Source organism: Temnothorax americanus, unplaced genomic scaffold (assembly GCF_048541705.1).
Source record: "Temnothorax americanus isolate GAGA-0224 unplaced genomic scaffold, ASM4854170v1 Scaffold62, whole genome shotgun sequence".
NCBI classification, from domain to species: Eukaryota; Metazoa; Arthropoda; class Insecta; order Hymenoptera; family Formicidae; genus Temnothorax; species Temnothorax americanus.
The window spans coordinates 141,948-271,822 of NW_027509769.1; the positions used below are offsets into that span (position 1 = coordinate 141,948).

The 129,875-nt window shown below is 34.1% G+C and overlaps 10 protein-coding genes and 2 long non-coding RNA genes across 15 annotated transcripts; 2 read left to right on the forward strand and 10 right to left on the reverse strand.

Annotated features, from left to right (window-relative positions):
• Positions 1–18,199: 18,199 nt before the first annotated feature.
• LOC143905471 (sterile alpha motif domain-containing protein 5-like) lies at positions 18,200–20,854 on the reverse strand. Its single transcript, XM_077420908.1, has 2 exons — positions 18,442–20,854; positions 18,200–18,235 (listed from the first exon to the last, which is right to left on the reverse strand). The coding sequence occupies exons 1-2, from the start codon at positions 18,940–18,942 to the stop codon at positions 18,200–18,202; spliced, it is 537 nt and encodes a 178-aa protein (XP_077277034.1). The 5' UTR covers positions 18,943–20,854.
• A 6,832-nt stretch (positions 20,855–27,686) lies between these two features.
• On the reverse strand, positions 27,687–31,202 carry LOC143905485 (uncharacterized). Its single transcript, XM_077420927.1, has 3 exons — positions 31,126–31,202; positions 29,940–30,111; positions 27,687–29,435 (listed from the first exon to the last, which is right to left on the reverse strand). Exons 2-3 carry the CDS (start codon positions 29,952–29,954, stop codon positions 28,314–28,316), a joined length of 1,137 nt encoding a protein of 378 aa, XP_077277053.1. The 5' UTR covers positions 29,955–30,111; positions 31,126–31,202; the 3' UTR covers positions 27,687–28,313.
• A 9,508-nt stretch (positions 31,203–40,710) lies between these two features.
• LOC143905501 (uncharacterized) lies at positions 40,711–110,277 on the forward strand. The gene is made up of 4 exons (XR_013259216.1): positions 40,711–41,201; positions 41,416–41,553; positions 41,863–41,910; positions 109,774–110,277. It is a non-coding gene; the product is annotated as an uncharacterized LOC143905501 (long non-coding RNA).
• On the reverse strand, positions 53,606–58,231 carry LOC143905478 (uncharacterized). Of its 3 annotated transcripts, none has more exons than XM_077420921.1 (6): positions 58,088–58,231; positions 57,237–57,389; positions 56,514–56,600; positions 56,004–56,270; positions 54,346–54,501; positions 53,606–53,850 (listed from the first exon to the last, which is right to left on the reverse strand). In XM_077420921.1, the coding sequence occupies exons 2-6, from the start codon at positions 57,352–57,354 to the stop codon at positions 53,702–53,704; spliced, it is 777 nt and encodes a 258-aa protein (XP_077277047.1). In that variant the 5' UTR covers positions 57,355–57,389; positions 58,088–58,231; the 3' UTR covers positions 53,606–53,701. The 3 variants fall into 3 exon arrangements, with proteins under 3 accessions (XP_077277047.1, XP_077277048.1, XP_077277049.1); XM_077420922.1 differs by having other exon boundaries at positions 58,091–58,216; XM_077420923.1 differs by having other exon boundaries at positions 57,237–57,386; positions 58,088–58,210.
• On the reverse strand, positions 58,462–62,266 carry LOC143905477 (uncharacterized). Its single transcript, XM_077420920.1, has 5 exons — positions 62,140–62,266; positions 60,752–60,838; positions 60,261–60,527; positions 59,944–60,102; positions 58,462–59,471 (listed from the first exon to the last, which is right to left on the reverse strand). Exons 1-5 carry the CDS (start codon positions 62,210–62,212, stop codon positions 59,323–59,325), a joined length of 735 nt encoding a protein of 244 aa, XP_077277046.1. The 5' UTR covers positions 62,213–62,266; the 3' UTR covers positions 58,462–59,322.
• On the reverse strand, positions 63,313–66,287 carry LOC143905486 (uncharacterized). Its single transcript, XM_077420928.1, has 5 exons — positions 66,097–66,287; positions 64,919–65,005; positions 64,389–64,655; positions 63,836–63,994; positions 63,313–63,625 (listed from the first exon to the last, which is right to left on the reverse strand). The coding sequence occupies exons 1-5, from the start codon at positions 66,167–66,169 to the stop codon at positions 63,474–63,476; spliced, it is 738 nt and encodes a 245-aa protein (XP_077277054.1). The 5' UTR covers positions 66,170–66,287; the 3' UTR covers positions 63,313–63,473.
• LOC143905475 (uncharacterized) lies at positions 68,839–72,008 on the reverse strand. Of its 2 annotated transcripts, XM_077420917.1 has the most exons (5): positions 71,436–71,921; positions 70,454–70,540; positions 69,924–70,190; positions 69,357–69,518; positions 68,839–69,147 (listed from the first exon to the last, which is right to left on the reverse strand). In XM_077420917.1, the coding sequence occupies exons 1-5, from the start codon at positions 71,506–71,508 to the stop codon at positions 68,996–68,998; spliced, it is 741 nt and encodes a 246-aa protein (XP_077277043.1). In that variant the 5' UTR covers positions 71,509–71,921; the 3' UTR covers positions 68,839–68,995. The 2 variants fall into 2 exon arrangements, with proteins under 2 accessions (XP_077277043.1, XP_077277044.1); XM_077420918.1 differs by lacking the exon at positions 69,357–69,518 and having other exon boundaries at positions 71,436–72,008.
• LOC143905476 (uncharacterized) lies at positions 72,058–75,054 on the reverse strand. The gene is made up of 5 exons (XM_077420919.1): positions 74,895–75,054; positions 73,951–74,037; positions 73,467–73,733; positions 72,916–73,074; positions 72,058–72,400 (listed from the first exon to the last, which is right to left on the reverse strand). Exons 1-5 carry the CDS (start codon positions 74,962–74,964, stop codon positions 72,252–72,254), a joined length of 732 nt encoding a protein of 243 aa, XP_077277045.1. The 5' UTR covers positions 74,965–75,054; the 3' UTR covers positions 72,058–72,251.
• A 5,150-nt stretch (positions 110,278–115,427) lies between the features above and the next one.
• On the reverse strand, positions 115,428–116,973 carry LOC143905479 (uncharacterized). Its single transcript, XM_077420924.1, has 3 exons — positions 116,874–116,973; positions 115,673–115,766; positions 115,428–115,606 (listed from the first exon to the last, which is right to left on the reverse strand). The coding sequence occupies exons 1-3, from the start codon at positions 116,941–116,943 to the stop codon at positions 115,507–115,509; spliced, it is 264 nt and encodes an 87-aa protein (XP_077277050.1). The 5' UTR covers positions 116,944–116,973; the 3' UTR covers positions 115,428–115,506.
• An 802-nt stretch (positions 116,974–117,775) lies between these two features.
• On the reverse strand, positions 117,776–118,677 carry LOC143905481 (uncharacterized). Its single transcript, XR_013259206.1, has 3 exons — positions 118,518–118,677; positions 118,178–118,268; positions 117,776–118,051 (listed from the first exon to the last, which is right to left on the reverse strand). It is a non-coding gene; the product is annotated as an uncharacterized LOC143905481 (long non-coding RNA).
• A 370-nt stretch (positions 118,678–119,047) lies between these two features.
• LOC143905483 (glycerate kinase) lies at positions 119,048–123,766 on the reverse strand. The gene is given in 5 exon segments (XM_077420926.1): positions 119,048–120,520; positions 120,523–120,744; positions 120,994–121,862; positions 122,523–123,084; positions 123,452–123,766. Coding segments are annotated over 5 exon segments (2,004 nt in total). The 5' UTR covers positions 123,680–123,766; the 3' UTR covers positions 119,048–120,397.
• Positions 123,767–125,269: 1,503 nt separating this feature from the next.
• Positions 125,270–127,723, forward strand: LOC143905496 (uncharacterized). Its single transcript, XM_077420942.1, has 4 exons — positions 125,270–126,705; positions 127,112–127,144; positions 127,234–127,403; positions 127,495–127,723. Exons 1-4 carry the CDS (start codon positions 125,544–125,546, stop codon positions 127,642–127,644), a joined length of 1,515 nt encoding a protein of 504 aa, XP_077277068.1. The 5' UTR covers positions 125,270–125,543; the 3' UTR covers positions 127,645–127,723.
• The last annotated feature ends 2,152 nt before the right edge of the window (positions 127,724–129,875 follow it).

Here is a 129,875-nt window from a genome sequence, read left to right on the forward strand (position 1 = left end):
ATCGGTTAACTCCGTAATTACTTGGGGTTATAGGTTAAAGGGCCATTACCGCCTTCTCGCGGGCACAATACCTGCGCGAAACCGGCCTCTGGGTTTCTCCCTTCTGTTGCCGTAAGCGTAAGCGCAATCAACACCTGCCGTGGAACGGATGCGTTCTACCTGCATACGTGTAGAGAGAAACCCCCGAGCACCATGCGCACTTTCTCTCGAGTACAGATAGCAAATCGGACTAAGAAGAATACCGTTTGTTTGAATTATGAGGCATTAATAGATGCTGGATTACCGATTCAAGAATAAAAAACAAAGGCCAATTAAGATATGATAAAACATTATTCTCTTTTTTATTCAACTTTATCTTCGAATGAGATAATTTACAGCTTAATTATTCGATTGTTTAATAAACGAAAATAATAAAGAAACGTCGAGCTTGAGATTTGCCGTTATGTCATTTAATTTTAGATAGTAGATATTAAAAAGAGCAAGTTCGTAAATTAATAATTTTTTTTCGTTTATTATAAGTTTCATAAAATAATAAAATGTATAATAAATTATCAATTTGCTAGTAATTTGTAATTAATATATGCTTAAGATGTATATCATTTTTGTGGAAAAACGGCAAAAGTATTCCGTTTGACATAGCAAGCGTTTGGTTATCATTCTTTCCGCGTTTTCATAGAATAATCTATCGACTCTCGTCATTAATTGGTTATCCTTGTTATGTCATATTGCTTGTGCTAAGGGTGCCAAATTCGTTCCAGAAAATGTGAAAACGTTCCATAAGAAATAATTGTGCCTTTGGGTATACTAGCGCGCATTCGTACGGCAAAGAATAGGGCGCGCGCAAAATAACCGTCCGCCCCCGACAGCTTTGTGGCCTGGGAAACTTTCTGGCGTAAATCCAGGTTAAGATTTTTCGGAATCACTATAGAGGGAGGGGGATCGACAGATGCTGTTGGGAAAACCTGCGAGAATAATACTCTGCGAGAAAGATACAATCGAAAACTCGTTCTGACGATTTACCGATACTTTGTGTCGTATATCTGAATTTCTTGCATTGCACATTGCATTGTTATCTAAAAAAAAATAATCACGGACTTTTACTGATTTTGTTATGACTGTAAGTACATTATAGAAACTTGTAAATTAAAATTAATTAGGACTTAAAAAAAAAAGAATTAACTTACAATAACTGCATAATTTTTAAAATATTTTTGCATATTACATTAAAAATAATGTCCATGATTTAAAATGCCAATATATCATTATGCAAAAAAAAGTATCGGAAGACATATATGTCCGATCGGAAGATATACTTTCCAAATAATTTTTAATTCTTTAGATGTGCGAACTTTGTAGTTTCGAAATCATGCATCTCCATTACATGCACAATAAACATCAACCGAGTCTTGTAATATAACGACATGTCACGAGCACCAGTCGTTCTGCTCAGCATGCTGCATTACATGAATCCGCAGTACTGATGTTGCTTCAAAGAAATATATGATCTCGACTGGACGCTAAAGAAATTTAATGCTCCACTTCGCCATTATACCATTCACTACATCATTTAAATTTCATATTGTACCAGGAAAACTCTTTTGAGACCAAGAATGAATCACTTATAACAATGATCTCATAGATTTTATATTACGTAATTTATATAATGTTTATGCTATTATAACATGCGTGCAGTACGTTTGCAAGTCTTGCATGCTCGATTCTAAATGTTACGTAATTAATAAATTAAATATATATTCGTAAAAAAAACTCATAAAAATAACACACGACAGTCCATAAATCAAAATAAATGCGTCATTGTAAACAAATAAAATTTAAAATTTGTAACACTGTTTTATAATTAAAAGGTAGTTATTTTTAATAATTATTTCATTATTTAACAACAGCATAAAAAGCTCGTCTACAGCGTACTGTGAAGTATCTTTTTATGTGTATATTGTTGCTAAATAATTAAACTATTATAAAGGATGACAAGCTTTTAAGCATAAAACATGTGTTATAAATTCTCTCGGATTGCCTGAAAACTTTTAGAGATATACCGCAATTGTTATTACGGGAATACAATTATTAAATTTCTTTGTCGATAAATAATTAATACAACGTGACACGATTTATTTCATAAAAGCCTCTTTTTATGTCACAATAGGTATGCGATGTTTACGGTACGTTATTCCTCTCGCGAAATACATAGTGTTCGCCAGCGTGGCACGCCTGCAAAACGAATCGACCATTTTTTGTCGATCGTTCACAAGAATAAAAAGAGAGCGTGGAGAGTAGCGCGCGATAGCGAGCGCTGAATATAATCGAGCCACCGGTTGCCTTTGCGGAGAAGGGAAGCCGCGGCATTCCGTACATTACAGAATCGATCGAAACGAGATCTTATGGGCACTGCCGGTATTATTACGAAGTACGCGGTACGCCACTCGCTACTACCATCACGAAGTAATACCGTTTCCTAATGCTCTCGTCGACATATTCGCCTCGTTTCAATAATCAGAAAAAAAGAAAAGGAAAAGAAAGACACGACGAGAGATAAATGTCGCGCGAAAGAGAACTGGCGCGACAACGGAGATTTAACGGAGAACGAGGGACTCTCGGAAGTAATCAGACACCTTGAGGCTCTTGCGCGCCGGAAGTCGAGTAATAGCCTCGCTTCGTCTCTCAGAATTCGTTGTCGCGGGCGATAAAAGTAGCGGCGGCGGCGACACGGTTACTGGCAACGATCTCCGCGGCAAAGCCGCGCCATTTTTCCAGCCGGCGGCCGAAAGTAAATCTGCCTCGTTCGCAAATCGGATGGGATCTAGGTCCTGCGTCCGCGGGTATATCCAGACGCAGGCAGGTTGTGACGGTGCCCGTTCCCGAGGATTGGTTGGGATTGGTGCCGCCGGTGTGAGAGAACGGGCGACTTTTTCGGCGACTCTTTCCCCCGCGTCGTGACAAAGCGGAGTTAAAGACGGTTGATATATCGCACGCCTCGCGCCCGGTTACCCGGAAACGGTAATAAGTCATGCCGGTCGTGCGGCTAACGGGACAGCATTAAAGATTCCTGACTTACGGTGGCCCTTATACGCTGCCACCTGCCAACCCGAGCTGCGTATAATACGTTACGCCTTTCGCGATGCGATATAGCGTGCCATTGGAAATGACTATTTATACCGGTACTCGAGAGAGAGAGAGTCACAATATGTCTCGTGTCTACCTAACTGTAGACTGTTTGTTTTGTCCAAATGGCGTAAAACATAGATCAAATTACGTTACTGTGCTGATATTAACGATTCTATTATTAACTTGAACATACGGAAAATAGATTATCTATCGATTCCGTGCTAAATACGTTCTTGATAGCTTCATTGCTTCTTATTATAATGTAATACGATCGAGTATATAAGATTTTAATAAAATAATTAATAATTTATTCAATAAGTTCGCGTAATTTTTTAAGGTCCACTCTTCATATACATAAATACTTTTTATTATACTTTTTACTATAAAATAGGCTTCGTAATTATATGAACTTTCGCATTAAATTCTCCTGTTATAGAACGAAACAGATTAGTAAATCAAAATACTGTGACTCAATAACAAACAAATAGATTCTCGAGTAACCAGAATAGTCCAAAATTTTACTTGCTATTATTAGTTATAATTTGCACAATACGATTCCAAATCAGTTCAAACGTTAGCACGCCCAGTTAAACTACGTCATTACAGGTTATATTACGTTTCAGATCCACGCTTGACATGTACATTGTCTAATTTTGTCAGATCCATACAGAGATGGAATAAGCGAATTCTCGATGTGAACACATCGTTAGTCCGAATATATACGCACCAACTGCTGGATTATCGCTAGGGTTGAATATGCGATATTCAGATTTTCGGTCGACACTACTCGATTAATTGGCCACTCTGATATTTGAAAAATCATTTGAGGACCTATTTCAAGAGGGCGGGCCTTTGAGTGTATGTGCGATTAAAGAGGGTAGCAAACTGTTGGCGAGGCTCTCCTCACTGCTCTTCAACCGATGGCTAAATATATATATGTTACCAAAAATCGTATTGGTCGCACACGAGCTACTCCCCGTTTCCCAACGTACAATTATAAACGACGAAATTATAAAAAATACATCGTACTTTTAACAATAGAAAAATAATTTTACTTTCATGCACAACTACTTCACAGACCGAACACTTATGCGGGCCAAAAAGTCCTCGACGGGGTCCTAACCCTAACTCATGATGTTTCACTACCCCGAAAAATTCAGACCGGCCGGTATTAGCCCTCGAAGCTTTTTGCCTTCGTCGGCGTTGCTTAATCCCCGGTAACAAGAGACTGCGCCTTTGTTTCATACCGTACTCTGACACTGGTATGGCAGTGACCCACACGCTACCCTCGAACAATCGATCGGTTAGGGCTGATAAGACACCTGCCGACGATTTTATCGTTTTGGGGTGTACAACGCCACCGATATACCGGACGTGGTAGCGTTATAACGCGGAATCACTTGAAATCGCATATTTCTTTTAACTTTCGAAAGAAAGACGAGTTTTTTGTAGCGTGGCTTGAGACCCGTTATCGCCGCCAATCAAAATTCGTCGCATAATGCGTCGATGGCGCGAGTAGATGCCGTGATATTCGTAACGTGACAGAAATTATCGCGTCCACTTTGTGCCATATATCAATGTCATGTGACAGCGAGTTAATCGAATTTTCCGTTTTTGCTCGAATTATCCACAAAGATCAATATCGCATAAGAAAAGAAAACATGTATGTAAATATCTTTCTGATAAAAATGGAAATAAATTCCAGAAACTTTCCTTTACTAACACATTAAAGTAAAAAATAATTTAATTTAATATAAACTATGAAGTAGATCCATCAAGTTTATTACAAAGAAGGCTGTAATATATTTAACTAATAACGAAGTCAAAGCACGAATGTTTTCGAAAACTTAACTGTCGCTTGTTACAATATTTGGCATAGGGATAACTATCGATTTCATCGCGGAGAAGCTACAAGCACGATATCCAAAGTGCCATGCGCTAATCGATCGATGAGTCGCAATTGTGTTCGCGATAGACAAGCGCGTAATTAATTTGGTGAAACTGAGAGAAAGACAAGAGGGAAGACGCACGATCTATCGCGGATACGCAAAATACCGTGGATCGCCTGCCAGCCAGTCAATCGGCCAGCTGGTCCATAATACCGTATCAGCAGGCGCCTCCGGTGAGTAATAAACGTCGATAACAGAAGCCGGGCGGAATGCAGAACGGCCGTGGCTCTTAGGCGCGTAAATCGATCGGTTTGCATTTTCCATCCTGGCCAATCATCAATGTAATCGATTATCGGGCTCCTTTCGGGCAAGCATCGCATCAATTCGTTTCACGTCTCACGTCACGATAACGGCGGTATTGCGCAGTGCGAAGGCACAAAAGCGCTGCGAATGGTTTCGGAACTCGATTGACGTTGCCGCGCAGAAAGGGTTGTTTCCGCGAAGCGCAGCACCCCCACCCTGACATTAGCGTTGCAATTAAACATGTTTATTACCCGGCAAACGGGTAATGCAGCTCGCGAGTCCTTAATGTCGGCTAGATAGCGCGCGGCGTGCATTGCGTGCCAACCCGACTGAAGACCTAGAACGAGGGGATACCACGAGCGCGGTCTAATGCGTCTACTTATGCGTTTACTTAACTGTACTCTACCTGCGCGTGCATAAATACTCATGCGAGTGCGTATATATGTTTGTATGTGTACGCTGATCGCATATATAGAATCCTAAGTACCACGAGTGTTTCAATTTATTTAAAAAACGAAGTAGCACGAAGTTTACACAGTTTGATTATTTCGAGACCTTTCTCTACTTCGATATGGAAACGTAACATAATGCATCTCAAGTACATTACCGGCGAAATACCAGAGCAGTACCAGACCGGTAAATAAATTTCATCGATGGCAACTTCCTTCCTCTCTCCCTCTCTCTCTCTCTTTTTCTCGCATTCCTGTTTCATTGTTCTCGCAAAAAACAAAGCAGAGTTCATGGATTCAATGTCACGTGCAACTTTGAACATTAATTGCAAACTTGAGCAAAATTTAATTATCTTATAACGCTCCTTTTGAAGCACGATAATGATTAAAATCGTGAAAATAATATTATGGAATACGAAAAAAATGTAAACCGAATAAAAAAAATGACGGAAATTCGCCAGACAATTAAGTTAAAAACGCCTCGATAATGTAGAGGTGCTTGTTCGATCGCTTTATAGGGCTCATGGCACTCTTCCTATCTCCCGTTGCAAGGTCGAGGTGGAAACGTTAAGCGGCACGCCACATAATCGTCGGATATTTAATACCGTCTCGCGTTCTCGCGAACACATTATCTCATCATAGAATATCTATCTGGCGCGATTTGATCATATAGTATTTCCGACGCTCTCTTTCGTCCTATACGCGCGAAAATTTTCGGCGCTTTATTTTTATCTAACTTGTTTGCCTTGAATGTGTATCACCTCTCTCCGCTTTGCACCAATTAATTCCAGAGAAAAAAATTGAACAACTCGTTATTGAATGCCTGGGTCAAAGGGTCTCGCGCAGTCGTCTGTATCGAGTGGCAAGCAATGAAAAATATATCTACGCGGATATCTTTAAGCGCTATGCTTCATATCGATTAGAAATGTGCGTACCTACTTGTCCTACTTGATTACTGAGACAGAATATGATACGAACTTCGTGAAATATATTTCGACTAAAACAGCATATTTAGTACTGAATTAATTCACGATATATTAAACGGAAAAAGATTCATATATAATATATAGATAAATATATTATAACATATAGACAATTAAAAATGTACATAGATAATATACTATACATATGGAGGGGTAAAAAGTCAAATTTTTAAAAATATTTTCTCGTGTGCATAGAGATGTAATTTATATATTGTACAGATTGCATCTGTGCACACAAAAAAATATTTTTAGAAATTTGACTTACACCACTGTGGTTTTTACCCCTCCATATAAAGAAATAAACCGATGTGGCAAATTGTTTTCTTTCCTTTTAAAAATATTAAGTAACAAAATAAAAAGTTTCGATTTAAAGATATCAGAGAGAGATTCATTAATATAAACTCACTACATGGATCTTTCATTTTCTTGCCTTTTTCTATAAACTTCTGCATATCTCACACGTTATACACAAAGAAAAATAATTAATCATTCTACAGTTAAGAAAAGCACTTACTTATTTTATTTTATTTCTTTTAAGTAAATTTTCTTACAACAAAGAATATTTTCTTACTTAGTTTTCAAATATCTGTTTTCCTTGGCTGTAGAATGATTTATTTTTGTCTGTAGCGACGCCTCAATATACATTGATTAATTAGAAATTCGCCTAGACTTGATATGAGAAACACGGAGATACAGAGATACGAATATAAAGCAGAACTATTGGATAAAAATTATCGTTGAAGAAATCAATAATTCTATTAGCTCCAAAATCCCGCAATCGACTTCATTATCTTTCAACCACAAATTTAACTAATTTTAAGTTAAAATTGTTTCTTTTACTATTAGTAATTGTTAGTAAATGTAATATTGCCATCGTTTCAATATAAATTCGTTCTTTTTTCACCAAACTGTTCTCTTTTGTAAAGCGTTCGGGGACGTCCGGGAGATTTTTTGAATATGTCCGGGGTAATTATAATGAATGTCCAGGATTGAGAGGTTTAAGGAAATTCCTAAATATTTTGCATTTTTGATTTAATTAACTACATCATATACCTATCACTTTAATACCAACGTTATCAATCCATTTTTTTTAATTTTTATGCGTAAAACGTGACGTGTGTGTGTGTGCTGTAAAGCGAGCGAGTGAAGAGTATAATATCAATTTTTATGGTTAGATAGTTCAATAATGATTCTACAATATGCCATCATTCATTTGTCACGGATTTAAATCCGATAATCAATCAATGCAGTTGACCAACTTTTAAACTCTTTTAAATTAAAAACATGTTTAACTTATTCATTTTACTCTAAGTATTATTAATAAAAACGAGATGTAAAATAATTATTCATTTATAATTATAACCAATTTGCTAACCTATTCGCATTTTTGTATGCGTCCGGAGTTACAAGCAAAATGCTCGGGGTTTTTGACCTTATACAAGTTCTAATTTTGAAAATATAAACCTAGATTTGTCTAATACAATATATATTTAGCTGGATAAGATGAATAATTTAAGGACGAATGATCGAAGTCTATACGCGTATAGTTTAACGCGCGAAGAGCATAATTTTCTCTTTCGCTGCGAGTACGGACGAAGGGCACGAGAGAACTTTATCCGAGAGAAGGCTATAGTTTGCTTGGATGCACCGTAGCGTAATCGATGTCACAGCTACTTGGTACTTTCAGGTTAAACGCGTATAAATTCTTCGCTCTCATAATTGGCGCGTTAAAAGCGGTAGCTTACTTAAAAGCGACGGTAACGGCTCCTCGTTTTATCACAACGACTCGCGACGATGTCTCTTCATTAATGCCACTCCAAACTCACTTCTCTGCAGGTATGATATTCTAGTTCGCGGCGTATCGTTTTCGTTGAGTTCCGAAGCGAAACGGTCAGAAGAAGCTAGGAAACGTACGAACACGCTAATGTTGAGAGACGGAATCTTGGCGTCTTGTCAAGGCGCGGAAAGAGAAAGAGAAAGAGAAAGAGAGAAATAAAGAGAGAAAGATGGAAGGATCGCGTAAGACGGATTCTTCGGAAGAAAAGGAAGCTGAAGACAAGAGAGACAAAGGTGGGATTATTAACGATGGTTGCCGCGAGAACCATAAATTCCGTGTTCATGCACTCGATGCGTCCCCATGACGTTTCCAGACTCTAGCTCCTTCCTTGATTACATCCTCAAACCTGACGTGCCGTTTACGAGAAACGATGAGGATAGAACCGACGCGGCGTGAAGAGGACAGGAACGAGAAAAATGCGCGATGATAAGCCGCCGAAGTGGCGCGTATCTGGTCTCGCGATGCGCGCGAGAGGTGGCGCGAGACAACAATTAACAAATAGAGGCGCGCTTAATAAATATTCACCAGGGGCAATCTCGGTGGGCAATCGGCACTGCCCGCTGGAAGCCCGACGGGCGCTCGCTATCGTGAAAATTTGAATAATAATCACACGCCACATGCGCATACAGAGACAGCGTTAGCTACACGCGCCACACACGACCCGTAACTGTCTTGCATCAATCATACGGCCGCGTCGTCGCGAGCGACGCGTAATAACTGCCATTTCGATCCGTGCTCTCTTGCTCCCTCCGGGCCCTAACACCGACTCTACCTGGCCGCGCTCTTTCTCCACGGTCGCCATTCCCCCTTACGGAATAAGAGAATCTCATTTCATGTGTTCGATATTTCATGAAAACGTGCTCGGAAGGCCGACTGCTAGGTGGAAAGAAATGGGTTAGAACAGACTGGAGAACAGGGAATGGAAGACTCAGGAAAGAGCCACGACCGCGCTTGGCCAAGGGATAGGTATATCGATTGAACATTCGTTCAAATATTTAAAAGCTATTACCATCGATGCACTATAGTTATATTATAGGATACGTCGGTCGGTCGTCCTACAGTGTGTCCGTCTCAAAATATCAAACACCATCAGAGATTAGATCCAACCTATATTCACGCGTTATGCATGCCTAATAAAACAAGTAAAAAAATAGTGCAAATTAGAAATTTGCACTTGGCTTCCTCATAGAGGAAGTGATGTCTTAAGATCACGCTCTTACATACAGATCTCTCAACTCTGATGTGGTGTATGTGCCAAATTTACCGAAATTTCTATAACTCCAAAACTAATTAACCAAATCTTAACGAATTGTATATGAAATAGAGGTAGAATTTTCCGGGGAGTACTATAGAGTGTATAGTTTTTTGTTACCGATTTTCTGGAAACCGTTTTTTTTTATTTGTCTAATTATTGAGTACAAAAATTTGACGAAGCAAAAAGAACCCCTTGATTATTAGCAATTTTTATTAATTCTATATATTCTTCAGTTTTTTTTCTACCCCTATTTCATATATAATTCGTTAAGATTTGGTTGATTAGTTCTGGAGTTATAAAAATTTCGGTAAATTTGGCACATACATACACACATGCACACATACACACATACACACATACATACACACATACCTACATTTTTTAAAATAGCGATTTTTCAACGTTTTAGACCATTCTGAACACATTGGCAAAAGCAACTAAAAAAAAATTTTTTTTACGAAAACAAAGCTTCCTCTATGAGGAAGCAAAAAACTCGAACATCAGATAAAGTCAGGGGCCCATAAAGCGTTATAAGATAATTAAATTTTGCTCAAGTTCGCAATTAATGTTCAAAGTTGCATGTAGTTTATTTACTATCCTTTGCAACTTTTTTTTCTTTTTTTAGCTAAATGTATCATGATTCTCTCGCATTGGGAATGGCATTCTCGCAGCAAGCGTAAAAGGTCAATGCAGCGTCATGGGGCATTTCCTCTATTCTCGAAATCCCAGGCAGGAAGGGTGGGGTTTACTTACTGCTCAGAGAGACGCCGAGCCTAACAACTATACCTACAGTCACCCTTAATCGAGACTCGAACCCTCGTCTGCGAAAAGTTCGGAAGCAGTAGCTCCGATGCGGCTTGTACGAAGTCGAGGGAGTACACAAAGAAGGAGGGAAGCGTGGGAGGGAAACGAGGTGAACAAGACAGCGAGAGGGAGAAGAAGGGAAAAGAGGAGCCTGTGAAATCCTTGAGAAAGGAAAATCCTATCCCGCGTGTATCCGCTCGTAACGAAGCGGGCTCTCGCGACTTTAGGACAAACTCCGCAGCCAACTATCCCCTCTACCCCCTTTGGCGCAGTGGCTTAGTCCTCTAAGACAGCGACTAATGGCCTTCTCGAATGAACCGCGCCGTTATTAATGTCAGCGGGATACGTGCGCCAAGATACGAAGTGCGTAGCGTTCGATTGCTGCAAATTACGCCGCGTGAGAGTGCAGTAAACTAATTAATAGCGACTGTTATCGATGGAACCATTCGTCTGGAAAATTAAGAGAACCGCCAATGCGTGCACGTAATGACAGTCTACGAAAAAGTGATTTTCGAAGCGCATTTTTTGGCGTGATCGAAAGTATGATTTATTCGCTTGCGGCATAGTAGAACGTGCGTCGGCCAATCTTAAAGGTTCGATCTCCGTACGTGCCGATGTTATTATTAAAACTTTGAAATGAGTTATATCTGAAATTTTTTGTTGATAATAAATTATCATACGAATGATTAATTATAAGAAAATCACGCTTCACAAAATTCTAAAACATATATAACTCTGTGAAGATATTATTTAAATTTTCGTCAAGTGTACATAACCGATATTAAAAATGTTAATGCAAATATAAAAGTTATTTCTCAGGAATGTTGTTAAATAATGTAACAATATTGCTACACGTAAGACAAAGACAATAACAGTACTCTATTTATTTAATTGATCTCGGTTGTAGAATCATAAACGTAAGCACAAATTTTGAACTATTCCGTAGTGTCGAATATTGAATCAGTTTGGTTGCTTAATCCGATTGGCGTACTCGCAATAGCATGTGAGTAGTCGAGGAGACGTAAGTATACAAATTGAATCAAAACAAGACAAACACCGAAGTCAATCGACAGACCGACCGACAAGCACGATGTACGACGAAGCGAAATCGAAATCGAGAAACGGAAGTGACAGTGCACGAAATCGTATTCGATAAATGAATCTAGTGGTTAGATATTTCGTTGTTATATCGCGATTGCGCATCCGATAAATATGTATATGCACAATTAGGCCTGTTCGTTTTCGCTGCACTTCTAAACTAATATGTAATAAGTTAGAATAAAAAAATATATATTTGTTTTATTCTAATTTATTGCACCAGTTCAGAAGTGCAGCGAAAACGAACAGGCCTATTGTCTCACTACATTTATCAGCAGTTAAATGTTTCTCTTAACCACAAGGTATTTGTCGCACTTATCTGATTAATTTAATAGGATCGTAGCAAGGTCGCTTTTCATAAGGGGTTCCTTTACGTAGATTACATCTTCAAAAACTTGGAGCTATCGCAAGCAGCCAGCTGTTCCAACCAACAATTACGAGAAGGTGTGGCGAGTAATGAGCGGTAAACTAAACAAAACAAAAAAAAAGAAAGAGGAAAACAGTTACGATAAATTCCCGATCGTGAGAATGTATCGTAAAATTTTCGAGCAATGTGTTTTCCGCAACTCGGTGAACGTGCGCGGCTCACGGTGCAATTTTCACGAGGTGTTAGTTGCACCGTCCGCGTCGTGGGCTACGCTCCAACGATCTTACGGATAAATAGGCGCGTATTGGTGGCGATTGTATCGCGAGTACCGTAATTGTACATAGGTCCCTACAGTTGGAATGTTGATTAGCGAAGTATGCGCTAGTCGAATCGTATCTTCTAATACGTGTGCACGATTGTGCGCACGATGAGAGCGCATACGCATGGTTTAAAATTCCAGATGGAAAGTATCACTTTGACAACAGTCAGGTCAGTATAGTCGCGCGTGCACGCATGGGAAAACGAGAAAAAAAAATGATATTTCGTAGCGCCGAGAGGCGAAAGACGCGGGTGACGACCAGACCACCGTGCTCTGAGAGAAACAGGATTTTTTTATTCCCTTCGCGTTCGCGGTCATTTGCTCGCGTGTATGCGTGCTCCCTGCGAAAAAAGAGATAACATATGGGCGTATAAAATACCGAATGAGTCCACCGTGAAGACGGCCAGCCGTATAGTCGTGTTATTCATAATGCTGTTCACCAACGACAGTGATGACACATGATTGTCTCAATCACGAATCACAGACCACGCGTCGATATCGGTTACTCTGTTATCGTTACCCGCTTAACACAAAAGCGCAACACGAACGTGGTTTTAATTTGCAACAATTTTTGTAAAATTTTTATTCTCTGCTAGTTATAAATCGCTTTTGAACATTTGCGAGTCACACGTGGTCAAAAATTAGGGAATTTACGAAACGTCAGATGGAATATATAAAAACTTTGTCACGATTCAGTTCAGCTGTCGCTGTTTTCTGTCGAAAGAAGTTATGATGACACGCTGATAATTTGCATGACGCAATTCAGGGGATATTTTACGTCGAGAATATTTAAATTTAAAAATCAAAAATGTTGAAATTATTGCGGCTTTCATTATCTCTTGCATTGAGATAGAAAGATATTACATGGATAATGAAGTGCCCGATTTTCAACAATTTCGTATATTCTTAAATTATTGAATTTAAATTATCAATATATCTTATACCAAAAAGAAGAAATTATATTTATCAAGAGGAAAAATCTCAAATCCTTAAAAAAAGGTAAAAAATCAGCTAAACCTGTTTGATTCTTGTAAAATGTAAAAGAATCGTATTAGAGATGCGAGTTATATATTAAAAAGCGAAGTTAGAGATAGAAAATTTGTCATTTGGTCTGTACCGCTGAACCAGCCGCATTAAAATTTCATAAACAGTGCACACGGAAAGTGCACTCGCGCTTATTGGTACATGGAAACGTAAATGAAAACGAGTATCATTCGGTCCACTCAAAAGTTCATAAATGAATCGGCGCGCATGAGTAATCGCACTCCGATGACCCTCCATGCAACTCGCAGAAACTTTTCTGCACTTTAATTTGCAATTTTTATAGCTGTTCGATCTTTAATTAATTAATTTCAAAAATGCGCTTGAAATTTACACAGAAAAACATACAAGGATTATCTAAACTACTGACAGCTTAATTACCACAATTTTGCGCTTGTTATTACGTATCGGGAACAATCGTAGCACTTTTGGTTTCGACACTTCAAAAATAAAAGATACGTAACGTTGCAGGAAAATGTATTGAAAAATATTCCTGTGCAGAAAAATTTAATTTTATAGAAATTTAATATTGAAGTTTAATCATAGAAAAAATATTGAATGTTGTACATTATCGGAAAACAATTGTAATAAACATTGGATCAGATAAAAAAATTATCCGCTAAGAATTATATTTGCTCGGATATTATCATATAATTTGTAGCAGAAAATGCGATAATTTTGATCTTTATATTTTTCAACGCAAAGATTATGTATGATGATTTATATACGAATAAATTTTTTTATCAAAAGGATAGTGGATATATAAAGAAAAACTACTTTAATACAGACATTATTGTCTCGACAGAAGTTGCAATATAGTTTCTCTACTTAATTATTAAATTTTATATTAATTAAAGGCATTGTATCTTCAAAAAAATTAAGATCAGAAAATAAAAATATTGAAAACAATGAAGAAATGACATCTACGTCGAAATATCATCATTCATTATAATATATTATTAATTATTATAGATATTAATTATTATGTATTTCATACAATCCATATAAATTAAATTAAAAAATAAAAACATCTATGTACAAAAAATTAAGATTTATAACTTATAAGTACATATCCACAAAACGTAGTCGCAGTATGCATATAAGTAATTTTAATTCAATGAAAATTTCAAGTAGATGATATTAATATGAACCGGAACCGAAAAAATACTGTAATTTACAAAATACCGGTATTTTTGTTAGCTAGAAAACCGAAATCGAAATCGAAACCTTTATTAAGTATTTTAATGGGCCGAAACCAAAACCGAACCGATATTTTCGTCCGGTCCGGGTCCCTGATTTATAACTTATATAAGTACATATCCACAAACGTTAGTATGCATATAAATATTTTAATTCAATAAAAATTTCAATAAAAAATTTTTAATAAACCGGAACCAAAAAAAACTAGTCTACAAAATACCGGTACTTATTTTGTTAGCTAGAAAACCGAAACCAAAACCTTTATTAAGTAATGGACTTTTTAATGGACCGAAACCGAAACCAAACCGATATTTGACAAAATATTTACAAAATTTAAATATTTTACAAAATAATTTTGTTTACTGAAATTTTTCATATAGTGACTGCAAATCGCTGCGTAACTAAAGCCTCCGCAATTGGAATGCATTTTCGAATTTTGCGAGTATGCGCGGCGGTTTTTATTTTTACACATCGTCGATGTTTATTTAAATTAGTTTGCAAACTTTAATTTATTCCTCTTGCGGAACGCATAATTTCGCAGAAAAACTGTTCTGTAAACGAACCATTGAACACAACGGAGATTATGGTAGGACAAGCGATTCGCTTAACAATGACACTTATATATGAGATTACAATTATCAAAATTTCTATTGATTTACATTTTGCCATCCGTTTTCTTTTCCTCGGACACTGTCCTCTTTTGCAGAGGGTCCGGGGAAATTTTTCAAACATATCCATAAACAGGTAATTATTAATGTCCGGAATTGATCCGAAGTTTAAGGAAATTCCCAAGGCCCTAAGTATCTTAATTTAAGATTTATAACTTATATAAGTATATATTCACAAAAACGTAGTATGCATATAAATAATTTAATTCAATGAAAATTTCAATAAAAAATTTTTAATAAACCGGAACAGAAAAAAACTGTAGTTTACAAAATACCGGTACTTATTTTGTTAGCTAGAAAACCGAAACCGAAACCTTTATTAAGTAATGAACTTTTTAATGAACCGAAACCGAAACCGAACCGATATTTTCGTCCGGTCCGGGTCCCTGACTTCATTATTTGACACAGCATAAAATACGGGGACGATTAATTGGCCATCGGGAATAAAAGTAAACGCGTCGAGTGACAATTTCGAGAATGATTAGTCATACGCTCGTTATCAGAGTTACAAAGCCGCGGAGCTTTATCGTGCTGGAAACAAGTTTAAAGCTCCGCTTTGTTGCTAATGAGTCAGAGAACACGCACGGTAATGCCCCCTCACGTATATCCACGTTTGTTAATTAAGGACGTTCTCTCCTTATACTAGAGAAAATTGATTTTTTTAGGATTTTCTTGAAACTGTGAATATACGTTAATTTAAGTGTGCTTTATGCGTGGTATAAATTTCAGTACCTCTTCCGGTATAAAAAATCAAGATACCGAGCCTCAAAGTTTCAACTTTTACTAATGAAAAGGTTTTCCAGGCCAAACGGTAAGAGATACGAGGTTGGCCTAGAGGATCAAAGTTGCTCCTCTCGTCGAGTTCTATAAAGAAAAAATGCCAAAACTAAAAAAAAAATTAAATTTAAATTTAAATTATTATTATTATTATTATTATTATTATTTTACTTTGAGGCTCAGTATCTTTATTTTTTATCCCGGAAGAGGTACTAAAATTTATACCACGCATAAAGCACACCTAAATTAACATATATTCACAGTTTCAAGAAAATCCTAAGAAAATCGATTTTCTCTAGTATAAGGACGAGAGAACGTCCTTAACCGCACTGCAAGACGATGAAAAGACAATCGCTTGATATTCGGAAGGGCGTGTGGCTTTTATCGCGCAAATAATTAAAACAAAAGCAATAAACCTAGGAAATAAGATCGGTTTGAGAGAGACGAGAGATGTTATTAACGTCAGTCTGTAACGTCACGAATAATGCTAAACTTGTTTAGGCATATTGGTAAACCGGAACTCAATGAAAAGTATAATAGAATAACATAAAAGAGAATGTATTTATTGAAAAAATACATAGATGATACCTAAGAAATTTATGTGAACAAAAATTATCATTAGCATATCAATAATTAGTAACATAATAGAACTGACTCGAGGATAATCTAATAAATGCAATAATTTCAATAAAAAAATTTAAACCAAAACCAAAATCTGTATTAAGTATTAAAAGTATTTTAATGGACCGAAACCGCCAACCGATATCTTCGTCCGGTCCGGGTCCCTGCTTATAAGTATATATACATATCCACAAAAAAAAAAAGTTAGTATGCATATAAATAATTTAATTCAATAAAAATTTCAATAAAAAATTTTTAATAAACCGGAACCAAAAAAACTGTAGTTTACAAAATACCGGTACTTATTTTGTTAGCTAGAAAACCGAAACCGAAGCCTTTATTAAATAATGGACTTTTTAATGGACCGAAACCGAAACCAAACCGATATTTGCGTCCGGTCCGGGTCCCTGTTATAAATCATAAATTAAGATACTTAGGGCCTTGAGAATTTCTTTAACCTCGGATCAATCCCGGACATTAATAATTATGCCGGATATTTTTGAAAAATTTACCCGGACCCTCTGCAAAAGAGGACAGTGTCCGTGGAAAAGAAAACGGATGGCAAAATGTAAATCAATAGAAATTTTGATATTTGTAATCTCATATATAAGTCATTGTCAAGCGTCAAATATGGCACGAGAATCATTTGTGGCGCTTGAGTATAAAAAAATCATGTTTCAAAAATTTCAGGAAGGAATTTAAAACTTATAAGTACACACATATCCACAAACGCAGTATGCATGTAAATAATTTAATTCAATAAAAATTTTAATAAGGAAATTTTAATAAACCGGAACCGGAAAAAACTATAATTTGCAAAATAGTGGTACTTTTGTTAGCTAGAAAACAGAAACCGAAACCTTTGTTAAGATTTTAATGGACCGAAACCGGAACCGAACCAATATTTTTGTCCGGTCCGGATCCCTGATAGTGTTAATTTTAAAAAACCAAAATATTTACTTATATCCTTTTATGAATATAAAATTCACTCTTTTTCGTTCAGGGGTTATCAAAAATAACGAGACAAAGCTATAATGAGCAAAACAATTTCCAGATATTGCCCCCCCCCCCTTATGACTGGCACACCTGAGTGCCCGTCCGATAATTCACTCGATAATTGGCGGAGTATCATTGTCGTGGCTGCAGATCACGATGCGTATCGTAATGTATTAAAGACGACGCGTGCTCGTCGACATGGGTAACATGAGGAAAATAGAAGGGAATTATGCTCGCGACACATTGCCGACATATCAAGAAGAGCAGGTAGTATCTGTTATCATTCACGAAGTCGGAATTAATTAGCAATTCAATCTACCGCGTAACGTTATCTATTTGTGCCGTTGTTAAGAGGTAGAAAAAAAATTATGTATATTTTCTTTCTAAAAATATGTTATCATTCAAGCGGTATTCATTTCATATATAGTACATACATACATTTCATACAGTTTTAGTTTTAGATACGTACTTAGCGCGAGACACTGCCGTGTCTCTTGGTACATATCTACAAAGTATGCAATATGCATATAAAAAATAATTTAATTCAATAAAAATTTCAATAAGAAAATTTTAATAAACCAAAATCGAAAAAAACTGTAATTTGCAAAAATACCGGTACTTATTTTGTTAGCTAGAAAACCGAAACCGAAACCGAACTGATATTTCCGTCTGGCTCCACAAGGTAAATTGACAAAGTAAATTTTGACTTACCGGTGTGGTGTACGGTTGGCAGGCCAGCCTGATGCCGTCGTGTCTCAGCTTCTCCTGCAGCAACATCCTCAGCTGCATCCTGGGAATTCTCACCAGCTCGGCCTTGCCCTCCTCGTACTCGTCCGCGAACTTGGTCAGCTCCTGACCGCCGCTGGAGGAGCTGGCCGTGGGCGACGCACGCTGCGCCTCCTTGTCGCTGGGTGGCCTGTCGGACGAGGTCCTCGACGACTTGGAGCTGATATTGTCGCAGCTGTTGTCGTTGGTCGTCTCCTCCAGCGTGAAGTAAACGCTCGCTGCGCCTTCCTCGCGCAGGGTCTTGACCGATTGCAACAGGCGGGCGCGGTGCTTCTGATTGAACACGCCGATCGCATCGAGATCCGGATCGCCGATTTGCTTGCAGATCTCAAGGTCGTCGTAGCCGTTGTCGATAAACGACTCCGAGTACTGGCCGAGATGAAGCGATCGCAGCCACTCGACCACGATGTTACTTGCCACGGTCATCTCGACGCTCTCACGTTGTTCGCGCGTGGGTTCCGACTACGCCCCCGCTCGCTCTCGTTCGCCTCTCTTCAAAACCGTCCTATTCTCCCGTGCCCGCTCCTCGTCGCGACGAGCCCGCTTTATTATCCGCTGCACTCGTCGTCGTCGGCGGCTAATACCATCCCGCGAGGCCGCCTCCCAGACGACGATGTAACGTCCATCGAGGCGCGCGCGAGGATCGTCCAATGTAATCGCTCGGTCGATTTAGCGAGTAAATCGGAGCTCCCGTCTGCCGTCTTCTTCTAGCGCGACATTCTCCTCCCACGATCGGCCGCGGTATTAACGAGGGTCGTCTCGCCGGCGACCCTGAAACACGCGGGGCGTCGACGGGGGGGCTCGTCGCGAGATACACGTGTGACAGACTCGAGATCGCCGTCGCTCTCCCTTCTCTCTTCGTCGTCTCGCCGATGTGTCCGAGAGCTTTCGCGCGTCTCCCGTCCGCGTTTCCGACAAGACGCAAAAGCCGGAGGGCGAAAGGCCGACGGTAGGATCTCGTTTTCGACGCGAGAAACACAGGCGCGGAAAGATTTAGGGAAATTTTCGAGAGATCACACGCGCACACACATATACACACACACGAGAGTGTCAGTCCTTCCCGGCGCACATACGACAGCAGCCCCGAGCTTATCTCTCGACAAATTCCGTCGCGTCCCGCACCTTTCGCTCTTCTTTGCGCACCGTGCCTCTTGCTTTCGCCCGTCGTCGACGGAATCTAATCCGGCACGCCGCTGCTCGGTGACGGCGCGACTTTTTTCGTTATTTACGCGCCGCGCGAGCGAGCGCGCGCTAAGGACGTGCCTCTAATTCAAATAAAAGTCGTTGGAATTACATCGCGCACTCGCGAGAGATTGAGATTATCACCTGCTGATTCGCCAAAGTCGCGCGATCGTCGATCGATGCGGGAACGGTACGCGCTTATCTTCACGCCACACTTGTCGCGACGAAGCGAGAGAAACCGGCGGAGTCTCTCGTTCCTACGGCGATGAATCTGGGCGATCCGCGAAAAGTCCGCGAGCGAGTCCTCTTCGGCTGGAAGACGACCGTGGGATCACGGCGAGATCGACGTCGAGATCACCGAAGACGAACGACGTGGACGGATCCTTCCGTTGAGAGCACTGGCTGGCCACCGGGTGAAGTCGGCGCGGAGAGAGCGACCCGTCGCTCGCTTCAGACCGACGCGACGCAACGCGACTTCGAAACTCGAAACTCGCGCCACAGTCACTTGGAATCTCGTTCACGCGACAGGTAGAGACGAGTCCGCGTCGGTTACTCGCCACCGATACGAATGTCACGCACACGCACCAAACGCACGACGAAGACAAAAATTCGAACGCGTCCGCCGGCCGACGTTACGACGCGCGCGATCGCTCGCCCCGACACGTTCTTCGAAAACCACGGCTTCTCCCTCGCCTCGCAGAAACCTCGCGCAGTCACTCGCGACGGTCACGGCCGGCTATTCCACGCGTTGAAGTTTCCCCCTTCGCGCACGGACACATACGAGCGGGGCTGCGACGCGCACTAGAAAACGGTCGTCCGGTCGAGGACGCGATCGAGAGATTTCGAAGGGGGCCGAAAAAAACGCAACGGCGACGGCAACGAACGGCGAGGGTCCGTTGGTATCCCTGACGCGCGGCTTGCCCGACCGGCCCGCGTGCGAATCGAGACGATCGACGGCGACGACGGGACAAACGTGGCCGCGGTGATCTTCGCGATGAACGCGCGTCGCACACAGTCAGAACGAGGAAGACGTCATCGTCGTGATTCGACGGAACGCGCGAGACGACGCACCACAGTACGACACTACCGCGACGCGGCACACGGCTCGACTGATACGATACGAGACACTCACCAGAGGGAGTCCCCACCACTACTCTTCACGAACTGCCTCTCCCCTCTCCGCGCCCGTGCCGACTCGCCGACTGCCGGCAGTGCCGCTGCGTGCCTTGTGCCTTGTCCTCTCCCCACCAGCGGGACTTCTCGATCACCCCCCCCTTCCCCCTTCGTCTCGCGCATCGCGTACGCGTATATACGCACTACGGAACGGAACGTGCAATTTCAACCGGCGACTCCGGCGAGAGCGAGAATGAGTCGTCGACTACGGTCAGGATGCAAGATGCGACACAGCCGTCGGGGTGGATCGGTCCTCTCGGTCTTGTGCGGATGCGAAACCCTGACGAGGTAAACTCGGCCGTTCGCCCCGAACCTCTTCTACCCGTCGAAAATTTGAGAATTTGAGAATTTCGCTGAAAACTTCAGCGACTTTCTCCCCTTAAACCCCGAAATGTGCGCGCTCCGGACTTCTAAAGATTCTATCTCACTTTTCTGGGATTCTGTTCTAAGCCCACTTTAGACGATCCATAAATCTGCGTGTCGGATTTCAAGATAGAATTCCATTTATTATTTTATATTCAATTTATTTGAATATATGTATTTAAAATATGTGGGGTGGGAGAGAATATTCATGTATTTCGAAGAGTTTCAAATAATTTTCCTGTTACACGACACATAAAATTATATACGCATAGAGATAGAATTTTATTCTGAATTCTGCCACAAATTAAAAATTGTTTAAAATGGACTTTGTTAATATTTTACACATAGACATTTTAACGAAAGAAAATGTTTTTTAATACCGATCACCTAATATGAGAACATTTTTATAATATTCTGCTTCTATAACAATAAAGTCTTTATGGTATTCTTTATGGTATGTAAGTTATAGAATTTCTATTGCACATTGTTACACAATATTGACATTTTCTACTTTGAAGTACTTTAATAATTAAACGAGAACATTGCTCCAGAATTTGATTAAAATTCCGAGTATCGCATTTTATTATGTAGATTTCAACTTCGACTTTCGCGCAGAGAGGATCGAATTAAAAAATATATTTTTTAATATAGTTAGCGACGAAATCCGCTTATCGCTATCGGTTTTTGTATTAAAATGACAACGGTTTCTTGAATTCACACGAAAAGCGTGGAAGAAAGTAGCGGAAAAAACTATAGGTACACTCTCGTTTCTCTTTCCATAACGTCCGCGTTGCGTGATCGTTCAGAAAACACTGTGGTCACTGGACGAGAGTTAGTATCGATGATTATCTACGACAATCGTAATCAATTTCTTTGTCGGAACGGCGACATTTATAAATGAACGCCTAACGGCAATGGTGTACAAGGCCTGTGACCCACGAGGCCAATAATCTGCACTGCTGCCAGTCAAACGGCCGGCACGTTCAGCTCTCTATGTGGTATTATATCACGCTCGTATGAAACTAGACTGCATCGAGCGGTGAATGCGATAGGAACGACAATAGTTCGAGGGTCACGTCGATGGCCACTTTCTCCTTTTTTCCAGCAGAAATTGAGTATCCCTTAAGGAACAGCTCCTCTCGAAAATAATGAAAAAACTACGTAAGAGATAATCATATAAGTACAATTATATATTGGATAATAAAAATGCGTAAAATGATTGTTCATCAATGAGATTATTAATTGAAAAATTACTTAATCGCTTAGAATTAAAAAGATAAGTTTCGAGGAAAGTTTCACTATATCATTTTATCGCGATAAGCGACAAAATTTTATTAGATATCCACACGAAATTTTTGGATGGGAAGTAAAAAGTAAAAATATATTTATTTATAATTTAATGTTTTGATTATTATTATTCACACATTGAAATAATTATTGCAGTTCAAATCAATACTGTTTTGCAAAACAATTTTAATATTATTTTATTATTATGTACAAAATGTAATGCATAAAATACATTCTTAGCTCCTTGTTGCAATGTGATATTTAGACAACAAGATTCTTAATCATCTGTATTCGTTTTAGCAAAGATGTGCAGCATTATTTATTTTAATTATTCGCCGTAAAACACGTGCCGCATTTGCTTTTCGAGAAATACGAGCGCGAAACCGATGGCAAGCACTACTCTTGGGAAATCTCTATTAAATGACAATGCTAGTCGTGCGTAGCTTGCGACCGATGATCGCCGATATATGCGTGAGGTCCGAATTAATTGAATGATCGGCATGGACGTACCCGTCCTGCTATGACGGCAAAGCAGGGAGTGACAAGTAGCTCTCAATAACGTGATATGACATTGCGTGTCGTGGACAGGAAGGACCCTTTCAATGCAACCCTCGCTATTTCCTCGCTTTGGTCGAGTAATTTGCTTTCGAAGCAGAGGGATGAGATTGGAAGACGGGTCACCTGTCAATATATTAACTCGTTTCCGCAATGCTGCGAATTATTATGAAACGGCGATATAAAGCTCCCATCGTTCACGGACTGTTTCAGATGTGCCAAATATTGATAATAAACGTACAACAAATTCCAATGTGGTATTGGGATATTCCTGATTATACGGAATAAATGATAACATCAAGGTCTCTTTGAGTTCGTAATTAATGTCAAACGTTACGATGGACTGCATTAAAACCTTCCATATACGTCAGCGAAAATTTGCGCGGCTGCGATGTGTGTGCGTGTGTGTGTGAACTCCGATACATTATCATAATACATAGATATTTTAATAACTTTTCAGATGGTGTAATCAAGAATATTTTTAAAGAAAATTAAAACATTGTGACAGCCAGTAACGACGTGTCAGAGAAAAAAAGAGAGAGAGAGAGAAAGAGAGAGAGAGAGAGAGAGAGCTTGAGAATAACGTTATTTTATACATGTTTGCTAAATGCTACTTTTTTAATTTGCTAAATCAAAATTGAATCAAAATTAAATTCATATCCAAATGACATATAAATCAAATCATTACATTAGTCTTATTAACAGGTCATTAATTTTACGAATAAGGGGATACGGAAGATTAGCATTCCGACGATTGTCTGCTGAATATGATAAAGCATGCCCTCCCAGGATGGTTACCGCATACAGAGCAGGATAAATGTAGGGTCCTGTCGGATTCTGGTTAGGTACTCGGTTTATCTTTAATCGGTGCGTCGACAAGACATGACGCTAGCAAGAATTTGCAATTTGCTGATGTATGCATATATTATATAACGATAAAGGATCGCAAATATTAAATAAATTCTCGAGTAAAGGCTCAGTCACAATGAGAAAAATAAGGAATAAAGGAATGTCGCATCTCACTTCAGTACACGTACATTAAAGTGAGATACAACATGCCTTATTCCTTATTCCTTTATCTTATTCTATATTTTTCTCATTGTGACTGAGCCCTTAGGGAACTAGCAATAGTTGCTAGTTATATATATATAATCGAGGTTAAAATAGAGAAAAATCGGCGAAGCGTTCTAATCCGTTCTCAGGATTCTTGTTCATTGTTTTTACAAAACGAGAAGCAGTGTATCATCTTGTCAGCGACACACGATATTCTATGGCCGTATAACGATCCTTATAAATTCTAATCGATAATCCGGCTGGCGTTTAATCCTGTAACTTTCATACGTATGCCGTTTCATTGTTTACGAGTCCAGCGACGGCGTGTTTACGGTGTGTTTTACCGTTTCAAAACAACCAATAAAACGGCACTTCCCGTTCGCTTCTCGTCGCTATGTGCCATATATATCGACGGCCGAGAGCAGCCTATGACGCTGCAACCAGTACTGCGGCTTCGCGCCATCGTTGCAGTCGCGCGCGGCTATCGTCTCGGTGTCCGAGGTCGACGACGTCGCGATAAAAAGTCAGCTGGAGCCAAGATGCTCAAAAATATCGACATTAACTGCCGATTTGTTTGACTGTGAGTTCGGTGGAGAAAAACGCTGCGCCCGATGCTTGCGAAATGGCGATCGTAAATAGCGGGTTCGCGCCCCGACATAAAACTCCGAACGAGCCCGGGCGAGCTTAAGGCAGACAACCGTTTTTAGAAAAAAAAAAAAAAAAAGCAGCATATTGCATGGCTTTATAAGCGTTATGTGCATATAGCAGCCGCGTTAACTACCGATATAAAATTCAAGGAAAAAGATTTTGAGCGAGCTTCTCTCCCTTTCTCGCGCGACGCTCTGTTGGACGCTCTGCTACGCGACGCGTCCGGGTAAATTGCGATATCGTAATTAAATAGACGAAGCCCCTCGTATTTCAGGATGATTCATCGCCGCTAGACGAGTCGTTTTCATCCCGTGTCATTAACACATTACGGTGCACGACTTGCCGGCTCGGATTGCCCCGGTCGCGGCATCGCGGCAACAATTTTTCGGCTCCGTTCTGCTACATTACGCGACTCGCGCTGCGAAACCTGAATGGTGCGCTATTTTGCTATTTATCGTTCCACCGATATTTCATAAAAAAAAAAAAAAACGCAGTGTGGCGCCCGCGAGTCCGGCGGATCCCGACGGTCTCTCTCATCGCCTTTCCACGAGACCACGAATAATTTCGTGACGTTTATCGTTCAAAGCTGCGCGCTCGTAAACAAGGCGAACGCGGAGCTCTGTTTCGTGTGTATCTAAAAGCGCGTATATGTATCAAACAATAAGAGCGTACTATAAAGCGCGGGCCCATGAAAAGAATTTCCGCGCTCTAGGATACATTTAATGATGGATCGTAAAAAACATGCCGTAAATGATAATGATATACCGGGACCATTTCTGCGAGAACGTTATTTGCTGCAAACATCTCGGCGGTAATACGAGACTAATTTCTGTTTTTCTTCGGTACGCGCCTTACGTAGCGCGAGGGGATGCTGCGAGAGATGCCTTGGAATCTGCGTAATTAAGCGAGGGGTCTCGCGAATAAATTTACATCGTCTGTAAATCCTTCACATTAGATAAATGCTCACAATTAGCTCCGCTCCTGCTGTGCCCTCCGCGCATTTTCGGATTCGCGAAGGCTGTGCCGTTTTTGGTAATTAAATAATATTGCAGCTGTTATAATTGCACGCGAGAGTAGGTGTCCGTTTATTGTCTGTGATTTACTTGGATGCATTAATTATTACCTAAATGATCACAAACATGCACGCGCGTGCTATTAATAAATCTGTGGTAATTAACAAGCTCTACATTAATTAGGTTATTTGATAATCTTCTAATACTAATCTAATACAATAGTCTCGGTCTTTTGTACATTGTTCGAACAAAAATAACTTTTATCACGGGACGCGAAGAAACGATAAAATTAACAGAAACGTTCGTTTCGTCATTATTAAAACTTTCTCTCTATGTATTCTCGCCTGTATTCTAATTCTTTAAATATAAGAAGAGTGACTATTTACATATTAAGCTTTAACATTAATATGCAGACTCTTGCATGTAAGTTTGTAGTATCGTAATATAAGATTTCTCTGTACTGCATTACTTTACTGGGGACAGTAAGAGAGAGATTTCAGAGTGATATCAGTGACGGCGGTTTAACGACACCGTAACCCTCACCGCAGATAGAAGGAATGCACTTCATTTCTGGACGGAGGGTGCATAAAGGACCATCCGTGTACCCGGAAAGCTCGGGTTAATTCAGAGGCCTGGCGAAAGTCGTAAAATAGTGCGTGACTGCCGGTTTTCCAGCAGGGAAAGGAGGAGGAAGCACATATACGTATACGTAACTACAAGTGGATGTGTTTGCGAAGCAGGTGGAGCTTTGTAAGGGAACCTGCGTGTATATCTGTACTTGCCCTTCTGTACAGGATGTCTCAAAGAGAAAATCACGTATCTCGATCATATTATCTTTCTTTGGCTTATTTGAAGACTTTAAATAAAATGTAGCAGATCATGATTTGCGTCTAAATCTAATTTTAAATTATTAAATATCTTAATAAATAAAATTTTATGCGTCAGAATTTTACTGAAATATATTTCAAAAAGAGCAAAACTTTGTTTAAAATTTTAGAATCTTAATTCGCCAAAATATCTCTTTTAATCTTCACTGGACTAAAAAATTATTTATCTTTCTACATTGAAGTTATCGTCAAATTTTTAAGCCTTATTAAAACATGGTTATTTTGAGACGCCTTATGTACATAAGGACTAGTAGCTTACCTTGAATTCGGAGGGTAGGATTCTGCTGTGAGCGAGGCACGTACGTCTTCTACGACTACGGATACCATTACGAAGATGACGGTAGGCAACTGAAAAAGTATATACAGCACATCCAAGTTTTTCAATGCGAGACGAAGGAAAGGTTTGCTAAACACGAAGATCCTACCGATAGAATGTTAATATATCTCTTATCACATATACAGGCGAGTTTACGGTAATTCAAATTAAAAGTTTTAATTTATATAATAATCGACGTCGATAATGAGAAAGAATAAGATAGTTAGAGTAAGAACAAATTTGCTCTAATTTATTAACGTTGCTAAAACATCATCAGTACTCTATGCAAACTACTTTCTTGCTTTATATTTTTCTTGTGATACTCGTACACGCGTAAGTTAAACATGGCGAATTGGGCACCCGAATACCTACGGAGCTGAGATCGTGAGATCACAGCCGGAGGCTGTACGAAACGGTTATGTGGTTGTCGAGTCTGCTAAAGCACAAGGTCAAAGTTTCGGCAATTTGAGATGCGATGCGGGTAAGGAGGTAGCAACTTTAATCACTTTCGAATCGGGGTAAATCTACTCGCGTATCTCGAACCCGCAGGATCCATATCGCGTGTAGTTGCTGCTTTACGAGAGGATTCTGGTATAAGGGTATCGTATCGAGAAGGAAACAATCAGTGCTAGTTAAATTAACAAGTCGAGTAATTCAAAGTATATTCTTTTCACAGACATATAAAACAGTTTGTATATCTATAATTATTTGAATTTATTTATAATTGCCTGAATGTATTCCATGATATACAATGGAGATATACTTTTTGTATATCCTCATAGATATAAGATAGACGAATAAATAGTTACAAATGTTTGGTTGCGTCATGCTTAGAATACGATCTAACTGTAAACGTGCGAACGATACATCTTGAAAGAATTGTTAGCAATCTTCTCCTGCCTACGTAGGATTACCATAACAGGAAATATCAAACAGATCGTCGTATTTCTTATCTATCGCGCGCTCGCATGATTATTCATCTCTTCGGATTTCGCATCGTGTTACTTTCACGTCTTCAAAATGCAACACTTTCTCCTTCCCTAAGTCGAAAACACGAAAGTAAACGCCAATATATTTATGCACTTCGAACCTTTTCGTTTTACGGTTTTAGGCGGAATTTTAATCGAGGTCACGACCTCGCGCGCGGACCTTCCGCAGTGTGCGAATCCATAAATATCAAGTGAAACGCGAAATTAATGGGTGTGGCGTGACTCGGGCCAGCCGCGTGCCGTACATCCGAGGTCTCGAAAACGGCAGATGTATCGCGTCGGCGTGCAAATCGGAGATGTCGCCTGTAACAGATTCTTTTGAATGTTTCGCTTAAAAGAATTTCTTCTCCGGTACCGGATAAGAATATCCCTCGTTGTCGGAGTCCACGCTCAATTGGAGTCCCGAGCCTATGGAGCCCAAGTCATTACCACCGTTTACGATGCCACCGGAAATGCTAAATCCAGGACTCTGTCCACCTTCCAATAATGCGCCGGCTCCTCCATTGGCTGCTTCAATCCCGAGAGGACCGATTGATTGTATGGATTGAGAACTGATCGATTGTATGGGTTGAGGACCGATTGATTGGATGGGACCGATTGGTTGAGCGGACACCCCCGAAATGTGATATGGATCAGATATGGATTGAGAGATTGAAAATGAGCCTGGTGCGTGAATTGCTACTGGGACCGGACCAATTGGAACTGGGACCGGGTGCGCTACGTGCACGGGATGAGGTACTGGCACTGGAACCGGGCGAGGTACGTTAACGGGATAGGCCTTGGTGACAATAACTGGAACTGGTTGGGGCACTGGAACGGGGACGGGACGCTTTACTTCGAAGGGTACAGGATGCGGGACCGGCACAGGGACCTTGCGAGTGACGGGAACGGCCTGAGGTACAGGAACGGGAACTGGAACCAGGCGATTCACGATCGTTTTGTGAATGTGTACGGGTCCGTATCCGTAACCTGGTCCGTATCCGTAACCTGGTCCGTGTCCGTAACCGGGTCCCGCACCGATGCCGAAACTTGGTACATATATTCCGTGACCGTTCGGCACTCCTCCTATGAATTCGATTCCATGACCAATTCCTCCGGGCCTATATCCGTAACCGGGCCCATATCCGTAACCGGGTCCGTGTCCGTAACCGGGTCCATGTCCGTAATTGGGTCCATAATTGGATCCGTAATTAGGTCCGTAATTGGGTCCGTGTCCGGATCCGTGTCCATATCCATTCCCATATCCATTTCCATATCTGTTTCCATATCCGTTTCCATATCCATATCCATATCCATTTCCATTTCCATATCTGTTTCCATTCAACACAGCATCACCGTGGGGGTTGTAACCGCCATGTCCATATATCGGTGATCCTCCGTGTAGAAGACCACGTTTGTCATGTTTCTTCTCCGACGCATCACCGGCGAGGGCGGAGGCGAACAGCAACGAAATCTGTAAGCAATGATTTGTCATTGATTTGTGTCTGTTATTAAGAAAAAAGATTGTATTTTTTGGTAACAAGGTGCTTATTTTATTATAGAAATCTGTGACATTAATTTTTTCGGTTCTATTAATATAATAAATGGCGACGCATTATATTGTAATTTGTGGAAAGTAGGGATTATATTCACAGATATGTATTTGCACGATTAAGATATAGATTTGAGAATGGCAAGTAATTAACTAAAAATTTAATATCTAGACAAGACATAATATTAAACAAAATTATACTTTGTTCTTAATGTTCTAATAAATAGAGTCAGACACAATCATGTTACAACACAAGAAAAAGAATTTATATCCGCTAATGATAAAAAAAATTGTGGAAGTTGAAAAATTATATCTCTTTACTTAATATACTTCTGACAAACAGTAAAACTTTATTTTCTTATGGTGCACTCGCGGCTATTAAGATATCCGGAGAAAAGAAGTTTGACGAAAAATTTTACTACTTACTAAGAATGCCCTCATGGTGAACGTGCTGTGAGGAGATGAGTCTGAATGTGCTTCATATCATCGAGATTCATCGGTTTTTATACGGCGACGCCAGACGACACAACTACTTTCACTAGATATTCGCTGCAACACGCCCTCTGATCTGGACCCATCACATTCTAAAACTCCCAAACTTCCTCAATGATGCAATTGATCATGCAAGAAAGATTCGAGAGGCAATTCGCTAAGTAGATCAGCGAGAAGAATATTCATAAGTTATCTCCTGACAGCCTAAGTTATTCTCTCATGGTATATATAAGATTTATTTAATAAACAAACATTTTTGGAATTTTTAATATATTTATAAAAATAATTGCTATATGCAAAATATGATTTACAAAATTTTCTATAATCCATCCAGAAATCAAGAATAAACGAATCTCGAAAAATAAAATCAAAATTTTGTGTAGCTAAAGTTAAAATAACGCTCTTGTCTGTACGTTTGTTAACATGATGCAAGTGAAAAGATTTATTGTTTCCATTGTTGGCCGTCATAAAAAGTTTTTTTTTTTTAATTGAACTGCACGTGTAGAGTCGTTATCACCAACGATATTTTTTCTAGTATCTGGAAATGTCATTTCCATATCACACAATTGTTTTCAACGTCCGAGATATAACAGTCCATGCATATATCTGTAGAAGGCAAATATGCTTCACAATCATGCTCCAGGTTATACAATCTTATCGGCTAATGTACTTTTAATAGAGAAGAGAATATAATGCAAATTGTTACAATTTTTTTATTTAGATTAGCGAAAATTAGCGAAATATACATATATATCCAGGTAAATAATAGAATATTAATAGAAACAAATTTATATTTAAGCTATATATTGTTTTTAAATTATTACATGCAAGACGCGATATAATTAAAAAATCATATACCGTTATACGATATAAAATTCTTTATACATCTATAAAAGATCAAAAAGTAACGTTTTTCATTGCGTCTTACTTCTTTATTATTTCATGAAAAGAAAGTAACAAGGAAGTTGCCACAAATTTCTTTAGCGACGACGCATGCATATAAATCTGCCGGTGACTGGCACAGGAGACGCATTACCTAACACTATAACAGACACCTGCGTTAATATCTTTCTAGTTGCTTTATTTGTCGCGGTCAACCGTTAATTGCCCTTTTACTTACAGTTTAGACGTCGGAGCAGTACGCTAGTCTGGAGCAATAAATCGGTAACCATACGGCGACAATTAGCAACGTCTCGTTGAGCGCGTTGTGAGAACTGCGCGCCGTTTCACAATCCTAATTTCCTTACTCGAGAATTAATTGGACTCATCGTACAACGTATCTTGCGAAGTATGCGTGATTTCTTGCTTAAATAGCATAATTGTAGAGTTGATGACGCATTGCTCGTAGTCTATTTTTGTGTATCGTTCGTAATAAAAATAGTGACAGTAAAATTTAATAGCAATGCAAATAAGTTTACTAAAGCTGTTAAGATATTCGATTCTTTAAAACATTTGCAGTTGTAATAAAAAATCTTAATAAATTAAGTTTAAAATTCCAAACAGATAATGCTATGTTGCATTAATATCTTTCAATAAAATTTATTAAATATGACAGAAAGTAAGTACATACTTTAAATATATGATGAGTAATAAAGAATGATTTAAATACATGCATAATTAATTAACGCGAAGAAATAAGAAAATTAAATTTGAATTATTTGCATTCTTAAAAACAAGATTGCCGAATATTACACGCTTCAAGAATAACAATATCAATACTACAAGTGTTAATTATACTCAGAGAAACAGCATGGACACAGACAGAGAAACGAGCTTTCTCTTAAAGCTACGCGATTCAAACGGGCTATCGCTTTTGAAAGCGGGGTAAAGCGCGTATTTAGCTGCTGGCCAGGCGCTCTCTCATAATTAGCAGTTTCCAAAGGATTTCCACTGAGAGTCCGCTAGCAGGCGCCGCCAAGATTTATCCGCGTCATCCTTTTTATTCGGGTATTCACGAGCGAGGTGCCGAGAAAAAGAACGGAAAGTAAATGGAGACATATTCCTGTAGGAGCGCGCGAAGCACGGTCGATGCAGAGCGGGAGCTAATGTCAGAGATTAGAGGTAATCCGTTCTCGGCTGGCAATCGTCGAGGAGGATCCTCCTCGTTCGCAACCGGAGCACAGCTTCGATCTAGATACTGCAGTCGCACTGTCGCAGCGCCGCGGAGGTCTCCTTCCTCCTCCGGTCCTGGGGCCGGATCCTAGACGCCCTTTTTCGCCGGCCGATACATTACAAGGAATTAGGTACGGAGAGAGAACGCGTTTCGAGTGACGTGAGCATTAAGACCGCGCAAGACACGGCTCCGTAATTACACTAATTACGGAGTCGTTAGGATTCTTTATAAATACTGCGTCTTTGTTGCCTTTTTCTTCTTCTCACGACCGCTCCCGCGAGCGCGAGCTTCGGAAGCGACCGCGGAAGGAATGCGTGCCGACAGCTTTATGAAAAATTTTGCGGTTTTGCGGTCCTTATTTTCCTCGTGATCAAGTTTCCTTTTGCATTTACCGTTACTATCCAGAAGCTAGTATATGTGCTATGCACTAGTAACAATATAACGCGGAAAAAATCTTGTCCTTTTCTCTGCTCACTGTATGATCTCGTTTTAATATTCAAACAATTCTTTCTATGCTAAAATTGTCTATAGAGCATAATTGTAGTTATTAAATATTTGAAATTAAAAGATTCTCTCACGCAAATTGAAGGCATATAAACACAAAATAAAACCGTGTTTATTTCATTTGCAATTTAATTTATGTGACCTTTTATTAATATATTTAGTATTAATTAAACATTCGAGAAATATACCTAATTAGATTTTTTAGCTGTCTTTAAATGCAATACAAGGTATCGTTGTAGCGCGTCTGTGAATCTGTTATTTTAAATTAAAACAAACGGAAATTCTGGTCATTGAACGATATTTTGGATCTAATCTATTCAGATCGAAAAATCCGGCAGACATATCGTAAACTTTCGTATTTCTCTACTTTCACTAAACCAGTCTCCGAGGAAATCAAAAATATGCACCTGCAAACTTGTTCTTTTCTCCCAATAAGGTCGACTTCGCCATAATATATGAATAATTAATAGATCTTGCTAATTAAAACAGTGAACAAACTGCGTTGTCATTCGTGAAATTCGCATGCAGCCGTAATTTAAGTGCGATTTCGCTTGTAAAACTATCCGATGTTTTCATATTTAGATATATGTACAAATCGTAAAATCTGCGCATACATGTGTAGAATTAGGAAGAGTTATATAACCTCTCTCACACACACACACGAATTTTGGTGGTATTCAAAATTTAGTAGAAAGTAAATTAAACTTAGAATTTTTGGAAACAATATTTTATGTTTCTCAAGCTGTAATAATTAAAAAATATAGTCCATTTTGAATTGCTATATACTAGCGTCCAAAATTATGAATAACAGATTAAGTATCGAGATAATAACAAATGTTGACTTGTAGAAATTTTACTTTTAATTACAACGTGTGAATAAATTGATTCGCCGGTAAATTAAAATGCTTGTAAACTCTCAAAGATGCGTCTTATAAATCAGTGAGATTACACGACAAAATAATGTTGCACAATACGTCTGCGTGTGCCTTGACACGTTTCCATTCGTCATGAACAACGCACTTTCGGGCACGCTCAGAAGTTCGTAAACCTCTTTCGCGGATTCATACGTCGATATTGTTTTACGGCATCTCAGAATGGCAAAGACGACGAGATGCAGAACGACGGTGCTGATGGCGCGAGAGCATGGCACGAGGAGAGAAAGTCGACGGGAAGAACTCGATTTCGCAAATGCCGAAATAAAAACTTTTCTCTCGCCTGGCTTTTCGCGCCGCGCACAAATCTCAAGCGTATTTTCGCGCGGCAGTTCTCGCGATCTTGACAGTTCCGCGCAAATTGCAACCGTCGACAATCAAACTTACCGTCGCGCGAAACACCGTAAACGGCGAGGGATCCCGTATAAATCTTGTACCGTTTCGACGTTCCCGTTTTCATGATGAGGGGTCCTCGGCGAAACGATTTTTGCGACGAATTTCTAAGGACGATGGTGAAAAAACTCGCGTTCGGATCGACAAAATCTAAAAGTAGTTTGTACCGCGATTACTTGTTCCCGAAATGCTAGCGTATAAATTTGATTCCCGAATCGAACGTGATCTTTCGCGGTTGTAAAAATCGCAGGCGATAGTAAAACCGGACTGTTGAAGCGTATAATAAAATGATGTTTCGCGGAAGTGTAAACAAAAGTTATTGGTGTCTAGATTGCGAATATACGAGACGATTTATATTTATATGTTGTCTGTATCTCCTCTAAATTGACTATTACATATGTGCGTCTGCTATTATTGTATAATATTCCATTTTTCTTTTTAATTGTTATAAATTTATTTGAAAGCAGTATCTACAATTTATAAAGAAGATATTTCTTTTTATGTTTCAACGTTAAACATTAAATACAATGCTGATTTTCTTTCGATAGACAGACTGATTCGAGAGAATATCGATAGATGTATAATTATCTCAAGGCAATTAAAAATCTCGGAATTATCCTTACGTGCGGGAATATACATATGTACATCAGTATCTGTATAAATATGGCGAGCAATTTGTAGGAAGTGCACGTAAATACTTCCATTCCGCTTTTTATCAGGTCTACATCGTAGATCGGTCGGCTCCCTGGGAAGTTTTCGTAAATTACCAACGACTTGTGGAATTGCCCCATAACCAAAATGAATTCTAGAGCGTCGTCGCCATTGGGGAGGATGCTGCAGGCTTTGCAACAACGATGTAGAGCGCGACGCGAATTCGCATCGGCTGGTAATCGTATTAAAAGGGGTGAAGCACCCAAGATCGAAACTTTCGTGAGCGAGGTAACGCGTAAAGAGGTCGGGGAGTGAGAGAGAAATAGGCGGTAAAAGAGGGATGGCGGGGAAGACAGAGGGGAGAAAATAATGGAGGAGAGAGCCTCGACGAAGAGCGACAAAGTCGCTCGCTTTGAGTTCGCCCTGAGGATTTCTTTCAGAAATTCCGTCGTGGCGGAAGCGCTTGTCGTTTTATCCGTCGTGACTAACGGAGCGTTAATCCTCGAAACGAATCGCTAAAAAACAGTTTATTTTACGCACAGAGCCCTCAATATTCTTTTACAAACGAGACTCCGCCGATACTCGATAAAAAGAAGTACATAAAAGACGGATATTGATTCCTTAATCGTCTAAACCGGGGCCAAAGAGAACCATTTCTTGTGAAATAATATTTCTGTAATATCTTTCTTAGCAATACGTACGTTTAATAAGATAAAGGGACCGATCTCCGATACATTCAATTTGCTCGATTAAATTTAATATCATAAAAGGGGCACATTTAAAGATATGGAGGGAAGGAGGGAGAGAGTTAGGGAGGGAGAGAGAGGATATGTTACTTGTGCTCACAAATTATACATTACAAAATCTTTACGATATTGTTGGTCTTCCATAATTGGTTGTGTGTACTACATTCCGCATTAATATATGTTAACTTCTTCCCCGTTGCGACGAGCAAGAAGAAGCTCGTGGGAAAGTTTGAGAAACTTTTGGCGAGCCCGCATTCGCTCTCTCCGACGTTATATCGTTACAACTTGTTACGGTATCCAGCATCATGAGAGCTTCATTGTCAAGCTCTGCACCCTAGACATCGTGGACTGCCTCAGCTTAATTGGAGTGTTACATACTCCGTTTTCTCTCAGCCGTTCCTCGGTTCTCTCTCTCTCTCTCTCTCTCTCTCTCTCTCTCTCTCTCTCTCTCTCTCTCTCTCTTTCTCTCTTTCTCGTTGTTGCAAGCACGAGCCAACGCCCGTCTCCAAACTTGTCACAAATTCGACGAGGTGTTGCTACCTACTGAATTTGGGAGAGATGAACGGGGGAAATTAATTGTATAAACGTTTAACTTCTACCTTGCGACGCTCGACTCATTATCTAGAGCACGGACGTACCAAGAGATCTTAAAACATGATGAAGTAATGTTTGCAATACATTATATCTCGTTTTGATATTTCTGATGCTAGAAGATTGGTGTTAGCAATATATAAATAATTCCACTTAATTATATTGTAATTTTTACATAAATTTTAATAATTATTGAGATGTATAAACAGTTACTTGTTCTTTCAGTTTACATGTTGCATGTAACACAACACAATTCGTTACAAATTCCGCGCTTATTTTAATACAACTGTAATTATTATGAATTCAAACGTAGTTATTACTAAATAATGAATTAAACGTTTATAATAGCATTTCCAAATGATTAATGCTATTTCTATTACTTTCAGAACAAAGTGAACTCTTGATATACAGTACAATAAATAAAGTTTATTGTTTAAGGTAATTCTTGAAATTATGAAATATTCTATCATTTAAAAGCATTTTTAAAATATTCATAATATTGCTTGTTATATGATAATTTATTGTTGCATAAAATTCGAAATATATTGGTATCTTTAATCACACACATTGTCAAAAGAACTTATATAAGTAGTATATAATTATTTTATGTATAAGAAGAGAAAGTTAAAATCGCTTATTTCAAAATAATTTTTAACATTATATGACCGGTATTCATATTTAGTTCTTATTTCAAGACTGTCTTAAGTAATGTCTTAAGATGCTATAATACGGCTGTGATTGGTTCATGACGTCTTAAGATTGTACTTAAGACGGTCTTAAATATAAGAACGACTATGAATACCGGTCTATAGATATGCAATTTTTTCATATTAAGCAGATATCAATTTTAACAATATTCTCATCTTTCCTTATATATATAAAAAATTACACATATATTATATATATCCCTATTCATTCCAAGCAGCCCTTTCGTATCCCAACGGGTTTCTAATCCTCGCATCATAACTCACGAACGAATTGACGAAATTTAATGTTCCAAAGCGCAAATTAAAGCTAAAAGTGGTAGCTTTAATTTGCGCTTTGGAACATTAAATTTCGTCAATTTGTTCGTGAGTTATGATGCGAGGATTAAAAAAGGCAGAAAACACGTTGGAGCGAATAGGGATAAATATGTTATGTATATTAAACGCATTATACAAATTTAAAGTTTAATATAATTTTAAATAAATCCGAGAATATCTATCTTGTAAAATTATATTATATATATTATATATACAGGTGTGCTAATTGTTAAATATAAATGAGTACGGAGATGAAATATAATTCGACAAGATTTTTAACATGATTGCTTTCAAACAAAGCATAAAATAAATTTGCTTTTATACGGTTATATAATAAAGAGTAAACGTAACAAGCTTATATATCTCTTGTTTTTTTTTTTTAGATTAAAGAATTACCTTTGTTGATACAAAAATAACGATTGCGTTTTTCATATACGCATATAGTACCAACATAAATTCGAATTATGATGTAAGCATTTGTGCTTTTTATATTCCAGTGCAATCCTTAGCGTATATTCTTAACCATTTAAATAAGAGCAAGAAAAATAATTCGCGGAAGCATAATTAAAAAGCTAAAAGTATCCCTTATCAAAAAGAGACGAAAAAGAAATGCAACAAAAAGAATAAAAAATACATAAATTTAGGCTGTAAACTCTACGGATTTGTAGGATCTAAAGAAAGGGAAGTGCGTCACGCGACGACGACTCGTTTTAATTAAATGCCTGTAATTACGTTTCCCGCTAATTGCTGCGCGATGCCCTCAGGAACGTTATACCGCTCGGTCAAAAGAAAATTGGGATCTTGCCAAACTTTTTGCCGATGTTCTTTTTTTTTCCTCCACCGTTTAGTGGTGTCAAATAACTCGTAAGTATTCTCGCGCGAACGTAGCAGCGCGTGTTCTTGCAATTAGTCAACGAAAATGCACAAGTCGCTCGGTCCCAATTTTCTATGTGCTCCTAACTCGACGTCTCGAATGAAATCATTGGACGAAGTTACTGGCGCGTTATGCAAAATTTATATTTTCTAAAAGAAAGTAGGCATCTTCTTAAATAATTAAATTCACAGTTATATAGGTTTAATCGAAAATCGTAATCGCGTCACTCTGATGGGTACGTTTGTAGCGCGACTTGCGGAAATCACAATTAAACGATTCAACTATTTTGTTTCTAACAGGAGCGTCGAGATCTCTCTTTCTCTTTCCCTCTCTTTCTCTTTGAACGCAGCTTCAAGAGACGAAATACATAAGATTACATGGAGTGTTATATACCATGCTTCACCGTAGTCTCGCACAGACAACACTAACTTGAATTCCATTTAACACTCCAGATGATTCCATTCTGCCTCGCTTCCTTTTCTCATCGATCTATTACGCGTTCTATGGCGTACAATTAAGTACCGGGCAGGAACAGACTGGTTTGCCTTACTACGTACATGAATTTACTCTTGCATTAACTGTCGGGAATAATGCCGTTCGCACTATAACAACTAAATCACGAGAATTGCTTCCACCATTTGTCGATCGTTAAGGTGCTCAGAGCTAACTCTCAATCATTAATACGCCGGAAGAGCGTTTCAACATTTATCAAGCACCTGTTTACAATACGAAATACGAATTCCGAGCTTATTTAAATACGATGGCAACGCAAAATTAATTATATAGATTATATTTATTAAAAAGTTTCAATTAAATGTGTGTGTAAAACGCGACATGATATTTATATTTATCGGGAAGATTGAGATTGTCAAAATCACGAACGAGCTTCGAGCTCGTTTTATATTAGGGGTCTCGTAGCTAATTTATTAATTTTCTTCTGCGAGCTCTAGAAATCGTGCACGAAAGATATGGGGCTAATAAATATTCACAGGAATACTAAATGATCCATAGTAATGGGTCTTGATAAATCGAGACAACTTTTACTTCGTGTCGCGGTGAAGATACGGGCAACATTGCGTGAGTGCATAGAATAGATACAATTTTGTAGACAAGAAACTACAATTTAAAAAAGAATACGACTTGTGTTAGTTATCAATCTTTTATTTTGTGTTTATAAAACGTCGATTAGTCATCTTTGACTTACACTTGAAAAGATATAAGCGGTATTTCTTTTTAAAAATTATTGTCAAACTAGATATTCTTAATGATTGGAAAGTATTCAACAATTTTTTTTATCATAGAATTCTAGTGCGACAATGTTGAAAGAACAGGAAGGAAAAGGATAAGGCGCATAAAACTCGTTTCGAAAGAGCGAATATGATCGAAAGTGCAAGCAGATATCTATGTGTGATCGATCTCCGAAATGCGGAACTTTACGAATTCCACATAATTTGTGAAAGTAATCTCCATAATTTGCAGAACCTACCGACAGTCACATAGTTTCGTAGTCCACAGAAGGATCGACCGCGCGTATTACACTGCATATTTGGTCACATAATAATAGCTTCTATAGAAACCAACCTCGAACATATAATTAATAGGATTAGGTAAATCATCTTTATTCTATATAATTACCGATATATGCTTTATCATGTACGTTAATATATATAATAATAAAATTCAAGCGTGATATTGATATTGAACGATCTGGACATGACGGGATAATTGGCATATCTAATTAACTTTTCGTGCGTCATCAATTAAATAAAAATTATAAACGCAAGTAAATTCTGTACGACCTCGTACATACAATATTTTATATATATAAATAGCGCCTAATCTAAATATATTAAAGAGAGATAAAATATTAATGTGTCTAAAGAAATTACATAGTTTTTAATACTTCTTCGATTAAATTGCGACGAATTTTATTCTTCAATTAAATGCCAAATTTAATATGGGAGAATATTTATTCGCCGAGATTTAATTTGAATTGCAAGAAGCGCGGAATATTCAGTATCGATTTTGCAATATAATAAAATATGTCGTAGGTGACGAATTGATGAGTGAGCGCACGCGCGGTGGAACTCGGCGCTCGGATTTTTATTGTGAAGCGTACTTAGAGTATATTTAGCACGTCCAAAAATACTCGATGTCAATGTATCTTATAAAATTATATCTCGGCGCGACACACACACACAACTCGGCTGCGGCCTTGGTACAGCCGCGAGACAGCAGCATACCGCGCTAGCCATGTAAATAAAAACAAGGTCGCGCGGCGCGGGACGCGCGAGCGGCGGGCGTCGTCGTCGTCATTCGGTCATTCGCAATATTCGCATTCGTGTCCGAGCCGTTGAACGGATAGGTAAACGGTACGAGTCGCTCTCCGTGTATTACCATATTACTTTTCGAGATGCGATCGCGACAAGTACCGCGGGATACCAAACGCATGTCTTTACGAACAACTGAAAGCTATCAGTCCGTAAGAGTAATTAATTCCCTCATTTAACGACTCGTAAGGATATCGAGATGCCGGCTCGTGAGGTCCGTGAAGCAGATATTTCGCGCGATTGGTCATTCGAATTAGGAATTGAAGCGTACGCGAGACGGGAATTATAAGTTATTACTTTTAATTATTTCTCTAACAATATCCTCGAATTTGACCATCTCCATATCGCGTTTCGAATCTTTCATCGATTTTCGGTATTATGGTTGGTTTATTTTTACATCTAGGGTAATACGTAAAACGTATATGTATTTAATTTTCAAGGAGCAGAATATTCTGCGTATCTTTATTTAACGGTATGTCAAACAGTTCACGCGCGGCTGTAACGAATCGTTCGGCGAGTGTTTTAGCGTTGTTGCAAGTGTTTATTCGCGCGGCAATCTGCGTGGCGACTTCGCGAATGCCTCCGTATATATTGTCGCATCTTTTATACATTATTAGACCGCGCTAACAGGCGTCTCGGCCGTGATCTGTGATGCACGATGCACGGGTAAATCCTGTCGTCATATTGCGGTAGGGCCGGTAGGGCAAGATATACATATACAGATTCTGAAAGAAGAGTTTATTCATACTGGTACAGCGAGCATTCACGAGAAATAGGAAAATTTCGATAGCGACACCCGATAGTGACCCACTTCAATATGGCCGCGCCTCCCGTCACACGTATTTCGGCTGTGCGTCCACAGATGTCGGCGGTCTGGTATTGCATGTAGACGCCTGTCTGTGTGTCGCATTAATCTTCGAGATGCAATCGTTGTGACAAGTAGGGGAGACGCCGAACACGATTCTTTGTAGATAATTCGCTACGTGATCAAATTTCTCCTACGATTCAAGTCTGTTGGCGAGAGCTTTGTATCGAAGTAGGTATGTCGTAACGCGGCGGCGATGAATGTAGCTGTAATTAAATCTGTATTTCATACTTGTCAACCGCATAAATTCGGCGTTTGTACTGTTCGTTCGAAATTCGTTATTCAAACTTTGTTAATTTAGGAAATGTCGCAGTATTGAACGGACTTGTAACTCCGGTCTCCGATCCTTTTTTTTTCCACAATTTAATAAAATGCGCATTGTGTTTCAGGAATACCGTGCAAAGTGTCAGGCAATTATCGTATTCTAATGATTGGAGTGTCGCGAGTGTTGTGCAAGTGCCTGAAGACAATCTGAGAGGAGGAGGAGGTCTGGGAAGGACATCGGGCGCCGGCGGAGCAACCTTGCGGTGAGTATTACTTCTTATTTAAAAATTAATCGTTTTTTCTCTCGTTCCTTCCGATTGATCTATCAGCTATCTTGGTGGTTTAAAAATAATAACAGAAAAAAATTTTTTTAATTAAAAAAATTATTTTTATGAAGTTTCTTTTTCTGAAAAACTATGTAATTATTTTAATAAATATTTATTTGAAAGAAGAATAAAAAATTGGATACTCGTAATAATTATTTATTAAAATCTTAATTATTTTGCGCTATTATAATTTGAATATTACATTGCACTATTTTATAATTTGAATATTACATTGATATGTTACAGATCAACGCAGTCAACGTAGCAGATAACTCCGCTGCTGCGCAGCAGTAGGTGAGTGATTAGAAACTTTTTTATTTAGGTAATGGGTTTATGACAATTATTTTGTCTCTATCTATATATGTATAAATATACATTATATATATCTGAACACATAAAGTATCAAATTACAATAAAATTGGATAAATAAAAAATTTAATATAAAATGAGCTATTATAATATTAAGAGTGCCGTGCAAAATTTTGTACAGTTTTAATTGATAATTAATGTACAAGATTTAATTAATATATAATTAAATTTTATTTTTATGATTTATTAAAATTTGACTAAGTTTTGATTATGACAATTACACATTTGTTATTTGTCGAGGGACGTAATTATAAAAATAAGAAAAATTTTTTATTTATGGTTGAGTTTTACATTTTATTTTAATATTGTTATAATCACATATTAATTCAGATACAATTATTAATCCTTATATAATCCATATATGATTATTAATCTGAGTAATAGTAGTTTTATATGTTTTAATTAATAATTAATTCTGTGCACAATTTGTAAATATTATGGTATTTAAAGTACAAAAAATGCTTTCGAAAAATTTATTCTAAACCTGCGATTATTTACGCAGTATTCACTGAGTTTTTACTACTGTGATAAAAATACTTTTCTTGGTTTTATATGTTTTATCGTAACAGTGGCGCAGGGAGTTATTTAATTTTGTGATAACAAGCGCAAGTGTTCACGGAAAGCTTCGGCCTTAAAAAGAAAGAAAATGCCGACTCTTAAGTATTTTAATTTAATTTATAGGAGATAAAACCGCGAATGCGTTAAACAAAGTCGTTGCTGCTAATATTACTACGACTTTTATAGTAATATTAGCATATTAATTACGAAGGTTGTAGTAATATTAGCGGCGAAGACTTTCGAGGAATAAACGCAGTAACTCAGAAAAAGTATGAATGTACTTTGAGCTCAGCGAAGCTTACTACTTACTTACTTAGCTTTTTACGTACATAGCTTTTTCTAGAGACGTATGTTAGTAAGTTCCTTAACAAAAATTGGCTGGCGCTGAAGTTTCTTGTGTAATTAAAAGTTATTACGAGCAGAAAGCAAAAATATAATGAAACCCTTGTTATAAAATCATGCAGTTGCACCTGGTGAATGGAAATTACATGCGGTTTTTTCCTCGCGGGTTTTTCTAAATCACAACATTCTTTAAATTAACTTAATTCAAATTAATAAGGTATTAAATGGCAGAATAATGTGTCGTTAGATTACTAAGGGTTGCTTATTTGATAAATCTATGGACGGTATTCATAGTCGGTTCTTATTTTAAAACCGTCTTAAGTGTTGTATTAAGATGCTAATACGGCTCTGTGATTGGTTCATGACATCTTAAGATTGTACTTAAGACGGTCTTAAATATAGGAATCGACTATGAATACTGGCCTATTTCTTTATTCTCTCGAATTTTTAAGAAATGTTCAATGAAATTCACTATTTAACTATACTAACAAAAAGGAGAAGATTGGCAAGAAAGAAAAAGACATACGCATTAAATGTCTAAGTAAGATTTTAGTATGTTCTGTCACATTACGTATTTTTCAGGACGCGAGAAAGAGTTTTTTTTCTATTGCACATTCCGCAAAGTCGTTACATTTTTCACTTAACTTTTATGTTCTCGACTTGACATGTCAGAGATAAATTCAAAAATATCTTTTAATGCTGCTTCCCAGGAGATACTCACACTGTAACAAAACATAATAGTCTCGCGGATGTTCTTACTCAGCGTATGAATTGTCATAGTTATTACTTTTGTCAACGTATTTAACATACAACGGGCCAGCGGTAATTTCTGAGAAAATATGCTACTTTTAAACACGCGCAGAACAGTTTCTTTCGTACATTTACCGACGGAATATTAAATTGGTATAACAATGTTATTTCATGGTGGAATGCTATTTTCCGGGTACAAAGAAATATTTATCAAGATCGTTGAAATAAAAAATTTCTTTAAAGTGTTTATGTTTTGTTATAGTTGAAATAATCGATTTCTTAAAGAGAGAAAAATCGAATATTCTTATAAATATTTTATAGCAATAATCTAAAAAAAAATATATATATATATATATCGTATATATATATATGATGCTTGTCTCTGGTCGTTTACAGCCTTTTAGATTAGTATAAAGATTGAATAGTGTTTTTTGTTCTTTTTAAATATATTTTTAAAGTAGGTAATTGAAATTTAAAATATTTAACACTCTGAATTCTTAGCTTGATTTTTTATATGTATATAATATATTAAGCTACTGAGAATTCAGCGTTAATTTATACCTTGAAAAATATCATGCTTTATTCAATAAAGACAAAACAGCTATAATAAAGCTAAAATGTTCTGTGTAAAATCAAACGCCGGACCTTATTGTTCTATCCGAAGATATTCGATTAATTTAAAAATGTCCTTGCTTTTTCATTGTTAACTCATTCCTTGTAGTTTTTATTAATATATTCTTTACCGTTTCTTTATTTTTGCGACGTGTCTCCTTTCTTTTTACGCATTATTCGGTTTCTTCAAAGGTAATCATCGTAGTCGCGGTGGGCATGAAGACGCGCTAGCACGAGCTTCTTTTCAGGGATGTGCAATCTTAAAGATACATTCGCAATGCCCAAAGATACGCCACGGGGTTGGACCTCGTGGATTGTTCGGTAGGAAACTCGGGGATTCGGGGTTGGTTATATATATAAGATAATAGTCGCACGGGTAGGAAGAGGTGGACTCCTCAGCGACGCCCAAGGGACAAATATATTATTACTAAAGGGTAGGAAATTTAGGAGCCGTGAGCCCTCGATGAAGTGCAAGGGACCGTGCGGTGGGGAGAAAGGGCCCGGAAAGAGGGAATGGGGCGTACGTACGTAGGATAGACGGGGAGAGGCCGGGACAGTGGAGGGCTTTGCATTAGTAGAGTGCAGTAGCCACATTGCTCCTTTGAGACTAGGCGGTTCGCGGTTCGCGGTTCGCGGTTAATGCGTTTGTTCCGGCGAATCGATAGGGAACGTAAAACGGTTGTAAGACGCGCGGATATTTGGAATCTTTATTACATTTATGACGACGATGGTACCTGCGAAATGTTTCTTCATGCGCTTGTCGTCGAGATTCGTTTGTGCGTCCAAATCTGTAAGGATAAAATCATTCAGAAACAAGTAAATGAAATTAGAGGCTAATTGATTAGCGGTTGTTTATATCACGGTAATTCTAATTTATTGCTGATCCGCGATTTACTGCGACGTAACTTGCAGTTTCTTCTCTCAAAGCAAACAGTAACGTTGGGTTAATGAGATCGGGTGATTAATTGGATTTCGAATTAAAAACTCGCTCTTTTATCACATTTGCATTCGTTCAAGCTTACATTACTAACTGGCTATTAAAAAGTAGTTATTCTTACAGACTTACAGCTTCTCTGTTATGCGCGCTTTTAATCTTATTTTCACTTACCTTCTTTTTTTAATTAAAAATTGTCTTTACTCAGCTTGTAAGCTAAATTTTACTTGAAATCTCAATATGGATCTAAATTAGCTTTAATTTTTAAGTACATTTACTATGCTGCAATTTGCAATACGATTTTCTGTCTCAGAAACATTTTATTAAAATAATAAAACAACACAGTTAGGTTGTTTCGGTTATACTAAAGATACTTAAAAAATCTAATAGTAATATTAAATGTAATTATAGATTATATAATTAAATTGAACGCGATGTGATACCACGAGACTAATATAAAGATTTATAAGTGCAGTATCGATTACGAATAGCTACTATTACAATAGTAAACAGTTTGATATTAATGTAATAAGAAAAGAAAAGAAATCGATATTGTGTAATAATGTGTCTACGAATGGAAGATTTTTATGTAAAATATTAAGTAATTCCTTGCTCAAATGCATTATATTGAGGATATCGATTCGGACAGAGTAATGTCGTCTCGCTTTTCCCCAGGGTCACATTTCGAAATGCGTTTCATCAGTTTCGTTGTTTTATAATTTAGTACTCTATTTTTCCCGGAACTGCTCGTAACGGGATAAAGGAAAATGTAGAGTGCGCAAATAAAAGCTACAATAGCAAGGAGAGAATGATATGTGAATATTCAGATGTCTTTTGCGAGATGTTCTTTGCGATTCTCGTCAGTAACGCTATATGTTATACAATGGTACACACCGCTTTGTTACAACGTCAATGCGCGAGAAATTTAATCTAGGCGTCGTCCGCGTATAATAAACAGACATATCAAACATGAAAGTACCAAGAAAAAACTACGTTTCTCTACGCATCGACGGTGCTTTCTTATTTATTATACTAATTGCTACTGTTGTAGTCCTTATATTCTTCTCTACAGTTTTCATAACATAGCGCATACGTACAGCTTGTTGTTTTGAAAACAGTGTATTTAATTAATTACACAACTTTTTTTCTTATTTTGCATTTGCAAATTAATTTTTACAACTGCTCGCTAGACAACAACGATTTTAAGTTAATAAATCAGAATTAATAAATCAGTAATTGGGAGGGAGTCATCGCAAATTCTTGATGTTTAACTTATCGAACATGTTCTATTCCCGAAGGATTTACCATCTAATTTTCGAAACCGTAAGTCCTTTACAACCTTGGGATTCTGAAACACATAAACTTATCAACTCCTTCGCACTACGGCCTAGGGCAATCTTAATTTTTACGTCAGATTTTTACGATTCACGGGTTGCCCAAGATTACACACACGGATTTCGATAGTATTTCGAATTCCTAGTTTAAGGTGATCAGCATCTACAGTATCAAAAAGGTTCGTCCGCCGTTTAAACGGCACAAATAATATTTACGTGAAATCTCGGAAATAGTAAATTATAATTTTAGATTAAAATTGTTTTTTATTTAATCAAAAGCTGAAACCATTCCCATTTGCCTCAAAATTTGTTTCTTAGTTGCTGTAGACGGATAATGTCATTATATTCTTCGTATGGAAAAATGTAAATGGAAAATATAGTACGACATAGCGAATTTATTCGTGAAAATGAATTGGCTCCATATAAGTTTGTCAGAGTACCACAGTATCGAACACGTGCACAACAAGTCGGAAAAGTATCGTAAAGGTTATCCGCACAGGGAGGTCAGGGTGCGAAGAAAGAGAATAAAAAAAGTCAAAGACAAACTGCTGAACAAAGTTTTATTTTTTGGTGAAATACGTGTGTGTGGCTATTATGAAGGGTGGAGACCAGATAAAAATGGTTTGAAGTCAAGTTGATTTATATGCTATATACCAAATATTATCGTATCCTAAGATAAATTACGAATAAAATAAAAATAAATAAAATTTAATCAATTCACAGAAAAATAATTTCAATTTTCTATTGCGTTCTCTCTCTCTCTCTCTCTCTCTCTCTCTCTTTTTTAAATAAAACTAACAAAGTTTTCTACACATATATAAGATGCTTTGCGATAAAACCATGTTAACAGATAAGTACTATGTAAATTTTATAAAATAATTTAATATATAAAATTATGCTATTGTTCTATTAGAGGTAATAGGAAATTTCTGTTGTCACATTCGTATACATATATGTATGTTTAGACTTTGTTGAAATGTCCAAGGATTAAGATTATCCCGAAACAAATCATCAAAATCTTTTTTGTTATAGAAAATTGCGTTGTCATCCTTCATAGGGGCGCATATCGCCTGTTTAACCGAGCTCCCGCAGCGAAGAATTATTGTCGCTGGTTAAGTGGCACTCCTTCACCCTTGACTAATTTATAGACGGATTGTAGTAAAACACAAAGAAGTTATAAGATACCTCCTTGCTACATGTATATGCATAATATTTATTTGACATAAGAATTATCTTTATAAATCTTTATAACGGAAAGAATCTAAAGATGAAAATTTGCATTTATCATACAACATTTTTTAAATTTCGCGTGTTTTGTAAATAGTTTGGATATTATGTTTAAGACAACATTGCAAAAAAGTGGAAGGACTAAATGATATTTCTTTAACAATAGCACATAGATATGTATAAGGCAGACATTAAAGACATTAAATAGTGGTAAATTTGGTAAACGACTAACTGCGATCGAGTTACACAAAATTCTATTATAACAAAGCGAAAGGGTAATACCGATAATCGTGTTTGCCCCGTACTAAAGCGGTCACCGATTTTCCGAGAACGTATCTCGTTCCTACGGCTAGAAAACACGTTCATCCTTTACGCCCGGCGAGCTTGTGCTCGTTTTGTATCCTTCCGCCCGCTGGCAGGGTGAAGCCCTGGGCCTCCCGTATCTTCCGAGAAATAAGTACCATGGATAAGCTTAAAAATGGTGAATTTCCTGAGAATATCCCTGCCACAACATGCAGCCCATCTATTCCGTGTTCACGTAGCTGTTTGCGCTTATGTATATCATCCAAGTCTTCCAAGATACCTGCGGAACATCGAGGCTATACGATGATTTGTAATAGCGAAGGATTGATATGTGTACGCGCGATATGAAGCAGGCCATTCTTTATTAACTAACAACAACGTGCGCTCAGATGAATGATACTTAATCTCAGTAAACGAGCAACTGTTATAGAATATACACCATATAATAATTTTACATGTTAAATTTAAAATTGCACATAATATATATCTGGTTATTGAAAGAATTTATATAGCAAGATTACGCGTGATGCTATTTTCGTTTCTTTTTATAAAGAAATAATTATTTGAAGGAATAAAGAATAATGCGTTAGAGAATTAGAAGAAATTTTTATACCGTAGGTATATATTATTCATTGAAAATGTAGCAACGCCATATCGGTGTACTCTCTTTACGCGCGGGAGAGATAGCGCGTTCCCGACGCCCGCGCGTTTAACGTATAACCGTCTAATTAGCACCAATTAAGAACGTCGCTGGCTGTGCGTCGGGACGACTTCTCGCGGAAATTTGTTTGCGCGAGGCGCGGCAGTCCGTGGTAATCCTCGTGCTTCGCACCCACGGAGGTGCGACGTGCTAAAGTGAAAGAATAACGGAGTACCTAAATATTTAACCGCATTAATCGCGACATGAATAATTTATGCGGTTGCAAGATCGCACGAGCAACTCGGCAAATGGTACAAAAGCAAATGGCGTGTTCTCTGTCTTTCTTCCGTCGATGGTCCGTAAAAGGTCAAGCATGAATCCGGGAGTGAGATGGATCAACAAAAAAGCAAGAGAGAGAGAGAGAGAGAGAGAGAGAGAGAGAATACCGGTAAACTGGACGGCGGTCGAGAGCTCAACTGAACGACGACTATAAAAGCTTGATTAATTAGCCATGCCGCGATGCCGTGCCGACGAAGTTTTCGTGACGTTACCCCGCCCAATCGAATATTGCTGCAACGTCGGCATCTCTCCCTATAATTCTTTAACTACTATTTTACAAACAAAAACTCGAAGGGACAGAAGAGACTAAAGTGATTAAAGATAACACTCCGCGAAAGAAGCTGAGCGTTCGCTCCAGTTGGGTTGTCTCAGAAGAATAAATTATAGTGATGTCATTTAGCAACTTACCTACAAAAAAAGGAACGTTTATGTAACATATGCACATTATATTTCTTCCTCATTTCAAATTTTATAAAATAATAGTAATAAGTATTTCTTTAATAATTAAGTCAAATATTTAATTAGAACTCATTAGTGCTAAAATTCTGCGTCATTAGTTGAAGATTGAGCATAAATCTAGGCATATACATCTAAGCATAAACCGTGTTTCGTTTTGAGCTATAGAGTTAATCTCTCGAAAAGTGGATGGGATGGGATGCTGCGTCTCTCTCGTCGCAGGAGGGAGCGCATCGGCGTTACCGCGTGTCTTATGTAAATGTTCGCCGAATACACGTGGAGGCACGTGTCCACGGGGACCAGCCGGCAAATTGAGATTCACGCGTCTACCGACTTTGCCGGCCGACACACGATCGATGTTTCCGTCTACGTGCGCACCTCTGGATTCTGGTTTGCCTCGCCCGATGAAGGGAAGTACGCGCGGAGTCTTCTCTCCCTTTCCCTTGACCTCTCTTCATATTTTTGTCTTTTTATTTCTTTTTCCTGTCACTGTGATGAATCGCGCCAGATTTAATTTGATGCGGTTATACCTTACAAAGAAAATCACTCTAAATTAATTGCACTTATCACGGATTAATTGCACCTCGTCACGCGTAGCGGGCATTAACGCAGGTCTCCACAGGTAGTCGTGCATTTGTGATTTATTCAGTTGCGTGGCGGAACTTGATGCGGTTTCCATCACGGCGGAATATCGGTTTTGTCAATCTGAGCTCCGCTTGTCGAAAGTGATGTAATACGACCCAAGTGTTGTCGTGTCATTGAATTTGCACGATGAAAATATTTGCACAATACTTATTGTACAAACATTTAATTTGTTTACAATTTTTATTCTATTTTTCTAGAAATAAATAATTTATATGGTTATTTTGATATATAAAATTTTGTATATAAAAAGGTATTTTATTTATATATCCATTTTTATAAAGATTAGTTAAACTTATACAATCAATAGATTTGTCATCGAATTAGTTTCGCACCATAAAAGCTTAAAAATATCGCGATGCACGATGACGAAAATCGATAGTAACGATGGGATAATATCCATATCGGGATTTGTAATTTCGTGGAGCTGTACAGTTTCAGACCGACGCGACGAATCGAATTGCACGAGTTTTTGCTGACGGCAAGTCGCTTTGAGAACCTTAAAATTTGAAGTCGCTCAGACGCCTGTGAAGATTGATGGCCGTAGGTTGCCATTCGCGCTGAAATTTGTAACTTCGTGCGTGTATATACCGGTTTCTGTACATGAACCGGAGGCGTTATATGATTTCTACTAAAGCTAGCGCTCTCTTGAAGCATTTCAAGTCTATAAAGTTCGAAGTCACGAGATTGAACGTAAAAATTTATGGTAATGCGCAAACTTTCAACCAAAAATTTATAACTTTTGACGAGCATGCGTGTGCATGCGTATAAGTATATAGATTTTAAAAAGACTTGATATAACTTTCCGTTTTATATCTCTACATCAAGTTTTCTTTTAAATATGTATTGTTATACACATAATAAAACAATTATACAGAATTATTATAATATTTAGATATTTTAGCAAACTTATCACGAAAATCATACGGATCTGTGTTAGAATATCTTTTTACCTTTATTACTTCAAACAATATATATTATATATGTCTCTTGTTTGAAATCATCTTTATATTAATTTTATATTGATTTTGTATAGTAAACTCTTTATCTGATTTAAACAATGGATTATTGCTGTTAGAAGCGGGTATGCAGTAAACTTATTAAGAAGAATATAACAAATAATTTTTAAAGAAGACTTACGAAGCGTATAGAGTCTCCAGTTGTGAATAATCCAAATATGTTGCAAGACTGAATGCACGAAGTGCGTAGAATAATATGTTTATCGTTTAGTATTCCAATAAATTGTTCGATTTGATGGACATGGAGCCTTACATAATGTTAGGTTTCAAGGTTTCTTAAGCAACGCAAAAAGAGTCTATAATGACGCTACATGCATAAACATTAGACTTGAAAAAGTTAAAATCGAAGAATTATGTTGTTCGCTATTTCTCACGATAAGAAAAAATTATGTTTATATAATTTTTCAAACATGGTGTGCATGTATTATTTGTATATATGAATTATTATGTATTACACACACATACACAATATATATGTAGGTATATATGTTAAATTTACGTTTCAATTGATTTTCTTAATTATTTTAATTAGCTTAATAATGAGATTGCAACAGAATAGATTAAAAATCTTTGAAGAAATAATGTACGATGTGATATACGTATATGATTAATCTTATTATTATATATGTGAATATACCAGGGTGTTTCAGAATTGCACGGCACTATTTTAGGGAAATATTTTCTAGGTCAAAATAAACCAAAAAGTTTAGAGTTTTTCAAGCAACGTAATAAAATTAAATTTTATGAACATTAACATGCATAGACATCTAAGACATGAGACATTTAAGGTCAGAGGATTAAGCTGTTCTCTACTTCTATATGATTAAAGTATAAATTAATATAAAGTATAAAGTATAAATTATGATCTTATAGTCTTTCAAACAGAGAGTCCATGTATATTATTTGAATATACATATTATACGTATATGATGTGTATACAATACACACATCGCCGGCCAACAGTTTGAGATTATTAATTGAAAATGTCCACTATATAAAATGAAATCAAACTTGTGTATTATAATTTAATATATTTTTGTTATATTTATTCATTGTTTTATAATAAAATAAAAATTAATGTAAAGAGCAATAATAAAACATAAAAAAGTTGAAAGTTCTACAAAAATTAATTTTTTCAAGATAAAAAGAATATTAGAGAGACTTCTTTTGTTAAAGTAAACATTTTTATATTTTTTAATTACGATTTTTACTAACCTAGTAATCTAGCTTCAAGTTTATTTATTTTCTCTGTGATAGAAGACTTTTCCATTTTCCATTTTCTAGAATAGTTTATTGCTCAGTTTTGGAAAAACGCGTATATATGTGATAATCCAATAGTCCATTTTCTTGAAATTCAACAATGTTATATATTAAGAATCTATATTATAATTAACCGTACTAAATATAGCGTCTTATTTATTAAAATAGTATGTGAATATTATTGGATTTAGGCAAATGACAGACATAAAATTACTGTGTGCTATAAATAAATCGTATAATGTTAATTTATCCTTTTTTAGTCTCGTATGCATGCAACATTTGGTGAATTGGTTATCTTTTAAGTACTAACAAATTTATTACGTAATTAAATCGGTTCATCAGCTCATAAAAAAGTTGCAGAAATTTGTCCATTGAATCTTAGATTCAGTTATCGGTGCTCGAAAAAAGCGAAATTTAGCTCGGTCGTTGAGCGCTACGAGAAACTGGAAGTAAGCAGTTATACAACGAAGGTGTGGCGTGGCTATTCCTAAAAGTTTATAACTTTATTACGGATATTCCGGGAAACCCGGAAAGAATTCTCTGATGCGAAAGTTTGACAACTTCTCGCGTTCTTGACGCGTATTTTAACAACTTTCTCTTTCTGACATCCGTCGGCAACAAATTCGGTGCCTCTCTATTTCTTCTTCAGATTTGTCGTATATTCTATTCTCTTCGTACACATATACATATGCTTCATTCTTCCGAATCTTTTCTGGAGATACAGTGACATAAATATTAACGCGTTCGGAACATGGATATATCTAAAGATCTTGATTCCCTATTGCGATTTAAAATTGCATGATTCTTTGCGTCTGTATTGTATATATATCGGAGTCTAAGTGTAAATTGACCAAGCAAAGTTTTGCGTGATCTTTCCGTTTGTAACCAATTAATCGAGAAGAAATAAATAGCGTGAGACATATGATTATCATTGGATTGATCATTCTTTGCAGAAATTAACACTTGTAATTTGTTTCATATTTTTAATTTGTATTTTCCAGAAGAGTTTATTTCGTGACATTAAATGAAAGAATTGGCAAAAAATTTATGTAATTAAGACGTACAGGAAAACTAAAAGCTTATATATAAGAGAAATCAATTTTAGAAAATCAATATTCCGCATTAATTAACTTAATTTTTCTCTCCCGTGTCACCTTATAAAGTTTATAATATAGGAAACTTAAAAAAAAGTTTCTATATAATATAAATTGAGCTTGCTTTTTATTACAAAATATAATTTTTCTGTGATTTATATCGTTGATATATTTCTTAATCTTAACGTGTTATAAATGTATGAATTTCATGGAAAAATTTTTGAAAAGGGAACCTTCGAGGAGATATTATTGACGATGCTACTTAACCATGGGTTCCATACATTGGATGTTACTGGCAACATTACTCGATATAACAACGGCCAGAATTCGTTTACAAAAATTACGGCAAGATCATCTGAAAATAAAAATTGACACGTTAACAATGTAATAAGTAACAGATTAATATAAACTTACCATAGAAGTGTAATTATAAATATATTTATATTTAAATACGTAATTAATAAATAAATGTAAGATCTTTTGTTTAAAAAAAAATAACAAAGTGAATAGAAACATTAAGATAAAAGATGATAAAATATGATTTTAACTTATAAAGTATATTATTTCTATCTTACTAGGTTTTAAGTCAATTAATTATTTAATTATAGATTATATATTTTAATTTATGACATAAGAGTAACATATAACTGTTCTTAATTGCATACATATATAAATTACAGATTATATTAGTTCTTCTTAATTAGTCTACACAAACTTCTATTAAAATGACAAGACTTACATATATTTAAACGATAAATTACACGTATTTAATTACACTCGAATAATTCGATACATGTTGGATAAAACAGCAGTAAAAATAGAATTATATCTGAATTAGTTTATTACTTACTAAGCTCTTTGTTGTCTAATAAATTGTCAAAATATACTTTCAACTTTCCAATTGAAGGCGCGACACGAAAATGTTCTACAATCCATGTGTCGTTTATTACATGCCCTGTTAAATCCCATGTTCCTCTGACATCATCAACGGTTGTATTAAAATAACCTGTTACATAAATTATAGTGATGCACAAGCACATACAATACATATCGATTAATAAAAAACCTATTAGAATTATCATAATTGACTAATAATAAGATTGTAGCAAAACAGATTTTAGTAATTCTTTACCGAGAGAACTTACAGTTGGATATATACAAGGGTGAGTCAACAATTATTCACACTATTTCTAAAATTTATTAGAACAACAGCAAAGAACGTTCAATTACATCATATTTTTCAACATAGTCCCATAGTAAAATGCTGAAAACAAGGCAATTTTCTGGAATTTTTTTTAAAGAGACATTAAAATGAAACTTATATATATTGAAACTTGGGTAATGGTTTTAGCAACATTTGTAGATGTAAAAAAATATTTTTTCATTGCAAAATTCTTTATTTATAAGTAGCAACAAAGGTTATTCTCAAAGACCACGGCGCCGGACTTTACAATTGACGTGCAGCATTGCGCCTGCAATTAATCACTGAATAAAAAATACAACATTTTTTTACTTTTATTATAAGTTACCATTGTCGGTAAACCTATTTGTTCAGTAAAAAATGCAAAATTGAAAAAATAACAGGACTTAAAAAAAATCGATTTTTACGGAAAAAATTCTGGCTTTAATTATGCAATAAAAGTTATTTAATTTGATAAAATGACTAAACAAGTAGGTTTACATACAATAGTATTTAGTTATCTACATGCATGCCAAAGGGCAAGTCGATTGGTCGAATAGTTTATGAGTAATCTTGCATGCTTCAAGTTTTCGGAGCGCGCGCTTTACTTGCGTAACGCTCAGGTATAAAATCGCCTATTTCAAGTTCGAATTTTGCTCTGGAACTTTGGGAACATATTCTAGAGATATTATACTAATGATTTATGCAATAAAATTTTTTTTGATTTTTTTGATCGGTTACATGAGGCTCCCCCTTTAAGTAGGCCGAAAAATGGTAATCCGAGGGAGCTAGATCTGGGCTATATATGTAGGTTTTTTGCTACACTGGCATTGAACTGCACTAAAACTTCCCTTCTTGCTTCCGCCAAATTTCAAATATATACCTATCTCACTTTAAATACAGAGAGTGTACACTAGTTCAGCTATAAAAAACAGATATTATGTAGCGTTTGAACAGTGTATTTGTTTGGACAGTAGTATTTAGACATTAATTGTTAGGCAACAGTATTAACCAACATGTGCAAGAAGTGATACATACATAGCAGAAAGATAAACAAGAAACATTTTTTTAGGGTATATGCAAGCTCGTGGAACGCTGGAACAAGTGCATTAAATAGCAAGGGGACTATGTTTAAAAAATGATGTAAATATATATTGTGTCTACTGTTCTGATAAAATTTAGAAATAGTGCGAATAATTATTGACGACTCATTCTCGTATATACGTATTGAACATACATATAACTAATGTTTTATTATCGTAAATGATGATATATGTAATACATGGCGTATCTTTGCTGTGTAGAAATTGTAGAATTTACTGACGTACCATCACCAACAATTCTGAATAGGCCTAGAGTACCATCCATTTTCACGGCACCTTCTATGAATAGTCTTGGTATTCGTTCGTCGATTTCCAAACGGAATTCGTCATCAAGAAAATGCGTTCTCACATCATAAAAACGAGTTTTTGACAAACCGATAGCAGTAGTATTTGACAAAATAACTTCTGCATGTATCAGGCCTGAATTAAATACAGCTTTACCATACTTATAAAATAATGGATCTAAAAATGGAAAGTTAAATTCTGGCAGTCCTGTCAAATGAATAAGCCAATATTAATATATCCATATTTTAAGCAATTTTATTAAAAAATTTTAATCTTTTTTACTTGTTTTAAATAAAATTTAAACAATTTATAAATTTATGAAAATTTATTTATTATTAATGTTTAATATTGCAGTAATATAGTTGTGTGTATAGAATAATATATATTTTATTTGAAAGGTATATATATAAATTAAAATAATACAAACTTATAAATTTCTAATAAGATTACCTATAACAAATCGTGGCCATGTTTCTTCTAAAAAGCGTTTTAAACAGGCGGAATAATCGACTGAATCATGCTTGCAAGTAGTTATAGCTGAATAGAAATAAAAATGGAATAAAACGGAGTGATATATATATGTATAATAAAACTAAAAATGCAATAATTGTTTTTACTATATGATATAATTTAAAACACAATTTAAAACTATATTTTTGTCAAGTGCGTATACGTTATCAGATGTTTACATTGTGATTGCAAAAAATGTTTTTTCCACTTCTTTTTTTGTAACGTTAAAATTGCTAAAATTGCGTCTATAATTCACAGTATTCTTGACTTACGCACACATAAAAACTAATATAAATGAGAATAGTAGCTGTAATTGTTTAGAAAAAATACACGTCTAATAAGAGAAAGTAACTCTTTATAACAGAACGATTAACATGTACAGAATAATAAATATTACAATATTTAGATATGTAGATATTTCAGCAAATTGATCGCGAAAATTATACGGATCTGCGTCAGAATATTTACTTCTCTCTTTACTTCTATTACTTAAAAAATATATTATATGTCTTTTGTTTGAAATCATCTTTATGTTAACTGTATATTGATTTTGTATAATAAAATCTTCATTGATTAAAACAATGGATGGATTGCTGTTAGAAGCGGATATGTAAGTAAACTCATTAAGAAGAATATAACAAATAATTTTTGAAGAAGACTTACGAAGTGTAGATTCTCCAGTTGTGAATAATCCAAATGCTGCAAAACTGAATGCACTAACAAGTGCGTAGATCAACATGTTGATCGTGTAGTATTTCAATGAATAATTCGATTGGATCATAGACGAGACTTATATGATGTCATCTTTCAAGGCTTCTTAAGCAACATAAGAAAATATAATTACTGATCAACATTCTATATATAGACATATAAGACGACGTACCTAGAAAAGTTAAAGAGAATTAAACTGTTTGCTATTTCTAAGATTAAAGAATGAATTGTGCTCTTATAGTCTTTTAAACATGGTGTGCATGTATTATTAGTATATACACATTGTATTTATGTGTACCTATATAAATTATAGGCCAACAGTTTAAGATTATTATTTGAAAATGTTTATTATATAAAATAAAATCAAACTTATGTATGAATAAAATTAGTATGGATAGTCTCAAGAGTTTACATAAATATTTTGTGTGCTATTTATATATTGTTATATAGCATAACAAAGTGAACAATTTTTTACTGGTTATTTTGCTTATGTCTACGACACATATTGTAGTATAGAATTTTGTTAATTAATTTTTATGTGCTATGTTAATATAAAAAGGAGCGAAAAAATCCCTATATAAAAATCTTTAATAATTTTTTTAAATTTATTTTTATTTTTATGAAGGGTAAGTGCAAATCTCGAAAACCTCGAAGCAACACATAAATGATCAATTTTACTTAAATTTAAATATAATTAGTCTTGTTTAAATTTTATTAAAATCTGATTTAAAACTAAAAATAAAGATTAATAAGTATAAGAGATACGAATAAATAGCTTAAAGACTATTAACTACAGTAATTACTACGTATATTATTGAGTTTGGGTTTCCGAGATGGAGCCACGTGAAATGTCTACTTTCTATTTGATTCCGACGCGTCTGAACGTTTCGCGAACATTTCAAGTTCACTTCATCAGGTTGTTTCAAGGAGAAGCAACCTGTCACTGAGTTGCTCCTTGCCAAACGTTCCTTTATATATTTAGTGATTGAGAGGAAAGGGGGACATTGGTTGCTTAACCAGTTTTTTAAAAGTCAAGGAGGATGGTTTACCTGCAGATTATACTGATCTTCTGTCTATTGTCTCTGTTGAAATTGTTAGGGTGCTTGTGTATTTCCATTAATTCCCTAAATTTTCTAAAAATGTAAGTATTAGTCTTGGCTAGTGCCGAAGTTTTGTCAAACAAGATTTTATGTCCACTTTCTAAGTTGTGTTCTGCTGATTGTGTCGTATGTTTTAATCTAACTGCGTTTTGATGTTATCTTCTATGCGAATGCTTGTCATTCTCCTGGTTTCTTCTATGTAGACTTTGCCGCAGGAACAAAATTACAAGGAACAAGAGCATAAACATCTTGTATATCCCTGACGTGTTTAGTGTCGGTATTTTGTCATTTGGATTGTCGAGGAACTGTTCTATTTTTGTTGGTGGCTTATTATAGATAGTTTTAATGTTGAGTTCGTTCAGGATTCTGCCGATTTTGTTTGTGACTCCCTATAAGTATGGAAGGAAGATGATGAATATCTTTTTCTTTTTTGTTTGTTTTTGAAGATGTTTGGCCTGTGTATTTGAGGTTGCTCTGGTTTGGTGATTTTTCATTATTTTGTTTATCTGTGATGTTGTGTAGCGTTTTGTTGGAGTTTTCTTAGCTTTTTAAATTCGCTTTGAATACTGTCTTTGTCACAGATTGTATATATTAATGAATCGAGGACTGATTGTTCTTGAATCAGGTGATGGTGTAATGCGGGATCGAGTTATCGACTGGTATGTGTGGACTATATATAGACTCGGTGACCTAGAGAGCCGTCCGGTTTACTTTTAAAACTTCACAAGAAACAGGAGAAAAATGATTTTATGCTGAAATTTTTATATTTTAATTTAATTATTTATTTTGCTAACAAATAATATTTAAAGAACGAAAAAATTAAACTATATAGAATCAAAGATATTTCTAACATATATTTTGCAAAGCTAAATATTTTTTCAATATTATGAAAAACTTATATAGCACTCCTATGTGACGAGCAATTAAACATATGAATTTTATGGAAACACTTTTGAAAAGAAAACTTTCGAGAAGATCTTATTAGGAAATTCAACCAGCGATGTATCTAAGAAGTTAGATATAACTGGCAACAACGGTCGATATATCGCCGGCCAATATTCGTTTACAAAAATTAGGATAAGATTATCTGAAAATAAAAATTGATTTAGTAAAAAACAAATTAATGTAAATGTTGTGTATAAATATATAATTATATTTACATAAGTAACTATTTTTGTTTTGTGATTTTATGTTTATAAAGAATAGATAAAATGGTGAATGGAAAATCTTAATAGAAAATTGTTAAGATAAAAGATAAAATATAAAAAAATTTTAATTTTGTAAAATAATGGACTTTTAATTCTTTTTTTCTTTCAATTAGTAGTCCATTTTCTCAATTATATTGATATTTTACAATACAATATTATTTTTGTACATATTAATAAATTATTGTTTATCAGTATTTATTTAATTATTCTAGTTATACTTTTATCAAAATGTTAAGATTTACGTACATTTTTTTTTATCAGTAAATTAGATATGTATTCATTCTGGTAATTTAATGCATACTGAGAAAAATAACAAAAATATAATTATATCTAAATTAGTTTAATACTTACTAAGCTCTTTATTGCCTTCGAACAAATTATCGCCATAAATTTTAAGATTTTTAAGTGACGGGGCAAAACGGAAGTGTTCTATAATCCATGTATCGTTTACTACATTTCCTATAAAACCCCACGTTCCTCTAAGATCATCTACGGTTACATTGAATGGACCTGTTATATAAATTACGGCGTTAATTCTTTCAGAATTGTCAAATAATAAAATAGTAATTATTAATTTAGGTCTAGGTACTCATATAGATGTGTGCAATACACACACACACACACACACATTTTTAAATCATAATTTGAGAAATAATTTATTATCATACCTTCGCCAGCAAGTCTGAATGCATTTAGAGTACCATTTATTTTCAAGGAACCTTTTAGAAATATGCTCGGTATTTGTGCGTCAATTTCCAAACGGAAAACGTTATTAACATAATGAGTTCTTACATCAAAAAAACGAGTGTTTACTAAACCGATACCAGTGGCATTTGACACAATTATTTCTCCACGTATTTCATTGGTATTAAGTGCAATTCTACCGTATTTGAAAAATAATGGATCCAAAGATGGAAAATCAAATTCTGGAAGTCCTATCAACATGAATAAGTTAATGTTAATATCCATATTTTAAAATAATTTGATTAATTAAAGTTTAGTCCATTTTTTCATTTATTTTTAATAAAGGTTGTACAATTTATGAATCTATGGATTTATTTTTTTATTGTTGATAATTGTAGGTAGTAATACATATATTTTATTTAGAAATATGTAAATTAGAATAAAGGATATATTTATAAATTTTTGAAATAGGTACCTTTAACAAATCGTGGCCATGCTTCCTCTAAAGCGTGTTTTAAACAGGCGGAATAATCAACCAAATTCCGCTTGCAAGTGGTTACAGCTGAATGGAAGTAGAAATTGAATAACATTTTAGTAGTATTAAAATAATAGAGAAATACATATATAAATTGTTTTAAGAATATATAATTTTGATATATATATATATATATATATATATATATATATATAATTTAACATTTATAACTACTTTTTTCTTAATTTTATGCATATTATCTGATGTTTATGTTACGAACATGAAAAGCGGCTTCTTCTTTAATTTACTTTTTTAATGCATGCAATGTTGAGTGATACTAAACCGATATGAGATCTTACAATTAATTAGAAAAAATGCTATTTTCGGTCGGGTTAGAGGCCTAGTGTGAATTTTGTATTTTTTCTTAAACTCATTTTTGGTGAACTGCGCGCCTGTTATTTATTAATCTTAAAACACAGTTTCTTATTGGAATAATAAATCCACGTACTCTCTTAAATAATGAAGTAATACAGAAATATTCAATATTATATTGTGCTATCAAAAGATCCAGTCCGATCGAAAATGGCATTTTCTCTAATTACTTTTTTTGAAATGTATTTCCATAATTCACAATACTCGCAACTCGTAAAAATAAAAATTATCACTTGCAAATATGAATAACAGTATTACTTGTTTAAAGAAATATGGAATATACGTTTTCTAATAAGAGGAAATATCTCTTTATAATAGAGTGACTAACGAATACAGAAGAACAATTATACAACTTTATAAAAAATTATTTTTATTATTTTGAATTAGACAAGGCGTTTTTAAATAGATTTTTTATGCTGAAATAGATGCCGCAAGCCAAACTTCATAAATACTTATGTTATGCGAAAAACAGTAAAAGAATTTCGAGATAACGTTAACCTTTCGTATAAGAAAATTTCAAATATTGCGGAAAAATAATTTTTTATGCATTAAACCTCAATTATTTCGGAAATCTGACGTAGATACTGATGAAATTTGACTTGCGATATCATTTTTAGCATCCAAAAGTCTATAATTGTCTAATTTAAAATAATTTTTGGCTATAACCTGTGATATTGTAGAAAATTTCAGGTATTATAGCAAAAATAATTAAGTACTATTATCCTATATTGGATTATTTATTTATTGTTACGTTAAAGATATATTATGTGTTTCTTGTTAAAATTATATTATCTCTTGTTTTGAAGTTATCTTTATATGAACTTTATATTGATGTTGCACAATAAACTCTTCGCGCATATAACATAATTTATATATATATTATTAAGATTAAGCACAATAATATCTCTCTCTCTCTCTCAAAGAATATATCAAATAATTAAAATAAAAAGACTTACGAAGTTCAGATTCTGCAGCCAAGGATAGCCGAAATATCGCAATGCTGAATATACTAAGCGCGTAGATTGACATGTTTCCTGTTTGATATACTTGCGAATAGTGCGATTGATCATGAAAATTGAGTTTTATATAACTGCAATTTTCAGGGTCTTTTATTAAGACTTCAAGTAAAGCTGATAAATAGCTTAACATATTGTAGACATAATTCTTACTATTTTGATAATAACCATTCTATTATGTTGTTGTAATGCTTTCAAAAGTATGTGTATGTGCACATGTAATTTGCTTATATAAACCATATACTAGTTATATACTAATTAATGAGAACTTTTTGTAGTTACAAATCATAGGTCTTATAATTGTTTAAACTTGAAATATCATCAAGGATGATGATGCACAAGAAAAAGAAAAAAATTGTAGTTCTTTACATGTCTGTTGGTGTAACAGTCTAATTCTTTACTATTTAATACTTTATTTTAAAGAGTTTAACTCTACTTAATTTTAACTTTTTTTTGTAATAGAAGAAGGTGATATTAATTCAGTATGTATGTATGTATATGCAGTAAATAGGGAATAAATGATAATTAACTTAATTAAATTTTTATTGCACGTGGTAGTAATCTTTGATGATTCATGAGACGATTTATAAAGACGTGAATGCGTTTATTGCGATTAATTACAGCACGCTGTGTCGCTTACATGCAAAACTTTGTGTACGTTACATCGCCATCTTAACTCTACTCTTCTTCTGAAAGAACATATATTATTTTCTTATATAATGCTTTTAGAAGTGTGTGCATATATGATATAAATTACACGTATACGTCATTTTTTTTTCGTCACAGGTAAACTATTTAGAAAATAGTTTTTAATAAATATTCTACTATAGCAAGGAAAAATTTGAAACTTAGTTTGCAGATTGATATTAACATGAAGAATCTTAAAAAGTATGTATAAATATGTTTTCGATGCTATATCTATATTGCTAGTGAATACGTGTAAGAGTAATCCTTATTTGATGATTTATAAAAACTAATGATAAATTTTTTTATATATTTTTTTACTATTCTTTTTTAAATGTGTATCCTAAAGATATAATGTGTTGATTATTCTTATTGGTTACCTATGGTACTTAGGAATTAAAAAAAACGGGAAAAAATAATAAATTGAAATTAATAATTTAGGTTGTTTATTAATTTTGCTCACAAGGAGTAGTTAGAAAACAAAAATTCAGTTATAGAATTTCAGAGAAATAGCACACACATATTACGTTTAAAATAAATGTGTTTTTAATTTTATAAGGAATTTGTACTTAGTGTAATAAATATAAGTTTTATGGAAATAATTCTGAGAAGGAAACTTTGGAGAAGAATTTATTGGCAATGGTTTTAACCAACCATGGGTCCCATATATCTGCCATTACTGGTAATAAGATTCGATACATCGGCGGCCAGTACTCGTTTACGAGATTTACGGCAAGATCATCTGAAAATAAAAATAAACATAGTATTATATTACAGAAAAAAGACATCACTGTAAGATTATAATATAAACGTAATGTTACATATACTATAACCACTCTTATTTTTTGATTTATATTTGTAAAAATAGACATAAAATTAATAAAAATATTTCATGAAAGATAATAAAATACAATTTGAGCTTACAAAATAACTAAATTAATTTAATACTTACTAATTTCTTTACTTTGTTCTGCCAAAATGTCAAAATATATTTTGAAGCTTCCAACCGTCGGAAGGTAACGAAAATGTTCTACAATCCAAGTATCGTTTACTATATGTCCTATGAAAATCCACGTTCCTCTGATATCTGTCATGGTTATGTTAAAGTGACCTGTTACAAAAGTAAATTACTATAATGATAAAAGTATGCAATATTTTTCGACAAACTAATAATAATTTATAAAAATTTTGGCTTATTTTATTAAAAATGGTTACATTAAACAATAATTATTAATTTTATGCTAAGGATAGATTTATACTTATGTGCAATATACATACATTTGTATTGTATGTTTTTGTATATTTTTTAATTTACGAAACTATTATTTATGATAAATAGCTAATAATCGTAACAAGACAGATTTTGTTGATATGTCATAAAGAGAAACGCGCATGGTTTGATACACGTATATGATTAATCTTTGAACTTTATAAATGGAGATACACCCAATAAAATAAATAATGTTTCTTTGCTTATGCAGATTATGTGAAATTTAATATCGCACCATTTCCAAGAACTCTGAATACATTCACAGCACCATCCATTTTTGCAGCACCTTTTACAAACACCTTTGGTACTTGAGTATCGAGTTCTAAACGAAAGACATCATCAAGAAAATGCGTTCTTACATCAAAAAAACGAGTCTTTGTTAAACCGATAGCAGTGATATTTGATACAGTTAATTCTCCATGTAGCTCGTTTGCAGTCAATAAAAGTTTTCCATGTTCGTAAAATACTGGATCCAAAGATGGAAACTCATATTCTGGAAGTCCTATTAAGATAAACATAAGCTATCATTATCCATATTTTAAAATAATTTGATTAAAGAAATTTTTACTCTTTTTACTTGTTCCTTTAATTTAAATAAAATTTAAATATTTTATAAATCTAACAATAAGTAAGTTAGTTTATTCTTAATGTTGACTATTTTTTAATATCACAGTAATATAATTGTATATAATAATGTATATATATAATTTATTTACAAAATAAATAAATTAAAATAATAAAAATTTTAAAATTTTTAGAATGTACCTCGAATAAATCGTGGCCAGGCTTCCTCTAAAGCGCGTTTTAAACAGGCAGAATAATCAGCTGAATTCCGCTTGCAGGTAGTTACAGCTGAGAATTAAAAGTAAAATAAAATAAAATAATAATAAAAAAATATAATAAAAAGGCAGCATTTGTTTTAATAATAAAATATAATTGAAAATATGATTTAGGAGATAATTAATATTTTGTCAAGTGTCAAGTACGTGCTATCAGATGTTTAGATATTATGAGTACGAAAAGAAAATTCTTTTCTGTCTTTTTAAGTGTATTGAATAATGTTTCATGTGTAGAATTCACAATGCTCTCGACTCATGTGCACGTAAAAACCACTATTCGCAAATATGTAATTATTACACAGAAAAAAAGGAATGTTTTGATTTGAAAATATATTTAGTTTCAACGTTGGAAGAGTTGGAAATCTCGAAATGAGATTATATTGCGTTAAACGAAGAAAATTTTCTTGAATGAAGTCATTATATAGTTCAACCAAGAAAAAAAATGTTGAAATAAAAAGTTGAAATTTTTATAAAAAAATGTAAATTGTTTTGTATGTACGCAAGATTACTATAATCTTCTTATAAGAATTTCAACATTTTATTTTAACTTTTTATTTAAACATTTTTTTTCTTGGTTGAACTATGTAATGAATGAGTACATTCAAGCAAGTTTTCTTTGTTTAACGCAATATAATCTCATTTCAAGATTATATATTTTTGCGTATATATGAGTATAAACAATGTTGATTTGACACTTCTTTTTTTCTATGTAGATATTTAGAAGAATACTTAGAAAAAACATGAAATATAAGCGTCCAATAAGGGGTATAGCAAAACTCTGTACAATAGATTAAACAAATATAGAAGAGTTATTTGTTTTAGGAGTCTTTATATTTTTCAGTGAAATTGGTCACGATGATCTGTTCTGTAAAATACCCTAATACTAATTAATATTATATTATTAATATATATCTTTTTATTTGCATATTTGTTAGCTCAAAAATATATCATATATCTCTTAAAATCATTTTTATGTCAGAACTTAACATTAATTTTGTAGAGTAAATTCTTCATTTATATAATTTAAACGATCGATACTCTAACATTAGACCTGAATAATATTATTAAAAAGAAGATAACAAAGAAGTTTTAAAGAAGACTTACGAAGCGTAAATTCTGCAGTTGCCGAAAATCCAAATGCAACAACGCTGAATACACTAACTGCGTAGAATAACATGTTTTTAGTTTAATGTTCCTGCGAATAGTTCGATTGATTATGAACGCTTAGTCTTATATCATTTCTGTTCTCGAGGCTTTTTAAGCAACATAATAAAATTGAACGACGTTAATGTATATAAACATTAATAGAAAAAAAGTTAACACTTTGACTACAGTTGACACAACGCTGTACCACTTTATATACTGCTTATATACTACTCGTCACGGCACGCAAATGTATGATATCAATAGCGTGATCATATAAAACATCATGTAAAAAAATTATTTAAAAAATATGACATTACCAATAATAATGTGTTTATACCAGCTCGCAATTGATAATTTACTGTTGCAGAAAAGAAAGTTGCATTTTGTTTTTATTTCGTCACCGCAGTATTAAAAAAATGATAGTATTTGGTAACTGTAGCAAACTATATTTAACTGTACTGATCGTCCGTAATAATGCTGTTGAACATTTAATAAAATGTAGATTAAAATAATTGAAGATAATTTTTCTTACTTACGTTATTTAGAAGAATACAAGAAAACAGAAGAGAAATAATCTTGCGTTGAAATTAATACTTTGTTATTTTTTTATTTTGCTTACGAACAATAGTTAAAATATAAAGACTAAACTACAAAATTTCAGAAACATATCTGACATATCTACGTTTATAAAGCTGAATATATGTTTTCATTCTTTTGAAGAATTTGGCTCTTTACTGATATATGTATATAGATATATATAAATTTTATGGAAATATTTCTGAGAATGGGACTTTTGAGAATATCTTATTGGGAAAGTCAATCAGCCAAGCGTCATATATATCAGTCATTATTGGTAATGATATTCGATATAAAGTTCGCCAGTATTCGTTTACAAAATTCTGACAAAGTCATCTAAGAATAAAAATTGACATACATATTATAAGAATTGTTGTAGGAAGAAATAAATTAACATAAGAAAAAGCAAATATGAATGTATTTATTATAATTACATAAATAATTATTTTTTTGTTTTGTGATTTCATATTTGCAAAAAAAAGGCAAAAAATGTTAAATATATTAAGATAAAATAAAATAAAATATGATTACAACTTATATATATATATATATATATATATATATATATATATACAATATATAAAGTAATCTTATACTTTTTTAACTATCCTCTTTTTTAAAACTATGATTGACTTTATCCCGTTATTATTATTTGTAATATAATATAAGGTATCCCGAAATTCTCTTAAAAGTGTAACATTTTAAAATGGTAAATTCAACAATTAATTATACTGCAGATATTTCAATTTAATATTGTGTATCACAATAATTCTAATAAATATTTTTTACTTTGTATGAATATCTTATTGTACACGAATTATATAGAGATTAGCTACTAATTTGTAATTAATTATTCTAGGCAAACTTTATTGAAATCACTAGATTTATATCATATATGTTTAAATAATAAATTATGCATCTCTGTCAGTAAATTCGACGTGTACTAGAAAAAATAACAATAGAATAAAATTATATTTAAATTAATTTAATATTTACACTAAACTCTTTGCCACCGAATCTCAAAGAATTGTATATGAAGTAGGGATAGAATTTCTCGGGGATTGTTTATAATTTCCTGGGATAAAGTTTATAATTTTTTGTTACCGATCTTTTTGGAAACCGGTTACGAAATTTTTCCAATTTCTTAGGAAATAACAAGTAGTTCGCGGTCAGACAGACATAGACGTCAGGTACTTGTGGGATATAAGGAACTAAAAAATGTAATAGAATTAGAAAAATTGCTAATAGTAAAGAGGTTTCCAATTTCTGTTAAAAAAAAATGTAGGTACGTGATTGCTCCAATTTCAGCAAACTTTGAGATATCAGGCTGAATTTTTTTATGGATAATGTTTTTTATGGATAATTTGTATGGATAATTTTTCATTACCAATTTTTTGGAAACCGGTTTGGAAATTATTCAAATTTCGAGAAATAATGAGTATATATTAATTGATTGATTTTCTTGAAACCAGTGCCAAAATTTTTTTAATTTTTAGAGGATAAGTTTAATTTTTTATTAATGGATAATTTTTTATTAATGGATCGATTTTCTTGAAACCGGTACCAAAATTTTTCTAATTTTTTGGTTGATGATTTTGATGAAATTGGTCCCAAAAAATTACTAATTTTTATGGGGATTGTTACTATGGGGTTAAAAATTGGGAGTTTTATGGGGTTCTATTGGTGCTCTTAATTAATAGGTGAGCTTGTGGAGAAGGGAATAGATTTTGAGCCTGCGCGAAGCGCGGGCGAAAAATCTAGTATGATATATAATTTACACGTATACGTCATTTTTTTTGTCACAGGTAAACTATTTAGAAAATAGTTTTTAATAAATATTCTACTATAACAAGGAAAAACTCGAAACTTAATTTGCAGATTGATATTAACATGAAGAATCTTAAAAAGTGTGGATAGATATGTTTTCGATGCTATATCTATATTGTTGTGAATACGTATAAGTGATCCTTATTTGATGATTTATAAAAAATGATGATAAACTTTTTTATATATAATTTTTATTATTTTTTTTAAATGTATCCTAAAGATATAATGTTGATTATTCTTATTGGTTACCTATGGTACCTAGGAATTAAAAAAATGGGAAAAAATAATAAATTGAAATTAATATTTTAGGTTGTTTATTAATTTTGCTCACAAGTAGTTAGAAAACAAAAATATAGAATTTCAGAGAAATAGCTCACACATATTATATTATGTTTAAAATAAATGTGTTTTTAATTTTATAAGGAATTTGCACTTAGTATAATAAATATGAGTTTTATGGAAATAATTCTGAGAAGGAAACTTTGGAGAAGAATTTATTGGCAATGTTTTTAACCAACCATGGGTCCCAAAAATCGGCCATTATTGGTAATAAGATTCGATATAACGGCGGCCAGTACTCGTTCACGAAACTTACGATAAGATCATCTGAAAATAAAAATAAACATATAGTATTATATTACAGAAAAAAGACATTAATGTAAGATTATAATATAAACGTAATGTTACATAGATAATTACTCTTATTTTCTGATTTATATTTGTAAAAATAGGCATAAAATTAATAAAAATATTTTATTAAAGATAATAAAATACGACTTGAGCTTACAAAATAACTAAATTAATTTAAAACTTACTAATTTCTTTACTTTGTTCTGCCAAAATGTCAAAATATATTTTCAAGCTTCCATCAACCGTCGGAAAGAAAAGAAAATGTTCTACAATCCATGTATCGTTTACTACATGTCCTATGAAAGTCCACGTTCCTCTAATATCTGCTGCGGTTACGTTAAAGTGACCTGTTACAAAAGTGAATTACTATGATGACGATAAAAGTATGCAATATTTTTCGACAAATTAATAATGATTTATAAAAATTTTGGCTTATTTTATGAAAATGGCTACATTAAACAATAATTATTAATTTTATGCTAAGGATAGATTTTTACATATGTGCAATATAGATACATATACATTTGTATTGTATGTTTTTGTATATTTTTTAATTTACGAAACTATTATTTATGATAAATAGCTAATAATGAGATCGTAACAAGACAGATTTTGTTGATCTGTCATAAAGAGAAACGCGCATGGTTTGATACACGTATATGATTAATCTTTGATCTTTATAAATAGAGATACACCCAACAAAATAAATAATATTTCTTTGCATGCAGATTATGAGAAATTTAATATCGTACCATTGCCAAGAACTCTGAATACATTCACAGCACCATCCATTTTCACAGCACCTTTTGCATACACCTTTGGTACTTGCGTATCGAGTTCTAAACGAAAGACATCATCAAGAAAATGCGTTCTTACATCAAAAAAACGAGTCTGTGCTAAACCGATAACAGTGATATTTGTTCCAGTTAATTCTCCATGTAGCTCGTTTGCAGTCAATAAAAGTTTTCCATGTTCGAAAAAAATAGGATCCAAAGATGGAAAATCATATTCTGGAAGTCCTATTAAGATAAACATAAGCTATCATTATCCATATTTTAAAATAATTTGATTAAATAAATTTTTACTTTTTTTACTTGTTCTCTTAATTTAAATAAAATTTAAATATTTTATAAATCTATAACAATAAGTAAAAATTAGTTTATTCTTAATGTTGACTATTTCTTAACATTACAGTAATATAATTGTATATAATGATGCATATAATTTATTTACAAAATAAATAAATAAAAATAATAAAAATTTACAAATTTTTAGAATGTACCTTGAATAAATCGTGGCCATGCTTCCTCTAAAGCGTGTTTTAAACAGGCAAAATAATCAGCTGAATTTCGCTTGCAAGTAGTTACAGCTGAGAATTAAAAGTAAAATAAAATGAAATAGTAGTAAAAATATATAAAAAAAGGCAGCAATTGTTTTAATAATAAAATATAATTGAAAATATGATTTAGAAGATAATTAATATTTTGTCAAGTGTCAAGTACGTGCTATCAGATGTTTAGATATTATGAGTACGAAAAGAAAATTCTTCTCTGTTTTTTTAAGTGTATTGAATAATGTTTCATGTGTAGAATTCACAATGCTCTCGACTCATGTGCACGTAAAAACCACTATTCGCAAATATGTAATTATTACACAGAGAAAAAAAGGAATGTTTTGATTTGAAAATATATTTAGTTTCAACGTTGGAAGAGTTGGAAATCTCGAAATAAGATTATATTGCGTTAAACGAAGAAATTTTTCTTGAATGATGTCATTATATATAGTTCAACCAAGAAAAAAAATGTTGAAATAAAAAGTTGAAATTCTTATAAGAAGATGTAGATTGTTTCGTATATACGCAAGATTACTATAATTATCTTATAAGAATTTCAACATTTTATTTTAACTTTTTTATTTAAACATTTTTTTTTGGTTGAACTATATAATGAATGAGTTTATTCAAGCAAGTTTTCTTCGTTTAACGCAATATTATTTCATTTCAAGATTATATATTCTTGCGTATATATGAGTATAAACAATATTGATTTGACTCTTCTTTTTTTCTGTGTAGATATTTAGAAGAATTTTTAGCAAAAACATGAAATATAAGCGTCTAATAAGGGGTAGCAACTCTTTACAATAGATTAAACGAATATTGAGAAGTTATTTGTTTTAGGAGTTTATATTTTTTAGTGAAATTGGTCACGATGATCTGCTCTGTAGAATATAAAGAAGATAACAAAGAAGTTTTAAAGAAGACTTACGAAGCGTAAATTCTGCAGTTGCCGAAAATCTAAATGCTACAACGCTGAATACACTAACTGCGTAGAATAACATGTTCTTAGTTCAATGTTTCTGCGAATAGTTTGATTGATTATGAACGCTTAGTTTTATATCATTTCTGTTCTCGAGGCCTTTTAAGCAACATAATAAAATTGAACGACGTTAATGTATAATATATTAATAGAAAAAAAGTTAACACGTTGGCTACAGTTGACACAACGCTGTATCACTTTACATACTGCTTATATACTACTTATATATTACTTGTCACAGCACGCAAATGGATGATATTAAAAGCGTGATCATATAAAACATTATCTAAAAAAAATTATTTAAAAAAATATGACATTACCAATAATATAATGTGTTTATACCAGCTTGCAAATGATAAATTTACTGTTGCAGAAAAGAAAGTTGCATTTTGTTTTTATTTTGTCACCGCAGTATTAAAAAAATGATAGTATTTGGTAACTGTAGTAAACTATAGTCAACTGTAATGATCGTCCGTCATAATGCTGTTGAACATTTAATAATATGTAGATTAAAATAATTGAAGATAATTTTTTCACTTACGGTATTTAGAAGAATACAAGAAAACAGGACTTGCGTTGAAAAATTAATATTTTAAGTTATTTTTTTATTTTGCTTACAAAAACATTAGTTAAAATATAAAGACTAAACTACACAATTTCAGAAACATATCTGACATATCTACGTTTATAAAGCTGAATATATGTTTTCATTCTTTTGAAGAATTTGGCTCTTTACTGATATATGTATATAGATATATATAAATTTTATGGAAATATTTCTGAGAATGGGACTTTTGAGAATATCTTATTGGGAAAGTCAATCAGCCAAGCGTCATATATATCAGTCATTATTGGTAATGATATTCGATATAAAGTTGGCCAGTATTCGTTTACAAAAGTTACCACAAAGTCATCTGAAAATAAAAATTGACATACATATTATAAGAATTGTTGTAGGAAGAAATAAATCAACATAAGAGAAAGCAATATGAATATATTAATTATAATTACATAAATATTATAAAGTAATCTTATATACTTTTAACTCTTTTTTAAAACTATGATTGACTTTATCCCGTTATTATTATTTGTAATATAATATCAAGGTATCCCGAAATTTTCTTAAAAATGTAACATTTCAAAATGGTAAATTTAACAATTAATTATACTGAAGATATTTCAATTTAATATTGTGTATCACAATAATTCTAATAATTATTTTTAACTCTGTATGAGTATCTTATTGTACACGAATTATAGATTAGCTACTAATTTGCAATTAATTATTCTAGGCAAATTTTATTAAAATGACTAGATTTATATCATATATGTTTAAATAATAAATTGTGCATCTCTATCAGTAAATTCGACGTGTACTAGAAAAAGTAGCAATAGAATAAAATTATATTCAAATTAATTTCATACTTACTAAACTCTTTGCCTTGTTCTAACATATTGTCGAAATACATTTTAAACTTTCCAATTGACGGAGCGACACGAAAATGTTCTACAATCCATGTGTCATTCACTACATGTCCTGTTAAATCCCATGTTCCTCTGATATCATTTAAAGTTTCATTATAATAACCTGTTACATAAATTATGTTATACAGTTATATATATTTAAATTTGTTAATTATGGAATATTTTTCATCAAATTGAAATAATTTAAAAAACATAACTATTTCTTTAATAATAGCCAACTTATAAAGCAGAAATAATTAATATTATATTAAAATTAGATTTATGTGCTATATATATGTATATATTTTTTTTATATGTAGGCACTAAATTTTTGAAATTATTATAATTATTTTAATTGACTAATAATGTGATTGTAACAAAACAGATTTTAGTAGAAGGAATTTACAGTTTGATATACGAATATAATTAATCTTTGATTATAGTAAATTGCGTATATTGGATAAAATATATGACTTATCTTTGCTTTCGCAAGCTGAATAGAATTTATTATCTTACCTTTACTAGTAATTTTGAACATATTTATAGTGCCATTTACTTCCACGAATCCATCTGTGAACAACCACGGTACTTCCGTGTCAATTTCCAAACGAAAGACGTTATCAAGTAAATGCGTTCTCACGCCAAGAAAACGAATTTTTGATAAACCGATAGTAGTGAGATTTGATACAGCTAATTCTCCACGTATTTCGCCTAAATTAATTACAGCTGTAGCATGTTCGATAATTAATGGATCCAAAGTCGGAAAGTCAAATTCTGGAAGTCCTACGAATATGAACAAGCTAATATTAATATACATCTTTTAAAGTAATTTGATTAAAAAAAAGACTTTAAATATTTTTACTCTTAGTGCAATTTTAAATAATTTATAAATTTAAGGAAGTTTATTGATACTGCTACATTGATTAATTATATATATGAACATTCTTAATATCGCATTAGTTCTGTATACATAATAAAAACTTAAAAATTTTGGAAATACCTTTAACAATGCGTGGCCATGCTTTTTCTATAGCGTGTTTTAAACACGCGGAAAAATCAGTTGAATCCCGTTTGCAGGTGGTTACAGCTAAATAGGATTAAAAATAAAATTAATGGAGTTGTAGTAAAAATATAAAAATGTGACAGTTATTTAAATAATAACATACAGTGTAAAATATAATACACATACATATTAAATATTTATGTAAACACGATAAGAAGATTTTTGTATTTTTTTTTTTTACGGCGAATAAAACCAGATGTACATTTATCGTAACACTTTAATCGTGGTCGTAAGCAAAGAAGTTGTCGTAAGCCGTATATCTATGCCAATATATCTATAAACACACTTTTCTTTGCACATCGAGAAGGCTGACAGATTAGGTTATGTAATGCTAGACAAGCGTCGTAATTGTAAGAGTTCAAGTTAAATCAAAACTCATACGATGAACTTACGAGAGTTGTTACAATCGCTTACGGCGAACATTACGATAGATGTAGTTCGGGCTTAATATTAAGCACATAATTCACGATATTCAAAAATAGGAACTATTACTCGCAAGTATAAATAAAAATATTATTTGTTGAGAAAACATGTAGAAAAGCGAAATAAATTTTTAATACGACAAAGTAATTCTTTAGAATGAAATGATTTATGAATACAGAAAAGCAATTATTATAAAAGTTTTGAAGTATTTCAGCGAAACTGATCACGACGTACAACAATTCAATGTTAGAATATCCCTTCACGTATATGCATTGCCTAAAAAAATATATTACATGTTTTTTATTTGAAATTGTCTTTATGTCAGTTTCATATTGATTTTGTAAGTATATAATAAATTTTTTATGTGATTAAATAATACCTGTCAGGCGCGGATACACAATAAAAATACACAATAAATTATTTAAAAAAATATAACAAAAAATTTTTAAAGGACTTACGAAGCATAGATTCTGCAGCTGAGAATCCAAGTGTCGTGACACTGAATATACTAAGAGCGTAGAGTAACATGTTCTTTGTTTAGTTTTCTAGCGAATAGTCCGATTGACTATGAATGCGGAACCTTATATAACTTTCCTAAGGCCGCGTATAACTTGAATGCTAATATGCATAGATATATGAACGATAAAGTAGTTAAAGTCAAAGAATTAAATGTATATTACTTCTACGATTAAATAATGTTTTTATAGCTTTTCTAAAAGTGCATATATCACTTGTATACATATACATCATATATTTATTGGATACGTATGTAACTTATTTAGAAACTTATTTAGAAATTGATTCTAAACAAGTGTGCTATTATACTTCTTGAGAGAGATCGAATAACACAGTGTATAGTTTACATAATAATATTTGCGTGAAGAATCTTAAGCGATGCTTATGTAAATATGTAGATATGAGTATATCATTAGCATATAGAGAAAAATAATCTTTCAATGATTAACTTTGCCTGTTTTACACGGCAAATATTATACAATAGAATATTTGCTAATTGATTTTGCTGTTATAAAAAAATAGAATAAAGTTTTCTATATAATTCTCTCTATATAAAAATCTACAAATTATTATTATTTTATAGAAGAAAAGTCTCAAATTTCAAAAAACCGAAAAAAATCTCAAATAATTGATCAAAATACTCTCACATTCCAGAGACTGTGATGCATTTTTTCTTCTGTAATTCATTTATTTATAAATAACTTCTGTTTGATTTCATTTTCATGCAGTTTTATATCGATTTTGTACAATAAATTCTTTTTAAGAATATATTCATTGACACAAAATTTAGCACATGACATAATATTATTTAAATATATAAAAAATGTTCTTGAAGCGTTTGTTCTTCCGCTGCACATAATGCAAAAATCGCAACGCTGAATGTAATAAGTAGGTACTATATCATCTTCTAATGTAATTTTACAAAATACCTCGAGGAATTGTAAACACCGTCGTCAATAGAATAATAAGTCAGTATGACTCATATAAAACGCAAAAAAGTAAGTATCTCAGCGGTTAAGTTATTCACTATTTTAATGATGTCATGATTCACATTTTATTTCCATAATCCTTTATAAAATGACTGCGCAATACATCCATTTCTCGTTCTATATAAATATGTAATGCCAATCGAACAAAGAAAGAAATTTACTATTAATTGTTTAACATGAAAAATAAATAATCGTTATTGCAGTTTGTTTAAACGACGTCAATGAAAATGCTAGCAAAATGCATAAGAGGAATAAAAAAGAGATCAAGAGGATTGACCACTTTGTTTTTCTTATACATAACATGTAAATTAAGTATATGAAAATGAGATGTTAATATTGACCTTAGATGCTCTAAGTTTTTGCTGCAAGTCGATCTTTAGGTAACAACGAAAGAAATTGTTATATGTACATACATAAATAACGAGAAGTCTTTTCAGCGTTTTCTAGCTTTTTATTTTTAGATCTTTGTTCGATTGTTTTTTGACATAATAATTATTAATTATTTTCATTGATAATTGCATATCTAAGAATAAAGCAAGTAAGAGAAAATATTGAAATTAATAATTTAAATGATATATTTATTTATTTTGCGTATGCAGAGACATGGAAGCAAAGTTTTAAATGAAGTTTTTATCAGTTTATCCACAGGAGAGATACATATTCCGCCTACTCTATTAAACTTCTATTATCGTAATAATAAATGTATAGGTTTAATAGTTGCTGAAAATTGTGAGTGTAGATATTTAGAGTGTGTTTAAATTTGATTTTTAAATAATCTGGTTTTTAAATTTCGTAGAATAAAAAATGCATAATGCGCCATACGTAAAATTGTATGAAAGATTGCCTTTGTCAGAGCTGAAAGAAAATGTCGCAGCGAAAACTGGGGAGGGGGGAGGGACTGTCTGGTCACCTAAGAATATGATATTATTGAGAATAATAAATCCTTGAGGATGAGCCGGAATTAATTGCAGGACCGATTGCAAGCAATTTACGACACTGATTGCAGCCGAGATGAGAGAACCATCTTGGGAAAATCTTTCGGACGACGGAAGAGAAGGAAAACGGTACCGCTATCTTTTTCTTTCTCGTACCTCGTCTCTTCTCTTCTTTGAAGCGCGGATTTGAATCTACGTTTTACGGCGCAATTAATTCCCCAAGGAGAGTTGCATTTCTTGCTCCGTCGAGGCAAGGAAAGGGATTTGCGAACGGCAAGGTTTCCGGAATCCCATAGGAACTTGGCAACCTAACAGAGACGGGGCGAGGAAGAGAAAGAAATCAGGAGAGAGGGATAGAGTCACGGGATTGCAAAGAGAAAAGACCAACGAGGAGATGGCAAACCGTTTCTATAAGGGCTAAAGGATACACGATGTTTCCACGACGGTATTATCGACGACCGCTAAACTCCCACGTTTTATCCCTGTAGAGTCCTGCAAAGTTAATGATTTAAAACCGCCTCCCGTGTCGACAGGATTCATTTTTCTGGGATTGGAGAGAAGTGATAAATATGCTTAAACGATGAGTTTCTTAGCGGCTGAAAAATATTTATGACGAGAAGCGCGTTTTATCATTTATGTGAAGACAAATAATATGTGGACTTTCGTCGTGTGCATAGAATTGTTAGAAATAGTTGAAAATAAATGCTTGTATATGTATATATTATTACATTATTGAATATAATTTATATTAGTAAAAAATAATTTGTAAAGATGTCAAATTACACAAAAGTTGCTAATATAATTAGCAACTATAGTAGGGGAAAGATTACATTTTCTTTGCTGAGATGCAGAGTAAAAACATACTCAGGAATATTATTTCAGAAATAATACAAGAGCTTTAAGAGCTAATATATAGTAGATTATTTTGTACTCCACGCAATACCTACACAGCAATCAAATAAACTACCTCAAATTTTACTTAATTTTGCTTAGTATTGCTCGATATAATATTAATTTGATGATAATTATTTACAAAATGAATTTGAATTACAAAGTTAGAATCCGTGTCATAAAACTTTTCGTAAATAAACTAAATTTTTTTAGTAAAATATCAGTATAGCAACATATGTTTCTTACTATATTGTGTTACTTAATTTTTTTTGTTTAAAATATATTGATAATTTTCTTCGTAATTCCGACGACCGATAGTAAATTAAGTTACGGAATTTCACGAGAAACTAAATGCAAAGAATTCCCTTAAGATACGATTTATTTGTCAGATTTTCCTACCGGGAAACGGAAAACACACGACTGTGTAGCGAGAGTCTCATAATTTAGACTACTTTTCGTATGCGGAATTGAGCGTGTCGAAGGGATTGAATCATTCAATCGCGACACTCGCCACTCTTATGTGAAAGTATCTCGTATGAGAGTTCCGCTTTTCTCGCGGCGATTCATATGTAATTTGCAATTCAGAAGATTTCTATATTTGCGCGCGGATTCGCCGGAGACCTGTGCTAGGTAGCGAAGCCTTGGTGTCTGTCTTTTGCCAAGCTCACGTCGCAACTTCGGGGACAAACGGGATGTGTACGGGTCGCGTCGCCAAAGGAACTTCTTATTCGCGCGAGGAGAAGTGCCGTCGACGGAGCCGATTTTCTTGCCCGCTAGGGAAATCCGATACGAAGTCTATCCATGTATATTTGAGGACCTGCGGCGTTATACTCGGCGCTCGGCAGTGCATGTTGCTCGCAAAGCGGACAGAACTCTCTCGACCTATTTACAGCTATTCGACTTGCCGTCAGTCTGCCCAAGATTTTGATCGGTCTACGTTATGATGCATGAGTATATAAATTTTGTGGAACAAGATGCACAGTTTGTAGTTAGTTTATGTACTTTGAGTACGTTGATCTGGATGAAGTTTAAATTTTCATATGTCTTAAAGGACACAATTATAGTATAATAATATGACTTATTTAAATCGGATCAATATTTTGGGAACTTTATATCTTTTTGCTAGAAGTGAAACTACATATTTAGAATTCTAATATGGTATTACATTTTTATGTAATGTGTAGATATTACGTTTTAAAAATCTGAATTAGTGAATAGTACTGTGAATCAGTGACTATTTATTGATTCATATTTAGAGAGTATATATTAGTATGAATAACGCGTTTTTCTGTTACCTAATTTAAGACTTTCATAAACTGATAAGTTTGAGGATTTATTGCGAATCATCAAATTTGTATAAAAAGCATATCAAATTTTTATAAATGATTATTATTTACATGAATATATTTTGCTTTAACATTTCAAAAGATATCAATTTAATTATATAAAAATATTTTTTTTTATTGGTTTTCACAAGATCATTCTTGTCATGCCTAAAGAATTAATTTGTCTGCTGCACTCGACAAAAGACATTTTTCGGTAAAATCTTATCGTTAAATATTCTTCTACTAGCATATCCGCCGAGAAACGTTGCTTAATTAAAAATGTTATCTATTATGATCAGGTAGATAAGATGTAAGATCCGTCCAGTAAGAACCCCTTATGTCATTTGTCAAATGTTGTAGGAGTTCGCGGGAGATTACCAAATGAAACTAATTAAGAAGATAACGGGAAGATTGTATCTCGCGTTTCCCATTACACATCGTGCTGATGAATTACGTCTTTCTTCGAAACGGCTGTGTGCATTCGTTACACCCTGCCATTTTTTTAGAAGGCTGGACGGAGTAATATTTAATCCTGTCTTATCTTCTACCTATTTCAAATCTATTTTTTAGTCTACTGTTATCTCATCTCCATATTTTTACGTTGTTACATATAGTTGAGCATAAATTACTCGATTTTTTCTTTTTTTTTTTTTAATAAATTAAGGTATTAATTTCCGTCTTAATATAACATCTTGATTTAATAATTCTCTCCCAAGACAAGCTTTATTTATTATTAAATTTAATTAAATTATTAAGACTATTTTAAATAATCTGCAAAATAGATATTAATAATTTAATTTACTTCCATTTTGCATTATTGCAGAAGAGATTTAGTTCAGTTTTTTTAATAAAATGATAATTTTACATTGTAATAAAGATAGTGTCAAAATTTTAATAATATTAATTTTAGCATTTTCTTTATTAGCTTTAAGTTAACTGTGTTAACTTTATTTTAAATTAATGTACATAAAATGTTAAATATATATGTATAAATATTATTATTGGAATGTGATATACTATATACTATGGTGCAAGTAAAATAAAAATATTATTTTTTGTTTTTTCAATGCACTTTGCTTTACAGCGAACTTTAATTAGACTAATTATCTATTACAAATGGTACACAAAGATTGTTAATTACCATCAGTCACATTTGGACAATATTTATTTACGCGTCAAAACCTTAATTAAGCTCACGTTAAGGCGAGGTCTAACCGGAAACGTCGTTGAAGTCACATGCACCCTCGAAGTTCCCCGTGAGAAACCACCCCCGATAGTTCTACGCGCGTCGCGTGCAGCAACAGCAAACCCGCGCCAAACTTTCCACCGTGCGGTGTGGCTGTTTACACGAATCCGATTTAATCGAATTCGCCTAATTCGGCGACGCGTCCTCGAAATTCCAAGTCGATCCTGACGAAGCCGGCTGCAACGAAGACCTGTAGTCTCTCCGACTCTCCGTGTCGCTCGGTCCATTGCCGCAGTTTGCCGAACAACGAAGATTGGCTGGTTCGAGCAAATTTGGCAGGGGTCAAATTTGCATGTTGTGGACTTAGGTCCGAGAGATGCATAGAGAGATAGAGAGCAGGAGAAAGAGAGAAAGATAAAGAAAGAGAGAAAGGGAGAATGAGATGAAAGATTATATGACAAGGGTCGGAGAGGGGAGCAAGAAGCGAGCCGGGGGACCAGGGCGAAAGGGCATGTTTAACTAAACTATAGCGGTAACGGTGGAATAGTTCGAGCCCATAGCTTACCACCGAAGGTGTACGGTACTTTAGGCAAGAGATTGGAGAGATGAGGACGAGGCGCCAGGCGTGGAGCTGTAGAGAGGAGACCGAAGAGAGGTGGGATATCGGTGGGGAGAGGAGAGCTAGTACCAGTTAAGGGAGACTATAATGGGAAACTTCCCTGAGACCTTTGCTACAGTAGCAGCAGCCAAGTCTCGTCGTTTCGCACGCGGTAGGTGCGCTTTCCACTTTGCACCAGACTCCTCGCGCAAGCACGGAGTTGCATGTCATACTGCGGTCGTGTTTCCGGAGGTATATATGCTAGGTACACCAAGCTGTCGTTCGGAGCGTACGTGTGCGCTCGCACACAGTTAGGTGCTGGGAAAGAGACTTGACTCCGCTTCCGATAAACTTGAGACTTTATTAATTCATTAGTTTCTCGCTTCTTATTAATACTAAGTCAAAAGGAGGCGAGTGAAATTTGAAAATATAATTGATGCTTACATATAAAGCTTTGTCAACAAAATTTAATTGGCGACACTTTTCCAATTAGATAACTCGAACAAAATTGGGAAATATTACTGCGGACGTACGCTGAAAACACTTGCAAATGCTGATGTTGATTCCATAATATATACAAACACATCCATAATATATTATAAATAAATATCTTAATAATTATCTTTAATCTGAGAAATGTTAAAAACCGACTCTCTATTTCTTTTTGTTTAAAAAGAATTGTATTTCATGGCTTACAAATTAATTAGTTTATTTTATAAATTAAACTAATGTAATAATTAAAATAATTATTTACAATTATCTTTAATCTTTTAGATTAAAGAGTAGACCAAAGAGTAGAACAAGTAATACAAACAGTATATTGATAAATAATTATTAAAAGTTATTAACTTATTCAAAAGATAATGCATTATTATATTTACATCATTATGTATATGTTGAAGAAAAATAGAAAAATTTATCTTTACATACAATTTCTACGGGCATTTAAAAATAGCTGTTTGTTAATTAATTGATCGATTCTTTTTGTACATGATGTAATTGAGAACGATACATTAATAATGTCTTACATGAAATGGAAATTAATGAAATTTCTCGGAGTATTTTTTATAATGAATACAATATAATTGTTATATGTTACAAGCAAAGTGTTCCTTTGATATGCAAAATATCGGCGAGTCCTCTTCTCAATTCAATAATGTCGCATTTCAAACTTCCATTAAGCACTTATAAATAATGTTTTTATCGGTTTGCTTGATATGCAAATTAGATGCTATTTCGAGAAGGTTTTCTGAGTTTTATCCCGAGTCTATTTTACACATTAACGGAGAAAAGTACGACTTTAATATTTACCACTCCTCTGAAAAATCTTTTAATTGTTTTGACTAATTGCTAGTTGAATGTGAGCAAATACATTTGTTTAATTGTTATTAACTGGCTTTATTTATGATTTGAGAAGCGAATTAAAAACGATGATGGGAATAACATAGAAGCTTTCGGTACACGATATAAACTTTTCTCACCAGTATGACGAAATAACACATTAGTAATGAAGAAAAAACTACTTTGCTGTGTAATTAAATTAGCTACTACGAAGAAAAGTTGTCTAATATTTTGCTCAATTCAATTTATATGAAACGTAATCAGGAACGTAAAGTCAAATAGTCCAAAATCACAAACGAAGCACAAGACCATGTGAGTTAATCACTGTACGCATACATGGCAAGCAATGCATCTCTGCCAAAATACAAACACCATAGTTTGCCATGATTTGCTCGATGTCGATACTGCGATCGTAAACAAACGACAATTTCCATTAGTACCAAATGACGAACACCTCCGTCGTGATCGTAAATAATCGTCGAAATCGCGATTGTCTTAACTCGTTCATGTCTGAGGACGTGTTGTAGCTGACGTGCGACAAACATTGTGTAATCGGAGCTAAAGAGAGAACGAGGAATTATAGAGATACGATGATAAAAAATAATAAAAAATGGAATAACAAATATAGAAAACATAATAATTTTGTTGTCAAAAGAACCTCAATGCTTAACATTTTATTCTCTTACCATTGTGTGTACAAATTAATTTATATAAAGTTTCTACATATATTTCTTATACATCAAATAATCGTGTGGTTCAAAATATGTTTATTTTTTTCGTATTGAACGGAAATGTAGCGATCCTTATTCTTGAAAAGAATAAAGGTTCTTATTGTTAGAGAATAAGAAAACAGGAGCGCGTCGCGCGATTGAAGCTTCAGGAATAAACCAATGATCAATTATCTACTGTTTCGCAGTATATCCCGGCAATCACTGGGAAGACATATCGCATTATACGATGGCTGTTAAATTGGGGGATATCCGCAGTACCCGTAATTTCCGCCTTTAGGAGGTCGATGCGCCGTACAGCGCAGAGAGCTCCGTCCAATCCGTCCCGATACCGCCCATAACCATATCCCCCCGACTGGGATACCGCGATACTTCCTAGACGACCTAGACAGATCAATTTGTACGTCTCCTAGATCCCGGATCATAGATGAGCGTGTAATTGGGTGGCCCAGATCCGAAGTATACAACCGCGTACAGGAGGGGGAAGGGGGCAAGCGCAAGGGATATAGGAAGTACGGATAGGGCACGCTTCATCGATATCAATGACGTTAACTGAGCCATGCTTCCCTCCTGATAGGTCGCCGCATAATTACCCAAACCCTACGTTTAGCTTAATAATCGCATCATCGTTCGATAAACATGTTATTATTGGAAGAACGCGGATATGTGGCGTGCGCGGAGAAGCGCGAGAGACTATACGCGTTCGCATATTTGCGCAAATTGACGGCGTCAACCTCTCTGTGGATGACGTTTTGATCCCGGCATCGTAAAGCTGCTATGCTAATGTGACTGCCGTGTCAATCTGAAATCATCAACGAATCGATCGTAGACGATACCTTTTATTAATCTGCGTCGCGCGCCGGCGATAACCGTTTTTCTTTTTTATTCTACTGCAATGCGACTCAATTTTCAGCGTGCATTATACTTTGCACCTTTTGCACATCAGAACATTTTCAATCGGAGTACAGTTATCCATTATTTGTCCCCGTCTTGGAATAATCCTGGAACATTATAATATGCATACACCGTACTTTTTTATATTTAATATCTTTGAATATTCTCTCTAACGTTGCTTTAACTCAAGTTTGTTTAAACAAAAAGAAATAGCGTCACGGTAACATTTGTATTGGAAAGAATTCTCTTTCTTATAAAAATATGTATCCATTTTTACATAAGAACAATTCTTTACTATTTAATACTTCAAATAACAATAACATTTAATGAATACAAAGTTGTAATTTCTATAAATATCCAATACGGGATATTTTTATTTAAAATAATATATTTTGTTGATCGTATTCTTTTTCTTTTGTTATCATGTCTTTGATTATTTAAAATACTTAAAGGGTTATACGCTCAACTGAACATTAATGGATAATTTAAAAAAGAATTATGAAGAATGTAACAGCCTCTGTTATATCGATAGAACGAAAACATTTTCGGTATGGATAGGGTAATAAATGATGACAAGAGTGGCTTTTTTCTTGTCCGTTATAGCATAAAACAAGCACAATGTTATCTCTTGGAAAGGTTCGTCGCGGTAAACGCCGGTTTTCTTTTCGACTGATTTCGTTCGTGGAAATCGCTATAGAAACGTGACGGCGTTGCGGATAACGCGATAACGAGCGGATAATCTTCCACGGTGAGCTGACTAAACAGCGATTACACCCTTAACTTCTCGCTTTTCTCGTACTCAAGAATTCGCGCCGCGAAGTTTAATGGCGATAAGTGGCGGTGCTTAGGCGCCTGACGATCCACTTTCCGCGCCGACCATCCGTATTACCGATATTATTCATCGAATAGGATTTCCACGGTGAGCCTTAGTCATTCATACGAATAATTCATCAAATTGGAATCAAGCATCTACGCGAAAGCGTAGGATTATACTCCAAGATTTCCATAGGGAGATAATAGAATATTCATTGCTTTTCTAAGAAAATGCGGTTCTTATATGAAAATTTATACAACTTATTCTTTCTCTCTGCAAGCAGCTTATGTATATGTATATAAAACATAATAACTAAATCTTTATATTAATATTATATATTTAATTAACATCGGTTAGATATATATAAATGATAACTGTATTAAGAAAAATGACACAAAGTTTGAATATTTCAATGTCTTGAATTTTAGAAAGAGACAGAATTTTTCTGAGACTTAAAAAATATTTTAAGGAAATCAATTTTTCTATGATATTAAAAATGTTATGTCAAAACGAAGAAATATTAATGATTTATAAAAATTTTTTGAAAAAAATTTAAGCAAATACAAATTTTCTATTTCTTGGATAAAATAGAATAATTATGCTATTTTCCTTTTTTCCATCTATTCATGTTTTTCGTTTTACATAGTTCTGTGTGTTTACAAAGGTATAAGAACATTTATAATAGATCATGAACAATTTGATTATATATAATGTGATAATTAATTTAAATAGGTAAATGTTTCATTATTCAATATCGATTTGTGTGGAAATAATATATACCTAATGATTACATTTGTATAAATGCTATAATAAGTTCCGGTAAACTAGTCATTATGCTATTTACTTTGTGTACTCAACTAATGTACTGATAAACTTGTAATAGCTCGTCCGGTTAAAATTTCTATTTCAAAATATATTTATTTTAAATACAGTTTAAGTACATACAAATGTGTCGATGTGCTAAAATATGGGCAATCTTTTCTCCCCTATACCGGAGTATCGCATGTAATATTCTCAAATGCTTATTTAATGGCGGACAGGACTCCATTACCTGCGTTTATGCTCCATATTGCAAATTTATGGCATAATTAAGGCCAGCAAAAATCATTAAGGTTACTTTTCAAGATCCAACTTGAATCACTAAAATATTGAACGTTTTTTATAAATAACAAAAATGCATATCTGCAATGCTCTCTTTTTTATAAACTAATTACTATTTAGTTGTAATTACAAAATCGCAAAATCTAAAACATACTCAATTCTTTTTATATTACTTTTTACTTAACTGTATTAAGCTGGATAGCATCAGTTAGTGCTTGTATTCTTCTTCTTTATCGTTAACATTGTTGAGCTTTGAATATTTCTTGTTCTTACCGCTCGATAAACTTGTGCCGGGTATTAAGACCAAGGTAGATTCGAATTTTGCATTCTGCATTTATGTCGCAACCGCGATTGTGGTTGCATGTAAAGTCGACGTAGAGAAAAAGAACGTCGAGCTTCGTTACGTTGCGACATTGCCGGGGGGTAAGACACCGCGCTCTTTTCTCGCATGACCAGTAGGGAAATGTTCCGTTTCATATCATTATGCATATTTATTGCCAGCTTGCGAAACAGCCGCCACCGGGCCCGTGTCGTGGCTCGTGGGCCACGGTAAATAACGGTCTTCGAGCCGCACCGGCGTATACGTACATATGCGCGACCGTCCCAGTTTTAGCCGCGTTGCGGGAATAACAAATAAATACATCGGCGAAAAGTAGCTGCGGCTAAGTTACGCCGCTCGCCCAGCCATAAATAACGAAAGTTGCCGCGTTTATGGGCGCATACTTGTGCGGAATAACGCGGACCTTCATGCACCAGAGCGGGTGCACGCGCCGCGCTCGTTCGACCGCGCGGCATCGCAGCGTGGTGCATCGTTTTTATGTGAATCGCACGTGATGTTTACTTTTACTCGCCCTTTTGCCATGATTCCGCAATGTTGAAGGCACACCGGTGATTGTTGCTGCCGCTGGACTTTCACGCGTTTCTCGTATAAACGGCGAGATATACATTCAGAAGTGGCTTGAAGGAAAACTCGATAACTCGCGCGAAATATAACTAAGCGAGGTAAAGAAAGAAAGTATAGAGACACGCGGTAAAATATCCAATCAATCTATCGGTTCTATTATCTTTTTGAATAAGTAACTTTTATCTCATGGGGGCTCTATAGTTCATTTTATATTTTCATAATTTATTTCATTGTTCTAAAGATATACTCTCTTAGAATTCTATTGTATTCATTATCAGAATGTTAAAGATCTGAAAAGAAGAATTGACTGGCTGCAAAAGCGAGCTTAGTAAATGTTAAATTAAATATTTGCGAAATGTAACATTATTTCCAGCTAGCCGACCGCGGCGCAATTTAACTTGCGGAAAATGAACGAAATGGAAGTTACAGTGGTTTAACATAGAATTATGCAAGCGTAGATATTGCCTTCTTTCGCGCTCCCAAAAGGGTACGATTGAAGTATAGGTCTTTGACAAATGCCAAGGTACGCATAATGTAAGAAATATTGCTGTTGTTTTCAACGTAGCAAAAAAAAAGGTAATTGTTTAGATGGGGGGGACCACCTTGGATGACCTTGATATTTTAGTATGTTGTCAAGGTCCACCCTCCTGTAGCGCGTAAAGCGCGCCACGAACTTATATGGCACCTTGTTTTGCGTGGAAAGTGTATGCGTGAACTATTTCGATGTATTAATTAGTCATTTATGCCATCCAATACTCAAAATAGCTGCTATATTTTCGAAACATTTTTTGTTAATAACTTTTTAACGAATAACGAGCGCGGGCTAAAACCTTCTGAAGGTCACTCAGGAGGGTGACCTTGACAACATACTAAAATATCAAGGTCATCCTAGGTGGTCCCCTATCTAAACAATTACCAAAAAGAATTGTTTTATCGCTTCTACTGTTCGTGGTAGCATCCGTTATAAGCGTTTTTTGGTATATGTCCGAACATATAGCGGTACAGCAACGTGCGCGCCTGGCATGTGATGTGCATAATGGGTAACATAGGCTAAAATGCATATTCATACGCAGGTCATATTCATGTAAATGCCAATGCGCCACGCATTACGAGAAGCGTGTATTACACGGCTAAGTCAAAGAGTGCGTGGAAAAATGGATTGTCTCTCGACAAACGCGCGCAATCTATTTGAAATTTGTATCAAAAATTTCTCTCGTTTGTGGTATACGCATAATCGACAAAGATTTTCACGTTGCATTTATCATTACTTTCCTTCCTATGAATCTCACATTGTACAAGGTTACACCCTTAATGACTACAATGCTACGTTAAATTTGTTACAAAGGGATGGTTCGCGAAACATAACTTTCTGATTAATCGTATTTACAAATATCGGCAATTCTCTTTCTCCGATATAGGATAAGATACATTTGATAAATATTTAAGAGATTCAATTAAATTGCCAATCGATTGACCGAAGTAGGACAAGCGGACATGGACGATGCTAAAATGTATTATATTTGTATATTACAAGAGATATAAGTTTCTTACGGATCTAAAATGAGACGTACGTATAATGCAATCATGTAACCGCGTGTTTCAAGTCAAAGCCTTTTGCGCAGATAATATAAATTATAACTTATAATTATGAAAGTTTTGCAATTAATTTGAAACAAACTCGCTTCTAGGATAACTATGATGGCACAAAGAATTGCACAGCTCGAACTGATGCCGCGGAGTTTCAGGTAGATCCGCGTGCACCGGTAATTTCTTCGATTGCACGCAACGTGGCAAGAAACGCAAGAGACGTAAATTTTCTAAGTGTTCATTTTACCGGGAGGTAAAACATTCTCCGCTTGCGCGTAAGTAAATACAAACAAACTGCGCGGACAGGCGCGGGGGAAGCGGGCGCAGCGAAGCCCTGGAAGTTCGACCTGTACAACTCTTCTTACCGAACCAATATACTGCTGCGGCCGACTAAATGAAGGAACTTAAGTGAAAAGTTTGTCCGTAACCTACGAAAATACTGCAGTGCCTACGTATTGAAAACACGAGCGAAATACCTTAAGGAAGTTGCGGACGGGGCAACGGGATATGGAACGTTACGAACAGACATCGCTTGTCTTTCTGCCGGTCTTTCGACGCGCGAAGGCGCCGCCGCGCCGCGCCGCGAGGAAATTTACATCTTCGCCACTCGGAATACGAAACGATCCTTCACGTTGAAGATTTTGGAATTCAGTCGCGTTACACAGTTTCTGTAAAGGGCGGGACCTTTTAGCATTCCGCCAACGAATTTCGTTCGCGCGCGCGCTGATAATCACGGAATGTTTTTTTAACATTTTTTGTAAGATTTATGCACGACCGACCATACCCAATAGCAGCCTCATGATACCTATTTGCGGAAATCTTGTAAAAAAATGTTAGAAAGGTAATATATATTAACACGTAAATTGAGTTTCAATGGATTTTCCAAATATTAGAAGAATTTTAAATCGGTCAAATCTGACTCGTTCTCTTTTATTGTTCCTGATAGAAAGTGCAATTTTGTACTCCGAATAGATTCCAGCGTATACGCTGTAAATATGTATTCCAAGTTAATTTTGTGTTGCACGCATATCATACGAGAAGATTAATTTTCTTGTCTCTTGGGGAGGACCGAACCGAGGCTGCCCTTCCAATTACGTAAATTGCGCGTGCGCTTGGTGCTCATCGAAATTATGTATGATCCATGTGTGTAATATAACTGGCATGTATGTACGTTTTCACCCATGTCAGATTTCGCTGTTTTCTTCCAGTTTGGCAGACACGCTATTTGGGCATTAAGCGTGTGTAGGTGAACACGTGGTTTGCCGCCAGATGTGCACCTCGTTGCCTCACACCTGGATACAGGCTGTAAAATCCCACATTACAGAGATTTAGTAGTATTAGTGAGACGTATGACTATATATAGTGTAACATTGGTTATCCAATAATGTTGTCACACTTGCGGCTGTTTCAGCCGCTGCATCCGTCGTGTCGATATTTTTAACCGCAGCGAATAAATCATAAAGAATCAACTGTAACGCCTATACCTAAAAAACAAAACTTTGAAGCTTTAAATAAAATATTAACTAATATTACAGTAACAATTTATTGTATCAATTTGGGTGGAATGCAGCACGAATACATTATTGACTATTATGTTTATTTCTGTTTGAAGTTACAATTTTAAACAAGAATTTGTTAATTTATTTTATGTCGATAATATTTAATAAGCTTTTTTACTTGATTAAAAAATTATAGTACTGTTTAAAGTCTTAACAATTAACCAGATTTTTAATCGTGTTCTAAATAACAATTGACACATTAGTTGTATTAAGAATGTTATGTTATTTATAATAGTACACATGTGTGTGTGTAATATTGTCATTTTTTAAATGTAATTATAAAATCTTGTTTTTTATGATAATACATAAGTTTCATGAGCAATTAATTCTTTTTCACGCGTAAAATGAAATCAACCTCGCGCGCAATGAGAAGGAAACAGAAATTAAACGGAGTATCGATAAATCAAGTTCTTCCTCTATCTGTAACCGCAGAGGCAGTAACGAGGGTGCAGTCGCCGCGTAATAGTTTATAGATAGACTAGTCGTTGTGTATTTTCCTCTTGTTCCGTGAAGTGTATAGCTTACGATAAGACTTCGCAGCCGGGTCTCTGTAACGCGCAGAGCCAGATTCACGGTTTACTTTGGAATTGCAGGCCGAGAGAGACGCACCTAACGCAAGCTAATTTAACTGGCAAGAGCATTGCAGTTAGGTATTGGTTGCAATTTATTGTTTGCCATTTAAAAAGAACAAGACATTTTTTCAGAAGCTTCCTTTCTCTAGGATACGTGTATAATTGTTTAAATATTTTGATTTGTAAAGATGATCATGAATTGTAGGTAGTTGTGAACAAAAATAAGAACGTTCCGAAAATAAAATTAATTGTAATAAAAAATAAAACTTAATTTTACACATTATTTTTGCACACATGACACGCCGATAATGCACTGTTTCTTAGAAAAAGAAAATATGTTAAATTATTGGTATAAGACATTTGTGTAGACGTAATATTTATCTTCTATTGCACATTTCTAAAACGCAGAATAAAATTTAGAAAAATTTTATTTACTCTTCCATCGGCATCTGTTTATCTCATCACACGTGGCGTAGTATAGAAACCACTAAATGCGGGACAAATGTGAATTGTCGAACGCGTTTTCCCGACATGCTCGCGATCTAAACGGGATAAATGCGCGGTTCTCCCGAGGAGAGCATTGAGCGTCGTGCTCGCTGGTGGCAATGTGACTTTACGGAGAATCGCAACCTGGAAACGAGTGTAAACGTCGTGGCGGGCTAATATCGCGTAAAGCGTTGTCCGTAGAACACACGGGCATCGGGGGAGTTAGGCTGCGGGGTGTAGCTGCAATTCAGAGGCGCGGAATGCCGCGATTATTGCGCTCGCGTCCACACATATAGCTATACGCGGACACAGTTACTTCTCTCCCGCGCGTTTCTCCTTTTTTCTCTCGATATAAATCAACTCCGGCGCTACCGTAAACTTTATTTGAAAGTACCGAGAGAAGATTTAAAGCCGTAGACAAAAATAATCTCGAGAAAGAGGAAGAAGGAAAGCGGATGGTAAAGTGGCGTCACGGGTGCCAGGGTGAGGCGAACTATGGCAGGAAGACGGACGAAAGAAGGACAGAAGGTGCGGCAGAGGGAAAGAATGAGAGTTTTCCCACGTAGATGGGATACGAAGTAAAGTCGATAAGATGTATTGGACCGTGAACAACATTGGTTGCGGGGCTAACACTTCTTTACGTTCGCACGGGGCGAGGTGGAGAGGACAGGGGTGAAAATTGCCATACCTACTGTTGCCATTGTCCGCCTTATCCACTAAGGTATTTCTTCGTAAATGAAATCGAAAAATTACAATTGCGCACTTAAACGCAAACGATAGCTGATGCATTTCGCTTATATGTAATATCCGTTCAGCTGGAAGAAAATTTGAGAAAATACGCAGGCAATAATAAAAATACAAAAAGCTTAAGTTAGCTACCGTATATTAGTTCGTATTATATTTTGAAATATTTATTAAATTTATTTTTTTCTCTCTTTTTTTCATTTTATAAAATTGAAACAAAATCCGTGTTTTTTATCTTATTCAAATATTATTTCGCGTTTATTTATTTTAACAAATAGAAAACTTAGTTTCAATAAATGGATAAATTAAAAATTTTGTACAATAAAAATGAGTATTATGCTTTTGTCTGAAAATTGCTAAGAAAAATAAATTGCGAATAAACTAAATTTATTATCCACTAGATGCGTATAAGAAAATCACATAAAATGATCGATACTATTTAATATTATGGTATTTCTTTGTAAAGAAATATATCATTATGTTATATTTCGAGTTTGTCGTATTGATTAGTACATGATGCGTTGCGTACTTAAGCATACTTTGCAATCTTTAGGATAAATAACTCGAATAGCTTAAGTTCCACGTGGCGGTGAAATGCTTGCCTTCGTGATATCGTGTGCCTTTGTCCCTTCAACAAAAACAGCGGGAAGTTTCGCTGAAGCGGTATAAGTTGTCAATCTTGAGGCGACCTGCGATATTTGCATAAAGAAACTTTTATACGGGGAGAAAGGGATACGGAAGAGACTACGACCAATTTTCCGCAGCGTAACAGCACCCTTCGCTTTAGTATCCTTCGATTTCGACGAGTGTTTTCAAAATGTCTAACAAATGCGCGCATAAATTTTGTGTATATTGGAAGCTTGAAACCTGTCAATATTGTGTGCAATGAATTATGCACTTACGAAGCTTTAATACTCACGGTATGCCAAATGTATATCGATGGACAATGTTTTTTCAATTTTTTTTGGGAACGTCAGCTTTAATGCAATTTCGTAGTTCAGTATTTCGTTTTATTAAAAAGTATTACACATATATGATGAGACGCTTCAGCAAATTAACAATCAGATTCTTTTTTAAAAATATTTAATGTTATAATGTAATATAAGTTAAGAATTAACAATATGATATTCTAATAATTATATATTCCTCAAAAATTAAAAATTGTTTTGTATTGAATTATTTACAGAAACTAGTTTTGCAAATGTAAGTTAACCATTATTATTTTTAATTTTGTTTTTAGCACCTAACAGTTGGCTAAAAGATTTAGAATGATGTTCTTTCAAAATTGGAGATTTTATCTTACTTTCTTGTTTAAATAATTATACGCGGATATATATTCCATCGATATATTGTACAATTTAAGTTATCATATTTAGATTGCTTTCAATAATATATATGTAAATAGGGTAAAATATGTTAAAATTCCACGCGAGTTTATGTAGTTCAGTAGAAATTGCTGCTACGCATCGTTGCATGCTTATAGAATTTTAGGACCTTACACCCCTGCGACATGACGCATACTGTACATGCACAAGAGAGTCGTTTTATTGCGCATATGGGATGGTTTAACTAAATTACTTTCTGCGTAACCGCTGAAGCGGTATGACATAGCCGCATAGTTCACGGATCAAAGGTTACTGCCGAACATTCCCAGCCTTTCATGTGCCACGTTGTAACTTTTCGTTAGACAAGCCAATTTTCCAGCTATCAGGATAATCGTTAATTTTGGTTTTCGTTGCAGTTTATACTGTTAACATTCGATCGATTGTAATCTTCATAGATGTTTGAAGCCACTTTACGTGGTAAAGGATTTTATTACGCGACGCGGTTAAATTTAATGAATGTTCTATCATTTCCTAATTCTCCTTTTAGAATTTGCACGTTACGAGTAAAGCACTTTCGGTAAAATTTTTCTTATCAATAAAAGTTTAGATAGTGATATTACTCGTACATGCACACACACATAGTGCATCTATTTCATGTTACCGAAATTCTGGGCAATCTTACACTATAGATAGTTGCAATTTAGAAGTTTCAACGCGATGGATCTATAATCGGTTTTGCTTTGAAACTATAAAGGTCGGGCGTTATATTAAATTAACGATGACTGCACCAAGGGGTGCGGTTGTAATCCGTTGCATCAAAAAGTCACGAGACTATTGGCGGACCAATAGAAAAACTCAATATGCATACTAATAACGTCGAACTACGATGTTCCTGTAATGGTAGTTCAACTCCGCAGAGAGATATAGCCACAACTCCCTGCTCCATCTGTGAACTGAACCACGATCTCTGGGGAATCTATCACAAGGTACTAGGTACGTGAAAATTTCACGTAGATTCAAAATATGATTTATGCCGACTGAGAAATATATTGCAAAGAAAAATGTATGTCAATGTTGGAATATTTTGCTCACATTATCAGCAGAACACGTTACGTGTGTACATTCACGTACAAAAATGAGAGATATAGATACAAATTGAACGTAAATTATGCCACATGTATAATTAGTATTATAAATGTTTCGATCATCAGAATTCCAAAGTTTATTCTCGACATATTTCCAGTGATAAAATAAAATTAATGGTTGATAAAATAATATATGATAAATTGGTCAAAAGCTGATGTAATGTTAACAATACCAGTTATTTCATTCATTGTCTTATAACGGAAAATTCATAATTATTATTTATGTGATTTCATTTATACGATTTTATATAGGTATGTCTTTAAATGTGTAGATATTAAAATTTTGCAATTGATATTTAATATAGACATTTATAAGTCTCTATATTTGTATTGCATGTACACGTTGTACATTTGTGTGTGGATCAAAAATGTGTGGTTGCGTCTGAAGAAAGCGAATGAAGGTGGAACGCTCATAATGGGCAAGGGTGAGACGAATGGCGGCATAGAAAAAGCACGTACGTGCCAAGATAGGTTGGATGGGGTGGACGGGGTGAAAAGCCACTTCGATGATGTATCGCGTCGGAAAGCAAAGAAATCGGGGTAATAGGACTACCGAAGTACGTGAGTAAACTCGTATGTAGGTAAGTAAGGAGGCGTAGTGCCACGCGTAAGGGACGAAGGATACGAAGCGGTACATATAGAAGAGAGTTCGACGGTTGTGTATGCAAGGTCACGGTGACAGGAAAAAGTCCTTGCACCTTCGCAAAGTCCAGATTCCTCGATTGAGCAACGAAGTTTGCAATGGAAACATGCTTTTCTCATACACCTTTTGTTATGACATAGAAATAGCACAATGATATAATGTGACATGTTCACTTTTCTGATTTTGGTATTATCAAAAAGTAATTTTTTTTAGGACCTAGGCCAGTTCTTTAATTGATTATGATAGTAGAAAACAAATATTGAAAGTTTGATACATATCCACTTTGTTACTTTTATGGGTAATGTGTAAAAACTCTTGTCCTCTTTTGATTTTCAACTTAATTATATTCTTGTAAAAATTTTAATAACGTATTGATATAAAGAAAAAAAATTGTGTCGTTTATTAAATTGATATATTTGTGTATTATTTCTTGTTCGATGAATAATTCAATATATGAATATTTAATTTTGTTATACATGCTATTAATTTGCAAGAAGATTATTCTTACTTTGCGTTTCTCGTTGCATTGTAATAACAACATGTTAGCTGTATATATACATATAATGGCTGTTACATTTTGTATGTATGTCATGCGTATAATGACATTCTACATATTACACAATATGACACACGTCTAATAGAAACAGAAACAGAACATGGTATTATAAATAATATATGCGCAATGTTCTCGTGTATGCGTGAATATTTCACGGTTATCTCCATGGAGTTCTCTCGTGCAAGTGGTATGTTAATCGATAACAGTCGGAACAAATGTGGCATAATTTGGAACAATATTTGCTTAAATTAAAATTGCTTAGCTTATTAACATACCTTAGCTTCAAATCGACAGTGCTCTATTACTTCTCAAAGGTTGACGCTTCGTTGAAATTCAATAGGGAGAATGAGTAACACGTGGATGTGAATGTGAAAAGGGAAGAAAAGCACGGGAACATTCTTATTTTGCATGCAGTGGATCAACGCGCGATGACAAACACTACAGGATTTCATGTATATTTATGAAAGACGCGAATATATCGCGAAGTTGTAAAATTTCCTTTCACGCTTCACAAACCGGTTACATTGCTCGACTAAAAGAGCACCCTTTGCGCGGGCGCTATTAAGGGAGGCTGAATGTCTTCCCTTCGTCGACGACGCGGATTCTTTTTATTTCGACTATTCTCTAAAACAGCAGTAGAACGGCCTGAGCGTCCACAGAAACTGATGAGCTCGTTGCATTAGTCGGTCGCACAGTATTATACTTGCTGAAACGAAGGAAGTGCTAAGAAAGGTTTAACGTTGCGATTTAAAAAATAAAGAAACACACGAAGCATGACTGGTTGTATGGTTTCTATAATTTATTTTTGGACAACAAAAGAAAATTTTAAGAGGAACGTAGCTAAAATATGTAAAATTGAGAAATATTTTATAATTATGTAACAACATTGATGATAATAATTGATAATACTTTAACTAGAAATTTTTATTTATTTTATAATATATTATGTTATCTCGATTTTTCATTAGATTACAATATTATTACAATACATTAATTGGACATAACGATTCTAAAAACCAATTTTCTGTTTGATATTTAAAATTTATAATGTTGTGTGAATTTTCTCAAGACTGAGAGTACGATATTAATAAATAATTGAATTCTTATTCGTGTATTAAATTTGCGCTCTTTAATTTTTAGTATTTACATTTAATTTCAGTAAATCGTAAACGGACCCTCGAGAATTAACAAAACGGGAAGAAAAGAGGCTATAAATATAGCCTCTTTTCTTCCCGTTTTGTACATTTAATTTATTTACTTTTTGTGTAGCTAAATCAAGAGAGCAATAAAAGTAATGGCATCTATTATAAATTTTTATGTCAAATTGTTCTAAGTCATTGTCTAATTGTAAATCAAGTTTCACCATTTTATCACATGCTTGCACAATATACTTCCTGAGGCAAACTTAAATTTGCATTCACGTACGTCGTATAAACATAATTGCACAACTTTTTACGACTCGCTTTTACGTCGTCTTCGTGAAACTCTAAGTAAAAAGTTCGCGAACTAGCAAAGCATGAGTGACTCAACGTATTAGAAGTTCTTTCGCGAATTGTTCTTTTCACGCGGTATATTGAGTCTTTACAATTTTCGTTAATTTGCCAACAAAGACAATCGAGAGAAAAAAAACTGCAAATTTCGTAGACACATCAGATTTATCGATAACAGTAAGTATGAATGTCGAAATTGCAATTGTGTTTTAATATTTTATTAGTTACTGGTATAATTGGTGTTAGATATATATCTATATAAAGACACATGATGTAACTTCATGCATGTGTATGTAAAATCAATCTATTTAATATTAATTCCTTGTTTTATATATATATATATATATATATATATATATGTATATATATATACAATTTGTAATTACAAGCTTAGAAATTAGTGTACCTATGATGTCTCGTTAGATATGCTTTTTATTTTTTTTTGAATTTGTGTTCTGTAATTGTCTTGCAACCTGCTTCATTTTATCTTGTCTTACTCTGCCGCAAAGATGATTCTAACTTGTATCTCTCGTGTCGAGGTTGTGTAACTTTGGACAGGATTACCTATGCACAACAGTCGCAGTTGTCATATAAGTTTATCTGAACTTTGATTAAGCTACATAGTTAGTTTCGATTAGTATCAAGATCCCTGATAGGCAAGATTTACATTACAACTTGTCCACATTTACTTATACGTGATTTTGGACCGTTAATTGTTGAACCGCTGTTAAAAATGTCGCAAGATCACTAAACTGTACTTTAATAACGTGCGACTACGCAATGAAACGATCGTTATAATTCAATCCGCAGTATTGTCTCATTTTAAACCATATTAGGTATATCATGCATGGTAACATTAATATAGATTAATATGCCACACATATTAATACAATAATATAATAATAACATTTCTACGAACAATACGTCAATCGTCGTGTGCGTGCATGGCGAATCAATTAATTGTAAAGTCGGTTTTCGGTCTCGTGCGTATAACATAAAATTTCGCTAATATAATATTCTGGCGATTGATCGCGGCCGTGTGCTGGTATCAAGTGTTTGTGATAATGAATTTAGCGCCGTTGTCGAAAAATAGAACCATAAAATAAATCTTATCACGCGTCACTGAAGCATTTTATAGGCATTTATAACGTGCTTTCATTAAAATCTTTATAAAAATATATCACGATTTTAATAGAGAACGTTACGCAGTTTGACCGACTCTTCTCATGAAGCAATCAATAAATCCAGAAACATATGTTGCTTATACCATTTGTAAAATTACTCATCGAAGAGTGATACTTTCAGTACAAAATGTAAAACGCAATGCTTGAATGCCATAAATATATATTTAAAGTTTTAATAAATTATTCTTCTTTTTACGATATATATTATATTTTTCAGTATAATAATAATCTAATATGCAGTTTTTGATCTAACTGAAATCTCCATTGTTAAAATTATACAAGTATAATTTTATTACATATATATAAATCTAAATATTTTATGAAAGTTACTTTATGTTAATTTTAACATCGATAAAAAAAATAAATATGCGATACATTATATTAAACATTTTAAATTATACAGACAAAATAAAATTTGCTAGACCAAGGAAAGACAAAGTATCGTGGTAGTATTTTCGTAGCACGAGATATAAAAGTAGATATTTTGGTCCAATATTTGGGATATACTCGTGAAAGCTAGTTTCAAAAAAATATCGTTACTTAATCGGCTACATAGGTCACCGGGAAAACGTAAAATTGAGAGTGTCGCGATGCGAGGACACGTTTGCTTGCGAATGTCGACAGTCATTCGAGCAAGTTTTCAAGAAGAGGGTGCACCAGCCACGTACGAAAAGTACACCGCGTATCCGAGGTGCTCCAGTGCATGGGCTTGAAGGTGGTGAACGAGAACGTTGAAATGCCGGTCGGTATGCGGCGTATTACCCTCCCATTTCCGTAATGTCATTCGTTGGGGCGAAGTGGCTTCGAACATCAAAAGGCGGAATATTTTCTGATGGAAAAGTGCGCCCGCCCTCGCTCGCAAAGGGGACCGGCAAGGGGAGCCCCCGTGTGCGCGCGGCCCCCGCATAAAAGAGGGACTCTCTAATAAAAATAAACGCAGGGCATTCGTATTTTCATAAACTTTCCGCGCGCGGTCTATCCGCGCGTCCGGACGGATAGGCGCGTTAAAAGCGTCTGCGCTTATTCGCATGCCGTCCCTGTGATACGCTATCTCGAGCGCGGGCAAAGTTTTTCAGCATTTTCCAGCGACGTGGAGTGCCGGCGGAGAAGCCGGGCTGAGCCACATCAAACGAACTGTCTAACGAGCATTATATCTATATGTCGTGATTACATCACGGGGCGAGAAGTGCGTGAGAGAGGCGCGCATCGGAGATCTCCGGGTATAAATTGGAGAATGAGTGGCCTTACGCGCAAAAGCGCTTCAAAAGGGCACGTCAAACGCGCACCGACTACTCTGTGAATTAACACTTTCTACGTTTTTGAGAGGCACGTCGCCGCGTAATTCGCGATGCGGTCGTGCGTTTTTGCCACCTTTGAAAAGTGCTCACCGCGCGGAATATGAGCTAAAGTAGACGTTTTCATTCTATTACGTTAAGATGTAAAAGTATGTAAATATCAACTTTTGAAAATAATGTTTTTCATGCGAGTTTAAATTAATAAAGTTTTAAACAACAGTTTTTATTCTGCCATTAGTGTCATTACTATAGATTCATCGATAATTTACTTGATAAGTAAACAACTCATTTTGCAGTATGTATTGCTTCATATATACATCCATGGATATATTTTTCATGACGAAAGACGTCATAAGTTCACAAGATTTTCATCTAATGGGCACCTTTCGAAACGCGTCGTTAGCCGCGGAACGCGTTTCTCGTGTGTTTTTCTTTGCCAGAACAAATGGAATGGTTTTCCCGACCAAACTTTCTACTGATCGTAGCCGATCCTGATACATCTCAACCACCACCACTACTGTGACTCGAACAGCGCAAACTATCCCTTGCCACTTTTCTTTCCACCTGTTCCTATCCCTCTCCTTTTTCTCGCCCTCTACACGCCTCTCGCCTTCTGGCCGTTTAACACATACTCGCACATACACGATGCAGAACGTATCAGGGGCTCACCATGGCCGGCAAATTTACTGTAGTAATGAAACTATCAGGTGGCTTGAGTTATATCAGAGCTTTGCTACAAGCCCGCCAGCCAATAGCCTGTGGCCACTATTTGTCTGCTTGCCGACTGCGCCGATTAAGATACTCGCGCGATTAAATCCTACTCCGCACTTCGATTCCGGCAGCGCGTGTCGTTGAAAATAATTTCGATTAGATTGAATCGCGGTTGTGTGCAACCACTCTTTCGGAAAACACTGTTTTTCGCGAAACAAGTGGTTATTAAGCCATGGGTCTCGAAAAACTAAGATATTTATAATAATATATTCAACGCAGTGTGTGTACTAGAAAAAAAGAAAAAAATGAGATATACATATATACATTTTTGCGTACTATATAAGATATATATATATATATATATATATATATAATTATAAGAATATATTAATATAATAGAAATTTTTTAATTCATCTTTAATCATACGTTACTTCCTGTTATGACGCACATATGACATAATTTGTATAAATTAAATTATATTTACATTATTACTTTAATTCTTAATTATAGCACTTATCGCTTTCTTTATACTAAATTTTAATAAAACAACCTTAGCAATTTCCAAGTTGCAGAAATTCGAATTTTTAACGTATCGCGTTGCAATAAATCGTTATTCCGGAGACTGACTGGTCCACTATTTCCCGTGTTTCTTTTCACATCAGCGCTCGCCGATGTCTCACGGTACGGAGAAGCTAAGGAAGTCAGCGTCTCGTGAAAGAATCGCGCATCGTCCTGCCATTTCATGTCCTACCGGTCGCGCGTCGTTCCACCTTTTCCCCGTCCTGAATAAGGTCGCGAAATTTACGGCCTACTTCCCCCGACGTAGGAGAATATCGCGACGCCGGTGGACGCTGCCAGCGATTCGATTGCTTTCTCATCCGAGCGCCAATTCCCCTCGAGGTCGTCGTTGCGGAACCATTCGAGCCGTTAATAATACACTGCCCATTCGATGCATCGACGAGGTACATCGGTCTCCATCGTTGGTCCCTAATGGTTCAACGACGAGCGAAAACGTATTCATCGGCGTTTAACTCTTTGTGCGAAAATACAGTGGTAGGAGCGACACGCGACTCGACTCGATCGACAAGACCCGGTTCGGGGAAGGGTTTGAAATAATGTTGGCACCTCGTTAAGCAAAGATAATAACGATCGCGAGAGAGCAATAGCATGGAACATTGGAAATGGTAATACGATGAAATGGACATACGATGAAATCGGTAGCGTAGAGAGCCGACGATCGGCAGACAAATTGAACGCACGGTTGCGGTGACGTTATGACGCCGTGATGAGTCGGGAATTACGGAGATCCATTTGTATCGGTGATACGCTCGGTGATACGGTGAACGAGAGGGTAAACTATCCACTGATAAGTGTCTATGTATAACTTGCCATTGAAAAACCAGAGGTCCAATAATCACTAGTGATCAATTAGCGCTCATAAATGATATTAATGGTTAACTGTGCAAAATGTATCTTTTAATGCTCATGATGTGACGATTTAATATTCCTGAAAAAAGTAAACAAGTTATATTAAACTAAGAATACTTTATAAATAAACGTAATTATATATTATTATTATTAGCATAATAATTATATTGATATTATTAATGTTATAAATAAAAAAGATACATTTATTATCATTATATAATTGCGTATTTATAAGCAAATGTACTTAATTAATATAATATTCATTGCTTACTTAAGCAATTGATTGTGTTTAATTAAAATAACAAATATGGATGTTCCATCCATTATATAGTTCCAATCATAAATATTTTATATTAAATCGATCGTTTATACGAAGATAGAATAAAAATAAGATGTCATTGCTTATTGTATATTAAAGGATGCCCCACACACAGTTATTTTTAATCAGACCAGACACATGATACGTTTAAATAAAATTTGAAGCAGATAGCATCTGAAAGCAATGTACGAAATATGCATATATGTACATAAAAATATCTGTACTCTATCTGTGATTTACAATTTGAAGGTGGAATAAAAATAACAAACGTTATTGCAGACGTTATTACAGACGCTTACATATTAAAGGATGACCTACATTTATTTTAATTCAGACTTAAATAAAATTTGAATCAGGTACCATCTAAAACAGTTTGTATAAAATAAGCATATAGTACATACTAAATATCTATACTTTATATATAATTATACATATAGAATGTTACCAGAAACATAATCTCTCAACTAGAAATTTTTTAATTATTATAATTTTGTTTTGCACAAATATTTGATGGATTATTATATTTCCACAACTTCCAGTTATTTTTATCAATTTAACTTAAATAAGGCTTAAAAATAAAAGCAGGCCCTAGATATGTAAATATGCTGTTTTTCTTAAACGCAGATCGTAGAATGACAATAGTTGTGTTAATTAAAATTATTCTCTCTGACATATTACAACATACACAGAAGTTACAATTGTAAATTTCATAGTTAAATAAATAATGCAGCATTCGATGTATGTTACTGTCGAACTTGAAAAAGCATGTTGTTCGATTTACACTTTTATCGGATCATTGATTTATTCGACGATACCAGTACCTATATGTATATTGGGAATTAAATGGTTGGAGATTACATAACTATCTATGTATACGATATATAGACAGTAGATGCCACGTATATGCTCATACAAGGACTGTTCACATAGAAATCGCCTCGAGGTAGTCCGTGCTACGTCGTACCACATAAACCGCTGATAAGGCGACTCTGTGGCAACCCTATTGGCCTGGTTCCTGTCCTCCTTTCTGTAAAGAAGTCTGCAGCCAACGTATATACAGTGAAAACGAGGAGCGTAGATACATACTGTATATCAACTCTGCATCTAGAAACGCATTTTGCTATCTCTTGAAACTGTTATACTTCGAGTTTGCCCTTATTATCACGACTCAAATGAATATATTCATTAAATTTGCTACCATTGACGTGTCTCTCGATTATCATTTTATGATTTTAATCATTTGTTTTAAAAACACTTGTCACATCCACTTTTCACAGTAGAAGTGTGTATTTATGACTATGTCTGTATTAATGAAATTTCAGATGAAATGTTGAGCAAATTACGAACAACGAAATATTTCGCACATTTATTTCAATGCGCGGTGACAATAGCATTGCGCGCGATTGATTTAATAATAATACGCAGTGGCACGCACTTTGGTCCGATAATTAGGCAAACATGTGCAAATCGTTACTTTTAAATCAAATTACAACCGTAGGGGAAAATACTCATAACAATAAGCACATGTTATGTACGTCAACTTTATTAAAAAGATGTTAATTTATGAAATCAGAACGTTATCATCATTATTGAATTTTTATTATAATGTGCTTATAAAAAAAATTGAATTAATAATATTTATTGAATAAGAAAGATTAATTATAAATTATTGTAAAAATAACTGTTCAACGTGATCAATAAATAAGAGAGGTCAATTCATCGTATATAGTAATTATGTAAAGTTTATTAAAATTAAAGTAATATTTCTACGGAAATTTATGGACTTTACAATTTTGCCATAAAACTGAATGAACAATGTAACAAAAGTAATAATTAAAATTAAATGAATTCCATTTCTTAGAAGTTATGTGTGAGTGCTTATTAAAGTTTCTTTTCATTAAAAGAAAATTTCCATTAAATTTTATTTTAAATACCAATAATTAATAAGATTTTGGTAAGACAATCAAAATTTTTCTTAATAATTATGATGTTGACAAACTGCTGGGATACTAATCATAATAATCTGATATAGAAGTATAATTTTTATTAATTATATCACAATCAATATATCCAGAAAAAAGACTGCAAATCAAATAGATATAAAATTATGGTTATATAACATTTATCTCAAAAAATTTATTTATAATTTATCCGACTCTGAATGCTGAATATTGAATTTCACGTTGAAAATTAAGTAAATTCAATCCGATGGAGAATATAATCCATGTAAAGTATCTAATAGTAAACACATCGATGGAAATATAATTTCATCTATTGGAATCGTTTGTTTGTTGTAAATTATTTGTTGCAAACATTGAACGAGTAGATTTTAATTGCTGAAGATGTTCAATACGAGACTACAATGTGTAGGATGTATTTTTGCTTTTGCAATATCTGAAAATTTGACTTTATGTAATTAGGTATGTGTATGCTTCATATTTCGAAAAATAAGTTAACGTATATTTAGATTGTTTTATTTTATTTTGCTTTTGCAATATTTGATTGGCTTTTCGCGAGCTCGCTACTTATGTGTCAGCAAGAAATAAATATAGGATTTAGGAACTTTGATATATATACAATCAGATGTTTTAATTTTGTTACGGGCTAACGATTCTTTTTATCCTCTTTTTTGCGGGCAGTATCCAAATAGATGAATTAGATTGAGCTTATCGATTAGCAAAATGTCTGGAGCACACACACACACACACACACACAAGCGTGCCTGTAATTCCGTATTTAGACAATCTGCTTCGAATTTAATTCAACAATGTGAATATGTGTTTAACAAATATTTTCATAATAATTTCAATTTTATTTGAATATAAAGACAATTTTTTTAAATACATCACATACAAATAATATCTAGTGTCATATTTTCTATTTTATTAGTAAGATAAAGTCAGTATAGCCTTATTTCAATAACAAATTAATAAAATTGATATTTTTTGTGAAGTCTTTTAATTAATAACATGTAATTCTAAAATATCTTATTAAAAAGCAATTTTGAAATGTTATACGATCGACAAACGAGAATGTTAGAAAATAAATTTACAACGTTTACATTTCAAACACGAGGGTTTTTTTGCCAAAACAATTTTCGTAAAAACCCACGTACACGTAAACATCCGCATGCGAGGAAGCAACTTCCCTCGAATAGTCCATAAAAACTTTATGAAGCACGTCAATTCCATCTACCCACCGTCACCGTGTCTTTCCAAAAAAATAGGCGCTCGCCGAAAGTCGATCGTGGGATTTCCTACGTATTTCCTACGTATTTCCTACGTAAAAGTTTTCTATTCAGACTGCAAGCTGTTAGCGTAGTGAGTGAGGATAGCCCCGCGTCTGGATGGCCCCGTTCGTCCGCTTGAAAAACCAAGAATGTCCTATGCTATAAGCTCGGCAATGATCCGGCAAACTCGCGGCAGTATTACGAGTTTGCAGAATTTTGATCGTGACCGCACAAGCGAAAGTTTCAATCGTGTTTTTCCAGCGCAACTCCTTGAGTTCTTTCGGTCATATGTGTGTTCTAGCATGGAAAAGCATTCTTCTCGCGCCACTCCATTACGCCCCACTTTTTTCTAATCTTTTATATATAAAATGAAGATTAGAGACACAAGAGTAAAGCATTAGATAAAAATATATAATATATTAAAATATATAATATTTGCTATTTGCTATTGATAAAAAGATCCAAGCCTTCAGATTCTAACGCTTTTTTTAATGTTTTACATAATGTTTAATGTACGCTACACATTTTATCTATTTTTCTCTCAACTACTTATGTAATATATTTTACATATATGGGACAATCCACGTCACTTTTACCCCCCATCTATCCAAAATTGGTATGGACGGATTTTAATGACTAAGGGCGGAAAATGTTCGTCTTGAAAAGCAGAGCTTTCGAAAGGTGTGTGGCATATATGCGCAATTCAACATGGCGTCATAGTTATGGCTGCTTAAAGGGATAAATTCAAAATTTCAGATCCAACATGACGCCATGTTGAATTGCGCATATATGCTACACGCCTTTCGAAAGCTTTTTTCAAGACGAACATTTTCCGCCCTTAGTCATTAAAATCCGTCCATACCAATTTTGGACAGATGGGGGGTAAAAGTGACGTGGATTGTCCCATATATGTAAGTTATATATAAAGTTATAGTTAAGTTATATATATATTTAAGTTCTGACAACTTTTATGTCTGATCTATGCATCTTTATTTCATCTTTACATGCGCTGCGAGAGAGTTTATATAGTGCTTGTGAACGGAAGACGCGAAACCTTTCGTGTCTCCGTTAAATGTGCGTGTAGTTTTCGCTTTTTGCATCTACACTATATTCAGGTAAATGTGGAGACATCAAATATTCACCAACTTGACATCCGCCTGCCAGTTACCCGCGTTGCCCGGAGGACAATCAGGACCCATCCTCTCGCACGATCGTGTTGCACGACCTCCCGGGGAATTATTTCTCCACCGCCCTTACAGTCTCGGTTGTAATCCTGTGCGGTCGCGACGTGAAACGGAATAAAGTATCTGTCGCTCTGCCGTGGTATTCCCACAGAAACTTATTAGCGTACAATTGTGGTGTTGAGGCGAGAATGTGCGCACCTCGCCGAGCGTACGTACAATTCATATACAGCAGATATACGTTCTCCCACCGGCAACGAAATATACATATATCGTTGTATCGTGTCATTATGGTTGCGTCAGGCCGCCCACGCGTGTGCGATGGCACGTGTTCGGTATCGGGTAACTCTAGGATAACTGGCGAGATACTTATACAAATTGAGATGTGAGAAAGATATGTCTCTCGACGGCGGCGAGTCTATTTTTCCATCTCGCCACCCTCCTTATTCTTTCCGCTTTCCATTGCTATCTCTCTATCTCTTCCACAGTTTCCCTCTGCCTCGTCTTTTTCCGCTCACTTCGCTCGTACGTTCTGGGAGAACGTATTCCCGTAACGTGTGGTGCGCGCGAATAAACAAAACGGCAGTAATCTCCGCACGCACAACCCGGCGAACGCCCTTCTCTTTATCGTGAAAACGCCGCGGCGCCGTTTACCCGTTTCAATATCAGCTTGCTAAACGAGATCTCAAAGGAGGCACCGATCTAGGAGGTACCCACGATATTCCCCGAGTACTCTGCGAGATTCCATTACGAGATGGTACGCGGCGGGGACCGCGTTTACGCTCCACTGGCACGCAGATGCGTCAATCAGATCAACAGGGAATTCGGCTGGTTGGTATTGAGTCACGATAATCGAAAATGTTCATGTACCCTTCGGGCAAAACGATTGTCAATCAGATTGATCCACAGATAAGGACCATTCGCACCCGCGACTCCTCCACGAATCTTTTGAAATTCGATTTTATGCGCAGGGCACAGCTTTGCCGGACGTGCGGCCATCACGTTAAAACTGTCCGGCGTTGACAATTAGTTTATGAATGTCGGTGACAGATAAAAACGCGAATGATTGACCGTGAAATATATTACGGATATCATCGCTTCGAATGTTAAGCAATGAATAGACATTTCTGTATTAGTCTTCTTCGATATGATTTTTTCAATATATATTATAGAACTTGGAATTCTTATGCGTATCTCATTGATATAAATATCGAAATTAACACACGTTTAACGTTTAATCAATTCTTTCAGTCTAATTGAAAATATAAATTATTTTAATTTACTATATATATATTTTATTCGTTGTTTAATAAAATGTCCTATTTACGAAGATTTGCAGATTGTTATCGGATTGCATTCTTCCGGCGAGAATAATTTGATACATTGATAGCGATGCATCGATTTCTTCAAATAGGAGCAATTTCATGTTTCACGAAAATTTTGGAAAATATTTTTTTTTTATTTGACATGAAGTCGGTATAGTCGAGGATGACGATGGCATGGCTCAACGCGATAACGGAGGATACGTTAGAATGAACATCCATTGCATTAGTTGTCATTGATAAACTGCGACATTGGACGTGACATCATATGTGTTGGCATTACGGCGAAATCCGGCATTGTTTAGACTGTGTGATAAAGTTCTGCAATTCCCGTCGGCAGTTATAATGGTGATTGCTTCGAACGACAAGCGTCAGACTAACACGATGTAGCACGCGAAATTTCGGTTTCATGTCGTTAGAAGAATATATGCATGCAAATACACGCACACACGCACGTGCGCGCACATGCACGCACACACACAACATACAATGTCACTTTGAAAGATCTTAATAAGAGTGTACGATCAGAGATTGAGAACGTAATAAAAAATATTATACACTGAAATTTTTACAATATTTGAAGTAAAAATCGATTGGTATATAAATACTAGTATTATATAACATTTTAACATACATATGACTTTTTCTTTGCGTTCAGTTGTAACGATAGAAACGCATTAAACATTGAATTTATACAGAAATTATCACAGTTTTAATTCCAAATTATAATCACACGTATAGCAGATTTATAAATAGTGAAAACAATACATCGCTTTATTCTCATGTTTTACATAAAATAAAGACGAGATCTATATTTTGCGCATTTTATTGTTGAAAAATGAATATTTTGTATAGAAAAGCATAAAATTGAATTCACGCAGGATCAAAAATGAAAATTTTCACTTAGCGATTAATTATAATAGTTGTGACACTCGTGGATATTGATATAAAGGTGGCATTAATTGCAAAGGTATTCAAGAGAATCTTTAATAAAATTACATATGATTAACTTATATATATATATAGTATATATCCATATATATATATATATGGCTACGAATTTTACGCAGGCTGTTCGCGGATCGCAAGTGTTTAGTGCATGGCGAGAAAACGGTAGACTTCGAAATTCGTGAAACTGTATTACGGAACGTGTATAATCTGAAACTTTGGCACTTTGGCATAAGATTTTAATCGAACAGAACTTTGTCTTCGCTATACACTTCGGTCAGTGAGTGAAGCTCCAGTGTAGCAGTATGATTCAGATTCTTTTTTATATAGGAATTGCACGCTTGTTTTTTTCTTTGCCTCATGTGAAAGAATAAACCTGCTTCTTGATCTCGCGTAATTAACAAGACGGTAATTAGCAGAAACTCGGGTAAAGTTTTTGCGAATAAACTCTTGACGGGATACGTTCTAGTGAGGTTATTATTAGATATTGATGCAGTGCGCAGTTTAATCTAGAATACACATAAAATGGACAAAAATATACACCACTAACATATAGGATCTCTATCACTACTTAAAAAATAAGTGTAGCAATGAACAAAAACAAAATTATTTATTTTTGTTACATTTTGGTTATAAAAATAAATCTTAGCGATCATACATTTTTTTATGACAATTTAGCTTCAATTCTATGAAATTAAAGCTAAAGTAATTAAAGCTAAAATAATTGTTTCATTGATGCTATCAATCTTTATAATAATTATATGTTATTAATTATTTCTAATTACTTTATCCTTAATTAATTTTTGTATCAAAAATTTACATTAATTTAATTAAAAAGAAATTAATATATTGATTTTTTTAATTAAATTAATGCTTATCAAAATATCACAACGTAAAATATATATAGAAAGAAAAAGAGATAAATAAATAAAAGGAGTATATATTTTTTAAGATGCAGATATTCTATTTACTCGCTAATCAGCATTACATTAATCAATTTTTTGTTTGGTCGGATATTGAAATAAATCTGCGTCACTTATTTTTTCCTTAAGTCACGATATAAAACTCATCCATATACGAACTTCATTAGGTAATAAACGATTCTATATATATCCGAACGTGCATGCATTGGAACGCGCTTACTGTATCCTTTCTACGTCTTCCTTTTATTTCAGCCATGCAGTGGTCGTCGCGCGATCGTTATTCCCGAACCTGCCTGCCGCGTTTCTCGCGTAATTAGCGGGACCACGTGCGAGCAAAACTTAGCCCATAAATTTTAGGGAATGGAAATGGCGTCACGTCCGATCTCTCTCGCGATCTTTCCATCTTTCTCTCGGCGCTCTATCTCCGCCTGCCCGCCCGGCGCATTAAACGTTATTCTCCTTTCTAGAATGTCTCTTTCACGTTCTGTGGCCACGGAGAAATCAGAAGACGCTACCCACGCTGATCACGTACCGCGCACTAAGGCCAATCTGTTCTCCTCTGCCGTCACGTTTGACAGTTTACGTCATTCGCGCTGCGCGCCCCATCTATACGCGATCTACCTTCCCAACTTGGGTAAGATGTCAATCATGTTTCAGCCCACAGGTTTCGTCGCCGGAATTCGAATTTTCGGCTGTATGGCTGTATCCGCCGTCGAATCACAGACGTTTCAACGAATTATGAGATTCCCGAAAGACCCAGAGCTTATTTACTGTTATCTGGGTCCCGGAATTGTCAAAGTTGTACTCATTTTACGAGCTTTTTGTCGCTAATAAATGCTTTTATATGTCTTGTGCTTTTGTTACTCGGTCTGAACTTTAAAAAGTTGCATAAACTTAACAGTTTCTTATTAAAAGTATTTTATTCGTTTAGAGCGACGGCTAACATTTTGTAATTTATTTATATTATTGGAATTTAGAGAGAGAGAGAGAGAGAGAGAGAGAGAGAGAGAGTTCGACGAAGTTATTTAATTGTCAATCTTTTATAATTAAAGAGTTATATTGATCCTGATAACAATCGAGATGTAAGTCTTTATCACCTGTGGCTGAAAGGTGACTTATTTGATTAAAAATATGTTTTATTTATTGTTTAATTTAATTTAACAGGTTTTTGATTTCAATGATATTCCTTTAATCACTATAGTATAGCCTACTCGAAAGAAATACTATTAGATACTTTTGATAAAATAACATTAATAAAAATATTTTACGTGGTAGAATAATCAATGAGGATTACAACCGGATACTGAACATTTCATAAATAACGACTGAGTAATGTGAGATAAATACTGACTTGAGCGTTTCCACGTTTTTGTCGTCAAATTCACATTCGTGCACATGTCGAAATATTTGCGTTATCGGTTCGTCGAGCAAAGAGATACCATCCCGTCTCTCCCGCGCGCGCGGGCAAAAGTGGCGGGCATGCGATCGGATCGGTTTGTTTCAGGTTCAGAGGCCGACTTCAAAAATGATTCGCGTGCCTGTTAAAGGGCTTTTAAGCGGACGACAAACACACGGCTACACGTGACATTCGGTTACCGTGATTTTCAAACCGTTAACAGCCGGCCGTCGAACAGCGCCGATGCGAACGCCAACAGATTAATGCTAATTTACTCGATATTTACGCTTCTCCTCGACACTGTGGCCGGGCAACATATTTCCATTGTTTTACTACGGTGTGTCAATATTGAATAGCCGCGCAGCGATAGACTATCGGGATATTTACTATAGCGTTGCCTACATGTAAGCCTCCAAACGCGCGAGCATGCCGTATGGTAACTGATAGATTGTCCGATTATTAAACATAAAATTCGAAGCTCTAGACTCGAGCAAATATAAAAAAGTGTCACTTTTGATTAACATCCCAGCTCGAATCGAGTGACTTTACGTTTATTGACAAACGTCTCTTGTATTTCTAGCTGCGCTTCTACCTTGTGGGTTACACACTGAGTCGCATTTTAATATTCAAATAAATCCATTTGTCAATATTTATACACATGCGATGTTATTAAATCATTTTAGTGCAACGATATTTATTAAGCAAATTTAAACTACGATATATGTGAATTGAAGGGACATAACATCATTCTCGAGAAATTTTTAAATTCTCGGCCCTAAGGAAATCAAACGCCACCAGAGATACAACAAGATATTATAACGAAGGTGTGTCAACATAGGTCGGAATTCGGTGCATAATTCAATAAAAGAATAGAGAAAGAGAGGGAAAGAAAGAGAAAAAAGAAGACAGAATAAGAAGGTTAGAGAGAAAGAAATACGATGTTAAATTCACGTATGAAAAATGAAACGGAATATAGATATAAGAATCTCCAGAGGATATAGAGCTGATTCGTATCCTTTGTATAAACTGGAAAATCGGTTTTTTTCCAGAAATAACGTTGAAAAATTGTAAAATAAGGATAGAAGGGTCATGCAATAACACTTTTACAAATAATATATTAAATAAAGAAATAAATAATTTATTACTAATAAAATATATCAAATGGAAGATACATTTCAGGTATTTTTTTTTAAGAAGAGAAAAATTCAACATGACTACTAATTGTAAGATCTATAAAGTGAAATAGTGTGGCCTTAGTATTAATTATTAAATTATTACATATTTATGTAACATAAACATTTGTTCTAATAATAAACAAGATAATAATACATACAATGTATGCATTCTCTGTATGCCGTTATCCAAAATTTCACGAAAAATTATATATTGTTAATTATACAGCTTTACATCTTTTTTATTTTTAATATGAGTTGTATCGATGAAGTTGATATATATTATTACTTATACTCTCAAAATATTTTTTAATTATCCGTTTGATGATATAATAATTGCGCGGTTATTTTACATTGTATGATTAAACGTGTTTCGTACCTTTATTATCACATGTATCTAAAACATGTAAAAAACTTTTAATAGCTGTATATATTTAATATCTTTTTCATCTTTTTTACATGACCGAATATATTTTTATAAAAGCAATTTTATAGATCAATATTTATCTTAAACTCGCATTGTGTATAACTATGCGATACATATATTTTATAACAAAGGTTTTTGATAACAAAAGCGCTATTTATTAAATTTTAATAAACGAGCAAGTAAATATGTGTGTAATCAGAAAGATCGAAAATTTCTCGTGTCTCTCGGAACCGAAACGTAAAGGATGGAGATGGGGTCCACAGTTTGTTTTCTCAAGAATTTAAGCAATCTGGAGAAGTCAGAATCGCTGACCTAATAAGCTATAATCCTATTCTTCTTAACCCAAAGCGGTCGGCCGTACAATTGTCAATAGAAGTTTGAAAACACGAATTGATGATGATATTGAACTGTATATAAGAAGAAAATTTAATTAACCTAGACAAAACTAAAATAAACTTTTATTTACCATAATATATACTATAAGCTATAATTTATATATAATGTTACAGTGCAATTTTTACATTATTATTATTATTATTTATGTATTTTAAGATATGCCATTATATGTGACGTTCAATTTGAATTCCTACATTCAAGTCCTTTTATTTTTTATAAATAATGTTGCTGTCTCAGATAGGTTACTTTGAACTAAATTTCACGCGGCAAAAAGAACAGGCTGCAATTTTTACGTAATTCAATAATGTATCGTTTCTTTTTTTTAATTTATACAGTTGCTTACAGTTTCCAGCGTGCTGTGAATTAATGACTCTCTTTTTCATAAACAGGAGATTTTCTAGTGTACTAGTGCGTCCTTCGCGGCCATTAATTCAGGGTTGATAATCTCTTACATCATTCTCAAGCCGTCTCACTACGAAATGCCGCGGTGAATACTTGCGCGTATATCGCGAATGTACGTACCTTTGTCGCGTGTCTCTGGAGATTTTTCCAGCTGGGGATGAAATGCGGCTCGCAATTAGATCCACCTAGCGTGGCATATTTGCGGAACTATGCGCAAGATACTTTCCATCCACGCAATTTACATTTCTCCCCAGCCTGCTCTTTTTTCTCCTGAGAGCACTTTCATAGGAATTATTACTCGTAGTCATGCATTATCTTGTCGTGTTTAGATTATTGACATCGAGCATCGATATAAGACACGTGATTCATTCAGACGCGACGAAGTCTGTACGTTATATATGTAGTTTCATAAGTTTCCGCAATTTTATTTTTTTTGCGTTAATTCCACGCACTCATGAAACTCACCAGAATATATGACGTTGCATTGACATCGACCAGAATTGCTACTGTCTACCAATCCAATTATTCCGTAATCAGTCAACCAATAGGGCAGACGCTGTCTGATCCGTACTGTATATGCGCGTTCATTACAGATCATAAACATAATTTAATTACATCGGTAATCTCGTTCAATGCTTGATAAATTAAGATTACTAGTCTTTTATACAAAAATGTATTATATTTTTTGCGATAGTTATGTCAAGTCGTTTTTATTAATTATTTCTTTTTTAAGATATGCTGCGTAAAAATTACATTATCCTATTTTAAATCTAAATTAACTATAAAGTTAGCAAATTTTTAAGAATCTTACGTGGAAGGCAGTTTTTTTTACGATTTTAAAACGTTTGCGGAAGAAGCTTTTTATTCTAGTAGAATAAATTTCGTTCAAACGTTTGTTTAGCATACTAATATTATTGCAATTTTAATGAAGAAAAATCTCACGTCGCATATCCTTTTTAAATAGCATCATAACCCGGTATCAGACTAACTAGTTTAATCTGTTTTAGGGCGATATATCATTGCTAACGCTTATTCCACAGTCTGTCAGTTCTTCCGGTGCAAAAGAACAATGCTGAGATTTATATGGAAATTTGCAGTTCCTCTTATATTTCATGTATTTAGTTGGAGATCTCTGGGGGGAAAAAATGTATCTATACAGCATATATCGTCTTTTCAAGCTCGGTTCGCGAGCATTTTTATCCGTCATTCGATTTGCATTGCAGATTTAACCGGAAAAAGCATATCGAGATTTTTTAGACAGAACTTTAGTTAGATAATGCAACGTCATTCATGGTTTGTTATATAAATATATCGGTTTTTTATTAACATTTCAACGTTAATTGTATAGATAGCTTCAAATTTGTCGAATCTTTGTAGATCAATTTTTGCAATTTATTAAAACAGAGACTAAAACAAAATCTAATAAGGACGTCTATTGTTTTACGTGCGCGATAAATGTCAAGCAGTAATTAATCAAACTGTTTTAAATTAAGTTGTTTCAACGAGCGAAATCGCGCAAAACGGCATAGCGCATGTAAGAATGGTAGAATTTCGCGGTGGATCTATAGCTGCAGAAGCAGTAGAGCTTCGCCGACGCTGCTTGGTGGTTGGTTAAGTAACGAGCGGTGCATATTTAGCCGCGGCTTCTCTGCAGAGACATGCAAATGTACAGCGATGGCTCCTCTCGGTTGGTTGCCTCTATACCACGTGAAATATACTCCGCTTCATGCTTAATCAAGATTTCGCCGGCCATTATACTCGGGAGAACCATTCTTCATAAAGTTTTGCATTTTGACAAATCTGCGATGTGTAAAGAGAGCATAATATTTTTACATAAATTTTTTACTCTGATTTCTTATTGTTTCTACAATATTTAAATATATTGTATGTATTTGTACATACCTATACCAATTTTTTCGTTGATTCGAATTACATATGTAGCTTATTATTATATTATTATTGCTTTTTATTTAATTATTTTGTAAATTATAGTATTTATTCTTAAAATAATATAGATCGTTGAACATATCAATGTTTATTATAAGAAAAATTGAGTGTCTGTTTTTTCAGGAAGCTAAAGAGCCATCTAAGATTTTAAATTTGCACATTGTTTCTTTAGTTTTACTATGTTAAAAAAAATTGTTTTCTTATTTTTATTTATGAATAAATTATTGTTATTATTGATATAAATATTGTCTTTATCAAATTTTCGAGAAAACATTTATTCTCTCTCTCTTTTGTACTAACCATTAAATATAAAATAATATTAACTTAAAAGAATAAAGAAATCAAAATCAGATTATTAGGAAGTTGTAATTACTTATACACTTACGCAACTATTTTACATGTACTATCTACATGTAAAATCTTTTATTTTTGCAATAATATGTGTACAACATGTATTTTTTTATTGTTTGCAAAACATATGTCCGCAACAGTCTGGATACTCTTTATTGTTATTCTCTTCGTGATATTCTATCCCTAGGGGACATTGATATGCAGGGCATCTAAAATTTATAGAAAATTAATTTCTGATCTATATAGCACTAACCTTCGCTTATTGCTTAACTTACCCTAACATACTCAATTCTGAATCTGAATAACATGTCACTTTACAGCAATCACATTGAGCCGGTTGTGCGTTTACAATATGTTCGGGACAATTCTCTGTAAATATAAAAACATAATTATATTAAATTGCGTATAATTTAGAACAGTTACGAAACGTGCGGATTGCGTCAAATAAAAAAATGTCGTATATAGTGTTGTAATTTCTCAATTGAAGAATATCTATATACATAAAATATATTCCATACACGGAAAAAACGGTATAGTTGCCACATCCAAAGAAATATAAGATTTGGCCCAAGAATATCTGGTGGTTATCACACCCATATTGATGTGGTGTCATATATCATAGTTGCCGCACCACCGCACCACGCACCAGCGCTGGTATCAATTCTCTATGGTTGCCCCAAACATTATATAGTGTATAGTGATCTATCAATGTGGGTGTGACCACCACAGATATTCCTGCACTAAATTTTACTATTTCTTTGGATGTGGCAACCATATATACCGTTTTTTCCGTGTACCTTATTATTATTAAATAAAACATTTTTGATTTTATATGTAGATGTTTTAATGACTCTATTTATTAATTATATTTTAAATCTTTTATTGTTATAATCGCTTTCAACTTTGATGTAAATTCTTCCAGACCCGCTGTAATTCGTGTAGTAGTTCGCTTATATTCTATTTTTTATTTAGTTATGACATGTTAATTTATCTATGTATAATATTTACTTGTTTATTTATTTTGTGTAATTTAATTATGTCATATTCTATAACTTTCTTTCCGTAATTATTATTAATTTATTTATTTTATGGCTAGTACACACTAAAAAATATTTTAGTAATTTTTTATTAGAAGAGAAGAAATTATGTTATATTTTATGCAATAACATCCTTATCGCTCATTATTGACCTACGACCTTTCCACACTGCCTTGCAAACACGAGCTTGATTTTCATTTAGTATAAAGTTTTCAATTTATTACAAATGTAACATTAATTAATTGTCAAAAGTATACGATCTTAGAGAAAAACATGTAAATTAGTGTCAGATTAATGGAATTATATGTTATAATGCATGATTTCACATTGAAATCAAATAATCTTTTTTGAACAATCCTTTTTTATTCAGTACCACATTAGATTAAGTAATAGAGATAAATATAAAATGGATAATGTAATATATAATGTAAATACGTACCATATTTTGGAGTTTGTGTGCTGAAATGAAACAAGATGAGAAGTATGCACAATGCTCCGAAGTGTTTCATCTTGCTGGTTTACGTTGAATGAGATAAGTTTTGAGACACAGTTTCGAGATGCGGGAACAATTCTCAATATATACATTCTTGACATATGTCTTTTGAACTTTGGTCTTTCTAAAAAGATTAGATAACGAGAAAGTATAGTTGTGTACAGAAAGATTGTCCAGTTGAGTTTCGGATATTTGTTTGAGTTTTTCATTTGGAAGTGGATGAGTATACTAATGCACAAGAGCAGATAAACAAGATGTCAAATATGTTAAAATGTTACAAGAATTGATAATTGCTGGACATGGTAGCAATTATTATTATGGATATTAAATATAAATAGGATGCGTCCGAAACTTAATCGGACAATCTTTCTGTCCACAACTGTATCATGCAGATTTTTTTAAAATAGTCTTTGCAGATATATTGAGCATTTATATATGCACATATTAATTTAAGATAGCAAATGTTTACACATGATTAACATTAGTTAACGTCAATATTAATAGTCAGTATTGGATAATTATACTGTAAAATTTACAGTTTTATAGTTACTGTTTTATGATTATGATTAGAAAAGTTCCTTATTTTTAAATTTTAAAATATTACGAATCTTATCAGTAAAACGCATACATTAAGGTAAAAGTACCAACCGTAAAGAACTCGGACATTTAAGAGTATTTGTAACAGTATAATCAGCCAACATTTGCAATCAATTACGCAAGATTTACATAATAGATAGTTATATTTACATTGATTTTAGTATTATAAAATTTAATTATTTACTTCTGTTATTATTTATCGCGTTTCGTTATCGAAGATATTACTATTATTGAATTATGATTATGTCATCGACCTTTTAAAGTTTTATTTTTATTAGGAAGAAAATATGATATACATTTATATACTTATATATGTAACTTTATTAGATATTTATGCATATGATACTTTATTTATAATCAATTATATTATATAACTGATAATAATTTTCACACATATATTCATAATATAGAAATTTATATTATATTTCTAATGTCTCGTATTACTTCTGCTACACCGCGGACAGCAAACAGGATATTCAGAATTACGGTCTCCAAGATGTTGTCCTGCATTCTTATCACAATTACACCTAAAATAATTAATTATGGTATACATTAACTTTGTGTCAACAATCGAACAATTCATTAATGCATATGCAAGTTTTTAGTTACAATGTAAAAGTATTACGTTTTATTATATAATTTATTAAACTTACTCTTCTACTTTAAACTTATTCTGCGATGTGCATGTTACTTTTACACATCTTTGCCGATCTCCTTCAGGAAGCACCTCGCTAAGACAGTTCTCTAAAATAATTTTTGTGATAAGATGATGTATATTATAAAATAAAAAAGAAAATGTATATATTTTTTTGTATATGTGTGTGTTTGTGTGTATGCTTATATAATACATTCTTTTTATTTCAAATATAACTAAAGAATAAATTTAGGTTAATAATAAATACATAAGAACACATGATAATTTCCCCGCAAATTTATTTAAATTATTTTATTATATATCGAAGAAGAAAAAGATAGAGAGAGGAAATTACGTACCATATTGCGGAACTTGCACTGAATAATCCACAAATAGTAGAATAATGCAAAACAACGCAAAACGTTTCATTATGTAATATATGTTGCTACACGAGAGAGATTCAATAAACTATTATGAAGGATTCTAATATCGAACTAAATTTATAGAGTATCTCATATCAGAAATGCAAAGTCAGGAATGAAGATAAGACTGTAAAATAGTTGTGTCTTACGTATTGGTATTGCCTTATTATCATATGACATAATTTTTTATAATCTTGCTCGGGATTTTTCATATAGGTATATGTATATATACATATACTAAGCTAACTTGTGCAATTCATAAATTAAATAAAAAGTAATAATAATTTAGAAAAATAATTTATGCATTATATAAAAAATGTATTTTAACATGTTAAAATATATCAAAATTATTGAAGTTTTATGTTATCTGTTAAATTGTTAATATATGAACAATTTTTAATATTATTTTTAAAAATAATTTGATATATATCTGCAATTTCGCTAATTTTATTTAATTTTTGTACGCGTATTATTAAAATTAAATTTTTTTTAAATTAAAAGTTATATTATAAAGTTTAGAATTAAAAACTGATTTAATTCGAGTTAATTGCGTTTTTTTTTCGAAATTTATCTTTTTGCCCTTACCTGATAATTTGAATTATTGTTACTAATGAAACTAATATGTCCTTTATAATTTTTTTTACATCAGACAAAAACTCGATCAGATATATATTAAGCTGGGTAATATTAAATAAAGGAAGTTCGCGCACGCATTCTGTAAGTGGTATTCTCAAGGGGCATTTTGGACTTGGTCACGAAGAAATGTAAGAGAGAACGCACTCAGAACTGTGTTGTACCGCGGATATGTCGTTGAGGTAGCTGAGTCTATTCCCAAGGCTTTGTTGAACGGGATTGGTACCGAGCCCAAGGGACACGCCGAGCTACAAGATCTCTATTATGTCAAGAAAAGGCGGAATGAGCTTCTTGGGACTTTCGTTTCATTCGTCCGATGAGCCGATCATTCAATAGGATTCATTTCGTTTTCAACCATGAATCTTGATTTGCAAAATAAATTTAACGATTGTTTTGAGCATAATTAATTTCATAAAAGGTATAACATTAGTAATTAGACACTTGGCACGGAATGGTATTAATTGTATAAACTAATGACGCCAAATGTATTACATAAGAGGTCACATAAGAATCAATAAGTTATCGATAGTGAAGGCAACTGTATATATGGAATGATAAGATAATACTAGAGTTCAAGCGTTTGCACTTTGTAACAGTTTTTTTTTCAGAATAGACTGATCTATATTTTTTGTGATATATTTCACCGCAAATAATTTCTCCAAAATATAAGTTTGGTGTGTTTTATTTAGCTTAAATAATTATTTGAATAACAGTGGAATTCTAATTTATACATTTGTATCGTTATAAATTTTAGGTTTTTAAAAATAATGGTATGCACACTCAACGTAAAGTTGCATCTATTTTTAAAATGCTCAATTTATTATTGTAAGCGATGAAATATTCAAACACGAATCGGAAAAAGTGTCAAAATTTAGAAATATTTACTGCGATGACTGTAGCTTCAAGTCATAATAAAAATTTACTTTACGCTATTGCTTTTATTGAATTTTTTTTTAATCTTCACTGCGATTGATAGCTATACTTCTTGTGTTTAATTAAATGTTATTAATACAAATCTGTTTTTTAAACAGCATATGAATATTTAATACGATATCGAATGGAAAATGAGATGTATTAAACTATGTATTGAAACAAGAAATCAATTTGTGCAGGTTGCGTATAAATTTAGAACGAAGGGAGTAGAATCCATCGCAAAATCCGGCACACAACAGGGTCGTAAATAATCAACGGCTCTTCGATCCGACAACAATATTGTAACACCGCGGCGGGACTACCGTTGCCGATAACGTGCGATTGACAGGTCAGTCTCTATCGGCATATATCCTATCTACGTCTCCGTGACAGGTGCCGTGGTGCAGTTGCACTGAAAGCACGCGATTCGTATAACGTGAAGATCCCCGACGTCCACGAGCGCGTAATAATTTTCGCTCCTCAGTTGCAATAACTCATCGCCATCGTTGATACTCGAGAAAAACAAATTCGTGTTGTTTTCCTTTAGAACTCGTTCGGGTAGAATAGCGGCGTATCTTTTCATTGTTTCTTCCGCGTCTTCCACCGCTTGGCGAGCTTCCTGCAAAAAGATTTGCACGAATGATCGCTCTACGGATCTCAGCCGCAATGATACAGGTCAAAAGTTGCAAGCATCAAACTATTACAAAATACTTTGCATCGAAAGACCTTTTTTCCCTTCTCTACCCGCGCCTGACCAGTAACATCATCGATTTTCCAGAGTGATGTTTCAATATTTTACCGCTCCGATTTTATTCGGTTGTATGCGCGCAATAAAAAATAAAGTGGGCTATCACTGCCGTGTTCTTACCGTGATCTCCGATTCGTTCTGTTTATCCTCGGCGAGCCTTCGCCATTTCAGGAAGGCAGCCTCATGCACGCTCCTCGCTTTTTCGTATTCCGGGTAAACGTCAGTAGCGAGGCTCTTGTATCCGAATGCGCCAGCTGCGTTGGTATTACCGTCTCTCCCGTAAGAGCTACCGCCGAGGAACCAGACGGTGTATCCTTGCAAAATTGGATATTGCTTCGTTCGCATGTACCAATATAAGGAGAAGTAAAGGGCGAGCTCCTGATTGGGCCCACCCTTCCCGGGATGCTCGCCGAGATGAACGGTCGGTCGACCACCCAGCAGAAGACACAGTCCCAGACCCCATTTGTCCTTTGTGGGAAACATCTCCCATACCTCCCGGTCGGTCAGAGGGCATACCGGACTCTCCTTCATTTGCTCGTACATCTCCAACTTAGTAATTTTGTTCTCAACTGCCAGGATCATTAGCGACGCGATCTTCACATACTCCTGCGCGAATTCCTCGACGGTTCCGTTACAGGTGAAGTTTAATTTCAAAGGGGACAGTCCCAGTTTAAGAGCATTCGCCGCCATACATTCTACAGCGTCGGCATTGCATGCGATCACATATTGCTGCACGAACTTGTACCTTTTCTTTTCGTCTAATTGGGCGTCCGCTGCTGTTGTCCGAGGATTGGGTTCTTTTAACAGCTCGCGTACATTTTGCGATATTTTGTCAATAAGTCTGTATTTTGTCAGAATAGTTAAGGCCCTTTGATCCTTTGGATCATAAATGCATGGATCACCGCCAAATTGTGTCGACGGTTCTGACATGTCAGACGTAAAGAGAGTGATGATTTTGGCCGGATATGTCAGACGCGCCAAATCACCACCTAAAATTTTTTTTATACTTTTTGTTTATACATGTAATCTTTTATTTATTATTAAAAATATTGTGCTTGCAAAAAAGCTTCAGACAATTTACACTTTTTGGTATAAAAATGAAGAGTTAAGTATTTTTGTATAGGTCTTATTATATAATTCTGTATATGATATTAATTTGAGATTCTTTTTAGTAATATAATATTACTAGCAAAAGAAAGAATTAAATAAAATTAAATTTATTTAAATTTACACACACATCTCTCTCTCGTTTGAGTTATATTTTTTTGCAAAAACATTATAAGAAAACTGTAATGATAGCCAGAATATTATTGAATTTTATCTATTATACATATTATCTTTATATCTATTACATACTTATGCTTTTCCTTTCAAGACATTAACGTGAAGAGTTAATGTCTCGATGTTAATCTAATTGTAAAATAAGATTTTTACTGATAGATACAAATTAGTTTTAATTGTAGGATCAAATGCAATGCGATTTAGTCGTGAAAGTGACAAAATTAGTTTTATATTACATTTATTTATCTAACAGGATTGTGTTTGTGTATAGATTTCCAAAGAGATAGACGAGTGACGATATATATATATGAATTATAAAAGTTTCACAGAAGCAGTTAATAAAATTTTCTTGCACCTAAACCATTTACCTTTTATCGCAGAAAGTTTATTTCTCACGATATTGATCTCTTCCAGAGTCGCATTAGCAGCTTTTAACCTGTTGAGAACCTTTAACTTATCTTTCAATGTAATTGTATCATGCGGATAGCACAGAAGATTGTCTAGATCTCGGGATAGCATAACTATCAATAGATCGCGTTTTTTTAATCGCTTACAGTAATTCGCGATTTTTCGTGTAATCTCAATTGCCTTTTCGTCCGGTTGTCCCTCTGTCCCGACTTCAACGAAAGTTATACAACTATCTAACTTTGGAAGAGCGTCCGGGAATCTCCACATTATGGAGATCGATTTGCGAGGTACTACAATAAATCCCTTTTTCAATTGTTTGCCAACCATTCTTTCGAATGCCGAGCTCATCATAACTACTTCCTTGCCCCAGCCAATGATATGCAAATTATTATTTATTTTATATTTAACATCATTAATTATTAGCGTTGTACGACCGTCATACTTGATCTTCTTAGGAATAATTGCTGACGGGTAAATGCATTTTATACCGGCTTCGATGATAGCACTGAGATCTTGACGGACCTGCGTTTATTAAAGACCTTGGTTTAAAAATTAAGAAAATTACTTAAAGTTTATATATTAAAGGGGATTTTAGTTTCGGGATATTATACAATTTCTATATATACATTTGTATGTATATATTAATGAGAATACTAATACAAAAATGATATATGAATATTGCTTATCCCAAAACTGATTTATCGTCTTGTACGTACAATCTCAAGTACAACTCAAACATAATCGCGTATAAAATTGCAAAACAAAACCTCTTCCTTGAGAATTAATATGAATAAAGAGTGCCGATAAAGTAAAATAATGCTAGTAAAATAAAACACGGTTTTCTTCACATAATATAAAATAGTTTAGATATCTTTAATGTTATGTTAACCTGCAACATGGCTTTTTCTCCTTGTAATTTTTTGGTATCCTTAATCTTCTTCTGTCGAATGTTCATTTCTATATTGGAATGCACATTTTCTATCGCTATTTTATCAAATTGTCTTTGCTTTAAAGAAAGTTTTACGTCGTTTATAACTTCCTGTTTCTTTGCTTTTATCGTCGCGATTTCTTCTTGTTTCAACGAATCAATCGCATTTTGTATCTCCTCGTGTCGCATGATTTAACAATACTTTCACGATTTTATAAAATAAATTACCAAAACTAGTTGGATATTGTGATGTGATTGGATGTTATATTTTAGGTTACTAAGTTGAATGTAATTTCAAGTTTCTTTGAGTTATTTTGTTTTAATCACGTGGGAACTAAATTAATTTTTTTATGTTAATTTTTAAAGTATTAATATATTTGTCTAAAATCTGTTAAATTTTATATGATTGTTAAAGTTTTTTAATGTATTATTACAAAAATTACATTAAATTAAAATTTTTAATTAAAGAAATATTAAGAAATGGGTTGAGAGATGCGCGACGGCAATCATTGTTGTTAGAAATTGTTTGTATTATAGTTTTAATTCTATGATAATGCAAAGATATTTTATTAACGGCATTTCTTTTATTTTTGTTGATAATAATATGTATATAGATGCTTAATCATTGACGAAACATTGTTAAGGTGGTTTTTTCGTGAGAACAAGTATTAGATAAGTACCTAAATTTGATATATGTTAAATTTACAGTAATAAGGGACATGTGTACATACGAAAAATCAAGTGAGGTTACCGACACTTTACAAGAAATAAGTCATTCTAAATGTGCGTTCGCGGAGCGTGCCATTGTCATTCTATCCTTGTTTACATCTAATGAACGAGAAAGATAGAATGATGCAAATCGCCACGGCCGAGGTTTTCAACGAATAATACATGTACTTAGCGATCAGATAAATACATTATTCATCTCTTAAAATATTCCCTGAAGTTTCCGGATTTCGTACATACCTTGAAAATAAGGGCTTGCCGAATGTTTTGCTCTGATATATGAGGTTAAATAAGTAGTGGATATAATCGCATATTTGCTTTACTCGTATTGTCATGCCTGACCTAATCTAAATCGAGTCCAACCGCACTACATTGTGATATTTTTTTAATTAGTAAATAATTAAATACGATTAACGCGTGCGTGTAAAATCATGTTATATTATTATAATTATTGGAATGCTGTGTGTAATGTTTGTTTTCAATTACCTCATGACGGACTGTTACTTGACTAGCTGGGTCCGCGAAAGGACCACCTTAAAATATCGACAATCGCAAGTTAATTTACTTCGTTGCCAGCAAATGAACGGAGGAAATCAGGAATATTCGAGGAACACTGATATGACCGTTCGTCGGTGTCAAAAATTGAGCGTGCATGACATGAGGTTTTAGTATTACATTGCAAATTAATCATGAATATCTACACAATTTAAATTAGTCAAGAGCAATTACAATTATAGTAATGTTTTTGACTAATTTAATTTAAAAAAAAAATTATGATTTAATATTTAATAGATATTTGTTATTGATAATTTTATATTAAGATGACGATGCTAACATATTTCAAATGGTGAAATTATTGCATAAAGAGTAATTACTAAATTAAAATTTGTTTATTAATGGCAATCTTATGTTAAAGCGATAATAATACTTCAGTAGTCGCTATTATTGCATGATGGATACTTATTTACTGTTGGTAATTTTATATGCTGAAGTAAGAACATTTCAGGTGGCGCGATTATCGTATGTCGACGACGGAGTTGAACACGACATACGTGAATATATATTGAGTATTCTACTGTCTAGCGAATGTAGGAGAATTGAATTGGAGAGGTTATGCTGGATAAAAGTAACCTATTTAAGATATTGCGTTTCTAAAACGACACGAATTGTGCGAGTGAGAACTTTCTAAGACTTTTTAGAAAATGATCGATGTCCGAGAAGAATTGAAGTTATCAAAATAAAATTATGTTTGTCAACCGATAGAGCGACAGTGGATTTACTAGTCTGCACGATAGAGGCTGAAAGATCATTTCTAAAAAGAAAAATAATGGAAAACCATTACACCAATTTATTTCGCGTCATCTTTATGCTAAACTGTTTTGTCCTATTTCTTTCCTTCACGGGAGTGACGATAGTGACAAGCGCACCAGTGAGGCCAAGTATCATAGACATTATGAAGAATGATTCGAATTTATGCTTGACATCCAATGTTTTATATGATTCAGAATATACAAAACCTTGTGCGTCTATGGCATATCCAACTGCTCCTTGGAACTATAATTTAGAGACATTAAATGATTATCTGTGTTTAGGAGTTTATGACACAGCATACAAGATCTGTCGATATTCTAGTCAGTTACAAATTCCTCTCAATAGTACAGCAATATTCAATTCATATGTGGAGAAATATGTTCCTAATAAAAATAATGCCCAGGAAGATTTTTGTAACAGTCTACAAGGATTTACACCACTACACGAGAAAATAGATTCACTTTGGGAACAACTGGTCAAAAGTCTTAATACACCTCACAAATGCGTAAGGATATGCTTCGATTTCGAAGATAAGTTTCATCCACTATGCGCAGTATTTGCTTGGATCAAGAGCATTGATGATACGATGAAAAGTGCAAAGAAGGTAGAAACAAAACATGAACTTGTTGCAACTGATAAACCATATGTAAGTCAGTCAAAGGATGGAACAATGGGTGATAAAGCTACATCAGTTGAATCTAAAAAGATAGAAACAAAAGACTCTAAAGAACAGAACAGAAAGCAAGTTACAACAGATTCTAACAATAATAATAATGTTAAAGAAGGTAACTTAAATATGCCTGCCAATGCGCCACCTGCAGATGTAACATTTGACGAAGAAAAAGAATCTGATACTGAAAAAACAAACAACATTCAGAAGAAAATTAATAATACTTTCGAGACACAAGCTCACAAGCCAGCACCTTCGATAATTAAAGAAAATAAAGAGAATATTGGTACTGACGTTGAAGTTGCAGAATCTATAAAAGATATTCCTCCAAACAGTGATTCACAAGCTCCATCAATAAATAAAGCTATAAAAAACGTTGTAAATGAAGGAAACGCAGAGAAACCTAATGAAGATATTGATGATATAAAACCCAGTACAATATCAGAAAATACGCAAGATCATTATGATGCTGAAAATCCAGAAGAAAACATGGAAAATGATATAGATGGTATTAATACTTATAAATATGCATTTATAATGTATATTGTTGTTAATGTTTCTTAATGTGTATTTGTCTGTATGTGTATATGTCTAATTTGTTTTTCAAAAAAATATATGAACTTGAATAAAAGTAATAAAAACAAATATGAACTTTATTGCATATTTTTCCGAAATTTTACATTCTGTCGTACTTTTCGGCACAAAAGAATAAAATATATAAATTATGTTCACGTTATAAAATATTTTTATATATGCATTTTTATAAAGAAATATAAGAAGAAAGAAAATAATATATATACAGATGTATAGATACAAATTATATTATTGTAATGTATTCTATATTTTTTATATAATTTATTTAGCCTTATACACATACATATATATAAATAAATGTTATTTGTTATAATTTTCAGATGTAGGCGATACACTTCAACACCCAGATACAGGTAAGAATGCTTGATAAAAGTTGTTTCTCGTATCAATTTTGTCATATAACTAATAACTATGTATTTATAACATGTGCACTTTTTGAAAGGAAATCAAAATGAAAATGTGCAAGAAGCTTTTGAACAGAAAAACAATAATGTTCGACTAACGGAATATTCTAATATGAGAACGGAAGACGATTCCCATTTTTTCACTTATTTTACTGTGATCACTTTGGCTTGTCTTGCTGGATACATAGGTTATCATAATAAACAGAAGGTTAGTTTAACTTATGCATTTTTATTTGCAGACATTTATGATTATTTTTAATGACTTTGTCATATGTAAAATAATTCGGTTTATATTTCAGATATTTGCTATTGTATTAGAGGGTCGAAGATCAAGGAATAATCGTGGAAGACGACGACCGAGCACAGCCAGCTATCGTAAGCTGGATTGTACGCTTGAAGAAGCTGTTACATCGCAATGTAATGCTAACGTTACTCATGTCATATATTAATGCGAGTAGAGTATCATAAATTTTATAATGTCTGTATTATATAGTATTACAAGTGTAATATATTTTGTATTTAAGCATATTTTCAGTATAATATTATTTAATTTTCTAAAAAGTTTTATATTTTAGCATTGAAGCGATCTGTCATATTATAGTAACGAAATTTATGAATAATACATGATATAACGTTTAATATGATATCAGAGAATCTAATTATATTTTCAATTTATATTACAATTTATATGTTATAATTAATTGATATTTTATTATCGAGTTCAATATATGTTTCACAATTTATAAAACTTTCATTATATTATGGTTAATCTCCAGTAAACAAATTATCTAGTATGTTGTAGTGCTAGTAACAAATTTGATTAAAAATCGTTGGCAAATTGGCATTAATTGTATTTATATGAAACTCATGTTTTTTGTCGATAAAGCCTACTGACTTAACCTGATAGCAGATTGGCAGAAAAAAAATTTGTTCGAAACTTGGAGTTTTGGTCGAAAACCAGAGAAGTGGCAATCTCTCGTGATCGAATTGTATTAAATCTGTAATATTTCTGTCGACAAATTTGAAGCAACATTTTGCAGAGTCTCTTTTTGACAGACTTGGTTGTATGCATTGTTAAAAAGAATCCACACAATTTTTTAATTTTTATTTGTATTTATAAATTATAATCAGCAAGTAAATAGAAAATGATTAATAATTTTTGTTTAATATATTACATTTTTTAGCGTTTTAATAAGGATGTTATCATGAAGATTTACATTGCATATAATATTAAAACAACATAATACATATTTGGAGTTTAGCAATTTACAGAAAAAAAGATACGATATATTAATTATGATAAAATATGACACACTAAACATGATTAATTAATTAATAACACAAATCAATATTAGACAATCTATCGATTATAATTAATTGTTAATTAATTTAATAACACATATGATAGTTGATCATTTGACGTATAGCACACGATTTCTTATCCATTTACATTTTATTTTTAATGGATATGAGTATTGAATATGAGTAAGAGTAATGAATAATGAATATCTTATTTTTAATTAGTCTATGTGATACGCTATATCATTTAAATAATTATAAGTTAATCTAACCGTTGTATGTTACTTATATTATTATCATCACGGTTTCTTAATTTATTTCTAAAAAGTGAAATTTCACGAAGCTTTATGATAAATTTGGATCTGTCAATTTAAAGGAACTTAAAAACGAATCTAGTCATCCTGACGACACAGATAGTTAAAACGAAATATCGTTGATACCCGAATGTCCGTTTTTCCCAACCATTTTAGTTCTACGAATTAGAAGAAAAATAAAAAGTAAATTAAACCGAGATTAAAGTTAATCTGCATTGATAGAAATAGACATAAGATGGTCACGGGTGTAAAAAAAATTGCATGCGTGGCGCCGATAAACTTATTGGGGCATGTTACTTTATTTTCCACGAAATTTCAAAATGTGTAATACGGTGGTTCTCTTTATTTTTGACACCGTTCTGACTTACAGATAAAATGTGAGTTCTTAAGCTGTTCTTATGACACATATATATTTTATTTCTTCACGCATTTTTTTGAATTTATTGAATGTCTATTTTAAAACTTAATCGCACGTTCAACTGATTGTGAGACATTTGATCAGTTTTGTAACGTTTGTATGCGGCTAAAGCGGCAAGAGTTATATTATTACACACTTTTTTATATCTTCTTTTTTTTACAAAAATAAAATGTTATGCGATTTTAAGTACGCATAATTTACTATATCAATGCACAATTTTAAATCTTGAATTTTTGCTAAAAGAATTACTTGATTAAGAAGCTATAGTATTAATATTCTTTAGTTAATCATGCTATATTCTCTAGCAAAAAAGAACCGTCCAATTATATTCAATTAAAATTTACTGCTAATCTTGTAAATCTTTATATGCTATTTGTAATGAATTTAATATACATGATATATTATAATATATGAAATCTAAATAGTACCAGAGGGCAAATTAGATTTTTAATTAAAAGATGCATTTATACTATATATTATCTAGTACCCATTTATATATACTATATTTTTCCAGGAGCACGTAATTTTAACTTTAATGTACTTTATTATTATTATTATTATTACCACAAAAAAATAATTTACATATGTATGTATATGTGTATATATACATGTATGATTCTTTTATATAGCGATATATATAATATAATGA

Excerpts from the sequence above, each read along its gene's own strand:
- LOC143905477 (XM_077420920.1), bottom strand. The coding sequence starts at position 62,212 with ATGTCAATCTACGCGCTTAGTATATTCAGCATTGCGATATTTCGGCTA. Across the intron at positions 60,528-60,751 it reads ATGGCCACGATTTGTTAAAG|GACTTCCAGAATTTGATTTT; the intron begins GTACCTATTTCA and ends TCATGTTGATAG. Across the intron at positions 60,103-60,260 it reads ATTCAGACTTGCTGGCGAAG|GTCCATTCAATGTAACCGTA; the intron begins GTATGATAATAA and ends TTTATATAACAG.
- LOC143905478 (XM_077420921.1), bottom strand. The coding sequence starts at position 57,354 with ATGATCCAATCGAATTATTCATTGAAATACTACACGATCAACATGTTG. Across the intron at positions 56,601-57,236 it reads AACTGGAGAATCTACACTTC|CTATAACTACTTGCAAGCAT; the intron begins GTAAGTCTTCTT and ends ATTTCTATTCAG. Across the intron at positions 53,851-54,345 it reads ATTAGACAACAAAGAGCTTA|ATGATCTTGCCGTAATTTTT; the intron begins GTAAGTAATAAA and ends TTTTATTTTCAG.
- LOC143905475 (XM_077420917.1), bottom strand. The coding sequence starts at position 71,508 with ATGTTATTCTACGCAGTTAGTGTATTCAGCGTTGTAGCATTTAGATTT. Across the intron at positions 69,519-69,923 it reads ATTCAGAGTTCTTGGCAATG|GTCACTTTAACGTAACCGCA; the intron begins GTACGATATTAA and ends CTTTTGTAACAG. Across the intron at positions 69,148-69,356 it reads AGAACAAAGTAAAGAAATTA|ATGATCTTATCGTAAGTTTC; the intron begins GTAAGTTTTAAA and ends TTTTATTTTCAG.
- LOC143905479 (XM_077420924.1), bottom strand. The coding sequence starts at position 116,943 with ATGAAACACTTCGGAGCATTGTGCATACTTCTCATCTTGTTTCATTTC. Across the intron at positions 115,767-116,873 it reads CACACAAACTCCAAAATATG|AGAATTGTCCCGAACATATT; the intron begins GTACGTATTTAC and ends TTATATTTACAG. Across the intron at positions 115,607-115,672 it reads TCAGAATTGAGTATGTTAGG|ATGCCCTGCATATCAATGTC; the intron begins GTAAGTTAAGCA and ends TATAAATTTTAG.
- LOC143905471 (XM_077420908.1), bottom strand. The coding sequence starts at position 18,942 with ATGACCGTGGCAAGTAACATCGTGGTCGAGTGGCTGCGATCGCTTCAT. Across the intron at positions 18,236-18,441 it reads GCCAACCGTACACCACACCG|ATATGTACCAAGAGACACGG; the intron begins GTAAGTCAAAAT and ends CATACTTTGTAG.
- LOC143905476 (XM_077420919.1), bottom strand. The coding sequence starts at position 74,964 with ATGTTACTCTACGCTCTTAGTATATTCAGTGTCACGACACTTGGATTC. Across the intron at positions 74,038-74,894 it reads AGCTGCAGAATCTATGCTTC|CTGTAACCACCTGCAAACGG; the intron begins GTAAGTCCTTTA and ends AATCCTATTTAG. Across the intron at positions 73,075-73,466 it reads GTTCAAAATTACTAGTAAAG|GTTATTATAATGAAACTTTA; the intron begins GTAAGATAATAA and ends TTTATGTAACAG.
- LOC143905496 (XM_077420942.1), top strand. The coding sequence starts at position 125,544 with ATGGAAAACCATTACACCAATTTATTTCGCGTCATCTTTATGCTAAAC. Across the intron at positions 127,145-127,233 it reads ACTTCAACACCCAGATACAG|GAAATCAAAATGAAAATGTG; the intron begins GTAAGAATGCTT and ends ACTTTTTGAAAG. Across the intron at positions 127,404-127,494 it reads GTTATCATAATAAACAGAAG|ATATTTGCTATTGTATTAGA; the intron begins GTTAGTTTAACT and ends TTTATATTTCAG.
- LOC143905486 (XM_077420928.1), bottom strand. The coding sequence starts at position 66,169 with ATGTTATTCTACGCAGTTAGTGTATTCAGCGTTGTTGCATTTGGATTT. Across the intron at positions 63,995-64,388 it reads ATTCAGAGTTCTTGGAAATG|GTCACTTTAACATAACCATG; the intron begins GTGCGATATTAA and ends CTTTTGTAACAG. Across the intron at positions 63,626-63,835 it reads AGAACAAAGTAAAGAAATTA|ATGATCTTGCCGTAAATCTC; the intron begins GTAAGTATTAAA and ends TTTTATTTTCAG.